Source organism: Furipterus horrens, unplaced genomic scaffold (genome assembly GCF_987537825.1).
Source record: "Furipterus horrens unplaced genomic scaffold, mFurHor1.1.pri manual_scaffold_5, whole genome shotgun sequence".
Lineage (NCBI taxonomy): Eukaryota > Metazoa > Chordata > Mammalia > Chiroptera > Furipteridae > Furipterus > Furipterus horrens.
Genome location: NW_028327175.1, coordinates 187930966 through 188075144, shown reverse-complemented (window position 1 = coordinate 188075144; position 144179 = coordinate 187930966). Strand labels below are relative to the sequence as shown.

The window sequence follows — 144179 nt, the reverse complement described above, 5'->3', positions numbered from 1 at the left end:
CTGCTTGGCTGTGCAGAGAAAGGATGCTCACTCTTCATGCGTTTGCTTTCCCTGCAACGCTGATTAAAAACTAAAATCCCTTTTCTAGCTCTTTGAAGAGCAAACCTCTTTACTTGACAGGAGAAAGAGTTCTTTTTTGTCTCATAAAGGAAGAGACATTTTTAAAGGCAATTTCACTATGTAAACATTTCTCTTGCCACAACATGCATGGAATTACTTGTTTCTACCACCCCCTAAAACAGAAAGCAGAGCTATACCTTGAAGGTAACTCAGCTGTCTGAGCCAAAATTTTGAAATAATGGGCTCATGGGCAGCAAGTCCTCAAATGTAGTGAAAATGCCATTTTACTTAATGCCAGACGAGCACTGGAATTATGTTCATGAATATGAAACCAGAAAAGCCGGTGTTTATGCTGCCTGTCACCTACCAGACCCAATAAGCAGAGACAGAAATTAAATATTTATGGGCGCTTTATTCAGATGGTCGGCGATCTGAGAAGACAGTGGGTTTGTACCCTAACAGTCAGTCTTAAAAACTATGTGTGGATGATGAACCGCTTCCCCCCCATTTCCATCAGTGGCACACCGATATGTTCTAAAATAAGATTATTAATATAAATTAGAAATAAAAATTTTTTTAAAGTACTAAGACAATTTCAAGGAAATCTCTGACTTTAACTTTTAATTCTCTGCTAGGTTTTTTCAAGTGAAGCACCTGTATTGAGCCAGACATTCAACAGAAGCTGTAGAATCTAAAGCAGAGAGGGTAAAGATATCACACTGGCCTGGAATGATGAAAATAGAGCATGACAGAAAAAATTTTCAAGCTACCAGACACGAAAAAGAGGAACACAAAACTGTTGTAGTGACAAAATGTCCTCAAGCTGAAAGGTCTGAAAACAACCAGATTAAGAATGGAATACATCCTTCCCTAGCATATTTCTTGCCATATGAATGGTCTACCAGAATCAAAAACAAGGAACAAAGTGATCTTACTCATTTGCATGCCATAACTCAGAATGTTCTATGGATTTATCATTTTGAGGAAGAAATCTGCTAGCATCAGAGTTGGGAAATGAAAGTAAATTAATTTTAGATGTGACAAGATCATCTATTCCACTTGTTCATGGCATTCTTCATTGAAGTTTTGGTTTCATATCATCCAATGTCAATTAATTTGCCCATACAGTAACTGGGGTATTCTCTAAACTTTCAAGCTTTGAGGGAATAAACTCAGTGTGGCCTATTTTAAACAGGTCTCCTTGAAAGGCCATAGTGCACATTAATTTTTTGTTGAGCTCAGTTCTAAATGGGTCACTCTTCTGGGCCAACTTTCCCATAATTAGAGACAGAGACAGAAACAGACAGAGAGGCAGAGAAAGGAAGAGAGAATGCACTCTGCCAGTTGTGTCTTCATGTGCAAGAATTATGTGCTCATTTTTCCTGATCTTTTCTCTCAACTCCAATCTGGCTGATAAGTGGCATAAAATTATCTTTGAAAGTACTGAATCTTTCCTGACTCATTTCAGTTTTCCACACCATCCCACTTTCAGTTTGCTGGGCAAAGAAGGCAAAGAAATGGGAAGTATCTCATAGTCCACTCGCATCAGGAATATTCAGATTGTGCTGGAATGTTGGCATGAGTGTTGAATGTGTGGGTGCTCAGGTTGTGTGTATTGAGTAAGTGAGTGTGTGTGTATTGCCTCTGTGTTATCTGTTGGGTAGTGTGTTGAGTATGTGTGGGAATTGAGTGTGTGCATCTGCTAAGTATGTATTATGTATATTGGGTTGTTTGTAGGTTGTATATGTTGAGTATGTTGAATGTCTGGTGTATTAAATGTCTTTGTGTTGAGTGTGTATGTGTGTTGAGTGTCGTCGCCGTCGGCAGCCGTCCGTCTCGAGAGACGATGGTGTAGCTTCTTAAGAGTCTATCTGCACCGCCGAGAATGGCTGTGCAGTCCGACTCGGGAGTGACATGGTATCTGTCTCCTCCCGTGTTGAATCGACATCTTGCGATGACGCTGGAGTGTCCTCTCCAGTGAAGCTGAAGCTACAGAGCCTGGGCAGGGTGATATGGAGGGTCTGCTGTTGCCCATGCAGCAGACCCCCCCTCTCTTCGCAGCTGAAGGGTCCAAGGGAAAGACGGAGTCAATACAGCTTGGCTTCAGGTGCGCCGCAGGAGTTGCCGGTGTTGACTACAACGTCAAACCGCCTTAGGGACTCCGGCTCCGGATTTTCTGTCGGGGTTTACTCCCTTAGCCTTTTCCCTGAAGAGGTATGCCGCAAGGCAGCGGAGGTTTTTTGGAATCAGAGTTTTCCTTCTCTGATGTGCCCTGACTGGAAGATCGAACCAGCGACACTTAGCTCGCAGGCCGACGCTCAATCCACTGAGCCAAACCAGCCAGGGTATTGTGTTGAGTGTATATATTAAGTATGTATATATGTTGGGAGTGTGTGTGCACACACATGCCTGCAGGTGTGCCCGTGGTAGAGATGTTAGTGTGAGAGAAACACCTAAAACCCAAGGCTCACAATACATATGCTAGAGAAAAAGAATAGCTCTAATGTCTTATAAATAAGGAAATTTTCAAGATTTTGTTTAGTTGTCAAAAAATGCAGCTGTTGGAAATATCTATTTCTCAACTGGGAGGTGGACACTGGGTGTTGCTGAGCCATGTTTCTGCTTTGTGTGCTTTTCTGTAGGTGTGGTACACTTCACAACAAAAGGTATAGAAGTAAACTGAACTGCCTTATTGATGGTAGATGATATGTGATCATTTCCCCTTAGAATATAGCCCAACTTTTCAGTTCTGAAACCTGACCAGTCATCAGAACCACCTGGGGGAACTTCTAAAGCAAAGAGTTCCACCCAAGACCAGGGACTCAGAATCCCCTGGCACGGGGCCCAGAACTTGTATCACCAGAAAGCTCCTTATGACTCTAATGCTCAGCCAAAATTGGGAACTGCAGGCCTCAAGCACGCCAATTCCGTTAAAGATCAATGTTTCCTGCAATGTTGTTTCCTATGGCCTTTGGAGATGCTCAAAACATGACTCACGCCAGATGTAAAACTGGTTAATTAATTCATCAATGCCATACATTCTGCCTTACACTCTGATCTTGACCTTATTATCCTTTACCTTCCTTCTGATTTTTCCAATGCTGGGTACCATGGAAATAATAAAATATATGCAAGTAAAATGTGCTATAAGAAAAATCCTTTAGCTTAAATGCCAAATGATCATAAAAATGATTGCCTCTCTTCCTTCTCTTGAGCATTCTTCCCTCTTGACACCTCCTGGGGAAAGACCCCATGCTACCCTGAGGAGAGAGCTCTGTTGGGAGGTCAGGATCCCAGGGGGAGGCATTTCTGCTTCTGGGGGAATTGACCAGCCTCCTAAGTGAAACGAACATAAGCAGCAGTTAGATGCTGCACCTGCTGAGAAGACCAGAGAGGTGTGCTGGTCAGGGAAGGAGTTCTCCACACTCATCTTTAATCTAGAGCCATTTGTGACCGTGGCCACTCCTGGAGGACAAGGGCAGCCAGGTGAGAGCTGAGGCAGCAAGAACCAGCCTGTGTTCATGATCAAGACTCCCAGAAGTCCTAAAGAAGCCGGTTCTGAGAGTATCCCTTTCCCTCATTCTCTAGCCTAGAAAGAATACAATCAAGATCCAGTTCCAGTTGTCACCCTTCCCAGAAAAGGAGGAGGAAAGGAGCCTGAGCTCAGGGCTTGCTTTGCAATTTGAATCTCAGGAATGCAGAAGAAACAGCAGTGCCTCCTGAGCAAAGAGGCTCTGTTGAAACTTGACTCATTCTTGGCAGTTTGTTGTGTTTCCCCCTCTCCTTCCTTGTGACACAGAGGAGTGAGGTGAGTAATGCTCTGCTCAGTGAGAGAAAAATAGATCCCCAAATGCCTTCTATTATGCTAAAAGCCTGTGTCACCAGCTGTGGTGGCAGGGGGTGTGGTCATCATCTATTACAGGGGAAGAGTCAGAACTTCTGACTCCCTTTCCAGGGCTATTTGTAGTTCTAACAGTGCAACCAGCAAAAAGTGATAAGCACAGAGAAGTCTAAAAGCCCTGCTAGGGGTCTTGTGAACACCAGAGTGGTCAAAAGCCCTTGCATGCAGGAGTCCCCAAGGCCACACAGAGGAAAACAGTCACATCCACTTTCTGCTGCCTCATATTGCTTTCCCCACTGGCCTAAGAACTACCTCTTCTCCCCAGAGTGAAAATAGCTAATATTTACTGAGTGCCTGTTACATGTCAGGCACTAAGCAAAGCAATTTCCATGGATTATGTAAACTAGTTTGTGTGTGTATACATATGTGCACACATGTATACACACACACACACACACACCCTGGGGTGGGTACTAATGGCATCCTTTTACAGATACCGAAACTAAGGCTCAGGGAATTTCAGTAACTGGCCCAGAGTTACTTGGCTAATGCAGAACACAGACTCAGGTAGTCTTCAGAAGAGAGCTCTAAACACACTGGCATATTGTATATCACTTGAACAATGAACAAGAGAAATATAGGGAAATATTTTTGGTGCTTCATTGATTTGTTCCATAGACTCTCCAGGTCTTATCCTAGTGATAGGAACAAAGATCCATGACCCCATGTTTTGTTGCCAAAGGCCTTCTAAAAGGAGGAAATTATTCAGTCATTGCCAGAGCGAGAAGCTTGCTAATAAGGTAGCAGCGGGTACCAAATCACAGGTAATTACGTGAAGCTTTTTTCTCCTTTACGAAAACTTAAAAAAAAAAAAAAAAAAAAAAAAGCCCTGGCTGGTGTGGTTCAGTGGCTTGAGCCTCAGCCTGCGAATCAAAGGGTTGCTGGTCCGATTCCCAGTCAGGGCACATGCCTGGGTTGTGGGCCAGGTCCCCAGTTGGGGGCACATGAGAAGCAACCACACATTGCTGTTTCTCTCCCTCTCTGTCTCTCTCCCTTAACCTCTCTCTAAAAATAAATAAAATATTAAAAAATAAATAAAAACTCTATCTTTCCCTGTTCATGTTTTAAAATATATATTAAATTCCAATATATCAGAAACAAATTTTCCCCTTCTAGAATTGACCATGTTGTCCTCTTACCCAGTTGGAACCAAGCAAGGGAGAAAAGTAAACATTTGTCTCAATGGCATTTTCTTATTCAGCTAATTGATTTTTTAAAATAACAGTAATGCTTGAACATCCAGCCGCCTAATTAATAGCAGCTTTTTATTTGCACTATCATTAACATCACAGCTGCCTTGCTGGTGCACCGCAGAGACATCAGTGGCAACTGTTCCTTTTTGAAAGGAGGAAGATGTAAAAAGGCTTGACTCCCCCTCTACCAAGGTCAGCGAGGGCTTCAAGCTGATTTCAGCTGCACAAGTGCCTGACTTCAAACGGAGGAAACCTCAGACCATGTTGGCTGTAAGGGACTTTGGAGGGCCTCTAGCTCAATCCCTTCTATGTACAGGTGAGGGAACTTGAGGTCCAGAGAGGTTAAGTAGCTTGTCTATGATCACATAGCTTCAGTGCTGGAACTAAAGCCCAGGCCTCCCAATTCCCAGCTATTAAAAAAAACTTTTTTTTCAGTTGAAGCATATATACAGAAAAGTGTACATATCAAAAATGTGCAGCTTGAATAATTATCTTTAAGTGAGTACACTTATGTAACTGCCATCCAGGTCAAGAAATAGGCCATTTCTAGCATCCCAGAAAGCCCCCTTCCATTCGCTACAAAGTCTCCTCTCTTCAAAGGTAACTGTGATCCTGACTTCTAACACAACAGACTACTTTGGCTTGGCTCCTATTCTTTCAATAAAGAGCTATTTTATATGGAGCTTAGCTATTTGGACCTAAAAATATAAATCTTCTTTCCTGGAGTTATTAGATAGTGTATTAAGAGAGCATATCCCTCCCCTCAAAAGGTCCCACACCCATTAAAAGAGTATAGGGTTTCCCTTGAGAATTATGAAAATGTTTGGACAATGACTGGGCAACATTGTGAATGTACCAAATGCTACTGAATTGTTCACTTTAAAATGGTTAACTGTATATTATGTAAATTTTACCTCAATAAAAAGTCATCACTTAAGGTAAGTGTATTTCATTATATGTAAATTTAAACTAAAAAATAAACTGTAAAAATATTCAACTAAAAAAATAAAGAGCATCTCCCTACCCTAATAAGTGCTCAATACATTCCACATGTCTAGCCCTACAGGACCTGGCCAGCAAGCCTTACGGTGATTCCCACCTGGGTGTTTTCCTCTGTCTCTCTTCTCGTTGCACTGCCACATGGCTGAGTCCTTATCTCTCTACTGAAAGGTCCCTTATCAGGGTTATCTTGCCAAAGTCAACAGTTGGTTTTCTGTCCTCATCTTATTCAACCCCTGGGCAGCACTCAATCTAGATGATGACTCTCTTGTTCTTGAAGCACTTGTCTAGGCTTCCACGATATCATGTTGGTCTGGTTTCCTTCTTGCATCACTGGCCCTTCCTCATGCTCCATTGCTCCTTCTCCCCTCCTCTGAATGATGCTGTTTTTGACCACCCCTCTTCTCCAGCTGGGTGACCTCATCCAGTCCATCCAGGTCTGTGACTTGCAAATAATTATCTCCAGCCTAAATGTCGCTTCTGAACTTGAGGTGTGACTAACCATGTGGCCACTTGACATCTCTACTGGGATGCCTCGCACAGCTGAGACAGAAATATAAATTCTTTCCCACCCCCGTTGGTCTCCAGCTCAGCTTTCTCTAGTTTGTAAATGGCACCATCATCCACTTAGTTGCTCAAGCTAAAGCTTAGTCATTGTGCTTGAACCATCTCTTTTCCTCACACCTCACTTCTAACCTATCAGTGCATCCTATTGGCTCTGTCTCCAAAATGTATCCTAAATCCAACCACGTTCCTCCATTCCCCTCTCTACTGCTTCAACTGTGGCCGAGTCCCTCTGTCATCTCTTGTCTGGACTATTTCATTATTTCCTAATAGGTCTTTCTGACTTCCCTCTTGTTTTCTTTAGTCTGACCTTCAGCCAACAATGAAAAAACTGTTTTTATTCACAAAAGACAAGTCAGGACCTGCTAACATTCCAGTGAGTGCCCACTGTACTCAAAATAAAACCCAGACTCTCACAAGGTCAACGGGTCTTCCCAGCTTACCTGTTCAGGTCAAGGGGTCTTCCCCAGCTTAGCTGTCCAGTCTCATTTCTCTCCACTGCCCCCTAACTCAGCACACTCCAGCCACACTCACCTTATTTCTGTCTCCCAAACAGGCCCATCTTGTTCCTGGTTCAGGGCCTTTACACTTGCTCTTTTTTCTGCTGAGAGCCTTCTTCCCCAGTCTTTGAACAGCTGCCTCTTCTTACCATTATGACCTCAACTCAAATATTTATCACCTCCACCTCTGAGAGACCATTCCCTGACTAACCCCACTAAAAACAGCCTCTCTTCCCCACGATCTTATTTAACCTTCTTCATATTTCTTATCTATAGCTAACTTTATATATTTACTGTTGACTTGTTTAATGGCTATCTCATCCTTCTAGAATTTAAGTTCCTTGAGAGCAAGGACTCTGTTTTATTCATGGCTATATCCTCAGTGCTTACATCTGTAGTTGGCAATAGATAACACTACATAAATGTAAGTTGACTGGCTTGATCTCATCAACTCATTTGAGGAGATGGGAAAGCACAGTTATTTATCAAAATATGGCCGCCATTATTTATTATTTCAAGATGCCAAGTTGCAAGTAATAGAAACCTAATCCAGGCTGTGTTTGGTGATGGTAACCAAAGACTAGGAGTCGGCCTGTCTTTAGGCACAGCTGGTGTGAGACTCAAATTATATCACCAGAATTATTGTCTTTCAATTTCTCCTTTTCTCTCTCCGTTCTGCTTTCCTCTGGATGGGTTCCACTTGCTGGCCCTCTCCATGCAGAGGCTCCTGCCAGTCTGTGCTCACATTCTGCACTGTACAGTTCAACAGTCCCAGCAGAAAGTGAGCTGCTTCTTCCTAGTAGTTCCAGCAAATAGCTCCGAACTGACTTTCATTGGACACACCTGAATCACATGCCCATCCCTGAACCAGCCGCTGTGACTGGAAGGATGGGGTATATTAATTAGTCAAGCGAAGTCACTCATTCCTAACTGGGAGAGTGTGATTGCGAGGGAGCTGGCACCACCTGAGTCACATAGTTTAGGAGCAGAGAGAGCAGTCTTCCAAAGGAAACTGCAATGCCACAGCCAGGGAAAGAGATGGAAGTTGTTGGGGGGAAAGATGTCTGCCATGATTATCTTTTGCTTTCAGGGAAGTGAAGTTTTTGCCAGTTCCAGAGAACCTGTGATTTTAGAGCTTTAAGAGTGGAGAACTGTCTGATTGCTGCCACCTCCTGGGGCAGCCTGATGAGCTCAGTCACCCACTGAACATTTTCGCAGCACTGACCTGTACCTTATCCTACAAGCCTTTGTGAAAACTGCTGCCCTAGAAGGTGTTATGCTTGTCAGTCTTCTGTCCCTCAGCTGGTGCGGAGGTGCATTACTAGGGCCTGATCTCAGCATCTTACAGTCAATGTCTTTGACTCCTGTTTCTCGGGTGTCAGGCTTCAGTGTTTCTGAGCCCTTCTCCACGAGGCCACGCCTCTCTTCATCTTCCTGATTTTGTTCCTCACGTCATCTTGCTGGACTGCTCCTTCCTACCTCACTTGCTGCATTTGCTTTCCGACCACCCAGGCTGAATCACTAGGCCTATTACTACCCAAAATATATCTTCACCTCAGTCGTTTTCCTCACCAGGTATTCCCTCCTTAATCCTCAGCAATAGGTCTACTCACTCTCACTAGTGTTCACTTCCCCAGGAAAGTAATGAGACCATCCCATCACGTGCACTAAGAATGCATCTCAGGCAGTCTTAAATGAGAGTCCATTTATCCTGTACTAAGATATCTCAAGGAAGGCCATCTTCCAGTTTAAGTTGGCACTGGGCAATCTTTATGGAAATACTTTCACGCAGAGGGAAGAGCTAGAGGTGAGCTAATCGCTACCTCTTGTGATTACCTTTCACATAGTCACAGATTGACACTCAGGACCTCGTCACTTTTCACTGCTCCAAATTCCATTCATTTATTAAAACCAAGTTTTCCTAACCCTTCGGATTGTTACTCCACATTTGGTCCTCTGCAAATACTTGTCTTAAGCTCTGGAGTGAAATATAGTAATAAGTGTACTCTAGTTTTCCGTTTGAGTCATAAACTTGGAGACAAGTATTTTTCATGATCTCACTTGTTTCCTTTTCTGTTAACTGCAGAAAGTCACTCTGGTGATAAGGTAAATTTCTAAGCAGTGAGCCTTTGGCACAGGTGTTTCCACTCTAACTACTCATGTTGGTTGAATCCATCTCTTTTCTGCAAAAGGAGAAACATAAATCTTATTCCTCTAGAGAAGCTGCTGACCTGACCCACAAGTATAGTGATTTGCAGTATTATTCTCACCAGAATATAAAATCCAACATGATGGAGACTTTGTTTAGTTGCTACTTTATCTCCAGTACTCAGCACATATAGGCATTCAATGACAAGTTCATTCATTCATTCAACAAACACTTATAGAAATTTATTAAAGAGAGCATTTTGCCAGGTGATACTTGGGATTGAAGAAATAAAAACAAGTGTATCTGGGAGGATATTTCAGCCACAAGTAATAGAACTGTCTTAAACAATTAGGCATTTATTAGTACTCATAAGTGGAAGTCCAACTTTAGGTCAACTCAGGTTTGCTTGATTGCTTGATCCTCAGGTTCTTCTTAAGACTTGTTCCCTCTGAGGAAGGGAGAGACGGGAGTGAGAAAGATCATAGGTGGCTGCCAGTAAAAACTAGGGCAGCAGCAAGAGAAAGAGTAAGCTTCTTTACTCTTTCTGGGAGGACTCTTCCCAGAAGTCTTCAGCACTCTTCTGGCTTCTCAAAGTACAGTTTCAATCATGAATCATGGATTTAACCTCAGACCACTCAGTCCCTCACCTCATACTGGGAGTGGGTGAGCTTCCCCTGAAGCAGGGAGACTGTATTGAGGAAGGGTGGCCCTCTGAACACATGGAGTTTCTGTTAGAAAGAGAGTAGGAGCTAGGGGGGTAGAGGGGGGTTAGGGGGCAGCATTAGTATTCATTATAAGCCATAATTAGCATTTATAATTAAAGTCTATAGTTTTAAAAAGTGGCTGTCTATATATTAGCTCATGTATTCCTTACCATAATGGCAAAGTGGTAGTTTTCATCTTGGGGTAAGTCAGAATCAGTGATTCTGATTCAGAAGGTCTGTTGTGGGGCCTGGATAGGGGTGATTCTGATGCCTGGCCTGCATTGCACACCAGTTCTGTAAGTTAAATACCACCACCCCATATGTGTGCCAATAAGATTTCAGTTTGGTCTCTACCCTGGCAAGTCTACACTAAATGTCAATAAAGAGATTTAACATATGTGCCTGAGAAGTTCAGGGAAGGAAAAAACCCCTCTAAGCCAGTGAGTTGGGGATGGTTACTGGTCAAGAGTGGGACCTCCAAAGACAAATAAGACTTGAACAGGGAACCCTGGGGAACAATATAGCCAGAAGGGCACAGCCTGAGCCAGCTAGAATAAGATGGAACACTTGTCAAATTCATGTGTCATGTTTGTCAGAGGACAAACTGACCTCTGGTTTGTTGCCATATTAGTGCACAAGAATGGGAAGTTTTCTCATCTTTAGAGTTTTCTCACCTTGAATCACTGACTGGAGAAATTGAGGTTTATTTCCAGGACTCAATGGATCAGCTATCTAGTATCCCTGATATTTGGCTGGAACTACTCGCTAAGCTTCCTCTTTGAGCACAGAGGGGGTTTTAAGAGATAACTATTGGGGCTTTCACATATTTATGTTCTAAAAGTTAGACTCCTTGGGTGGAAAATCCCTATGAGATCACCTCTCTGCTCTACTCCACCTGTGTGGGGTGATCTTTGAGAAGAAGGCACTTAATTCCTCCTCAAAGCAAACTAAGATAAACCTGATCAAATTTAGTCAGGAAGCCAAAGCGATTAGGAGGAAAGTTAGAAATAACCAGGAGAATGTGGAGGAAGTTTGTAATTGGCTGGCAATTGGATTACATTTCAAGATTCAATTAGTGATAGATTCAGAATAGAGTTTCCTTCAGTGACTTTGTTAACTCCCAGGTGAGAGACTGGCAGTTTGCTGATAGCACAGAAAGTGAGTCATGCAGCACTGGCTCAGCCAGGCTGGGACAAATGTCACCCACTCACTTTGATGGATGCACCCCATGCATAGAAATATGTGGACAGATATTGATTTTTTTTTAATAAAAAAAACTACCATTACTCATTGTTCTTGATAACTTATTTTCCTTCTTTGGTATACCTTCTTTGTTACTACTTCTGCTGCATCTAAATTGTGAACTCTTAAAGGGTCTCCCTCATGCTAAAGGAATGTCTCAGAGATAGAAAGAGAATGGGCAACAGATTTTCCATGTGTGGTCTTGGCTGGACACTCTGGTGGAATATTGCCTCTCCCAGATTTCAAGAGCCCTCCCTGTTATGTATTAAGTGGGTTCAGGGCAAGAATTCTGGGTATATCAAGAGGTATCTACAGACAGTACAAATGTAGTAATAAGGTTCAGCAATAAGAAAAATATGTGCATACTTTTAAAGTGTGTGGGGGGTCATACTATAAAGTTTATAAGAGACTGGTTATTGCCTGGGAGCCCCTAGAAGGAATACATTGGGCCACAGAGAAGACGACTGGCTTCAGCCAATGAGGGCAGAGGTAAGGGCTGGCTCAACGGGTTCCTAGCCCTGTACCCAACCAGCTTGGGAAGATGGATGTCAGAGCAGAACCAAGAGCAGGCCTGTGCAAGAGGGCAGCTGACATGCAGGTGAGGCTATGGCAAAGGCCTCCCTACAAAGTTAAATATGACTCACACCTGTTCAGCTGGGAGAGCCAAACCTCTCTTCAGTTCCATCTTTCTTGGTCTGAGCTGGTCTCTAAGTTGGAGAGAATCATTTCCCTAGTGTCAACTCTGTAGTCTTCTCTTCATGGTGGACTGGACAAGCTGAAAATGATTGAAAACAAAAGACAGTATTTTGAAAAAAAAATTGGCCTTGATTTGGTAAATGAGTTGCTTACACCCATTGTAGATAGAATCACAAGGGAGGGCTACTAAATATAGGTTAGAAGCAAAGATCGCAGGAATATGAAGGATGGGCATGAGAACTGTTCCATAAAAAATGGTATACAGAGCAACTAAAGGTAGTCTATTACCTGCAGCTGAGAAGAGTGCAAAAAAATTTCAATGAAAAAGATTGCTCACCTTGTTCAAGCCATGTGCTGATAATTATAGGAGGTAATCACCTAAGGAGGTGAATCATTTAGGCCTCTTGGTGGCAAAGTAAGCTCAGGATGCCTCACTACCCTCAGGTCTCCTTGTCCAAGCATGTGTAGAAAATTCCTCTCCTTGAGCCTTTGTCCCAGTTTATTTTCTGCTTTTATCACCTAGATATTTTTATCTTGGAAAGCTCATCAAGATCTTAGTGACTAAGAAATGGATAGGACCCATATAGGTAATCAATTCAAGCAATATTTCATTCAGGCACTCATTCATTCCACAAACATCAAGCACTTACTATATGGCACATTCTGGAGATCTACAGGTAAATAAGACCTGATCCTAAAGGAAAATCAAGATGAGAGTACAGTGGAACTAGGTATAATACGAGGTAAGCAAGCACAGGAGGAGCATGGGAACATTAGATTCCACCTGGAAAAAGGGGTCAGGAAACTTTTCTAAGAAAAGGTGATCTTTGAGCTGAGTAGTCAAGGATGAATAGGTTAGCCAGGGCAATGAGAAGAATCTTACGCACACACACATCATGACTGGCAAAGCGTACATCAAACTAAAAGTTTTTGCACAACAGAGGAAACCGTTAACATGAAAAGACAACTCATTGAATGGAAGTACATATTTGCCAATGGTACATCTCATAAGGGGTTAATATACAAAATTTATAAAAAACTTATACAACTCAACACCAAAAAAACAAATAATCCAACTAAAAAAATGGGCAAAGGATTCCAAGAGACACTTCTCCAAAGAGGACATACAGAGAGACAAGAGACATATGAAAAGAATGCTCAATGTCACTAATCATCAGAGAAATGCAAGTTAAAACCACCTCACACCTGACAAAATGGCTATCATCAATAAAACAACCAAGTGTTGGCGAGGATGTGGAGAAAAGGGAACCCTCATGCATTGTTGGTGGGAATGCAGACTGGTGCAGCTACTGTGGAAAGAAGTATGGACTTATCTCAAAAAATTAAAAATGGAACTGCCTTATGACCTAGTGATTCCACTTCTGGGAACACATCTGAAGAAGTCCAAAACACTCATTTGAAAGACTATATGCACCCCTATGTTCATTGCAGTGTTATTCACAATCGCCAAGATTTGGTAACAGTGCAAGTGTAGATAAAAAGCTGTGGGACATTTACACAATAAATACAACTCCGCCATAGAAAAGAAGGAAACCTTTTTCTTTGAGACAGCATGGATGGACCTGGAGAGCATATATATTAAGTGAAATAAGCCAGTCAGAGAACAAGTAGCATACGATTTCACTCATATGTGGAATCTAATGAACAAAATAAACTAACAAACAAAATACAGATTCGTAAGATAGAGAACAGACTGACACCTATCAGAGGGGAGGGGGGTTGTGGGGCTGGGTGAAAAAGTTAAAGGGACTAAGAAAAAAAAAAAAAAACCTCGTTAGACATACACAATAGCATGGTGAGTACCAGAGGGAAAGGGGGTGGGGGCAGGTAAAAAAGGGTAAAAGAAGGGTGATGATGGAAGGAGACTTGACTTGGGGTGATGAACACACAATACAATGTACAGATGATGTATTATAGAATTGCACACCTGAAACCTATATAATTTTATTAACCAATGTTACCCCAATAAATTCAATATATATATTTTTTACTTTTAAAATTTGTTTATTTTCCATCAACCTTATTTCTATTATGTGAAGAGTTTGTGGAAGACCAGCTTAAGACCACTCAGTGGTTGTTCCTACCCATTCAGTGGCCTGAGCAGTGTGGGCTGCAGACCAATCTTTAGTAGCAGGCTGAGTGTTCCAGTCTTCATTAGGAAACAACTGAACAGGCCCAGAGGGCACCTGAGTCTTCAGACCAGTCAGCCACCTCAGGCTGAGCAGCAGTGAACTTGGGAGCCAGAGCAGTCCATTCGCCCTGAAATTCCTTTTCAACAGTGGTCTGCTCTTCCTTCTGTCTCTTCAGGATCTCTGTAGAAGAGATCGAGCACGACCTCCCGTGGGTGTTCACGGGAGATGGTGCCACATATGTGCAGAACTTCCCAGGCCAGCATCCACCACAGTGAGCCCCCTTGTTGTTGCAAGGGATGGCAATGTTCACATAGCTCAGAGGAGAGTGTGTGACACAGAGCGACGGCAGGCAGGTTCACATAAGACGCCTTGGTGAGAGGCTAGTGCTCAGCCCTGGGATCAGTAACCACCAGAAGTCTCAGCTCCCAGAAGGCTCCCTGCACCTGGTTAGTGAAGGTTCCATGAGCGAGCGGCCAGCAATAGGAGTGGCTCCAGTGGCAGCAGCAAACTTCAGCACAGCTCACTGGCCAGTATTCCTAGATGATATCACACTGAGGTCAGCAGGGTTTTCAATGGCAGCAATGGCATGAGCTGCCAGCAGAAGCTTCTCCCAGGTTCTCTTCAGATTTATGATGTAGATGCCATCGCTTTTCCTTTTGTAGATGTACCATTCCATTTGGAAGTCAAGGTTGATGCCACTTAAGTGGGTTCCTGCTGCAAGGAATTTGAGGACATCCTCCTTCCTCAAGGCCTCCGGACATTGTGAAAGTTTCCCTTTAAGTTACATGGGAACCAAGAACAAAGCCATATGGGTCCTTCTCTGGGTAGCATGGAAAGAAAAATTTTTTTAATAAAGTAGCCACCAAGAGATTTGGTGGTAAGATTTTCAGCTTTCACTTTCTAGTGTAGGATTCAATTTTCTTTGATCTAATAAATTATTCTTTAAGAAAAAAAAAAAAAAAAAGATTGGCAAAGCCACAGAGGTATAATACCATGGCCCATTCAGAAACCTGCAAGTGATTTGGTATGATTAAGGCTGGAGATTTTAGCAGGACCCAGACCTTGAAGGACCTTCTAGGTCATGCTAAGCTACAGAAACTACTTCCAAAGGGATGGAAGAGCACTGGAAAATTAAGAACTGGAAAGTGACATGATAAAATAATGATTCTGGCAGCTGAGAGAGCAAGATAACAATTCAGGAGGCTTCCAGGCTATAAAGGATAAAAGATTGAACTAAGACAGCATCTGTGAGGGAGGAAAGGGTTTGAGCTCCGTAATGATGTAACAGATAAAGTTGATGCCCCACTGAGGTAGAGAAGAAAGGAAAAGATGAGCCCAGAGGGACTCTAGGCTTCCCTCTTGTAGAAAAATGGCAGGTGGCATCATTTCTTGAAAAAGACAATACGGTGATCACTTTGTAAGGTGCATAAATGTGAAATCTCACTATATTATGCACCTGAAACTAATATTGCATGCCAACTACACTTTAATTAAAAAGAGCTCTACATTCCAGAATGAAAAAAGAAGAGAAGCAACTTTGGAGAAAATAATATAAATTCCATTTCAGACAGGTATATGATAGGTAGTTCATCCAGGTAATTGTGAGTTGATATTGAAAATATATTTAAGAAATGTATTGGATATGAGTAAAGGGACTACATTAGCTTGTGCATTTTTTTTTAATTGAAGTGCCCCAAACTGTAACTTGCACATAGGGCTCCCTAAGAATTTTTAAGAATGTTTTGCTCTTAGCAGTTTGAGTATGCTATGCCTAGGTTTAGTTTTTTTATTAAGTTTACTTATCCTGCTTGGGGTTTACTAAGCTTCTTCAATCTATAATTTCAAGTCTTTTATCAAATTTGGAAAAAATTGAGCAACTGTTTTCTAAATTTTTTTTTCTGAATTGTTTTATCTTTCATCTTATTTGGGGATTACAATTGTACTCAAAACTTTTTATATTGACCCAGAGGTTAAGTAGTTTCAACAGTCACTTAACAAATATTTATTGAGCACCTACTTCATGCCACTGCAAGGCGTGCAGCAATGACAAGACCTTGTCCTCAAGAAGCTTATATTCTAGTGATGGGAAATAGATATAGACAGATATAGCTATATAGGGATATTCAACCGACTTGCTGACATTTCTATTTGAATGTATAATAGGCCTTTCAAACTCAATATGTCCCAAACTGGAACACTACTGCCTCAGAGCCTTTGCATTTGCCTCTCCCTCTGCATGGGATGGTCTTCTACTAGACAGACACATGGTTCAAAGTTCTCACTCCCTTCAGGTCTCAGACCCAGAGGCAATTTTTCAGTGAGGCTTTCGTGACCATTTGCTATAAAGTGAATACAACCCAGCCCCTCCTTCTGCACTACTTCTCCCCTTCCTTCCCCTTTTCTCCATAGAACTTACCATGTAAGTATTGCAGAGCTACTTTTTAAACTGTTGCTGTCAGTCTCCCCTCACTAGCATGTAAGCTCATGAGGGCAAGGCCTTGTCCCTGCTACATTCCTAGGAACAAGAAACAGCCCGGTGTGGAGTAGGTATTCAATAAATAATTGTTAAGTAACTGTTGAAGCTACTTGAGTAGAAGAGTGTAAAGAGAAACCAAGGACGAGGAAGGAAAACTAGCATTCATGGGTTGAGTGGCAGAACAAGAGCCTACAAGAGACCAAGAGCCTAGCAGCCAAAGGGAGGAAACTCAAGGGAGAAAAATGTGACCCAAGTCACAAGAGTTTTTATAAGGATGGTGTCCAATATTGCAAAGATCAAGTGAGGTAAGAACTGCAGAGTGGCTCCCTGCCTTTGAGTTAGAAGGCCTTGGTGACTCTGGATGACAGACACTTCAGTGACATGGGAGAAGAGAAAAGCAGACCACAGAGGGCAGGACGGCAGCAAGTAGAACATAGGGTCAGAGGCTGGGGGAAGCAGTAGGGAAGCAGGGCAGAAGCTGCAGGAATGATGGCACAGTGACAGAAGAGAGGGGGAGAGGTGAGCTCAGCTCTGCTGGACGGGTTTGCCTTGGGCAGGGAGACAGGGATTACACTCTTTGAACTGTGAGGAAGGAGAGGAAGGTGAATTTGTTCTCTCTGATGTACTGTGTCAAAGCTGCTACATACGGTCATGTAGGTTTTGTCCCATATGAAGACTGCTACTGAGAGGGCCATTCTGCTGTCCAAATCATAAGTCCTGATGTGGGGTTGTGTTGGCACCTTTTACTAATGTAGTTATCTATGCCATGATCCTGCAGTATTGGGTACCTTTTCCTAAGGTTTAAAGAAAGAGGCCATCTATAGAAATTATGTTTTTAAATAAATATACATATTAAACATATATTAAAAATGAAATATTACACATGTAGTGGAAAGCCTCCTGCAGGCTAATCTCTGATCCCAATACCCCTCCTTCTTCTCCAAAGACAACCACCATCCTGAACTTGGTATTTTTCATTCCATGCATGGTCTTATGCCTTTACTATACATGTGTTCCTGTAAATAATATATTTTTGCATGACTTTAAAATTTGAGTGTTCTCCTACTGTACAAATGACCATGCAATTTGCTTTTTTTTTTGGCTGAATATTATTGAAATTTATCCATCTTGGTACATGTACCTCTAGTTTATTCATTTATTAATTTCATGACTATTATTCATCTGTGGACTTAAATGTACTACATTTTTTCTTCATTTTTCTATTGGTGGACATTCAGGTTCATTTTTAAGATTTTTGTTTTTAAAATCAAAGCTATAATAAACTTAATGTATTTCCTTATTACACATGCAAGAGCTTCTCTCAGAGTGGAATTACTGGTTTACAAGGGGTGCCCACATTCAACTTATTAGATAATGCCAACTTGCTTTCCATTGGGTCATTTATCTGTTTTCTTACTGACATACAGGAACATTCTTTCATTGCTTTTCAGAGAGAGGGGAAGGGAGAGAAACATTGATGTAAGAGGCACATAGATTGGTTGCCTCCCATACACACCTAGACTTGTATCATACATTGTACATGCCGGACTGGGGATTGAACCCATAACCTAGGTATGTGCCCTGTGTGGGAGTCCAAGCCACAACCCTTCAGTTATGGGACAATGCTTCTACCAACTGAGGCACACTGGCCAGGACTGATATATAGGATGTTAAAAAATGTTTACTGCCTTGGCTGGTGTGGCTTGGTGGACTGGGCGCCCGCCTGTGAATCTAAGAGTTGCTAATTTGATTCCCTTTGAGAGTATGTGCCTGGGTGTGGGCCAGGTCCCTAGTTGGGGGCATGTGAGAGGCAACCACCTGATGTTCCTTCCCCCTCCTTTCCCTTCTCTCTAAAAAAAAACCTTAAAAATAATTCTGGTTACTAATTTTTAATGCAAATATCTTCTCATGGTCTGTGGCTTGTCTTTAACTTTTTTTTTTTCAGTATATTTTATTATGTCTTTAACTTTGGAATGATGCTTTGGTTGTATATATGATTTAAATTTTAATACAGTCATTTAAAAATCTTTTCAAGGATGAATCAATACAAATAATTTTTAGGTGCTTGTGCTGGAGGGGGAAATTATCAAAGGAAGTTGTTGCCAAATAACCTTTCTTTTCTCTGTAAAGTAAAAGGAGAAGTCAATGCTTAAGAGATTGGTATAGAGTCCCCAAGCTTCCTCCTGTAGCTAACAAGTATTGAGTCTATGATAAATGCCTAGATCTGAGAGCTGGCCAGGGTGGGATGGGGAGAGAAGGGATGAGATGGGATTTCATACATTAGAGCTTAGCATCAGAGAACTAGTATCGGTTAGACTATGTAGCCCTGATATACCTCAGTAGAAATTCACATGAAGGATAGATGGGAGTAGGATCAAATAATTATCTATATGCAGTTAATTAGGGAAAACTGTATGTAAGCTTTCTTGACTTTCTATAAATTGAAGAATTGCAGAGTCTCAGGGCTGCAAGGAAACACAGATTAGAAAATGCAGGCCCACTGAAGTTAAGATCTTCCTTCTGCAGGTCTCACAGCTAGTGAGAGGCAGAATCCACTCTAGAACTACAGATACCAGGTCCAATGTGCTGTTTCATGGGCTGGTCAATATGCTGACTTGTCTTCCTCTAATCATAAAATAAGAGATCTGAGAGCAAGGCAAAAGAAAAACAGTAAGACAAAACAGAATGTCAATTACAACCAAAAAAGCCCATGACCATTTATCTAGATTCTCAAACTGTTAGAAGCAGCTATTATATTCACTTTAACTTGTTTGTCTTAAGAGAATACAGGGAAAGAGCCTCATTTTTTCTTCAGATGGGTCAGAAAAAAATAACATGACTTTACCCTGGGCACTTTACAAGTCATAACAAAAGAGAGGAAATCAACATGGGCTCCATGTTCAATACTTTTCATAAACCACAGGACAAATGGCCATATAGATCTATTAATTGTAGCCACTTTCTTGTCTCAGTTGCATGAGTTTTGCTCTCCCATTGACTACTGGGTTAATTGGTTCTACTTCACTCTGCCTGTGGAGAAATCATCAAATTAGGCAGCTAATCAGTAACACTGACAACAACCACCACCACCACCACCAGAAATACATTGATTAAATTGCTCATAATCAAGCTATTACAATCCTGTTTTTCCTATCTATATATCCTTACCAGGAAACACAAACGTAAAAATCATTTTTAACTGCCTGCAAACAGACACGCCATTAATTAGCGCCAATCAAGTTCTCTCCAAGCAAATGCTTCAAAACACTAACTCCTCATATCTTACTACAGCAATAACCTATGAAGAAACTGTTATCATGTGCCTACGTGTCAGAGAAATATAATACTAATTACAAGAAATCTTTAGAATATTTTCTAAAGTCGAAAATAATGTTCGTTGCTATCAAAAGTTTGCTTCTTCCATGTATTCAATTCTACAAGGGCCAGGCACACCTTGCCAAGTGTTACAGATGCAAAGAACAAGATGTCATCACTGCCTTTTGGACAGGATGACTAGAGGAGCTCTGTTCTAAATACCAATAGTCCAGGGTGCCCTTACTAGATGTAGAAATACTAAGGGAGAAGGAGAAGCAAAGTGCTCTGCCTGTGAAAGCTGGTGAGCAGTTGTCAATGTTCCAACCGAACTGGGCCTTTAAAGATATTCTTACATGCAGGAAAGTGGGGAAAAGCAGGAGAAGTCAACCAGTAATGCAAGAAAGAGCAGGCGGGTTTGTACATGGAGTATGTACATGGTCAGCGCTCAGGCCAATAGGCAGACCATGGTCATATCATCAATGGCTTTATATGGGAGGCTAATAAGGTGATATTTTAACAGGTACATATAGGTATGTCTAGATTAGTGTTCCCAGAAGATCAATCTGGTACGCATGTGTAGAAGACGCATCTCAGAGAAGGAACCTCATTCTTAGTCTACTGCATCAAGACAGCTGAGAAATGATGACAGCCAGGTCTGCAGCAAGAAGAGGGAATACATCCAAAAGACTGAGGCAGTAGAGTTAGTCAAATGCTCTAAGGGGAAAATGATTCCTACAGCTGAAACTGGAAAAAGGTTAGCAAGACCCTCAGTGTCACAAAATACAAAAGCAGACAAAGTCAGGCAAAAATATAAATTTAAAAACTTTATGAATAGTCAATTATGCATTTTCTTCCCGTAAAGAGGCTATTTTCAGAAAATGTTACTTATTCTTCTTTTTCAAAAAATAAAATTCACCCTAATAGCTTTTGATGTGTTGGAATAAATAGTCACCAATTGTGCCAAAAAATTTTGGAGCATTCTTCAACAGAGAAAATGCTTAGTCTTTGTACCTGAGCTGCCCATGCTTCAGCAAGCTCTACCACAGCATAAAAAGTATATATCAGAAATCAATTAGAAACAAACAGGATATCTACAGGAAGTACGGAGGCATTTTTCCATTACATTTTAATGCAAGGAAAACAAGATTGAGAGGTGACATTGTTTCCCAATTGCCAATATGAATAGCTTCCGGAAGGGAGGCAGCATTAGAGATGCCAAAAGTAGGGGATGCTGGGGTGGGCTGCGCAGGTTCCCCCTTGAGGACTGAGGTTCCCACTCCCTAGGGAGTGTTGGTGGCTGACAGTTTTCAGCTGCATTGCTTTTAGCTCCTTCACAAAAGTGGCCTGCATCTATTGGCTGATCATTTGGGGCTGGATATAAAGCCCTTGTTCCCTTAACTTAAGGGGGCGGGGTGGGGGGGGAGCGGCGTACCTCTGACAGCCCTTCCCTGCTCCACAGCCCCTAGAGGATTGGGCTGAGGCCTGTGTTGCAACTGCATCGCAGCAACTTCTGCCCCTGCCCAGTGCTGTTCTGTCACCTTTCACAGGTGCTGTTCCCAAGGGCATTTCCCAACAAACCTCTTGCACAGAAATCTCAGAGTGCTTTTCCCTGGAACCACAACCTATGCCACCTGCCAGGTCCACAAACAGCCTTTCATGAGCACTAATTAAAGAGAATGAGGATGTCTTAAAGACAACGAGCCACACTTCTTATTTTCTAAAACTGACAACACAGGGATGCTGTAACAGCAGACAAATGATGATCTAAAGGATTTCGGATATAAAGTTATTTTATTAAAAAAACCCTAGCAAAGTCAAATAAAAACGTGTATATTAAAACCAAGAATAGGAGTACAGATGACTATCAGTTCCTCATTACTTGGACACTATAAACCATAGTTTTTGGCTGTTTTTTTTCCCCCTGTCTACTGCCCTGCAAAGCTGCTTGGCAATGTTCCTGCACTAAGGCTCCATCACGGAGGCGGTGGGGGTGAGGAACAAAAAACGGACATCAAAAGATGCCTGTGCCCCTACTGCCACCTAATGGGTTCTTTGAGCATTAAGGTCTCCATTTTGTAATTTTTTCCCCCCACAACTGCTGACACTGTATCAATAAAATAACTAGATGTGACTACAGTGTATCAAACTATGGTCCAATAGTCTTAATGGGGCAAAACTCTGGATCTCACTTTTGCTTCTGGAAAAAGTCATGTTAACTGTCTTTTAACTCTTTACATTTGGAAATGTATGTCCCCTACACCTGTTTGATATAAGTATCCTTAGAAAAGATTGTTCTGTTATCCACTGTGCAATAAAGGTGGAATGTTCCAGGATTTTTCTGCGATAAACAAACCTTTTTCTAGGACAAATAAACTGGTGACATGAACTTGCAGGTGGGAAACACACCTTCGAGGAGGGTACTTTCAGGGACTGTGATGCAGATGAATCCAATTAACTCCAGTTTAAAAGACCAGTTTAAGACTACCACTGGAAAAAAAAAAAAAAAAAAAAAAAAGACTACCACTGGAGGCTATTATACGAGAAAGCCAAACAGCCCCCAAATGAAAAAAGCCCCTGTCACCACATCAGAGAGCAGGCCCACTGGAGTCTCTCCTGTATGTGGGGAAGTCAAAGTAATTCTTTCCCATGCTTTCCTTCCTGGCCTTCAAAGAGATCCTGTGACTTCTTTGGCCTACACTGCCCACATCTTCCTGTTAGGTCTTGACCCATCTGGCTTTTTACAGCCTTTTGCTTCTGACAACCACACAGGCTTTTGCAATCTTCCATATTACTTCTGAGCTGTTAAGCTACTGCTAGCTCCCAGAGTTCCCCTCAACTACCTGCTGCTTTCCCCTGCCATTCTCCAAACATACAACATCCTTCAAAACTATTCTACCTTGTCTATGAATACTTCTCTCCATCTTTTTATTTTGAAAAATTTGAAACACAAAAAAGTGAAAAGACTAGTACAATGAAAACATATGTCCTCCCATAATAACCTTTTGCCACATTTTAATTCTCTCTATATATGATGTGCACATATGAATACACATATATTCATACACACATGAATTTTGTACATTTTTATATAATTTTTTGGCTGAACCAGTTAACGGTATGTTACAGGTGTTATGGCACTTCATCCCTAAATACCTGAATTAACATTTTTCTAAGTAACCTATGTTAAGCTTCACACCTAATAAAACTAACAGTAATTCACTACCATCCAAAATCCAGCCCATATTCAAATTTCTTAAAGTATCCGCAGTTTCCTTTACAGCTCTATTTTTCCAAACAAGACTCAATCAAGATTTACCCATTGCATTTACTTGATGTCTTGTCTCAATTGAGAACAGTCTTCCACTATTTCTAACGACATTGAATTTTGAAGAATTTATGCCAGTTTTTTCATGGAACGTCCCACATACTGGATTTGCCTTAGTTTTCCTTCAGGGTCATTTTATTTGTTCCTCTATCCCTGCAGTTCCTATAAACTGGAAGTTGGGTCAAAAGGCTTGATTGCATTCAGGTTAAGTATTTTTGGCAAGGTTCCTTCATAGGTGACATCATGCTGCATCAAATCACAAGGCCTGTGCAGTCAGGTTGTTCCACCATTAGTGGTGGTGTGATCACTAGGTTAAGTTGGTGACTGCTGAATTTCTTCATTATAAAGTATATCTTCCCCTTTGTAATTATTAAGTAACCTGTGTGGTGATACTCATAACAGCGTGAGCATCCTCCTTTTCCCTGCCTCCTTTTTCAAGGTGGGTTTTAGTCTCTATGGATGACCTGTGCCCAAACCATTGGGGTCTGCACATGGTAATTTTCCCAGTTCTATCATTTCATCTACATTGATTGGCTGGCATTCTTCTATAAAGAAAAAAATGCTTCCCCCACCTTTGATTTTGAGTATCACTCTGGACTTAATGATCTTAAAAATATATTCTTTGATAATACATGGCAGTCATTATTCTTTTTAAGACTCATATTGACTCACATTTGGCTAGGGCAGTCTCCTCGAGCTAGTCAGTGAACTTCTGATTTGATCTTATTAGTTTGGGGGCACTTCCTTGCTTTCTGGAAAAATGTTCCAGGCTCACTTTTGTACTCCCTGGGCCTGAGGCCTGAAATCAGCCATTCCTCCGAGAAATGCTGTTTTTTTTTTTTCTTTGGGTGGGGATGGTATCTAGATATCAAGATATGGGCACTCTCCACAGGGGTAACAACACAGCTAAGAAACATATATATACACACATATATATATATCCAAATCATCAGAGTGCTTCCTCCCCCAAAAACATAACTTTCCATTTTTCTCTCCTTTTAAGAGTTTTAACCAACATATATTATCATGTTTCAAAATTACAATATCAATAGTACTATTAGCAATACTTATCTGTGATATTTGTTTTGTTTTTTGTTCTTTTTGCCCTCAGAATATATCCCACAAAGAATGCATGTTAAGAGTACTATTAAACGCTACTTTCAAATAGGTGTAAAGAACTTTGAATGACTCTGCCAGTTCTGTTCCTTGCAAAGCCTCTGATTATCTTTTCTAAACTGAAGGAATCCTTGTTTTGTTTTTAGTGGCACAGTTTTCTGTTCTTTAGTGGCACACAGAAAACAGAATAGCTGAAATGCACATCCTGAGACTAGCAAGGCAATGCAGACTTAAGTGAACAAAATCAGGAATGCTATGACTGATGAGCACCTGCATTGGTCAGCATCCATTTAAGGTTGTTTTCCATCAACCTTAAATGAATGATACCTTTTAAGAGTCATCCCAGGGTACGTTTTCAATGCACTGTACCCCAAAATACTCAATAAGTACAAAAAGCCAGTAGCTTGCCCTGCAGCATATCTCCATGCAAACATTCAAAATAATTATTCTGACTAGAGAGAGCAAAGGGTATAAGCAGATATTATGACTATGTACATATCTCTATGTTCATCTCCTTAGTCATTTGTCCAGAAACCAAACAGTACAGGTAAATCTGGGGCTAAATTAAAGAATACAATCTCCCATTTAACTAACATGTATTCGTTTATTGTGTCCTGCAGTGGTTTGGCACATTTCCAAAGGCAGCTACTACACTTTAATTTTCTTTAGCAGTTTAAAATTTTCTTTGAAAATAAGTGAAAGTGAAATAGCTGTATACTTTAATAATTTGGAGTCTTTAAATTTTACTTACTACTGGGTTTCAATAAAATAAATACCAGGTTTAAAGAACTAAGGATTTTAGTTACCACTCTTTGAATAATAAACATGATTAAATTTAAATGAGAATTTTAAAAATCAGACACTTGAAAGTAGATTTTGACACTTCAAAGGAAGTGGGAAATCAGAACACCTATCTGAAGGTCCCAAAATTATGGCTTAAACATCCGCGTGTATTTACTAAACTAGGGAACTTTACAGCAGGACCACGTCCTTTTAGTTTGGGTGTGAGGAGAGGGTGTGTCCTAGTGACTGCAGGACATGAATTGGAGATGTCAAGTAAGCAGTTGGGAAGCAGATGATCCAGCATATAGATTATAATTGGAGCAAGAATTTTCTAGAGAGCAGGTAGAATGAGGAAAGGATAGAATCTAGGATGGAATCCTGATCAACATTTAACTTTTGCCGAGGGGGGAGGAGCCTGCAGAGACTGAGAAGTAGCTACAGAAGTGGCAAGGAAACAAGAAACAGAACTTAATAGAATACAGTATCACTCTAGGTCAAAGCTTATATTTGCTCTAGTTTTGTCTTTAATTGCACATACAATCATTGTGAAAATTAAATGGATACATGTAAAAATGGTACCTGGTATACAACTGTTACCATCACCATCTCTTTGTGAGGAACTAATATTCAAGGCAGATTTTCTTTCCAAATATAATCTATGTTGCACAGAAGGAGAGATTAAAAGTAATCCTGAAACAAAAACTATCAGATGATTAAAAAGTCTATACTGGAGCTTTTAATAAATATTTCCCTATTTTCTGATATAGAGAGGCTTCAGGAAGAGTTCTTGTGTGAGAGGTTTTTTCATAACTGTGAATTTTATTTGATATTCAAGAGAGATCCTCCTGGCGTTAGTTTTAAAAATACAATAGAATAAGAGCAGTTGTCAAAAATGACACTTTAAACAAATTTCTACTATATACTAAGGAAAAGTTCATCTTTTCTGGTTTGTCTTCCCCCTTTAGCTGCACACTGCTGCCCTCTGCAGCATTTTCAATTCTTGCAAATTGTCAGTCCAGTCATCACAAACTTGGTTTCCATCTTTGTAGATTATCTGACTCAATATGAGGGATATGTGTGTAAAAGGGAAGGCCTCTTAAAAACAAACAAAAATAACAATAAAAAAAGAAGGCATTAAGGCAAGGTGTTGTCACAGCACAAGTTAGTCCATCTGAGAAGGCCTTAAGATTCTAGCAACAAATCCCGAACTCCCAGAGGTGGTCTTTTCTGGCATTCATATAGTATCCTCTCTGTGTCTCAGATCTGTATCTTTTTTTAGAACCAATTTAGCTGGGAAAAAATTATATATGTATATAAAATGGTGAATAGTAAAAAGGATAATCAGTGAAAACATTTGGTTTCCACTCCAAATCTCTAGTTAGGTTTGTGTATTCGTTCGTAATATTTATCATTAGAAACACAAACTTAATGGGCATTTCTTTTGAACATAAATGGAAATATACCACCATTTATCACGCAAGACTGTAACTGCGAGATAGTTCCCTATCAAGAGATTAACCTATATAATTAATTCAAACCAAATAGGTTCTTTTTAAATCAATCAATCCCCAATAGGTTCTGCCACAATTTAGTTTTTTTGTTGCTATTACTAAGATTACTGTAAAAAGCGGTGGTTCTCAAAGTTGAGCGGACATCGGGTTCACCTGTTCAGCTGGAGTGCTTGTTAAAAACAGGTTGCTGAGCCGATCCCCAGAGGTTCTGATTCCGGTCCGGGGGTGTGTGCTGAAAATTTGCATTTGTAATACATTACCCGGCGAAGCTGGTGCTGCTGGTAAGGGACCACGCTTTGGAACCAACTAATACGAATGCTGCATTAAACCCCGTTATTCCCATCTCTGAACACTGCTCATCTAAGGAGGTACATACGACTACTCCCCTAGGAACCTCAAGAACGGACCCAGACCGCCCAACCCCAAAATAACCACCTCACGACCTCCCACCCGCTCCCAGCCGGAACTGGTAAAAAGAACCTACACCCGGCGCCGGCGCATCCCAGCTACGCCATTTCCTTCCTACTAAACCCCGCCCACTCCGCGTCGTCAACCCGAATAAAGGCAGGCGGCCCAATAGGCGCTGAGTCACGTGAGTCGAGCGAGATCTCGCGAGAGTTTTTAACCTCTCGCGAAACTTCACCCGCCTGTCTTCCTCCTCCCAGTGCCCGGCTTTCTTCCCCTCCCCCTCACGACCGACGGAGTTCTTTTCAGACGAGTCGCCTTGTTGTCGTCGCGGAGGTTTTTCCTGCTGCTGTCGCCGCTGCCATCGCTGGGCTCTTTTGCCCCGACCCCTTCCCACCGCCCCGCCCCCAATCCCACGCAAGGTAACGAACCCGGTGAGAGAGAGAGAGAGAGAGAGAGAGTATAAGGCCTCGCCGGGCCGCGGCCTCTTGCGAGTCGTAGGAGGCCGGAGGCAGAGTTGCCGGCCGTGCTGGAGGAGCCTGGGCGCCGGCGAGAGTGTTAAGAACCTCGGCCTCCTCTCCCACCCAGAGTTGAGCCCTGAGCGGCCCCGGCAGTGCTTGAGGCCTCCGGGCTGTGGCGGAGAGCCTGGCTACATCGGGGACGCCGTCGGGTGGGGTTGGGACGCGGGAGGCCTCTGAAGGACGCCCTGGGCAGTTTCGGGCGGAGCCTGTTCGGGTGTGTGGGGTCCCGGCCCCGCTGGCGTCCGCTCGCTTCGTGCGTTCGGTTTCCCTGGAAGCTGGTGTTTGAATTTGGAGGCCAGGCTGTGGCGGGCTTTCAGGTCTTGGATGGATGGGGGAGCAGCCCGGCTTGCTCTCACCGCCTTTGAGCCCTTCCAGGTTCCAGGCTGTCGTTGGACGGGGACTGTAGGACGGGAAGGGTCCTCTGAAACCCAGTGCGTTTGCGTGGTCACCGAGAAAGGTTCTCTCGTATCTTATTCTCCGGGGAGAATGAGCCGGATTTGGTGACAGGCACGATCCCTTAGGATGCCTGAATGGGAGAGGACTTGGGCTGTTTCTCTTACTGAAGGAAATACACCTGCTCGGAGGAGAGCTTCTAAACTCATTAATTGAATAGTACGTGTGGAGACAGTTTTTTGTGTAGTCAGTCTACAAGCCAGTTATATTTGGTTTTGGAAGTATTCTTTAATGCTTAGAAATATTTTTTTCGGAGTCTTGACTCTTCCAACAGATTAGTGCTTTTTTGGGGGGGGGTGAGGATATAATAACCCTGTTAATTGAACCCAACACAGTGCCATCCTTATTATAGGAGTTTAAAGAAAATTAGAAATTTTCTTTTCCCCTCATCACTTAGTATTTTCTGTTTCTCATTATGTATAGAATTTATCTGACATGTTGATAATATTCAGAATCCATTCCCTTGAAGTTGGTGGCTTGGCTCAGAGAAACAGCTTTTCTCTGAACTGACAGTAGAGGTGATGGTGCTAAACTAAGCTGCAGTGGATTATGAGTTGGGAGCAAAATTGGTAAGGTGAATAAAGGCAGACAGGGAATTATTTTCTTTATGGCGTTTTTTGTATTGTTCAGTTTTCATGGCCTCACCCTTTTTTCCCTCCAGATGTCGGAGGATCTAGCAAAACAGCTGGCAAGCTACAAAGCTCAACTCCAGCAGGTTGAAGCTGCATTGTCTGGAAATGGAGAAAATGAAGATTTACTAAAATTAAAGAAAGATTTACAAGTAAGTATGAAGGAACATTTATAGTTACGTTATTCAAAAAAGAGTTCTTCTGTGTTTTTCAAATGATTTATTGCTTAGCATTTATAGATATCTAAAGCACTCCTTCGAGGTGGTGTTTACCCCTTCCCTTTGTGTATAAACCCATGGGAATATATGGCTTGTAGGGTGTAGAAGTAAGGTTGTTGCTTCCTCAGTTTGCATACATGAAAATGAGTGAAGCATTGTCCTTTGTTATGTAAATCTTGTATTCTCATAACTTTTAAAAATAATTTTATTTTAGAAGTCTGTCAGACTTATTAGAGAAGATACATATAACTTTACAGTAGAAAGTACTTTTACATTTAATGATCTGGCAAAGGAAATTTAGTTCAAAAAGTAACAAATTGAAGGAGAAAAATAAAACCTGATGAAGATTCTTTTTGATACCACAAGATTCTTTGAAAATGAAAATGTGTGTGTATGTGTTTGTGTCAAAGCTAGTGGGTAACACCCTGTATTGAAAGCACATTATAAAAATATCTGAAAGATATTTGTTTTCTGCATAAACATTACATAATGTTTGAACTTAAGTATAGGTTTTACAGTGTAGTTGTTGACATTTGTTGAAGTTAGATTGAATCTATGTGAAAGGGATCTTAACTTGTCATAGGAGAGCCCAGTAGGTATGATACCTGCTTTTAAAAACCACTGGTTGAGGAGTGGTTCAAGACAATAAAGCCATAATAGTAAATATCTGTTGTTTCTCAGAGCACTAAGTTGATTAATAATCAACTTAATTCTTTCCTTCTCTTTATCATTTTTTATTATTTATATTTTAGGGATAATAGAACTTTGAACAAATTAAAATTATTTGACATGGGGTCCAGATTCAGGGTTCTAGAAGAGCTTATCTGGGCATAATTAAGATGTTGAATGTTTTCAGGTTCCAATTCTAGAAGTAGGATAAAGTAACATGAAGTTGTGATAGTACATTATTTTTAAAAACCATGGAAAATAGGACCTCTTTTCAATATGTAGATGTCAGGCCAGTGAATTTCAGGGTGCTAGCCAATAAAGAAGAGATGTTTGGGGAGCAGGTTTTCTCTCAGGCCAAATATTTCTTGCCTCAAAGAGAAATCTTGGCATGTCCCTATTATCTTTTACCATTTTAAAAGCACCGTTTTAGCTTTGAAGGAAATGAAAGATTGTGTGCTATGTTGTATATATTGGGAGAAAGGGTCTATGTGGAACTGGATAAGGGGAAGTTGCGAGTGAAAGATGAAACAGCATGATTTTGAGGTCTTTTTAATACATCTGGAATAAATTTTCAGAGCCTGGGCGGAATTGCCTTATAATGACATGATCTATAGTGGTAGTACTGTAGGGGAGAGACCATTGTGGTAGTAGGCCTTGTAGTAAGCATGGGAATGTCTTACTTAGCATTGAATTAATAATGCCCTGGGGGTCATTTATCTGTAAAATATTCTCTCTTCTATAACCATTTAGAACAGTACTATACAATAGAACTTTCTGCAGTGATGGAAATGTTCTATATCTGCTGTGCATTATTGTAGCCACTAGGCACATGTAGCTATTAAATATTTGAAATATGGCTAAGATAGCTAAAAGTCAGAATTTTTTATTAAATTAAATAGCCACATATTGGATGGCACAGGTTTAGAAGCTTAAGTTCTAATATTTCAGGTAGTAATAATACAGAATGCTTTCCTGACCAAACTTCATCACATTTTCTTTTCCTCTTAATCTATCATGAAAGACATTTTCATTTTGGTTTCTAGATTGAAGTTTATCTGAACTAAAAACAAAGACAAAAGGCAACATTTAAGATTAGATAAAATGCTGGAAAGTGTTTTAATGTTTGCTTCTACCTAGTAATTGTCTCCAGTTATAGCTTCTATTTAGCATGGGTTTTAAATTTTTTATTTCTTTTTTTTCTTCTGCTTCCTGGGTTATACCTCAGGTCATTGATATTTAATTCTGTCTTTTATATTTGCTGAAAAGTCTGTTCAGTCTCATTGAGTTTGTGACTTCCTTTGTTTTTTTTGTGTTCCTCTTACGGAATATACTTATTCAGGTTATGAATTTGTTTGACCTTTCATTTATGACAAATAATATTCTGCACTTTTTTCAGTGACTTCCATTTTGCCAGGAAAGCTTCCATTTTTATCTCATATATTGATTTTCTTATAGAATAAATTTACCCAGTAGGCAGCAAATTGATCTACTGAAGTTCTAGTTGCCTTTCTTTTTTACTTAAAAAAAGTGGGTATAGTAAAATCCAGGCTAGCTAGCTAACTAGCTCCCCGGGCAGTCTATGATAATCACAAAAATAATTTATTAAGCTGTTTTGCTGAATAAAACTAGTTCTAAAGGAGGCAGGGGTCAAGTCACTTGTCTCATATATTACAGTGGCTCTCTGCATCCCCGAAACGCCTTCCTTCAGTAAGCAGAGTGCTTGAATGCATCCCTTTTGACCTGCTGATATGTAGATCACAACATCTGATGCTTCCTGGAATTGCCGATTACTGTAACTGCTGCCCATCTGTCAATGAAGGAGCAGTTTCAGAACTCAGACTTGGGGGAGGAAAAGTAATTAATGGTATGTACCTTTAAGAACCCCCTCATACATAAAATAGTTTCTCTGATACTTTGGTCCATATGCACGGTGAAGAAAAAAATTCGGAAGGGTCTTCATAGTTCATTGGGAGGGGTATGTAAAATATAGCAAAGTAAAAGGGCAACTACGGATAAATGCTGTGGATTTTTTTAAAAGTCATTTTAGTGCAGGGCTCTGAAATTTTTTTATAACATGTATAGCTTTTCAGTAGATTTTATGGGTTCTTGAGTCAGGCTTAGATTACATTCCTGGCCCTAAAAGTAGTTAGTTAAAAATGATAGGACTGGGTAATTTACTCTTCTTTATATAGTACATGATATATTGGTTTGGAAATTCTTTGCTTTGTTTGCAAAGGATCATCAGATTAAAAGGTATTTGAATGGCTACTTGGCACCCAATAAAACTTCATTAGAGATACTGCTATACTTAATTTTTAACTCAAATCTGAGTCTTCTAGTTTTCGTATTCACAAAAATTTTTAATTCACAAAACTGACCTTTCTCCAAGGGTTTAACACCCCCCCTCCTTTTTTTAGGCTCAAATACTAGTTTTTCAGAAATAGCCAGGAAGCTTTAGACTTTTAGACAAGAAGTGATTAGTGTTCTTGGGTACTGAACCAGAACTACTATTTATAAAACCTCAATGGGAGCTCGAAGAAACTCAGTACAGAGCTCATTTTTCTCCCAAAACACACAAGGTGATGTTTTAAGGTATTTTATATGGAATAAGGGGAGAACAGGTATGTAGGTTCTTAAATGAAATGATGCATAATATGGATCTTCATAAGAGTACAAATAGAGCAGATAGGTAGCAGATCTATCATTTGTACTATTTAATTTTTTAACCAGCCCTGCCAAATACCTTCAGATGAAGCCAATAAATATAAGCCTCAATTACAAAAAATATTTGCCACACAGAAAGATATCGCTTGCCTGTGTGTGTTAACATTTATTTTTCCTTTTAAATGAAGCTGTGCTAATATGCTTAACATTAAGGTATTCGGATATTTTAAATCTAACCTGGTAACTTGCTTACCCAGATGAGGTAAGCTTTATAATAAATAAATAGGAAGACTAATGGCTTTTTATATATGCCTACAGTATTTTAGTAGAAATATGTGTGAACAGGAACATTTTTATTACTAATAAAGCTACTTCAAATGTTTTGGGGTTATGGGGGGTGTGGGGCATGTTGGCAGTTAATAGTACTGTAATGCCCTGTAAAATAGCAGTTCCATGAAATATATATGATTGTGAATCTAGCTCAGTCCTTAATTGATTCTTTCTCATCTTTAGAGATCTATTCAGCTAAAATTGACACTTAAAAATAATGCACAATGTAAGTTCAAGTCTACCTTGTTTCTATTAGTATTTGAGGTTAATTAAGTTGAAAGGCAGCTGTCTGGATTTAAGTCCCAGCTCTACCACCATATAAAATAACTATCTCATTTTCTACATGGGGATAATCACAGTATCTACATTATAATACTGTTATACATTGCACATACATGTGTAGAGCACTTAAGTGCTATATGGTGAGAGAGCTGTCATCAAAAACGGAAAGAATTTGCTTGTTGAAAATAGGTGATAGTGTGAATTATAAAAATAATGTTATGGTTTTTGTTTTTCCTTTTTAGGAAGTTATAGAACTAACCAAAGACCTTCTGTCAACTCAACCTTCAGAAACTCTTGCAAGTTCAGACTGTTTTGCTTCTACTCAGCCCACTCATTCATGGAAAGTAGGGGACAAGTGTATGGCAATCTGGAGTGAAGATGGACAGTAAGTGTAGAAAAAAACTAACTTTAACATGAAATAATAAAATACAATGGTAAGATGTTTTTATTCAGTTTGAACTACCCTATTTTAATCTTTCTATATAGCCAATATGGTTAATAGAGCCAATGTGATTCTTGGGTGGTTACCATTAATACAGTTTCGTTTTTAGCTGTGAATTAAGTTTTGGGTGCAGAAGAATGGCTAGGATTCTAAAGAAAAAAACAAAGAGGAAAATGAATGGATATTTAAAAAAATAATCTAAATTCTTTTTTCCTCAACTTGAAAATTGAGTGAATGGTTGGCTATCTTAGATGTTTATGAAGAGCCTACACTGAAATTATTCCTATAAGAAATATCTTTTCTCAAAGAGACTGACTAAAGTAATTTAATAAACATGTAGGAGTCTTGCCTGGCAATATATTGATTAGGACTTCCTTTTAGGATAGCAGATGGTTAATTCCAACCACTCTTCTGCATTATCTTTGTCAAAGGCCATTTGATTATAGAACTTTCATTTTAGACACATGTAATAGTTAAATCACTGCAGTATAAGTCTTGTAGGCTGAGTACTAAACCTTTACTCACCTGCTTACAGCCATGATATCTTTACAGGTGTTATGAAGCGGAGATCGAGGAGATAGATGAAGAGAATGGCACTGCTGCAATCACCTTTGCTGGCTATGGCAATGCTGAAGTGACTCCACTGTTGAACCTCAAGCCTGTAGAAGAAGGAAGGAAGGCAAAAGAGGACAGTGGCAGCAAACCCATGTCAAAGTAAGTGACTTCTTAGCATGTCAAGTGTAATCTTCCCTAATTAGGTATTTGAGGTGGCTGTAGAATCTCTGCAGGTTAGTTTAGGGTAAGAAGGTTATAATACTGTTTACCATTATTTTGGAGATTAGCAATATAAGGTCATTCATTCTCTATATTTGTATGCCTAGGTAAGGTGAGGACATTGGGGTTCCCACTTAGGCATTTAATAGATATTTATTAAGCAGGTACTATGTATACTATAACCCATATCCTGAGGTTCCACCACAGTGAAGATTAACTTGGGCCTTGCCCTGACTGAGTTTATTAGTCTAGACAACAAAATTCCTAAAGAAGAATTTCAATAATAAAAGTATAGAAGTTATGAAGGAAGCATAATGGGTACTTTAAGAGAACAAAAAGAAAAGATGCCTAAACTGCACTTAGTCATTAGGGCAGATTTCTTTGAGAAAATGACATCTAACCTTTAGAGATTTGAAAAGAAAAGGAGTTAGCTGGCTAAAGACCTAGAAAATACTTCCTTAAGCAAGCAGTTTATCTTCTGTTTCCTCATCTGTAAAACGGAGACAATAGTACCTATATGATGGGCTTGTGAAGATTAAATAGCATTAATAAAGCATGTAGCATTATTCTTGGTATGTAGTAAGAGTTCAGTAAATGTTCACTTTTGAAAAGGAGAATAAGGTGGGAATGTAGCGGTAACACATTCCTATAGTAAAAACTTGGGGCTTGAGGAGGGCTGATTTGACAAGAGAAGCAGTGAGGGAGTAGCCAGATGGTCAAGAGCTTGAAAGCCACTGATGCATTTCACGTAGAGGAGCTATGATGGGATACGTTTGACCTCTCCAGTGATCACTGGCAGCAGAGAGAGGGCTGCTGCTGCTATAATCCAGGCGTATATGGTGACCTAAACCCAGGGAGCAGTAGAATGAAGATGGCAAAGTGTACAGTTTGACAGCTGTTCAAGAGACAAAATTAACAGTATTTTGGTTAAATTCTGCATATTTGCCACAATTGGCAGGCTTTTGGATCTGTCAAGAATTTTCAAAACTTAAGTTGCTACATAAATATATTTGCATTTAAGAATATTGTCACTTACTAAAATAATTTTTGACTTAAATATCCCAATAAGAAAATCAGCTTGTAGAACATATTTCTCTTACTAGTTTTTGATATTTGTATTAAAAAGCCACATTTAGCTTCATAGTGGTGATTATATGATCCAAAGGAGACTAGATCTTACTGCCTATTTTAAAGACCTTTTTTCATCCTCTTTTTGGTGAGAAGTCAGTTGACTGAGCAGAATTTGTGAGAACTTTAGGCTCTGATCTTATTACTGTTTTTGAAAAACCCCAGTTGTTTTTAAGAATTGTTAGCTATGATTTCCCTTTGTGCTGCTCTGCTCTTTCAATCTGAAATGAAATGAGTTTTATGTTTATCTTAAAATCTTCATACACTTTCCAAATGCAGCATATTACACTTGCTAACTATCCATTTAGAAATTGATAGAAGATTTAGACATCTGTTGACACTCATTTCTGAAACACAACTGCGAAAGCTATGTAGACATCAGATAAAAAGTCATAGTTGAAATAACTATAGTGGGTTAGAGATTACAGTTATGTTTGAAAGTTTCCAAGGGTGCTATATATTTCAAAAAACATTTATTGGTAGCAGTGGGTGATTGGCATTGTTACTGTTTTTATTCATGGGGAGAAGAATGTGTAAGTTTATTAATTTTTGTTCTTTTGTTTGTGTTTTTGCACTGCTAAATATACCCAAGGAAGTCATCTTTTAAATCTTAAGAGTTGACATTTAGTTGTTATATCCACACAGAAAAGAAATGATTGCCCAGCAGCGTGAATATAAAAAGAAAAAAGCTTTGAAAAAAGCACAGAGAATAAAAGAACTTGAGCAGGAAAGAGAGGACCAGAAGGTGAAATGGCAACAGTTCAACAACAGAGCCTATTCCAAAAACAAAAAAGGCCAGGTTAGTAAATCCTTTCATCATACTTTATAAATTTGAAAGGTACAATTGTCATTAAAATAACTTTAAAATGAAAAAGGAAGTACATAGGTTTTTAAAAATATTTAATGATCTTAAATTCAGAGTTCTCTTCAGTCTTTAGTTTGGTTTATTGAAAAAAATCTTCATTAGCTACTGTCTGCAGTAGAAACACTATGAAAGAGAATTTATATCAGGAATTACAAAAGATCTATTTTTTCTTCTGTAAACCAAAATTTGAAAAATTATTTGCTATCTTACCACTTAGAAGGGAGTGTGTTGAACCAAAGCTGCTTTGTTAACATGCCTTAGGCTGGACATCACTGGTAGATTTTATTTAAAAGAGCACTCAGGTTTCCTTGATGTACTTTTCCTTTTAAGTATATTTTGTAATTTTTATTGTTTCCAGAACTAATAAGAATGGTTTCTATTTTGTTTCCCCTAGGTAAAGAGGAGTATTTTTGCTTCACCTGAGAGTGTAACTGGCAAAGTTGGAGTAGGAACCTGCGGAATTGCTGATAAACCTATGACACAGTATCAAGATACCTCTAAATATAATGTCAGGCATTTGATGCCTCAGTAATAAGAAAACTGTTGGATTTCATCTCTGCAGGGCTTTACATTTACCTTTTTATTCTTATATTTTTCTAAAGGTAAATTATTTGTTAGATGAGTAAGGAAGATACCTTGTCATTGTTTGACTTCAATAGAATGAAACTTGAAGAAATTACATTTGATAATTGCTATTCATTTAACTTTCTTCATATCTATTACCAACACAATTCCCTCAAAGTGTGTTGGGTAGAGCAACTTTTCTAGATAGATGCTGCTTAAATAAAGCACTTAAATGAATTGTTGATCTTCCTAATATCAGGCCCCCAGTTACCAGATGGCATATACTTTATTTGTAAAGTCCTAACCTGGAACATTCAGAACCTTCGAACTTGCCACATATTCTAGCCATTCAGTGGAACACCAAGGCAAAACACCAAACTTATACAGAAATCTTCTATTTTTTTCTTCAGCTTAAACTTAGCTGTTGGCCAGTTAAACCTAAAAATATATTAATTTGTAAATGGTAGTCTGTTTTAAGGTTTTTCACTCAATAACTTGTTTTCTAAACCTATTAGGCCACCTCTAAAATTGACCCAGCTTTTATTCTTTTCATTGAGTTTTAGTTTTACATAAGAAACCATGTTTAGGACCAGCTACCTTTTCTAATGTCTTTCTTTTCCTTCCTTCCTTCCTTCCATGTTTGCTTTTTTCCTATGTTGGTTTTTTGCTTATGGTAGTGGTACCATTTTTTTGGATGTGAAATGTTTATATGAGAAAACAAAAAGCTGATGTATAGCCCTGTATACAGTGTAGATACTATTTTTGTAAAAAACAAAAAAACAACCATAAACGGCTAAATTAATGAACAAGAGTACTGAATGTTTCATCATTAAAAATTTGCTGTATTTCTTGTGCATTAATCTGACCATAATTTCCCTGTATATTATGTTCATGTTTAGCTGAGTTTGGAATTTTTGTTAACTAGATCAAGTTGTCAGCATTTGCTGGTGTAAGTGAACATTACAGTTATCCTGAGTTGAGTTTAAGCCAAATATACGCATAGAAAAGTATCTTCCTATTAATGGAAGATGGTGATTTTTTAGGATGTGTTAATTTCAGTTTTTGTATGTTTAACTTTTATTAAATAAAGTGTTTTTAAAATCTCCAGGGTGTGTTATCAGAAAGGTAAAAGTCTTAGCTGCCAGCATTGAAACGATTAAGCCTCGGTGTACTTGAATACATCATTTCCACTGAAGAGCATGAGTATGATAAAGATGTCAATAAATCCTTATGTACTCCTCTTCCTTAGAAGTAAGAAATTGGATTCTAAAAGTTAAATTGGTTTTATTTTAAGGAATTGAGCTTTGTATAGAGTTGTTTGTAAATTTTTATAAGGGGAAAATTTTTTTATTTCATGAGTTTTTGGTAAATTGAAACTTTCAGGATAGTGGTGAGGCAGAATTTTTCATCTTGCTCCTTCACCTCCCAACCCAGAGTACTTTTACTTTCTTTAATTTATGGCCATGTAGGACAGAATAAAAGGTGAAGTGTTTTTTAAATACAAGGTACAAATTACAGTAAAAAAATAGGCCACTTAGCCTGAAAAACTTATAAATATACTGATGTTCTTGTTACTAGTTGTACTAATAATCAGCATATCCTTGGATTGTAATGGAATCCTTGTAATTAAAAAGCACAGGACAGACATCTGGTATAGTTGAGTGACCACATAAAATGGTTTTTGGTGAGATTATCTTAGTATGTTTGTCATTCACCAGGTATTTGTGTGGGCAAGACTTGTGTTGAGACTTGTGCCTTGTTTTACCCTATGGGCTTTCCTTTCTGCATATTAATTTTCCTGGAGGGCTTTGCAGTAGGACAGAGAAGGAATAAAGGTGAGCATATTCTATGAAAAACTTTCTTTAAAAAAATAGGCGTCCTGGCCTATAGGTGTAGTTCAGTGGATAGAGTATCGGCCTGAGAACCAAAGTGTCACTGGTTTGATTCCCAGTCAGGGCACATGCCTGGGTTGCAGGCCAGGTTCCCCATTGGGGGTGTGTGAGTGGTAACACATTCATGTTTCTCTCCCTGTCTTTCTCTCTCCCTTCCCCTCTTTGTAAAAATAAATAAAATATTTTTTAATAAATAGGCATATATACATTGAGGTCAGGAGCCTGTGTTCAAGAACTAGGCATCAGGATGATGATAGTGTCTGGACTAAAAAGGACACTTGAGGAGTACCTGTCTTGTGTTAAAATTGAGAAGATGCTTAATGAGAAGCATCTATACCAACATTACCTTACAAATAAAGGTGGCTAAGCTCTCAGTGTTGTGAAACCAAATATGACACTTGTTCTCATGAAGCTTTGTTACAAAATTTAATGTAGTTTCCTGTTAAGAAAGACTAGACAAACTCGGTAACTGACAGATCCAATGGTTAGTCATTTGGGGCCCCCATGTAGCTATGGTTGCATGCATCTTTTCAAAACTTAACATTTGACTTTGTTGTTATCCAACAGTTCCAGGAAGTAAAAGTCCTAACACCCCCAAAGTAAACCATTTAAAATTTTATTAATCACAGGTAATATGCTTTTTAAATTAATATGTAGAAAGGCCGTATTAGAAGAGCAAGGACTTGAGCCAGACTGCTGTGTTTGAATCCTGGCCCCCTTATTTATCAGCTGTGTGCATAACTCCTCATTGCTTCAGTTTTCTCAGCTGTAGAATGAGAAAAATTCCTATTTCGTTAAGTTGTAAGGATGGGTGCGTTAATATATGTAAGTGCTTATACCTGGCATATGGTAAGCTCTAGAGAAGTGTTTGCTGTTACTGTGCAGTGTGGTAATTGTGAATATTTGATCTTTTTTCCTTAATCTGAACAATAATTCATATTAAAATGCATAGTAATACCCATTGCTTACAATTTGTGGCCCTTAATTATAGACATATTACTGAAATGTCAAATTACCAAACTTAGAAGTAGTATACCCTAGTAAAGGTTAAAATTTTTATACTAGAATGGCATGTTTCTTAATGGGAAGGGAGTACAGGTTATACTTGTTTAAAATTAAAGAGGGATTCCTGAGTACTACCCCAGACCTATCTAGGCTAAGGTGTATCTGTCATTCCACAGGTGATTTTGATGTGCATTCCTGACTGAGAATCATTGTTTTTGGATAAATATGGGGGGGGGGGGGGGGGGCAAAAGTAGGTTTACTGTGCCATTTTAACATTCTTTTGAGTTAAAAAGCTATTGTAATAATAATAACCTGATGTCTTTCCACACAAACTGTAAACCTACTTTTTCCCACCCTGTATAAAAGTTTAATTTTCAAAATGAAGGAAAAATTACCTTAATAAGTGGCAGTTTTCTTAGCCCAATTATGAAGACTAGGCATTAAACTAAAAATGAAATGCATCAATTTATTGCAACAACTCATTTTTTAAAAAATGCTTTTTTTTTTTTTCACACAAGGGTTACCATATGTTTGCATTACAATGCAGTTTTAACTCCTGAGTGTGTTTGCCTTTAATATAGCAAAGGAAAACCATCAAGTAACAAAGGAAAATCATAATTTTTTATAAATTTTCTATAGATTGTAATTATAAAAGGTGACAAATAACCACTTGCATATTCAGCCAAAAAAATATTTTTAAAGCTTTGATTTGACTTTCTGCTTTAATTGGATATTAACTGAAATGAAAATTATTAAAACCAAGGTTTTACATTTGTTAAAATCTTTAGATTTCAATAAATACCTGATGAATTGTATTAAATATACTATGAAACAACCAGTAATATAAATGGTAATTTACAAGTAAACGTGAACATTCTTTATGTCTAGGGTTTTTGAGGTGCAAGCTAAACTAAATTTTTACTGCATAGCAGGCAAAATAACAGGTAATACAGTAGTTGAAATGAACAGAAACCCAGGCAATTGAATCCTCTTATACTATGTTTAAAAAGCATATCTGTGTATAGATAAGTTCTTAGGTTCAGAAACCAATATTGACATGCTAAGAATTTGTTTTGACCTGGCTGGAAATAGTAAAAGAAAACGTAAGATGGAAGATGTTAGATTTCTGTGAGGTTCTTCAGTGGCCGTTTCTCAGCTTATTTCTATAGAGGTGGTGGTTTTGTGGTCCTGAGTGGAGTAAAGCATATTTGAGAATAACACTGGGCTTGTAGTTGACAGCTGAACTAGCCAAAAAAATCAAATTACAGATACTGAAGTTATCCTTCAGTTCCCAGGAAATAAAAACTGGTAATTGACTTCTACCAAGCTCTTCACCAGTTCATTTTTATGAAACCAGTGCAGACTTAAATTACTGGAATTATTAAAATAATAATTTGTATCCTTAGTCTTTTTTTAGTACAGCTAAAGAAGCTATGGTTATACTCATTATGAGAAAAGGTTTGCCTTTTGTTTGAAGGGCTCTGTTTCAGCTTGAGGTCCAAAGTCATGACTGCTGGCTCATGATTTCCCTTTCTTGGTGAGACTGATGTGCTTTTTGTTGTCTCCATCTCCCCCTTCCCCCTTCTCAAGCCTTGTACTCATTTTGGCAAGATGCAGTGAATTTCTGACCAGAGAAACAAAGAATCGGGCTTGGCTGAAAACGCTGGACTCTTAAAAGTCCTTGAAAAACTAAGGGTTGAAGCCTGAGATCAGCAGCTAGGCTGTCTTTTTAAATAGATGGTAATTGTATAATTGTTCATTGCTCAGAAGTATGCAGGAAGCAGGAGTGAGTATCCATGGTTCCTTTGACCAGTTTTTCCCTCCAAAAGCACTGTCAGCTTTCAAACTGTGATGAAGCTGGTATTTTTGAAGAAACTGACTTCTTAAATCCTATTAGGTTGGCCAAAAAGTTTTAGTTTTTTTCCCATAAGATGGCTGTAGTCATGCCTATAGTTATCTTTAACTTCATTAGAAACAAATTTGTTAGAATGTATTGTGATAGCTGTCCTGTGAGCATGCATTTAAAAAAAAAAACATCAAAATTGGTGAATTTTTATGCAACCATTTTAATATTGAAGATGGAAGAAAATATGCAATATTTTGGCATGTTATGCTTAATTATTTCAAGAAAGGTAAAAACAGTTGAAACACAAAGATTTGTGCCATGTGACTGATGAAACATGTCAAAAGTGATTTGTGAAGTTCCTTAGTACTGCTGACATTTTGGCCAAATAATTCTTTGCTATGGTGCTATCTTAGGCATTGGAAGATATTTAGCAGCACCCCCAGCCTCTACACACTAGAAGCCAACAGTGGGAGATAGCTGATACACTCAAAATACTGAAATCGGTAGTTACTGGTGAAAATGAAAAATTGTGTCTTATTTTACAGAAAAAACTAAATGGACTTTTTGGCCAACCCAGTATTGCCCTACGAATATAGACATTAAGCGTTCTTTCACTGCTAAAAGCTTGAGGAAATGGAAAAAATTCCAGAATTCTAGGAAGTTAGCTGGTTGTATTTTAAGAGGTTAATTTAAAGCCATTTTCCTTGCTTATGATTCTATAGAAAGGTAAAACAGAACCAAGAAGTAAAGTTGTCAACCTGTACATATATTTTTCAACTATACTGATTAATTAAAATCAGATGTATTCCACAAGAAAACTAGTTTTCTGTTAGATCTGGTACATAGCCCAGGAAGATTTTTAACCCCTTTGACAAGGTGAGCACTAAATATTAACTGGGGCATTCAGTTATTATGCAGTGGTTACTATCAGTGTATAACAACATGCTCAAGCTCAGCTTGGTACCTCCCCCAATCTTTTTTAGAAAGACCAGGTAATCACTAACACCAATGATACATCCATCTTACAAAGACTTTATTTAGAAAATTCTATACGACATCAAAATTGACTTCTTACAAAGTATACCTGCCATGGAATTTTGTGAAAATGAACCATTTTATTTAATAGAAAAATTTTTTTCTGCAAGACCTACAGTCAAAATAACTAAAATTCATGATCAGGGATGAAGAGATTAGAAGATCGCATTCATTAGAGAAAGTAGAGAAGTATATATCTCTTAATTTCATTTTGGTGCTACAAACTCCTAGATTGGGGGGGGTGGTAATTTACATGTATCAATTTTAATCCTTATCACCTTTTGAGATAGAGGTATTTATCACAACTTTTCAGGAAGAAACTTGCCCAGATCCTTATTAACAAATGCTAGAACTGGGATTTAAAGTGACCAAAACCCTTGTTCTTACCACATTATGCTGTTTTTGGTAGGGAGTATGGAATTTTTTAGGTGGAAGATAAAAGAGAAAAAGGCAGCCAGTTGCTCCAAATACAAGAAAAACTCACCAAAAAACCTTCCCTGAGGGATTAAACAATTTTTATTAGAAATGACACAGGAAGCAGTGTGGCCTTAGTACCTTTGTCTCAATAATCATCACTAAAAAGTCTTTCATAATGTGAAAAGCTATCATCGTCACTGGGGGAGTTCTACTTTTCCTAATAAAAAACAAAGTAACAGTGACATCATCTGAATCACCTTTGGTGGTACTATGCACTGAAATCAGATTTACCTGTACCATCAATCGGGCATTTTACATAAGGGTGTAAGGTCAGTTGGGACTAACCAGGAACTTCAGACTTGTTTTCAATGTGAGTATGTGTAGCCCAAGGGATCCCTTAAACAGGTATTTGGACAACATAATGACAAATGGCTTTGTGTCCTACCTGAAGGACCTCCTACAGTAAACCATCTGTAGTTAAGTGGAGCTGTCAGTCAAGGCACCAGCTTAAATTATAGAACAGGAAATGCCAGTGATTCAAATTGCCATTAATTTTGGACTACCGAAGTAGTATCAACATAGACATGTAGGTGACAGTTGCCTCTCTTAAGTGTGGATGCTTGTTTATATATTTTTTCATTCATAGAAAAACATGGTACAAAAAGCACTCAGGTATTCTTCGTTCACAATTTTTATTTCTTGCAATTAACTTTTGTATCTTCAAAGTTGATTTGTCTTTTAAAAAATTAATACTTCTTATCATCATACAATTCACCCCATCCCCAAGTAAAACAAACCCAGGGAAGGAGTAATTTAGGGGGCAGTTGAAATAGGTACTCTAGGTTCGTGACAAAGGCTTCTCGGCCCACCATCCGACACATATACAACAAAATGGCAGCACCTCAAGTTCACCTGAATGAAGTCCCAAATTCCAGCCCGAGGCAAGTGATGCAAGTGAATGCCATGGGAATAACAAAATGGAAGCTTAGTCATTGGCTTCCATTTATTTTCCATGGTAATGAGCAGTCTTCAAACTGTCTTACTTGGGAAAGTCAAAAGTAAGCAACTACAATATAGAGAGCAACATTTTGACCCAGCCAAGAGTAATTTTAAATGAAACCAGAAATAATTTACCTGGGCCACAGAAATGAATTTGTTTTTCCTTAAGTCCCCAGCACCTGAAGTAGCAAGTTCTAATAATGGGCTTCTAAAGGCATGCAGTTTTTCACACATCTACTTCAAAGAATTTCTTCCACTCAGACATAGCACAATCAAGGATAAAATTTCTGGAGGCACAGGAAGAGCACAAGAACAAGTTAAGTATATGCTGAGGCATTGTGTATGACCAAGATGGTACACTTCATATGTTGAAGCAGTGAAAGTTGTTAAAGTGCTACTTACAAAGGATAGTCTGACATTACACACACAACTGCACTGCTAAATATGGTTGTCTTTATTTTCTTTTTCCTTGCCCAGCCCTATCTAAACAAAATAAAACTACAGGACTGAAATTAACCCATTAAAATCAATAAGTTATGAAAATCGTAAAGCTTTTTTTTTTTTTTTTTAAACTAATTAAGGGTAGTTAAATTATTTAAGGTACAGAAAGTTCAAAAAGCCAGGGGTAAGGTCTCCAAGAAGGCTTCCTGGGGTAAGGGAGAGATAAAAGGGCCAAGGGGAAAACTTGGGAATTTGAAAGACAAAGGGAATACATGACATCAAAGTGCAGGCTAGGAATTTCGCTTAAAATAACATTTCTTAAAATAAGAGCGACAATAGCACCTGCACAGTGGGACTGTGAGGAAGGAGAGAGACTGCCCGCAGGAAAATGGAAGCAGATCTTTACATTAAAATGAGACAAGTGCGGAACTTAACTATGTTAACTATGATAGTGTGTCTACTACAGATATCAGATGATTAAAAGCTGGTAAAAGGTAATGATTCTAAAAGAGAACAAAAACAGCATTGACCTTTTTGCTACTTAGCCCAGACCTCATTCATTTTGTGCACTACCAAGAGTGAGGTGTGAGGTGTTTTATTATCAAATGCTGCATCAAAATAGATGATTTTTTTTCCCCCACGTGTTTTTCCACTATAAAAGACCTACTTTTTTTATGGACAAGCTTTAAAAAGATGTCATTTTGGTTTTCAACACATATAAACAGTTATCAAAATCTGAAATAAAAATGCTGCTGTGGCTCAGACCTTGGCCTGCTAATCTGTGTGCACACTGTTTCTGGCCCACGCAGACACAGAGGCACGTGGAACTTTTCCCTTCTGGCCCCTCAATCCGAACACATAGGCCCTGTGTGGTAGAGGCTGTCATGCATGGACTGCCTCCATACTGCTCAAGGACCAAAGGGTGGCTTACTGGAGCTGGCGGTTGGGTGGGTGCCCTAGTGCTAACAATGCAGGATAAGGTTAGCTTGCTTAGCATGGAATCCAACAGAAAGCTGAGCTGCATTGATGATCCCTTTCAAGAGGTGTCATGGGAGTCCCTCCTTTTGCAGAGCATGAAATGAGGTTTTTTGTTTGTTTTTGTTTTAAATTAAAGAATTGATCATCCACAGGCTTCATGATAAGCTGGCCCAGGCTGAGTTTTAATAGCTCTTTAGCTATCCAAGATTAATGCCTGATTATCTTGTCTTGTCATCACTATAGCTCTGATTTGGTTTTTTAGGACCATAAAGCTCAGGAAGGTTCCTAATCCCATCCTTAAATGTGTCTACACAATGTACTATGAGCAAACTAGAAAATAAAAAAAGGATGGAATTTCCAATGTCCTTTCAAATCAACTAAATCAAGAAAATTTCACATAAGTTTTCTGCTGCCATAAGAAATTGTGATTTTCAAAAATGAATATTATGAATATTTGTTCTGGGGAGGCTCTACCCCACTTTTTGCTAAGTATTTGCTTAAAAAGAGGTCTTCTAACCTTTTTGTTCAAGTATGATTTTGTTTTGTTTAGTTTTAAAGAGGAGACTGCATCATGAACCCAATTTAAGAGATTGTTTGGATTGAATTGGCCCAGTGAGTATTTTGCCCTGCACTGTTATATCATTCTGGGTTCTAGGAAGTGAACGAAAGTTTGACACTGGCACTGGAGTAACCCTCGTCACTCCCAATACTCTGCAGGCTGCTGTGGTCATCTATGTCACTGATGCTGGTGGTACTGATATTGTCCACTTCTCCATGGGAGAACTCTGTGCTTTCAACATCCACTTCAATCTCCTCTGCCAAAAGGGAAAAAAAAGAATATTAGTAATCTAGTATATAGGCACTTTAACAGAGGAAAAGTGGTTACTTTTTATAGCATTAAATAATTGTTAAACTTATTATCAGTGATGTCTGGAAAACAGAAGGAACCAAAGGTGAAGAGACACAGGGATATATTTTGCAAAAGGGAATGTCTGGTATACAGTGGTGGTCTCAATTTAGGCAGCAAGTTTACTAAAGCCTTTGACGCCAGTCTGTTTGGACCTCCCACCAAAAGCACTTGGCCTATTTGGGAATTAGTACTTAATATTAAAAGATCCCAACCCCAAGTGGTTTAACAACATCTGTTTTGCATTAAACTAGAAACTAATTCTTAGTGCTGTTTATTAATCAGAGTTGCTGCCTTAAAGAGGGAGAAAAGCATAAACAATATAGGCAAACTAAAAAATTTATCCATCCAGGCCTTTGGTGGTATTCTACAGACAGTTCTTCAGACTTCTAGGTTTCATTCAAAGATCTTTGACTATTCAGCAACTAAAATAAGCCAGTCATTTATAAAGTGGACTCTATGGAATTTGTCTTCAATTTAATTTTCTTGCATCAAATATAGCTTGAAGTGATGGCCTGATGCTTAAAGTCTCTGGATTATAGTGAGTTCTACAGTAAAGATTATAGTAAAGGCATTTCAGTGGTGGTATTTAACTTTACTTCAAAAATCAAACATGATGAAAAGAACCCTAAATACATATGACCCAGCTATCAATAGCTATCTTGTTAATTGGTACATATACAATCACCAATAAACAAAAAGTGATACACATTTCACAAAATAAAAGGCAGATGAAAAACTGTTCTCTCCCATAACAGCTAGAATGAACTCAAGGTTCTTCAACTCTCTTAAAACAAACTCAAAACCTAACGTTTCATATTTGGCACTGACTTTAAGGGTTCACACTGATCACAATTGCTTTAGGAAAAGTGGATTCTTGCTGAGCCCAAGAAGACAGAGTAAGTTAGTTCAAAGAGTATAATTTTCAAAAGGGCTTGTTGTTTCAAAAAGTTTTAGAGATCTGTTTTTAAAATGCAGGCAGCTGTCCAAACAAGCTGTACAAATAATCCTATGAATTCATAACTATTTGTTTCATACCCATAATGCTTCACAAGACTGTTTAGTGTTTCCCAGTATCAGAAAACACTCATCCAAACTATAATTGAGAAGTTAAATAAAGACAGCCTACCTAATACAGCATGCTGAACTCAATCAAAACAAGAGACTACTCTAGCCAAATGGACTAGATATGTTACTAAAAGTTACTGGGAAAGAAGATTGCCAAATAAACAGAAGAACAGTACTAAATAAGATACTAGCATACTGGGAGTACTAAAAAAAAAAAAAAAAAAAAAGAACTATAATGATGAAGATACATCCTCTCTAAAATTTGGAAGTGGGGAGGAGGTTCAAGGAAGAGATAACAGCAGGAAGAACAGCTAATGCCTGAAGACCTAACAGGTCACACAGCTAGTAAGCAATAGGAAAAAAAAAAGAGTAGGATCAAAGTCAGCCTCCTAATTCCGGGGTATTTCTGCTACACCTCGCTGTAATTCATAAATGTTGCATGTTCAAGAGGTTCTTGCTGTTGCCCCTGGTAAACTTTTGTTCTTCAAAACCGAGTGCCACATAAAAATCAACTTTTATAGAACCAAAACAACAAACCCAAGGACTCCCAGTGTGTGTTAAAAGGGATAAAAAACCAATTTGAAAGGCTCCTACAGAATATAGGAAATTTGAGTATTAAAAAGAAAAAGAATGAGTATAATGGACTTGAACACATTCAATACATGAAAACATGAGTTCATGAGATAATCACAAAGAAACAGCAAAACAAAAAGCCCTAGTACCTCTGGAGGCTTCCAAGGCACCAACTTATTCAGAAAACCAATAAAGCAAAAACAAGCATTTATCGCATCTTCCCTGTATAGACTTTATTTTAGAGTAACCAAAACCTTGATGAGGAAATGTTCTTTATAGAAGAAAAAGTTAAATGTAAAAATAATAGAATTAGAAAATCACTATTTTGTAACACCTAATGAGATAATGATCAGGGCAATAATCACCAATGACTGCTAAAACTTTCAAGTGAAAGGCTGATACATTTGCATAAAAGTACAAGATAACCACCTGAACCCACTGACCAGTGTTTTTACTAGAGCGGGACAACTAGACCTAATATTGATGCACCAGGAAGTGCACAGTATCACCTATGAAGTAAATAAAATAAAAATAACTTGAATTCAATCAAGCCACTAAATCTACCAGTTTACAGGAAATACGAGGTGCTGTTAAATGATACCGTGAAGACTGAATCATCCAAATCAAAAATATGGGAAATTCTATAAGAAAAATGACCCAGTATCCCGGCTTCTACAATAAATAAATGGTACTGAAAAAAAAAAGTGGGGAAGAAAAAATTTTATAGATTGAAAGTACTTAAAAGGGAGAAGCAAATTCAATATGGACTTTGGATTCTAAATCAAACATACCAATGGTAAAATGTCATTTTTGAGAAAATCTGTCATGACATTCAATAAAATCATCTGATTTTATTTATTTTGTGGGATGTTATAATAGTATGATTATGTTTTTTAAAGTCCTATTTATTTAAGATACATACTGAAGCATTTAGAGAAAACATGATTAATGTTATCTGGGATTTTATTTAAAACATTCCAAAAAAAACAGAGAGGGCGACAGTGGTGGGAAACAGATGAAACAAGAATGACAGAACATTGACAGTTATTCAAACTGAATGATGAGTACATGAGAGTTCATTATTCTATTGTACTTTTGTATAAGTATGAAATTTTCCATAATAAAAAGTCAAAACAAGAAATTTTGCAAAAATTTTTTGTTTTAGAATCCTCAAGAATCTCATGAGCTTGATTTTCCCAAATGTAAAGCTTAAAATTACCAGAGTTTACCTCTAGGATCTTTTATTGTGGTGTGAGACCTGATGTAATGGGGGCTACAAATGAATAGATCAGTAAAATTCAAACAATTGCTTTTTGGTTGACTTCTCAAACTCTGCCAATGACAAGTGTTCTGGGACAGATGGAAAGAGAAATGAAGGGTGTGGCACTTTAAAATATAGGTATAAAAACTAGTATCACCAATAATAAGACATATCAACATTAAGTATCTTCCCGATACTTCCATGATATTTTTCCCCTAGATATATAACCTCAACCTAAGTAAGAATAAGAAAACATCAGCCCTGGTTGGTGTGGCTCAATGGTCTGAGTCAAGGCTTGCAAACTGAAAGGTCACTGGTTCGGTTCCCAGCCAAGGCACCTGCCTGGGCTGCAGGCTAAGTTATCCGGTTGGGGGCGTGTGAGAGTCAACCAATTGATGTATCTCTTGCACCTTGATGTTTCTCTCCCTCTTCCTTCCTCTCTTTCCCTCTGTCTAAAAGTAAATAAATAAAATCTTAAAGAAAATCAAACTAACCCAAATTGAGTGACACTATATAAAACAATGAGCCAATATTCTTCAAAAGTATCAAAGTCATGAAAAAAAAAAAAAAACTCAAGAACTGTCTCATGCAATGTGAAATCTTGCCTTAGATCCTGTATCAGACCAGGAACATTAGTAGGAAAACTGGTAAAATTTGAATAATGTCTATAGATTAATAGTGTTTCATGAATGTTAATTTCCTGGTTTTGATAATGCATTATGTGTTATGTAAGATGTTAACATTAGGGAAACCTAGATGAAGAGTATATGTATATGAGAACTCTAATTTTCTGCACAAAACTTACAACTTTCCTCTAATTCTAAAACTGTTTCAAAGTAGAAAATTAAAAATACACATATAATAAAGAAAAAAATTATATAGTTCATATGGGCATTACTAGATAATGTTATGATTGCATAAAACCTAGAATGTTAGTGTTGCCCAGAGAGAAAAAAGCAAATATAGCACCTCCCAACCTACCACCCCTAATTCCAGATACAGAGATTCTTAGTATTTCATTAGCACAATGCCTACCTCGCTCTGAATCAGAGCGATCTGAAGAAATAGTTGATCCAATGCTATCCATTCGTATTCGTTCCATCTCCTGAGGACCCTGGAGCTGTTCCAGTCGCCGCTTTAAAAATCTCTGTTCTCTTTCCAAGTTCTCTAGCTGGTGCTGGCTCTTCCTTTCAGCTTCTTCAAGTTTCTAAAATGAGATTTAGGTTTGTGTATAATCCAGTACAAACAGTAAAACTGAATTTTACCTATCATCTCAAAAGACTTCTTTGGCAGACATGAATGAATATTCAAGTATGAGAGGGGACCCCAAAAAACCTGGAATTTATTTATAAAAAATTGTGTATTTATTCTTATATGTTTAAACTTCAGTTACCTTTAAAGTACTCTCTATTTGATGCAATATAGTTTTTGAACTCATTAATTTTGATGACTTTTAGTGCTTCTGCTGTTTTTTGTTTCACCTCTTCTACATTGGCAAAACATTTCCCTATGAGGACTTTTTTCATCCAGAGAAACAAAAAAAAAGTCACTTGGGGCCAGATCGCATGGATAGGGAGAGTGGGGCACGGGGGTCACTGTTTTGGGTCAAAAACTGCTAAACACTCAAGCACAGCGTGGGCAAACACGTTGAAAGTCTTAAAAAAAAAATTCACTGAAGCCAAATGCAGCCTCTCACAACAATGCCAGCTGGTACACTGATACAGATGGGTTCCTACAACACTCACCTAGCAGGGGAAGCCTGTACTACAAAGGGCCCACCCTCAAGAAAGTAATTTCATTTGGGGGGTTCCCCCCTTGTATATATGTGTATGTGCATATAAAAAATATCATACATATTTCTAAACATCAAAAAAAAACAGCTTTTTCTTCATCTTTTTTTTTTGTGTGTGTATAATAAATGCCACATCACTAGAACAGCATGGAATTCCCAAAGTCTATAAAGTTATCTCCACAAAAGAGAAACTTGCTCTGCAGCGAAATTTGATGGAAAAATACTGAGGGACACAGCCAAATGAAGTCATCTCCACCAGAGGGCACAACTGCCTTCTTTCTGGGTATCATCAAAGTAATTGTTATTTTTCTAGTATTTTCAGTTCTTCAAATGACCATGCTGTCAGAACAATTTAGTTTAATCAGGCTATGTTGCTACCTCCCATCAAATTAGCTGATAAGTTTTCAGATTTCTCTTCAGCAGTTATTACAGAGGATATGGTGAGTTAGTTGATGCATATGAATAGGAATCATTGCTTCTAATGAAACCAAGATCGAAAGAATCATGGGCAAATATGAAAATTAAAATTCTCACCTTGATGTGTGCTTTGGCTTTGTTGAGCAAACCAAGTGTTGTGTGCCTGGTGCAGTCTGGTCCTAGTGGAATCAAAACTTTTAAGCGTTCTAGACACAGGCGCAGATGAGCTCGTCTAAGACAAAAAAGTCAGATCAGCACAGCCTGAATATTCCACTAGAAACATCCTAAAACCTATTTTAAGACAAATAATAATTTGCACATTATTCAGTATATAACCATGTTACACCCCTACTTCTACCATATCTGCAAGTGCAGGCATGCCTCCTGATTTTCAGTCTGCCATTTCTGTGTGCTCTACAGCTACCAATCACTTCAGATTATTATCTCCAATGGTAATTTCTGTCAGAGATAGTTAAATTTGAATCCACCCCATAAACTATCTCAAATGGAAGTAGGAAAGCATACTAGGGCAATTGTATTTGATTTTGAATGCCTAAAATTGCAGGCTAGAATAGGGGTTTTCAGCTAGGGTAACCCAAGTAGTTACTGAACTCAGATTTCCATTTCTTCCCTTCCACCTTTTACACACACACACAAAGCCATCCTACAATGTTACTTACATGTTGTTATTTATCAGGTTGAACCATATGAAATTTATGATATTCAACCATTTCTGACTTACAAAAATGACAACCTCATATAACCCAACACAACTGAAACAGCAAAATTATGCAACCAACTAGGGCAGGATTAGGTAAAATACATGGCTCTGTCAATTAGGGCCAAAACGGTTTTATTAGCTTACTCACCAGACTATGCTTTCTTTGACTTAATACACATGAAATAATGTCAAGTGAAATTCTCAAATGCTAGCATTCTGAAAGAGGGGTATGCAAGCAAGGATGATTAAAGGTAGTAAAATCAGAGATTTGGCTGATGAATTGTTAAGATTTTTCCAGGACTCACTAGCCAACCTATGAAGGACTGTTAGTATTTCCATTCCACATCTACTGAGTTCAGTAATTCAAGTCTAATAATTAGCTCCAGGCTGGAACCTGACATACCTGATGTGGATAAAAGAACTTTTGTTTTCTCTAAATCAATAGATTCCCCTTAATATGATTTAATAATTAAAAAGTCACTTTCCTCCCCTGCTGTGCTACCCCAAATCATAGACCCTTTAACACAATATTCAATAACTGGAAAACCTCTTAGGTGAGGTCTCTCACATGATTACAGAGTGCTCTTGCTGAGCAGACTAAAAACAAAACAAAATCCACAGTAAAAAAAAAAAAAGCCTTTAAACTCTTCATTAGGATTATTATAGCATATGCCTAATAACTGCATTCATGATATTGACTGGAGGTTGGAGAGAGACTAGTGGTTCTCTAATAATTAGAGGCTCCCAAGGGGGTTCTGACTTAAGTCATCTAAAAAAGTTAACAAAGCAACTAACAAGTAAAGTTAACAAGTATGTTGCCACAAGAATAACTTGCCGATTTTGATTAAATTACTTTAAACAAAAAATTCAGTGTATATATAAGGAATATCTTTTAGTTTAAGAAACTTCAGAATGATTTCTTTGTATCAAAGAAAAAATGGGTGGGTCAATTTTCTATTTTGTGAGACTTAAGTTAAAGTCATTAAAATCTGGGCAGAAATTGACTAATATGAAAACATCTACTTTTTCTCTCTCTCTTTTTAATCATTCAGTTGTATATTTATTAGATGACTTTTGAATACTCAGCAATGTTCCAGACACTTGCTTGAATGGGAGAAGTAAAAAAAAGTAAACTTTAAGACTGTACAATCTAGACTGTAGAATAAAATATATTGTTTTGTTTCATTTAGCTCATAATAAAATGAGTCATAGAGCTAGCAAGGGCAACAGAATCTGAATAAAAGAAGAGGTTGTAATTGGAGGAGGTAGACTTATGAAAGGCCGAAACTTGACTTTGGACTTCAGGGGTATTGAATTTGTCTATGAAAAAGCAAGGATCTTCAAGGTAATTAAAAGAAGAGTAAAGAATTCAAGTTCATATTTTGGGACCAAGTTTAATCCTAAAATTAAAAATACCTTAGTTTTTTTCACTCAAGGGAAAACAACTGAGTTGGCATTCTATTTAAAAATTACAAGCCAAGTTAACAATCTAATGGTCTGCAATAGCGCAGTCAGATCAGGAGATACACAGGCCAAGGGAGTCAAAGTGTAAGTAATACCTATATGAACAGGAGAGGTGCGCTGTCCTCTAAAATATTTTTTATTAGCCACTGCTGAACATTTCTTCAGTCAAATAATTATCAGTGCGCTCCAAGATACAGCTTACACCAAGAAAACATATCCTGAGGTATCATATGTCTTACAAAGGCCAATGAGACCATTTTCTATTCTGTAAATAGAGTCCTCAGAATAGATAATAATATAAAGGGTAAGTGGTGAATGATGTCCTCTGCCCTCCTGTGGGAAGAAGTGTATCTGTGGGAGCCAAATGTCTTTTCTTATAGTTTTTGTACTGGTAACTGAATCAGGTATTTGGAGAGTAGAATGACAAAGGGTTAATGGCAGTTGAAGGACAGCAGCTAACCAAAGGGAAGCCACACTTCAAAGTTGTTATCCAAATACTGCAGTTTTCCATATGTGCTTACATGTCACTTACAGGTGCACGCTTTCAAGAGCAATGGACACCTTGTGACTGTAAACTGTATGGCAAAATCCCTCTTCCCTTACAATGGTGCTTTGCTGTTCTCCACACCCTTTCTTCCAGAGTCTCCCTGCTGGTAACCAGATTGCAAGCTTAACCACCAACGACCTACAAAGGCGTATCTTTTGATGCCATCTGGTCCTCTCTTTTCTTGCCTTCATTATCATGTGACTGGTGGCTCAGGAGCCTCCTGTACATGTTTGACAAATCATGGGCTGTAAGATACTGGTGGAAGAAAAGAAGACGAGAGACAGAGAAGAAAAAAGCTTGGTTTGATTTGAAAATCCTTATGCACTGAGAAAAAAAAATCACAGGTATCATATATACGATGTTTTTCAAGCCTCCAAGGAGTGGAAGAGCTGACAGACAACATGGATTCTTAACAGGCGTGACCCCCAACCTTTAATAAAAATAGGGTACGAAGGCTCGGGAAAGTTAAGGCTGCTGTGCTGACTATTCTGATGAACACTAGGCTGGCAACCAACAGAAAAAAACTGACATCGTAAAATCTATGGAACTAGACTTGATCGAAAATGAGGAAAAAATTTAGCTCCCTGGTTAGCATTTACTTAACTTTTCACAACACCCGAATAATAGCACAATAAAAATGATAAAACTAAAACCTTTCCTAATTTAGCATGAGCGACAATAAAGCACCAAGAAGTGCCCTATGAGAAAACTGAAGTTTCCTTGCTGAGAGACAGAGGCAAGAAAATGGAGATAGCAAAGTACTTTTATTTTCAAAGCTACTTTGAGGTCTATTTTAAAATGAGATTTAAAAGTGGGTTTTTTTTACTCAGGGGAAGAGGCAATTCCCAGTGACTAACCCTGTCAGAAAGAAGGTCCTATCAAAATTACCCACACCTTCAAAAAGGGCAAGCCCCTTGTGGGAATAGGAACAATTAGAGTCTTGTTTGGCTTTCATTTTGGTAGCCTGGGATCATTTTTCTCTGAAGGAACCAAAGCTGCTTTTGATTTCAAACCTTGTAAACTCTACTGCCAAACTGAAATATCACAGAACATGAGGGGAAATGGTTTTGCTATTAAATGGCCCCTCCTAGTAGCTGTGATATTTTAAAGCACAGGTATATCAACCGCAAGAAGCACAGTGTTGAAGGAGAAGAAAGAATCCCCTTTCAGGAAAAAATTGCAAGTAGCATACGATGATGTTTTCTCAAATCGTCTCTGAAAACTCTAATCCCTCTGCCCAGCCATAAGAAATTTAACATGCCTGCCCAGCCTCACAAACCATCCAATGGCTGATGCCTTTGAAGGTATGGTCTTTCACTGGAACTTGTCTTTTATTCCTCAGCGACAGGATACCAAGACACTGTATCAAGTAGCTAAATCAAAATGGAAAACAAGTCAAGTGATAGGGACACCCATCCTTGCATTTTGCATTTTCCTCTCTACTGAATATTACGCAATGGGCTTTGAGCCCTCCCTTGAGCCACATTCTTCAAAGCTGCAGTGGCTTGTGGCCAGGTTTCCCAACTTGTTACACAACACTTTTGCACATGAGAGCAACTAGCTGCTTATCCTACACATTTTATATTCCAACGTTTCTCTAAAATTCAGTGTGTTGAGACTCTTCTGAAAATCTCCAAAATTTCGCTCCAAAATTTGCCTGTCTCCTTTTCCTATGAAAAATGACAAAAACAGACCCAGATATCAAGCATATTCATGCTGCTAGTGAATTTTATTTACAAAAACAAATATGATCATATTGTACCAGTCAGCATATTGTTTGTGAAATAAGAAAGCTTAGACAAGCGGTTCCCATAAAATAACATGTGATAATTATGTTTCACTCACAACTTACAAATGATCTCTTTCACAAAAAATAAATGGACTATTAACTCCCAGGTAGTAACTTGATAAATGACATTTCCCTAGTGTCAGACCTGATGCAGTATCATGGGGCTTGATGACAACAAAATAAAAACTCAGGAGAATAGCTGGGACCCTGTCTCTTCTCAGTTTTCAAAGATATTTGAAAATATTCCTCTTAATTCAATTGGTATCTTGTAAAATAACAAGATAGGACTATCGACAAGTGTTATAATGAAATTTCAAATTATATAATTTATATATATATAAATTATTCTACGGTCACCTTGTCCACCTAAGAACTAAATGGCTCATTTATATACAAATAAGAAATAAAACCAGTATGGCTGATAGACACTCCTGGAAGACGTTTAAAAATCACTTTCTCCTAATAAAACCTAAGTATCAATAGTTCTTAGGGTAGGGAGCCAGAATATTTAGAGCCGGAGAGTTAAATACAGTGTGCCTTCCCGAAGTCAGTTTTCCTCTAAGATTTGAAAGAAAAACACTACTTTATATAAAAACAAAGACCTTAAAAGTATACTTTTAAGATAAAAAAGACTTCAAATAAATCTCACATTATTTCACACTGCATCCCCATGACCTCCAGGAATCTATGTTGAAACTACCAGAGCATATTACTACAGATCTCTATCACAGCTTTGGGTCTCAGAACATCATTTCTGAATCTCAGCTAGGATTATGTCTTTCAAAGATTTAGACAGGGAGGAAGAGCGGGGGGAGAGGGGAAGTGGGGAGAAAAGAGATGAGATGTGAGTACTCAGTTAAATTAATGATGACAAAATAGGGACATATTCTTTCTCAAATTTTACAGATTCCATGTAGGTTGAAATTTATTTAGTCTTTACATCTCAGAAATATGAAGAGGATGAGGTACCACTCAGGCAATAACAATGGTCATCAGTAAACACTGAGCTCCACCCTATTATGTCACTAAACTAAATGTAAACATTTTCTTAAAGGATGCCAGTAGTAATTTTATCCGATTGAAGACACTAAAATTCAGCCTTCTGCATAGCACTTTTCCAACCCCACTTCCCATTACCTCCTGACAACCTTTTCCACAAACCAAATGTGCTTTCATGTTTACTGATTTCTCTACCTGGAATGCCGTTCTTGTCACTGTCCAACTGCTGAGCATCTCTTCTGTCAGCCCACAGTCCAAGTATTTTTTCTTCCAGGAAGCCTTCCTCGCCATACTTCTTCCTCACATAATTAATATTTGATTCTCACACTAATCACAGTATATTTTAATTATCTTCTAGATAGGACTGAATCCATACTTTTAGTCATTTCAGTTCTTCAAATACCAAACAAAACCCTGAACCACAGTGGGGAGGAAGGATGTAACATAATCTCCAGTGTATATAGCTGGGGCTCTCTAACTCACCAAAGTTGAGGTAACCATACTGGGGCCTCTAAACAGTATAACAGATGCCAGGCCAACATTCATCAGAGATCTGCTTATGGATGCCAGAATTCCACACTGGTTTTTTTTGTGTGCAGCTGAGGTCACCACCAAAGATGACTAGATGTAGAGTAATCAACAATCTATAACTTAACTCTTGATTAGAGTCAACATCTCTTTTAATAGTGAAGTACAGGGTTAAGAACTGCAGACATTGCAGCAGAGTGACTGCAAAGGATTTACAGTGACGGGGACCAGGACAACAATGTCAAATGAATTCAAAAATAATTTTTTCAAATCCAATTTTTTTGGCACCAATTTTGACTTTTAGATTTTATTAACAGGCTTCCTAGCAAATAGAAAATCTAACTGATTTAAGTTTGGCCTCTCTGTTCCAGCTGTTGTTCAAGGAAGTGATAATAACAAGTATAATGGTCCGAATGCAATTACTAGGGAGAAAATAGAAAAGAAACAGCTAAGAAAACCCAGGTATGAAGGGGAAATGTCTGAAAAAAAGAAGTACTCCACAATGCACGGGGGAAAAAATTAAGTGAACAGTTTTTATCCCATCTGATAATATGAGAAATTAGTGTTTGCACAGTTTTTAAGGTCCCAGGACTGCTGATCAGACAAAGCCTATGATGCAGAACACATAAACAAATTATTTTTTTCAGTGTCATGCAGGCATCTTGCAGGAAGACTTGACTTTTTGACAGCCTCATGTGAAAAAAAAAATTCAAATCTGGTTCCAGAGGCATATATTATTCACTGAAACTCCCACAAGGAACCCAGTCTTCAAAGTGATTTAACAGAAATTGCTCACTTGAGGTCCATTCTGAACTAAATTTAATTCTATGCATATATCTCATCCCCTCTATGTTTATGAGGATTTGGTTAAACAACAACAACAACAACAAAAAAAAAAAACTTATTCATTCACCATATTTCTTCTTTGGTCACACAAGAACTTTCTGTATTCCAAGTTTCAAAGTCTGGGAAATAGGGCTACATCACTGGAGAAAACAGTGGCAATTTGTTCTAAATAGAAAATAGCTTATTTTCCTTTGGCAATTCTCCAGGAGTTTTGGTGGAGGGAAAGGATACTCTTCTCTGGAGAGATCAGTAGAGATCAGGCTCTAAACCTGGCCTACTGTCAAAACTTAGCTGTGGGTGGAAGAGAAATTTTAAAAAATTATTTACCTTTCACATGTATTTGGAAACTGATTAAAGATTTTTGGCATTATTAACAGTTTTTCTACTCTTCAGCCTTTTGTTGGTGTTCACCCTATCCTGGCAGCCCTCATCGGCTGATTTAATGGTACCAAGGGGCTGAGAAGTATTGCTGCCCAAAAGAAAAAAACATTCTCACAGGGACTGGGAAGGCAATCTGCAATCACAACAGTAGCTACTTGTTAATTTTCTATTTGAAACACAGTGATGTCAATAGTATTGTACCCTGCCAGCCACCATGGGGTAAAGTACATTTTGAAACCAAAACAAACTTCCTACGTGCTGGCAAGTCATATCTGAGACACAGTGATAAGATTCTGTAAGACTGCCCTAGTTTCATATGCAAAATGCACACGACAAGCACTCATCTACTCTTCTATAAGAGTCGAAGTCTACCTCTCACGCCCAGTGAAATTGTTTTATTATGTCAAAGTATAGTCCAGAATGGCAGAGGGGAATGAAGAAATACTGTCACTGATCTCTAATAAAATGGTGATCCTACCGTACCACAAACAGCACACTCAAAAGAATGCTTTGTAATGCAAATGTTCTTTTAAAAGCATAAAATGAAAATAGCACAATGCCTTTTTAAAATGGCCTTGCTAATAAAATGATTAGTATAATAGTTCATTTTAAGGGGGTGTATCCACTTAGGAGGAAAGCCATGTTTTATTAACAGGAACACTCTGACCTAAGAATTGATGCATCCCTGGAAGATGAATATTCACAATCTGTACCGAGTATGAGTAGCCTGAATCAGGGAGTTAAATGATTAAGAGTGGTGACCATGCTTACTACTGGCAGACGGCAAATGGTTTAGCATAGCTGGATATCTGCCAATTTAGTCAAGCCAGTCAGGGATTATTTTTAATGTCCCATTTTAACAATCTCCCCAAAATCAAAATGCAGGAAGTTTTATTTCTTAATTTTGTTCTAGGTTTATTTTGGGGGGGATGGGAGTAAAATTTTGGGCAGGAAAAGGTAACAGCGAGCAGCTGTTATCCAATCTGTAAGTAAAGCCCATTGGGCATTTGGAACCTCTGGGAAAAAAAAGATTCAGAGAATTTTAAACATTATAGTTCTGACAATGACAGATAATTCGTGTTTTGGTATAGTATATCTTTTTATTTCAAAGTTACTTAACTCTTCTGATCTTTCTCTTTCATTATACTGTTTCACATTTTTTTCTGACCACAAAGGGCCCAACTGAAGAGTAGTTTTTGAGAGTTAGTTTTAGAGGCAGCCTCACATCACCTGGCGTCAGTTCTGGGCATGCACTCCTCTGATAAAGCAAAATGTTTTTCAGTATTTTATTTGGGCACTGACAGATGAACATTTTTAGGCAGGTAAAAAGTAAACATACCTTAAGAACTACTTTACTTTTTAAAACCCTTCTGAAAAGGAAAAGGTATTAAGTTTTCAATGAATTAACAACAAATTACAATAGTCTCCTAAACGACAAACTCTTACCAGACAAAAACTGGGTTCAAAATTATGACTGGGGCTGCAATACTATATATTTTGATTTGTTTCTATTTATATTTGTCTAAATTTTAGTTTTGATTCTCCTCTGGATCAGCCCAGGAAAAAATTAAATGAGAGAAGAATCAGAGATATAATACTTATTTTGTGTGATTCCACCCTCAGCTCAATGCCATTATAGTGTTATTCTGTCCAAGAAGGACTGCTACACAAGTACCATTACACTTTGATTCCAGGAGAATGGTTCTGAAAAAATCTATATTGTTCTGTGGCTCTGAGAAGAAGGAAAAGCCAGGATGAGGGAACACATTCCATTTTGTTACCACCACCCATCAAAATGCTGGCTGTTCATCAGGGAAGGCTGTGTGGCTCTCTTGCCTAAGTATATCCCAACAACAACATAAAAACAGTTGCTCCAATCAAAGAAGGTGGTAAGAGTTTGGAGGATAAGTTTGCCCAACTTGGCTACATTTCCTTTAAAATAATAGAGATATTTACAGGACAAAAGTCCTAAAACAGCTTTCAGGATTACCATCATCTCTATTCTCAGGGAACAAAGATATATGAAGGATCCTTTAAAATGATGAAAAAGAAGACTCAAGATCTATTCAGTATTTTCTTTTAAACACACCAATATTTCCTGAACATTCAAGCCAGCTAATAGAGTTTCAGGCTTCCTCTTCATTTGACCCAATACATGCAGCAGTAAATTCCAACCGCTTTCAAGGGAGTTCTCAGAGCCCAGTATCACCAAATTGCTCTTTAGGAAAACCTCCTCCATTACAAAAATAGCAGTCTTGCAAAGTTGTTCAGCTCTATCTAAATTGTGTTATGTTTACAAATGTTTTAACTGCAAAGATGGAACTTCCAATTGAAAAAGAACCTTATTTAGAAGAGACTGGATTTTTTTTTTATAGTTATGCCAAATACAAGCTGTTCTATAATTTGTGAATCGGGCTGGAATAAAGTGAATCAAGACAGAAACACATACAAACATTACAATCATAGGAAAAAATGCCATAAATGGTCACACCAAATGCCAGAGCATGTTTTTGTCAGTGACACCAAGAGATGGCTCAGGGAAACTATGATGGCTGTCCTCCATGACAATACATATATATTACAAAAACATACCTCTAAGATCTTTATAATAAAGTACAACAGCGATATTTTAAAGAACTGGTCTAAACTGCTTTGATTTTATTTTCATTAAAGTAATTAGTCCCTGTATAGTTAGCACTCAGTGTGTAAAGTAGGACTGTCTTTTTTTTTTTTAATCCAAAATTTCTTCCTTCAAGCTTCAAAGGAGTATACTCCCTAATACTAGTCATTATAACATTGGTGAAAAAAAAACTTAGTGCACTCTTTCTTAATTTCCAGAATTCTCCCTTATTCTAATTTAGCTATTGCATTTCCAGATTAGCACATATTTTTCTCACTTAATTTTAGATTATTTTAAAAGGTCAGCCTTGCTCTATTACTTTTGAATAAAGGTATTAAAAAATAAAGCATTCTATGAAAAATAGGGTTTTAATGGCATAAAATCTTATATCAACTTCACATATCAGTTTTTCAGCAAACTATGTTGAAATTTTTAAGTCAATAATCTAAAGTTGATTTAGTAGAGCAGACAGAAAGTTTATAAAGGCACAGGATTTCCCACAGAACCATCTTGTTTGGGATTCTCTATTAAAGGATAAACTGAGAAGCATTCATATGAAATATAAGTTACAGGGGTAAATAAATGACCACAGAAATTACTAGGTTCTTCATCACATAAAATGAACATCTTCAACAAAATGACACCTAAGAGATTCTGGAGAGCTATAGATATTGGGCTTTTAGTCATCCTTAATCAGGTGAAGCTATAGCAGATTTATCTGCCCCAGCTGAAGCTTTTGGTTGCTTTCACAAGACACCTGGGCATTTACCAATATTGCTGCTACAAATGGGGGAGAATCATAGTAGACACTCTTTCATAGGGAAAATACAGTCATTAAAAATGATACTGCTTTTTAGTTGTCACTAAAGACCATAGGTTAAGGGACTAAGAAAGTTTTATCATATTCTCTAAGAGCAGTCCAAGGCCTGCGTGTATCTTATCCAGGCTAAATAGCTGAAAGTTCAATTTCACCGTAGAATAAGTGGCAAACTATAATGATTAAGACAGAGCAAAGAAGTTTCAGATGCAGCATTTTCTTCTGAAAGCCCTTTCAAACATACTAAAAATGTGATAAAAACCAATTTTGGCAAACTCCTAGAAAGAACCATGCAAATCACAGGAATAATCACTCATAACTAAGTTGTTCGTACTAACTTCAGCCCATGATAATCCCCTAATATGTGTTTACATCAACTTCCAACTGAAACACACACAACTTAACACTTAATTATATACATTGCTTATAGGGGCTTTATAATAATGTCTTTTGTATTCTACCTAGACTATATAAATCCTCAAAAGTAAGGCCCAGGACTACTTCTTTTATCCTATCCCCAGCACTCAGCACCCACCCAGTCAATGCCTAATAAGTGCTTGTCGGTTGATTTGCAATTATCATTAGAAGTCCTTTGTCAGTGTCAAGAACTAATAAGCCACTTCAAATAAACTCCCACTACCACCAAAGATTTTAAATCATAATACATCATCTTGGGGTTAATGGTATATAAGACTGTTAAGAGACATTAGCATAGACAACTTTAAATGTGCCAACATCCGGATCATGGGGGTGCCAGAAGGAGAAGAGCAAGAGCAAGAAATTGAAAACTTATGTGGAAAATAATATAGGAAAAACTTCCCAAATTTTGCAAAGGAAATAGACATACAAGCCCAGGAAGCACAGAGAGTCCCAGGTGAGTTGGACCCAGAGGGGACCACACCAACGCACATCATGATTAAAATGCCAAAGATGAAAGATAAGGAGAAAATCCTAAAAGCAGCAAGAGAGAAGCAGAGAGTTGCCTACAAAGGGGTGTCTATAAGACTATCAGCTGATTTCTCAAAAGACACTTTGCAGGCAAGAAGGGACTGGCAAGCAGTATTCAATGTGATGAAAAGCAACCTACAGCCAAGATTACTCTATCCAGCAAAGCTTTCATTTAGAATGGAAGAGCAGATGAAGTGCTTCCCAGACAAGGTAAAGCTAAAGAGTTTGCCATCACCAAGCCATTATTATATGAAATGTCAAAGGGACTTAAGAAAAAGATCAAAACTATGAACACTAAAATGACAACAAACTCACACCTCTCAACAACTGAATCTAAAAAATAAAAACAAAATCCAACTAAGCAAACCAGAATAGGAACAGAATCATAGGTATGGGGATCATTTGGAGGGTTATCAGCTGGGAGGGCTGAGGGGTTCAGAAATGGGGAAATGGTGCAGGGACTAAGAAGCATAATCGGTTGGTACTAAATAGACGGGGGGAAGTTAAGAATAATAGAGAAAAGGGTGAAGCCAAAGAACTTATATGCACAACCCATGGACAGGAACTAAGGGGGGGTGGGACTGCTGGAGGGAAGAGGGGTACTGGGCAGAGGGGAGCAAAGGGGAAAAATTGGAACTACTGTAATATCATAATCAATACTTTAAAAAATGATGCAGGTAAGAAAATCTGCACATGTACAAAAGGTGCTGTCATAAAAGTTCTAAGGGGACAAAGGGGTGATGTGCGCAAACAAAAGCCTGGGACAGCATTGGGGCATCTGCTTCAGTGGAGTGTACAGGATGACTCATTCTCACTGTTAGGAGTTAAGGAGACCAGAATATTCCACTTTGGCATATTGAATACTTTTAATTAGTTACTTAAGAAACAGCCAGTGCTAGAAGGATATGCTGATCCTCCTTTCTCCCCTAAAATCAAAAAATTAATCTCCCACATGAAGGTACCTACCTTGAACCAAAAGAGTAGAAGTCATCCTTATCACCAGAGAAAGGGAATTTGGATTTAACACAGGCATGACAAAAAAAGTAATTTAGACATTAAGTCTATAGAAATTTGTTGTGCAGCATGGTAGCCACTGGCCACTGTGGCTATTGGTCACTTAAAATGTGCCTGATCACAACTGAGATGCAGAAAGTGTAAAACACACATGGGATTTTTATTAATGTGAAAAAACCTCATTAATATTTTATATTAATTACATGTTGAAATGATACCATTTTGGATGTAGTGGGTTAAGTAAAAAATACATTAATAAAATTCCTTTCACACACACACACAAAAGGAAAAATAAAAAAGAATCCGTTTTTTTCTATTTCATTCAAATAAATATTATGAAACTAAGCACTGTTGACTACAACTTAAAAATAAAAAAAAATTTACTGTAGCAAATTCTAAGGCTAATTAAACATTTAGAAAATGACAGGCAAATGTGTATTAACTTTATCACAAGTAAATTAATCTACCTACCTTTATGTGCATGAAAATAAAAAAAATCTATGATCTCAAGAATAGTGAAAAAATAATAACAAATATTTTTCTTCCAAGCACAGCAGATCAAAATGTGTTAAATAAAATTTTTAAAAATTTTTAATAAAATGCTCAACCGGGCAAGAACAAGTTTTAATATACCATATTTAAAATACACTGAAGTAGTTACAGATCATTTCCTATTTAATAAACTCTTATCTCTATTTTAATTACTTTACAGCTTTCAAAAAAGCCAAACTCATAACTGCTTTATAAGCAAAGATATATACATATATATATATTCATATACACATATACACATATACATATATACATATTTTTAAAATCTGTCATAATAAGAATGGCTGTAAATGAATACCTATGAGAACCAATTAGCCATTTCACTACACTCTCTTTGGCTAGAAGCATTTATGGAAATTCCCAGCATTCTATGATGTTTTCCTAAAGCTATTAATTCTAAACTGTGAGGCCATTAACTTTCCAAAGAAGAATAAATCTTCCTAAGGCTCCACCTCAAAACAATCTTCAGCTGATTATGGAAACTTCCACAAAAGAATCTGTTTAAATAATTATATAGGCTTTTAATGATGTCAAATTAAACAGCTATCAAAATAAACCAAGCTACCAAAAAATCAGAAGGCAAACAGGATTAACACAACTGCAGACAAAAATCATAGAGAAGAGTCTATATCTCAAAAAGCAAGCTGAAGTGTAATGAGATGCTAGTATCAGTAATAGAGCTACGTAGACAAAACAGGATGACAACACATCGAGGACAAGACACATATAAATTCCAAACATGTTGAGGAAATGTTTACACAATAAAAAAGTATCTGTCACAGATTCTATGTTATTTATAGTAAAATTTTAAGTCAGAATTGAGTTTCTTGGACTGCTATACTAATTCAAATACAAAAAGAAATGTACTTTCATCTGTATAACAAGCACATTCAAGAGTCATTTTCCTATGGTACACAACTTTAGTAGAGGTCCCATTATGAAGCACAATCACCACATATTTCCTAAATGGGTCATATTACCTAGAATATCCTATGGAGACAAGCTGTTCTCTCTGAAGCAGGAGTGGAAAATAAAACTATTTTCCTTGGAAAGGGAAGATATTTGCAGGGTAGCAAATATCTCACTATGTGCCTTCCTAAAATATTTTCTATCTTGAAGTGGCAGGTGTCTCTCTCTGTCTCTGTCTCTCTCTCACACACACACAAACAAAAAACACAGCTATTTGGCTTCTCACTTAACTTTTTTTCTCTTAACTAACACAAGGTGCATAGCCTACTACAAAAATCAAACAAACAAAAATGTTAATTACCAATTCATATGTGTAAGACACCGTATCAGATACAAAGATGAGTAAATTACAGTCCCTCCCCTCATAGAATATATATGATCTAGAAAGAGAGGACATTACAGTATAAGGTAATGTGGGTTAAAATGAATATAAATGACACAAACAGTGAACAGATAGGAATTCAGAGTTCATACTGGAAATACTATTTTGCAATTGGCTTTTTTCACTTCATATGTCTTGGAAATCTCTCCATATATATAGATATATATATATACACAGAGATCTATATCATTCTTTTATCTACTCCAAGTGTATGGATGTATTATCATTTATTTAGTCAATCTCCTATTGACAGGAATTCATATTATTTCTAAATTCTGGTTATTATAAACACTTTTTTTATTCTTGCTCATACCTCTATGTATATTAGAAGTTCAAAAGCGGACTGGGGAGAGAAGAGTCAAGGAATTTAAGGCAAACGTATAAAGGTAGAAAATATAGGGGAAGATGAAGTTTGAACCAAGTCAATATTTTCAGCAAAAGAGGAAATAAGAGTCATAATAATATGCAGGGAAATTTCTTTAGACCAGGAGTTGAAAGATATGGGTCCTAGCCCTTGGTTCAAAAACTAGATCTGGGAGTAAAAAGTAGGATTGAGTACTTAAAAATCTCAGAATTATTTTCAGACTAGAAGAGATCTTAATGATCATTCCATTCTACCACCTAATTTTAGAGAAACTAAAGTCCTACCCTTAAACTAGAATTGATATTGATAATGCTTAACTTTGTGTTTTGCCTCACACTCTGCTGAAGGGATTTTTTTAAAAGTTTGAACAGTCACGACAGGAAAACAATAAGTGAGAATGGCTGATCCATAAGGAGGATGCAGTTAAAGACAGCATATATTTCAAGTTGATCCAGTCAGCACAGCTCTGATTTCCAGCAACCCGTAGCAACTTGGCAGAGAAAAAAATAAACAGTGGATATGTCCTAAAATTAGAGATGGAGTTGCAAACTATCAAAGCAGTGAGGATATTATTGAAGAGCTACTTAAAAAAAGATTTTATTTATTTATTTTTGAGAGTGGGGAAGGGAGGGAGAGAAATATCGATCAGTTGCTTCTCGCACGCCCCCATCCGGGGACCTGGCCCATAACCTAGGCATGTGCCCTGATCTGGAATTGAACCTGTGACCTTTTCAGTTTGCAGAACAACACCCAGCCCACTGAGCCACACCAGCCTGGGGGAAAAGCTACTTTGATTGTCCAAATGATAAGGAAGAAATTCCCAATATACTGACCTGCAGCTTTCTCTTCAGATTGTTTATAGACCAATGTTTAGAATAAGCTAAGTCGTCCTTCCTTGGAGTTTTGTGTAGCAGTGTGCTTTTCTCTCCTGGTATGACACACTCTCATCTAGTGATCACTAGTGCCTATTAAAATGACTAATCAATACAGCAATATCATACAAAAGCTACCACAAACTGGATTTCTGGAACCTGAGCAAAATATAAACTTGTCAGAGAATAGAAAAAAAAAATGTGACCAGGATTTAGCACAATAATGTTTACTTGTTACATTTTCTTAGGTCTATGCTTCTTAAGGCAAATTCTAGTTTTATAGAAGTATTTACTATTTATCATTATAAAATAAGTATTTATAATAAAGACCTTTTATCACTGTAGCTATAGCATCATGTGTAATAATAATCTTTGGATATTTTACAAAGTTCCAAACTTTTAACGAAGTATGGTTCTAAGCTCATTTTTCCAGCTGCTCTCTCATTTTGTGTGTGTCCAGCACTGGGGGTGGGATGGTGTGGGGTGGTTTACATATATACATGTGCATTTATATATTTATATCAAGGAAAGTGCTTTGGAGACAACAGAATAATAAAGTTTCTAGTATGCCTATAATTAATAAACTGAAAACATTCAGGAACTCTTCCTTGTGCTCGAGTGAGCAATAACCAACATGTCAGGGTGGTAGTCTTACTTTTACAAAAACAAGTGTGATGAAGAAGAACGAGAGGAGGGCCTTGAAGCAGAGGGATAATATAAATATTCAGCAAGAGATAGTTTAATTTGGGGGGGAGAGTTGATGATTCTAGGGCCATGTCTAAAATCTTAGGGTGAAGATGAACTGACTCCATTTGACGAGCACCCAGTGTATCCAAAGTGTGTACACCAGTAAGATCATAAGCAGTGACTGAGAGCTCTTTGGCAGTGGTGTTCTATGGTACTGAGAAGGACAAAACCTCAGTGAGTTTAAAAAATATTTATATCTTACAGGAGTTAGGTAATCCAGGATCTAAACAAATGCTAGAGCTTGCCCAGTTTAAAGGTCAGCAGGGGAAAAAACATTCCCAAGACCTGAATGGCCATGGATATGAAGAAGTGAAGTGCTGTGGGTCTGTGCCAGTCTCTTTAGCGATGTCCAATTCAAGATGAGCCATAGAGCATCATGCTGCTCACTGATAAAGATGGCAATGACAGTGCCAAAGCCAGCTGGGCCAGGGATCTCCGTGACTCAGGTATCTTCCTTGACTTGATGTACCTAAAGAAACATGAGGACTTCAACGTATCCTTATTCTACAGAGATATAATCAGCATAGCAGAGAATGAGCACCTAGGGGTTCACTTCAAGGAATCAAGCAAGCTAGAAGATCGTTGAGAAAGGTTCGTGCCAAGGAGACCAGAAAGCGAGCCCTCAGCAGGTTAAAATTTAAGCTCAACAAAGATATAGTGCTCACTGTTGGCATTAAAACATGGTCCAAAAGGCTCTCAAACCTCCTCCAATCAGGCTTTACCAGAAAACAAATGAACCAGTGAAAATCAAGCTGGGAGCATTTAAGGTAAATACATGCAGTTTGCTTCTGCCTAGAAACACCAAGAGATCTCAGATGTATGGGAGTCATCAGATTGTACTGGAGAAAGAGGACCAAACAGCTAAAACAGGTGGATCCGTTTCAAGCCTTTGAGAATGCAGAAGAAGCACCATTACCTGAGGCCCTCCCTGTTCGGTGTACCCTGAGGAGTCCTTGGTTAATGAGAGCTCAGCCTGGTTCAGTGTTCTACTCACCAAGTGTCTGGAGAAGGAGGTCATGGTAGTGTGCAGATACACCCTCTGCCAGAACATCCCCTCTTATTTTGTGGCCTTGATGCCAGAGGAAGAGGAACTGGATGATCAGAAAATTCAGGTGGCTTTCCCCAGGCTTTCAGTTTGTCTTACCATATATTGATGATAAATGGAAGGTACCCTTTACTAAAAAAGTCATGGCAAACCCAGAGCAGGGAGACAAGATGAAGGCTATTTTTCAGAAGCTCTGCTTTAAATATAGAAGTAACAGCTCTGAGAACCCAGTGCTGCAGCAGTACTTCAGGAACCTGGAGGCCTCAGCTTTGAATTTGACAGAGCCCGAACAAGCAGTAGATCTGACATTGCCCAAGGCTGAAGCACTGGATACAAGACTGGGCTCCCTCATGAATGAGCTTAAGGAACTTGTGTACCCACCACATTACCATCCTGAGGGGAAAGTTCCCAAGCAAAAATAAGATGATAAATGTTCTGGAAGCAAAAGGCCCAAGGTGGAAATATCCAAACACAAACTGAAGGTCCATGTCAGCAAGGGCATGCTGGATAAGTTCACTGTGCCCAGGCTGAAGGAAGCCTGGAAGGTGTACGGGCTGAAAGGCAGGATGAGGAAGCGGGAGCTACTGGACGTGCTCACCAAGCACTTCCAGGACTGACCAGACACTGTACACCCAGCCACCTTTCCACACTGTCGCCAGGCTGCCTGGTTTTGTTCTCAAGTTAAAAATGTTTTTCCTGAGCCAGGAAGAGTCTGCCTGACAAAGCCAGAACTTCACATTTATGAGACTTTCTGTTGCCATGGAAACAGCGTAACCCTCCCACTTTACTGTGCCTTACATTACTGTCTGAATAAAGAGCCCTAATTTTGTCCTATTAAAAAAAAAAAAATTCACCTAACTATAAAACTTTTCATGTAGGGAAGGAATTCAGAGGTCATTTAGGTTTCCTTCTTTTATAGCCAAGAAAAGCAAGGCCCAAGAAGTGGGATAACTTATTTGACATCCACAGTCTACCAGCAGTAGAGGTGAAAAGAAAAATTATCTTCAGATCCCTGGTGCAATTCTCACATCAATGTATTACATATCCCCAAAGAAGTCATCTGTGTTGGATTCCAGGTATCTTTTAGACAATTTAGCTCCTAAACCATGTATATTATTAAAATCTACCTTTCTCCATTTCCCAAAATAACAACGAAAGTCATTTACTTATGAGTTCATTAAGTTTCAACTTTTCTTGATTTAGAATATAAGCAATATGTTATATGTTTGTCCCAGGGCCGAATTAATTATTTTCCAAGTAAATCTGTCTTCAAGAACTGGTTAGTAAGTAACCATATTAGGAAATTCTATTCTCATGACTGAATCCTCCACTTTAGATCTGTGGTTTTTTCACTAGTAACACCCATGGGACTTTCAAATGGCAATATTTACTAGAATACATAGAAAAACAAACAAGTTCAAAATAATTATCCTCTTCTCTGAAAAAGCTAAGATATATCAAAAGAATCTGAATCTCTTCATTTTTAAAAGATAAATAAATGCAACCACTTGCAGAAAAAGCTACTACTTTCCATCTTTAGACTAAAAAAGGAAAGTAGCCATTATTTTTGTTTGCCAAATTAGAAAACCAGATCAGTAGGCTCATCTAATAAAAAGATTTTTTTACTGATATACCTCTTGGCATGCCTAAATTGCCAAAATTTTTACTAAAATAGAAATTTGTTCAAATGAAGATGCTAGTTTAAGAAACAGTGTTTGAGTTTAACTTATTACTACTAAACCAATGTTTATTAGAACATTTACACTGTAGTAATTACTATATGCAGCAAAGGAATTTAATCAACTACCATATTGCCTTAAAGTCTAGTAGAATTCTGCTGCTGTATAATTATTATGAGCACCAGTATAAAGGGTACAGTAAGTTCTATGGATCAAACAGAGTCCTCAAAATAAATTTTTATATACTGTATCATAAAAAAAATATCAAAAAATAAAATATAGCTAGAAAATCTACTAAACTATTTTGTTTTTAAATTACAAACTCATAGTTTGAGAGGGAGTGTTTCCTTAAGCAAGTTACAGCTGCACTGAGATACACGCTCTGCAATCACTTGCATAAAGAGCTACTATATCTTCAGTATAATAGTCACCATGTCCATTACTTAAAGTCTGACTTATTTATTTCCAGACATAATTTCAGAATCCAAGTGTCAAATTATAATATTTCTGGGCTATTTTTAAGACTAACAATCTTATCTCTTCCCATGTACCAGCTGTAGAATTGATTTAAACTTTAGGAACTGGATAGTTGAAATTCTGAGAATACTTGGTTTCTAGAATGCAATCCTTGTCTGAGTCAGCCTCTGTCACCTTGTAGCCTGGGTCAGGGAGTAGAAAGCTTAGCCTTAATGAGCTATTTCTGACAAAGGTCAATATAGAGACTGTGAATCTATCTAGACACTACTGCAATGACTTCATTGCATAGACTGCATTTTAGATGTGTAATTTCATCCTGGCTTCTTCTATTAACCATAAATTTTATCTCCAAAACCCACCCATTACTTCATCTCTATCTCATATAACATTCAATTCTAATGCTAACAGGTGCCTATTTCTGTACTCTTAACAGCTATTTTTAGTTTGCCTACAGTTTTCAGCATTCCTATCCACATAAAAATAGTCAAAATATTCACTAACTTGCATACAAAAATTAATGCACCAATTACATATCTAACAAACGACAGTACTCTGCATATGTTTATAATGTTAATTTCTATATTTACCTAGTTCTATACCTTCATAAATAATCAAATTCTTTTAAATAAGTGTCTTGTACTTCCCAATGTTTAGGTATTTTTTTAGTGTTTAATAGTTGTTTACCCTTGAAAACTCAGTACTATAACTGGACTCATACTGTTCAAAAAGTGCAAAGAATAAATTTTTCTTCTTTAATATTTTTACATAAATTAAAAATAACGATGTCAGTTTTCCATCTTTAGACTGAAAATGTAAAGTAGCCATTATTCTTGTTTGCCAAATCAAAAAACCAGATCAGTAGCTATTTCCTGGTCTCTGGACAATGCTGTACCTCTACTCTACACAATTATACTTTCAAATTTTGTTGTTCAAGATCTGCCCTGCCTGGTGTGGCCCAATGGATTGAACACTGGCCTGTGAACCAAAGGGTCACTGTTTCAATTCCCAATCAGGGCACATGCCTAGGTTGCGGGCCAAGTACCCTGTTAGGAGCACGTGAGAGGCAATAACACATTGATGTTTCTCTTCCTCTCTTCCTCCTTTCTAAAAAATAAATAAATAAATAACTCTTTAAATTTTGTTGTTCAAGATCTAACAAATACAATTAGGTTATACTTTGTTACATCTTAAATGAAACTGTTACAATTACCACATTCATTCAATATATGGCCTTAATTTTGGTAGATTTCATTGTTTATTAGAGGCTCTTAAAAACCTTTAATTATACCCTTTTTATATGCTACAGAACTCAATCTTTCCTCATTATCAAGTAAACTACATTAGGTAGTAGCATCATATAATATATTGTAAACTTATCTTTGGTTAGTTACATGTATTAAGAAATTGTAAAAAGTTGAGCCATTTGTGCAATGCCATCAGACGATGATGATATCAGCACTTTTTAAGGGCCAAACTATAGAGTTCGTGTACCTTTTGGGACCTCCCCCCATCAATGCTGGCTGCTATGATAAGAGGATGACCAGAGTTGGTGAGCAACACTAGTTAGCCATTTTAGTGAGTATGAAGTGATATCTTATAGTTTTGATTTGCATTTTCCTAATGCCTACTGATGTTGAGCATCTTTTCATGAGCTTATTGGACTTTTGTATATTTTCTTTGAAGAAATATCTATTCAAATCCTTTGTTTTTATACTGGGTTGTCTAAGGGATCCAACTTCATTATTTTGCATGTAGATATCTAGTTGTGTCAGCACCATTTGTTGAAAATACATTGCATGTCTTAGCACCTTGCTGAAAATTGATTGACCCTAAATATTAGGGATTATCTGTGGACTCCATCCCATTGACTTTTAAGTATATTCTTAGGTCAATATCACACTGTCTTGATTACATAGCTTTGTAGTAAGCTTTCAAATTGGGAAGTATGAGTCTTCCAACTTCGTTCTTTTCAAGATTGTTTGGGCTATTTTGGGTACCTTGCATTTTCATATAAACATTAGGATCAGTTGTCAGTTGCTGCTAAAAAGGAAGCTGGGGTTTTGATTTGGCTTGCAGTGAATCTGTACATCAATATGGGGAGTACTGCCATCTTAACAATATAAACTCTTCCAATCCATAAACACAAGATGTCTTCTTTAATTTCTTTAAACAGTGTCTTTAAATTTTCAATGTACAAATCTTTCACCTCCTTGGTTAAATTTATTTCTAATTCTTTTGGATGCTATTGTAAATGGAATTTTTTCTTAAATTCATTTTCAGATTGTTCACTGCAGGTATATAGAAACACAACTGTTTTTGTGTCAATCCTGAACCCTGCAACTTTGCTCAATTTCTTTATAAGCTCTAATAGTTTTTTTTTGTGGATTCCTTAGGATTTTCTATACATAAGACTATGATATCTGCAAACAGAAACAGTTTTACTTCTTTGCTTCAAATTTGGATGCCTTTTATTTCTTCCTCTTGCCTAATTGCCCTGGTTAGACTCTCCAGTACAATGTTGAAAAGAAATCATGAGAACAGACATCCCTGTCTTATTCCTGATCTTAGGGAAAAGCACTCAGTCTTTTAACAATGAGTATGATATTAGCTGTGGGTTTTTTATAAATGCCATTTACCAGGCTAAGGAAGTTACTATAAGGTATTTTCTTTCTTTTTTTTTTTTAATGTATATTTTATTGCTTATGCTGTTACAGTTGTCCCAATTTTTTTTCCCTTTGCCCCTCTCTGCCCGGTACCTGCTTTTCCTTCCATCAAGTCACCCATTTAGTTCATGTCTATGTTTGGCATCACCCTTTCCTATGATATTCTTAACATACTCTTGTCTATTTCATTCCTACCCATTATGCTTCTTGATCCCTGCACCATTTTCCCCTTTCTCCCCCCTTCCCCTCCCAGCTGATAACCCTCCAAACGATCCCATATCTAGGATTCTGTTCCTATTCTGGTTGTTTGCTTAGTTTTTGTTTTTACTTTTTAGATTCAGTTATTGATAGTTGTGACTTTGTTGTCACTTTAATGTTCATAGTTTGATCTTCTTTTCTTAAATAAGTCCCTTTAACATTTCATATAATAATGGCTTGGTGATACTGACTCCTTTAGCTTTACCTTGTCTAGGAAGCACTTTATCTGCCCCTCCATTCTCAATGATAGCTTTGCTGGATAGAGTAATCTAGGTTGTAGGCCCTTGCTTTTCATCACTTTGAATACTTTTTGCCAGCTTCTTCTTGCCTGCAAAGTTTTTTTTTAAGAAATTAGCTTACAGTCTTATGGGAACTCCTTTGTAGGTAACTCTCTGTTTTTCTCTTGCTGCTTTTAAGATTCTTTATCTTTAACCTTTGGCATTTTAATTATGATGTGTCTTAGTATGGTCCTCTTTGGGTCCAACTTGGTTGGGACTCTCTGTGCTTCCTGGACTTGTACGTCTATTTCCTTCATCAAATTAGGGAAGTTTTCTTTCATTATTTTTTCAAGTAAGTTTTCAATTTCTTGTTCTTCCTTTTCTCCTCTGGCAACCCTATGATTTGGATGTTGGTACATTTAAAGTTGTCCCAAAGGTTCCTAATACTCTCCTCATTTTTTTCAATTCTTGTTTCTTCTTTCTGTTCTGGGTGAATGTTTATTTCTTCTTTTTGTTCCAAATTGTTGATTTGAATCCCAGCTTCCTTCCCATCACTGTTGGTTCCCTGTATATTTTTCTTTATTTTACTTTGTATAACCTTCACTTCTTTCTTTATTTTGTGGCCATACTCAATCATTTCTCTGAGCATCCTGATCACCAGTGTTTTGAAGTCTGCATTTGATAGGCTGACTATCTCTGTTTCATTTAGTTCTTGTTCTAGGGTTTTGTTCAGTTCTTTCATCTGGGCTTTATTTCTTTGCTTCCTCAATTTGGAAGCCTTGTTTCCTTAACCTCATAACCTGTTTTTAATGCAAGTTCTGCCAAACCACTCTTGTATTTTGTTTTTCCCTCCTAACAAAACAAATGTGCATTTTTTTCTAGAATGTGTATGTTCTTTTTAAACAAATGCCATACAAACACCCATAATATGCAGCTAAAACCAGTTAAGATATGTTCCTCCTGCCAAGAAATCATAAATAGTTAGGTGATGTACTAAGAAACCACTGCCTTATCCACCGTTACAAAGATTTACTCTTACACATTGTTATAAGATAAGGTAGACTAAAACAATCACTTTGTGAAAATTTCCATATCAAATGGGGACATGTAGATAATATAGAAAAAAAAATGTTGCATTCATTATCATGTCGAAACCATTGGGATAAAAATAATACATTAAAATTATAAAACAAAAATGTTGAAATTATTTGACATTCTAGTCTCCAAGCGTATATAAATCTTTACCATTTTCAACTTATGGAATGAGGAAAGAATAAAGACCTCACAAGTGGAGCATAAACTCCATCAGGCAAACTATACCCCTTTACAAAATCACCGGTCTTTATTTTAGGGTACTACATAATATCCTAAAGAACTGAGAGACTCAATTAGCCTCTTTAAAAAAGTTACTGACTTTTTTTTATAAGCAAGAATAAGTCCTGCATAATAAAAATCCTTTAAGATGTTCCTACTTACCAAGTTTTTTCATATAATTTACATTTTAAGAATTCATAAAATTTTCCATTTACCTCACATGAAATTGTTTTATTATAATACTCTCAAAAGTATTTTATATATTTGCCATTTTTTCACTTAAGTCATTATAATTCAATAACACGTATTACTGGTTATAGATATACTCAATAGTATGTAGAATCATTTTGTCACTCAATGGATATTTACTTAATGACTGCTATATGCTAAGGGTAAATAAGACAAAGTCCCTGCCCTCCCAAAACTTCTAGTCTAGTGAAAGAAGATAATTCAAACTAATAATTCAGAGATAAATGTTAAGGTAAAAGAAAAGACAATAGGATAGAAAGTGACTGTGGGGCAACTACTACACTCTAAAGAGATGACCTGAGAACTGAGAATTAAATAATGATGAAGAGTTACAGCAGAGTCTTTCTAGGAAAAAGAAAGAGCAAGTGCAAAAGCCCAAGATAAAAATGAACATGGTGTGTAGGGGGGGGGGGGAGAAAGCAGTGTCAGCTGGACCAGAAGAGATAAGGAATAGAGTGGTAAAACTTTGTGGGCCACATATTTTATCTAATTGCAATGGGAAGCCAATGAAATATTATAAACAAAAATGAAAAGATATATCCTTTGAGAAGATCACTGTTGCTACTATGTGAAGAATGAAATGTGAGGAGGAATGAATAGAAGCAGTTGATGGAGAACCATATTCTTTCTTTATATGGTTTCTTAATCCTCTCCCCTTCTGTTCACATTTCCATCACCTGACTGTGATTCGTATATCCTTCTGCTACATGGGCTACTTTAGTAAGATCCAAACTAGAATCTCTACTTCTATAGCTACACTGCATGAGTTCTGTCCGGAAAAAGTTCAGCCATTGTTAATATAACCAGAAGTTTGAGCGATGATGTAACCTGGCAGCCAAGGAAAGTAAATTGGAATGTGCATGAGCAAACAATGATGATGACTTCACTGTACTAGTCATTGGGGCAGTAGACACCGTTGAGCAAGCATGTGTACTGTGTGGCCATCACATTCAAAATGACTGAGCCAGTAGAACGAATCTGCATCAAATTTTGTGTTAAGCTTGAACATTCCTCTGCAGAAACTATTTGGATTGAGAAGGCTTTCAAGAACAATGCAATGAGTGCAGTGCAAATAAAAATTTCACACAAACACTTTAAAGATGACAGAAATGCTGTTGAAAGTGATCCACAATGTTAGGCTTACAACAAGCAGAACATCTGAAAATGTTGAAGGTGTATGGGCTGTAATCAACAAAGATTGGCAACTGATAGTACAGGAACTAGAAGCTGATGTGGGGCTTCCAAAACCTACTGTGTCCGAGATTTTGACGCAGGATCTTGGCATGAAACATGTCATGGCAAAATTCATTCCACGGCTTCTGCTACCAGAGCAGAAGAAACACTGTGTTGCAGTTGCTAATGACTTGATTCAAACTGCTACCAATGAACCAGATTTCCTCAAGTAGATCATAACCTGAGATGAATCATGGGTCCGTCCGTGGCTATGATCCAGAAATGAAGACCCAGTCATCCCAATGGAAGGCACCTGGTTCTCTATGCCCGAAGAAATTGTGACAAAGTTGCAGCAAGATCAAGACCATGTTAACTGCGTTGTTTGATTGGGAAGGTACTGTCCATCACGAGTACACCCATCCAGGCCAAACAATTAATAAGCAGTACTACCTCAATGTTTTTTGTTGCTTGAGAGATGTAATACAACAAAAACAGCCACAGTTATAGGCAACTGGTGATAGGCAGCTTCGTGATGACAATGCACCTGTTCATGCATCACATCTCATGCAGGTTTTTAGTAAAACATCAAATCACCCCAGGTGACTCAGCCCCTCTACAGCCCAGATTTGACGCTCTGTGACTTCTGGCTTTTCCCAAAACTAAAATCACCTTTGAAGGGGAAGAGATTTCAGACAATGAAATTCAGGAAAATACACGTATGATGGGGCAGCTGATGGTGATTCCAACAAAGGATTTTGCAGAGTGTTTCGAACAGGGAAGAGATGCTGGGAGAACTGTGTGAGGTCCAAAGGTAGTCACTTTGAAGGGGACTGAGGCATCATTGTCTTAAGTATAAAGTTTCTTGTATCCTGTATCTTCTTTAATAAATGTCTCTCTTTTCCATATTACATGGCTGGATACTTTCTGGACAGACCTCGTATTTCTTTTGAAAGTGCTTTGTCCATGCCTATCTTTTTGCTTCTAAAGCCTCAAAAATTCACTACTGCCAACAAAATAAAATCCAGATTCCTTGACATTCAATAACATTCCACAATTTAATTCTAAACTACCTTTTCAGTCTCATTTCCCACTATTAATTTGATAGACTTTGTTCTTCCTCTCAGTATGGACTACTCACTCCTAAATACAGCTTATGATGCCACCTTCCTGCTTCCATGGACTTACCACTTTCCTTAGATTCAAAATCTGTTTCTTCTTCATGGCTCAGCATACATTCTCCTTGGTTATCCAGAGCAGTGGCTTTTTGACTATGATCAGTGTTTCACATCATGTATATGCAAGTTTCACAATTCTACATTTAACTTTACTTCAAGCAATGCACTTTGATATTTTCTATTCTATTCCTTTTTTGAAATGACTCACTAAAATGACTACATAGACCACAACTGGGTTTCAACCTTCAGTCTGGAAACCAATTTTAGTGCACCTTCTTGGATTCACTGGTAACTTAACTAGATCCTGGTATTGAAAGATGAAAACTATAATTACCAAACTATAATGACCTTAATTAATCTTAAGAAAAGGATGGGATCAGTATCTTATACTTTGCTTTATCTATTGCAATGCCAATCACAATATTAATTAATCATTATGGAAAAAAGACTGATAATAGACACAGCTATCATATTTATAATCCTATAGGATTATGAATAGGTCTGTTTTGTGTTGCCATTGTCTTGTTTCAAATTGTAGCTAAGCTGGTCAAAATGGCTAGTTTTTAATAACACTTTGACCTACACTTTCTGGGTTTCTATTTTATGTGATTATATAATATTATGCATAGTGAGAGAATGGAGTAAGTACTCTATAAATGCTTATTTTCATATTTGCCTCAGAAGTATAAGAAAGTCTCTATATGGAGGATACCAATTACCACCATTCATTGGACATGCTTTTCTGAAAAACACTCAGGCACTTCTGCTCTGCCTAGGAAGGCACTGTTAGTTCAGTATCATCCATTGGGCCTTCTAGCTTTGCCAAAATTGCAAAAAGGGTGAGCCTTCTGTTTCAATGAAATGGCAGCTATTAAGGTTGGATGGCCTCTCCAGCCATCAGCACTAAGTTTCATGACCATTCAAGTCCTGTTAGTTGTTGTTCGTTCAAAAACATCATCAGTAATTTTAATTAATAAAATAAAAAATAATAAAGCAATCTAAAAACTATACTGATTTCTACTCTGGCAAAAGTTCCAACACATAAGATAAGCTAATGTAAATTCTTAAATCTTAAACATTCATTAATTTTACCCTGTGATGATTCATACAGGTTCCTTTAGTATCCCTAAAGGTACTCAGCTTCCCTTTTACCTCCACGTCCTGAGTCTGTTATGGGTCTAGGGAGATAAGGTGAGTACCCAAGTAACAAATGCTCTGAACCATCTATACTAGGCTCAGTGTAACTGTCAGGGTTTTAGGCAGAAATAAGCCCCCAGAACTTATCCAAAAAGGAATTAGAATTTCTTTATCAGTCCTGAATCTACCTAAAGCTCCCTAATGAGCTGTAGGCACTTAGGGATAATTGTGGGCCAGAACAAACTACTCTGTGCCTTCCAGACCCCAAATTTCCAATTAGGGTTCTCTCTAAGATCTGAGAATATTAACCTCCATATTTGTTGGCTATTGTCTCCTCAAGGACAGACCCAGGGATTCAACAATCTTGGGGTTTTGTTTAAGACTGCCATCTGGAATTATTCTGTCATTAACTAACAGTTTAAAATCATCTACCCTAATTCTCACTGCACTGCCCCAGTAGAAATCATTAACTCAAAGCAGCTTTATGTGCAAGATTTTAGAACTGAGCTAAAAAGAAAACAACACCAACAAAAAACTTCTAACGTCAATATATATGCAGAGTGGAAGAATTTCAAATATGAATTACTTCAGGAATATTTTTTTCAGAATGAAGGTAAAATAAAACTGTCCTTTTGACAGTGAATTACTTTCCTCATATGAGCTCACACTCAAAAGCAAATGAAAGGTAGAGCCAAAATTCTATTTATTTTAAAGGATGCCAAATCTAGGTTAACTTTTTTCTTTAAAATGTCAAATAAAAATGATATCTTGAGGAAAAAAGAACCATTAAATAGAACTATGTAGGGGCTTTAAAATGTAGTAACAATACAGGCTTACATGTTAAAAATATTTTTTATATTTGGCTTCTTGTAAATTTGGCTGAAACACCCACCCCCACACACACTTCCTCCCTTAAATCATCCTGTATCTACCAATATTTTTGGTTTTTTGCTGGATCACAAGCTGGTAACTTTCCAGAAGTGAAGTACAGGTTATTACATTGGATTCTTCCTTTAGCACTCAGTCTCTGATACATTCTACTAAATAAGATTTATTTATGTTGACAAATACCCCTTTTGAAAACAAATTCATCTTGGAGAGGCTAATTCTATATTACCTTTCAATTAAGCCTCAAGGAAGAGAGGGAAGAGGGAGAGAAAAAAGAGGAAGGGAGAGAGAAGAAATAATTTGAGAAATAAAGGGTATCCAGGACTATCAAAAGAGGACAGAAGAGGATGAGGAAACCATGTCTTAAGTGAGGTAGAAAACCAACCAGAAAGTCTCAGACATAAGTAAATAAAATGAGAACAAAAAGCCTTCACTAGAGACACTGGAGATTGTGTACAGTCCAGGTGATAAAAGCCATGCATGGCATACCAGTGCCACAGACAGACACTAGAGTAAACAACTTATAGGGAATATCAGAACTGATATGCAGAATGCATTAAACAAACTGTACTCAAGGATTTAAATAGCTCCATCCCCAACAGTTGACTAAACAGCCTCTGGACTCCAGTGCTTAAAAAAAATCTTTTTTCCAAGTTTCCCATAAGGGTCTCCCAAGGACCACATTCAAGTGGGTGAAATAATGATAAAATCTACATATTTATCAGTATTTAAAACATGTGACCCAAAATACACTCTAATTTAAAGTTCGACAAAGGGTTTTATTTCCCGAATCCTCAGAGTCAGTATTTCTTGGTCTTTTTGCTATGTCTTAACTAGCTACAATATAAGGCAGAAAAGAGGTTCTTTAAAATGAAAGATTTCCTGTCAAACTGTTTTGCCACAAACTAGCAAACATCTTTGACTAAACCACTGAACTTTGCTCCACTTTTATCCTTCACTCAGTACGAAGCCGTCAGCTAATACCAATGCATCAAATGCTAGGAACTGAGGATGACAAATTGAACAAAACAAAACAAACAAAAATTGAACAAAACAGAATCCCTGCCTTTGAGGCAATCACAGTCATTTGGCAGAAAGAGACACATGAACAATAATAATACCTGATTAAGTTTTACAGTAGGAGATATGAACAGAACACAGCTCAAATGAAGTGGTAAAAGCCACAAAGTCAGCTTGGAGGACTATGCTAAGTCTGTTCAAGAGAATTTGACATTTAAATTACCATATTTTTCACTCCATAAGATGCATTGCCCCCCCCAAAAAAAGTGGGGGGGGGAATGTCTGTGCATCTTATAGAGTGAATATTGCATCACAGTGATGTGTGTTACCTGACCTATCAGCAGTGGTGACAGCTGTTAGAAGAGGAAGCGGTGGGCCCAGGCGAAACCCCTGGGGACACTTAAATGTCCCACTTTACTGCTGAATCTCAGGGCGTCTGGTCAGTATGAAGATAGCGAAGAAAGTGATACCAGTGATTGTGAACAACCGAGCTTCATAAATTCTGACACTAGTGATGATGAGTTCTTGGGGTTCCCAGAAAACTAGAAGAGTACCTGAACCTTAAAGTCTCCCCTCATTTGTTAATGACAGTGATGATGGTTCTTAATACTGCTGTTGACTGCTGTTCACTTTACATGGTTGAAATATTATTCTGTTATATTTTATTAAATATTTTAGTACACCATTTGGTTCAGAATATTTTTTTTCTTGTTTTCCTCCTCTAAACCTAGGTGCATCTTATGGTCAGGTGCATCTTATAGAGAGAAAAATACGGTTATCTACAATGCGGCAGTTAGGCTAGTCAATCTGTAAGGTCCCTTCTATTTAAAAAAAGGGAAGACAGAAAGTTAAAAGTCACAGAGACTTTTTTTGTCAAAAATGACTGGTGCAGACAATTCCAGCTTATTAATCTTATTTCTATCAAAAAGAGAATATTTATACAATCCTCATCTTCTCTCCCAAACTTGTCCTCTTCCTATATTCCCTTTCTCAGTATATAATACCACCTAAAACTTTATCTTCCATAGCAAACTAATCACCAATTTCTATTGATGCTACTCCCTACTATCTCTTTATTCTGTGTACTTCTATCTCCAATGGCCCCATCATCTCTTACCATGGAGGATTCCAAAAGCTTCCCAGAGTGTTTTTATCTCTGAGATCCCTCATCCCAATCAACCAATTCTCACACTGCAGCCAAATTGATCTTTCCAGAACACAAATCTGATCATGTGATAGCCATATTAATTAAAATCATTCAGCTGCTCCCTATTGTTCTCAGAAAAAAGTCCAAACTTGCCCTGACTAGTGTGGCTCAGTTTTTTGGGTGTCATCCAGCAAAGCGAAAGGTCACCACTTTGACTCTTAGTCAGGGCACATGTCTGGGATGCGGGTTTGGTCCCCGGTTGGGGCACATACCTAAGTTGCGGGTACGTCCCTGGTCTGGGAGCATATGAGCATGCGAGGCAACTGATCAATGTTTCTCTCTCACATCAATGTTTCTCACCCTCTCTTTCTTCCTCCCTTCCCCTTTCTCTCGAAATAAATGAATAAAATCCTTTTTTTTTAAGTCCAAAGTCTTCAGTATAGCTGTTGACCTGTGGCCTGGTTTGCCTCATGCTACAATCTTTTATACTCATATTGAACCTCTTGCAGTTTCTTCAATATACAGTGTTCACTCACCATCCTCTGAAGAGCCTTCCAAGACTCCCTCAAAAAAGAATCTGGTGACCCTCCAAAATAATCTTTCAGCTTCTCCATGTCTATACTTACCACACTATATGTTATTTTAATTACCTATCTGTCTTCCCCAGGAAGTTTAAGTTCCTTAAGGACAGACACTATCTTACACATTCTTGTATTTCCTATGTAAAGCATTATGCCTGCCTGGCAATGACATACAATTCATGCTTGATAAAGATTTGTTGAGTGCATAAATAAATGAACTAACTGCAAAGAAAGAGAAATTCAATGTTCTACAATTTGTCATCTTGGAGACGCCTCAGGTGGCTTGGCCATGTCAAAAGAATGGATGCAGGCCGTATCCCCAAAGACCTCCTCTACGGCGAGCTAGCAGAAGGCAAGAGGATGACAGGGCGCCCAAAACTGCGGTTCAAAGACATCTGCAAAAAGGACGTGACACAATGCTCCATCAATCTCAACACATGGGAAGTTCAAGCAGACGACCGCCTAGCCTGGAGGCTCGCGGTCAGGCAAGGTACGTCACGTGCAGAGGCTGCGCGCAACGAGGAGGCGGTCCAGAAAAGATCGAGGCGGAAGCAGCGTCAACAGCAGCAACAACGGCCATCTGCCTTCACCTGTACCAAGTGCGGCAGGGATTGTCACTCCCGAGTCGGACTGCACAGCCATTCTCGGCGGTGCAGATAGACTCTCAGGAAGCTACGCCATCGTCTCTCGAGACGGACGGCTGCCGACGACGACGACAATTTGTCATAATATGAATTAGCTACTCTACAGAAACCCAATCCTTTAGCAAGACCATATTTAAGCCATGAGCCTCTAACAATAAACCTGTTTTCAGAGACAGAAGTAAAGAAGACTAAACCATAAAATCATAATTCAAGTGAACTTAAAACTGGATTCCCAGTTTGGACAGTGTAAGCTTACTATTTAAGTCATTTTTTAGAGAAAAATACATATATATTAGAATCAGGAAAACTCTGACTCCAAAAAACCTCCGCTGCCTTGCGGCATACCTCTTCAGGGAAAGGCTAAGGGAGTAAACCCCGACAGAAAATCCGGAGCCGGAGTCCCTAAGGCGGTTTGACGTTGTAGTCAACACCGGCAACTCCTGCGGCGCACCTGAAGCCAAGCTGTATTGACTCCGTCTTTCCCTTGGACCCTTCAGCTGCGAAGAGAGGGGGGGTCTGCTGCATGGGCAACAGCAGACCCTCCATATCACCCTGCCCAGGCTCTGTAGCTTCAGCTTCACTGGAGAGGACACTCCAGCGTCATCGCAAGATGTCAATTCAACACGGGAGGAGACAGATACCGTGTCACTCCCGAGTCGGACTGCACAGCCATTCTCGGCGGTGCAGATAGACTCTTAAGAAGCTACACCATCGTCTCTCGAGACGGACGGCTGCCAATGACGACGATTATATACTATACATTTAAAAATATATATAACTACATATGCATTATTACATTATTTTCACAGGTAAAATGCTGAGTTTCCTTTTTAAACATAAATGAAAGCTGCACCTCATTACTGACTCACCGATTCTTTTCCAGCTCATTGTGTGTAGACCTAAAAGGGGGGAAAAAAAAAGAGCATTAGCTATGTTTTGTTGCTAAGGCTACAGAAAGGGGGATTAGTTTAGTTACTACTATAACCACATTCAGGGAATTTATTTAACAATGCAATATATGACCAGACTTCTATAATCTCACTCATCAAGAAGAAATAGTCTACATTCATTAGGACTGTTCATTCAGATATAATGTTTTCAGTTAATAACTCTAAATATTCTGCAACTGGAATTTCATTGTTCTTTTACTAAAACTAATACTAGCACATGTTCTTTAGCTTATTTCTAGTATCCTACATTTTGATTTGTAGACATTTTATCAGAAATTTAAATCCTAATATAATCTCATTTTTGTTTAAAAACAGAAAAAGAATGTATGTGCTTTTATGTCCTTTTCCATCTCCACTTACTCCTAAACAGGGAGAAAAAGTTTTAGCTAGTATAGAAGCTGAAACAGCCTTGCCTTACTGCTAAGACAAATTCCAGCCTTCCTGCCTTGCGTGTAAAATATAAACGAGAGAAAGTTATAAAAGAAAGGGAAATAACATAAATAGAAAATATATTAATAAAATCAACGAACATATTTTTTAAAGACGGGGAGGATATACCTCAAATTACTAACAATGGTTGTTTTCTTTTTGTGACTTTTTTCCTTTTGCTTACCAGTATTTGTTATAATAATAGCACCTACTGAAGAAGCAAAGTGTCTGCTGAAGAGTGTGCCAAGCAGTTAACATACATCATCTCATTTTATCTCCCAAACAACCCTTGTTTTATAAACAAGATTACTGAGGCTCAGAAAGGTTAAGAGAGATGCTCCTATCCCAAGAGGATAAGTAGCAGCCCAAGCTCTTAAACCACCTGGTGACAAGCAATACTGAAGAGAGGTTAAGAGCAGACTCTTAAGGTCAGACGGCCTGGGTTCAAATACTGCGTGGCTTTGTTCAAGTCCCTTCATTTCTCTGTGCTCAGTTTCCTCATCTATGAACTAGGGAAAATAATAGTACTTCCTCACGTTACTGTTATAGGAATAAACAAGTTTACTTTGAACAGTAAAATATAACAAACACTAACTAAAGTTAGGTATTATTAGAATTAAGTTATACTAGTTCTCTTGAATGAACATGTATTACTCTTACAATAATTTAACATTAACAATACAGGAATTTTACAAAGGAGAACTTAAGTTCCTCTCACCAGAACTAAAACTTTAACCATTTAATATAGTGTATTCTGGTTAATGTCAAATGCCTTCAGCATATTACATTACTGATTACTTTAATCTGACTTATTATTCCAATGGACGTTTAATAATCAAATCATCGTTTTGTGGAAATTTTACCCACTGTCTTAGCTCAAAAGGCTTCTCTGAGTTACTGTCTCCTGTCTACCTTTTGCTTTCTTGGCTGTTTCATAAGGTCCAAGTGACACAGGTTGAAAAAGACTGATGATCATTTTCAAGAGACTATCTTAATAGAAGGACTTATCCCTCAAAAAAATTAAAAAAAAAAAAAGAATCTTATGATGCTTCTATAGTTCAGCCAAATTAAAGGCAAATATATGTAAAATTCAGATGAAAGAAACTATAAAAACATAGAACTTTTAGTCTTAGAGAGACTCAAAAGGTCAAAACACAGTAAATAAATATTACAACTAAATCTCTACTACCATATAAGTGTTTATTAAAAGTTTTAAATTCTTTTTATTTGATTGAAATGTCAAAGTAAATGAATACGTTAGAAGAGGAAAACAAAAAAATATCATTCAAAATTTCAATGGGTTATCAATAACACAATTCTCCACCCCCTCTTAGTAAGTTTTGGTTTAATTGCCATTATCTGAGAAGAAAACTTAGAATAAGTAAAACAAAAACAATGAAATACAAGAGTAAGTAATAAAAGGAAATAATCTATTTAGAGAGAAGTAGACGATGCACCATAAACCTATTCTAAACAGTCTGGCAATCCAATATATGGCCATAAATAGAAAAGATAATATACCCAAAGAAAATCAATTGTTGAATTCCAATATTATATTGAGCCTATTATCAAAGGAGCACCTAAAGTACATAATCTGACCCCATGCTGTTAACAAAATTAAAACAGCAGGTTCTTCCAACCTCTCTCAGACTTTTATTTACCTTTTTTCTAAAAAAATATAAAATTATAGCTAAGAATATGAACTTTTTCACCAAACCAGGATATTCATGCCATATCTAGTTGTACCACTAGTGTAATTTAACAAGATTTCCAAATATCAAGAAGCAAAAATTATTATATATATGAAACCTTGTCATACTGCCGTGCTTTTAAGATTTTTAGAAAATGCATCAGTAGTATTTACTCATATTTTGATGGCTGTTTTTTGCCTGTAATCTCGTCAACAAATACCGAGTATCTTAAATGTTCAAGGCTGTCTTAGGCTGTGGGAAACAAAGATAGTCTCACTAGTTGGTAAATTAAGATATATATAGAAATAACTCAAGGCAAAATAAATATATGAAGAAAGGTACAAAGTGTGGTGGGGGTGTTTAAAAGAGGAAGAATTTACTTCCAAATGGGGTTATCCAGGAAAACTTTAGAAAAAGGTAGCAGTTAGTATGGGGCTTAAGTGATGAGTATATATGCTACTAGTGGAGGCTGGACCTGGTAGGGTGAGGACATTCCAAGTAGAAAGGATAGCATAAGCAAGACCCATGGTGTTAGAAGGAAAAATCCCAAGTTTAAATATTAACTTTCTTACACTGACTGTGTAACTTTGGACAAGTTCTAACTTCTCTGATTAACAGTTTCCTCATTTGTAAAACTGGAATAAAATCACATGCCTTGGCTGGGTTACTGTGAGAATAAGAGAAAAATATGTAAAAATATGTAGCATGTAATAAGTATTTGGTAAATGTTAGCCACTGCAAATATTATTATTATTTTTAGAAGTATTATTAAGTATTGTACATGGGACAAATGGACAAGTTCTCAATAATACCTGGAATTAGCCTGGAAGTAAATAAATGACCATAACAATGAAAAAATGAAACTGAAAGAGAAGATTGATATTTTCATTATTTAGTCCGCTGTGAATACAGTACAAGACTTAGGGTATGACAGAAAGACACCTAACTATATCTACACAAAGAAGATAATAATCCAAATAGTGCTGACACCAAATGCGTAATTTAACTTATCACATACTAGCACACTCAGAAACAACCTCTTTGCTCTTCTGAGCCTGTGTGTCCAACCAAGCCCATCCAATAATGTGCCACTGAAATATCCAATTACGATAAATTACCTGTAAGGTTGAGATGTTCTGAATAATCCATCTGGCTAACCCACTCTTCTTCTCCAAGTGAAAAGCAATCTGAGAGCAAACACTGATGAACTGCCTTTCTCTGAATGCTTAACAACTTCCAATGACAGAGAGAAAGACATTTCTACCATTTTACCATGGAATCACAGGTAATCTTTCTCACAAATAACATCCCTCTAAGAGAGACATGCTAGTGAATTTTCTATTTTACTGGGAGTCATCTCCATCAGATCTGTGACTTTTCACTGACTACAACACAGCTCTAATACATAAAATTTTAATTCTTTAGGGTTCAGTTTGGTGGCAGTCAATGAAATGAAGCAAAGTTAAAACTGTACAAAACAGTAAGAGTGGTGCCACCGTGAAAAGAAAATAAAAGCCCCCATTTTTGGAATTAATATTCAGTTCTAGCAAAAAAAAAAGACCTCTATCTTTGTTGAATTAATGAGCCAACTCCCAATTTATTAACATTTTTGTTTCTCTTCCTAATCCTAAAGTGCCTAATGGATGTTGTCCTTCCCACAATGAAAAGAACATTCTATGAAGCTAAATGAGTATCTCCTAACTATATCCTAAAGCTTAGAGGAGCCCAAAATCAATGATCTGAGACTCCACCTTTAGAAGCTAGTAAAAGAAACTGAACCAAAAGTATCCTAAAGCTTATACTTCATATACGCATACTCAAAAAGCAAGAAAAGCTGAAAACTTCACCTACATTAGAGAAAGGGTCTGTGAAGTATATACCTGAAGGAGGCTGAAAAAGAGCTAGTGGGATAGTAAAACTTCTCTTTATACTTATTGTTCTTCTTAAACCTGATCCTGTATTTATAAAGTACTAGTACAGTAAACATGTATACAATTATAAATACATACACGTATATTGGGGACACAGAATATTTTTTTACTGCTGCTATAATAAAGTGGTCAATAAACTTTGAAGAGCATTGTAACAGAAGAAAATCACACTTACTGCCAGTAAAGTAATTCTTTCAAAAAGCCAGTTTTGCACATGTTTCTATCAAAGCTGCGTATTTTTAAATTGAATTTATTAGGGTGACATCGGTACACAAGACTGCACAGGTTTCAAGTGTACAAGTCAATGAAATATTAGCTGCACACTGCACTGGGCGCCCATCGCCCCAAAGCCTCTTTCTGTCCCTGCTTTCCCTCTTAGCCCACCTTCACCGAGCCCCAGTACCCCTTTCCCTCCGGCTATCACCAAAAGGTACATATTTTTTAAATATCATTAAAGACAGTAAAACTTGAATAATGCAGGCTTTTAGGGGAAAAATGCATCAGAAATTTATTTTTTTTAAATATGTTTATTGATTTTAGAAAAAGAAGAAGAGAGAGAAAGAAACATTGATGTGAGAGAGGAACATTGATTAGCTGCCTACCATACATGCACCAATAGGGGGATCGAATCCACAATCTAAGTATGTGCTCTGACTGGGAATCGATCTCTCACTTTTTGGTGTATGGGACAATGCTCCAACCAACTGAGCCACAAAGGTCACGGTGAAATTTATTGCTGCTTCTTTGACAATGATAAAAACACATTACCACCACCACTACTAAGAACCCTAAAAAAACAAGTGTCTAAAAGGATGCATAACAAAAACTACAATCAATAAATTTTTCCTTAAACTTAGATATCAAAGCTGAATACTGTATATGCATCTCCTACGACTAAACATTTCCACTTAAAAGCATGTACCAAACTAACATACGCATATATGTTCACCAAAGCACATACAAAAGAATGCTCATTCTTTTCCCTAGCCCCAAACTGTAACAATTTAGTATCAATAGTAGAATGAATAAATTGTGAAATATTCATATAATGTAATACTATAGATCACTAAGAGTGAATTATTATGCAATAACATGGATGAATCTTCATGATTTCATCATAATGTTGAATGAAAGAAGGCAGACACAAAAATACATACTGTGTAACTACATTCATATAAAGTTCAAAACTGGCAAAATTAGTTCATGGTATCGAAAGCCAGAATAGTAATTATGTCAGGGAGGGGGTGCCAGTGACTGAAAAGAGTCAAGAGAAGGGCTTCTAAGAAGAGTCTAATATTTTATGTCTTCACCTTTGTGAAAACTCTTATCAAGCCATTTACTTAAGATCTGTACACTTTTCCATATGTATATTTTTAATAAACAGAAAAAAATGAAATTACATATAACTGAACTCTGTAAAAATCAATTCATTTTCAATTATAGCAAACACCCTAATTTAAGTCTCTGACAAATCCTTTGATATACTACATAAATATCCCTAAGTTATGCACTTTGTAAGGCACAATTTTCAATAAATTTTTAAGTACAAAAATCATACAGAATAAGTTTTCTCAGCACAATGGAATTAAACTAGAAATCAATAACCATATAACTAGAAAAATATAACTATTTGGAAGATGCGTCACAGATCAAAAAATGAAGTGCAGAGAAATGAGAAAATATCCTAAACTGAAAAATAATAAAAATACAACTTATCATAATTTGTTGGATGTAGCTAAATCAGTGCTTGCAGAAAAATATGTAGCTTTAAATCCTTATGTTGCTGGAAGGGAAGCCCAAAATCAATGATCTGAGATTTCATCTTTAGAAGCTAGAAAAAGAAGCGAATTGAACCAAAAGAAGTTGAACGATGATTCTCAACTATGGGCTATTATTTTGCTCACTAGAGACATTTTGGGTTAGCACAACTAGGGATATACTACTGGCATTATGTAAGGGGAGGCCACTGATGCTTGTAAACATGTTATGAGGCTCGAAACAAAATTATATGGCCCAAAATGTCAATGGTGCTAAGGATGAAAAACTCTGAAGTAGAGGAAAGAAAGAATAATGCCAAGATCAGGAGTAAACAAAATAGAAAACAGAAACACCAGAGGATATCAATAAACCTAAGAGCTGATTTTAAAAACATCAGTAAAAGTTGATAAAACTTCTTCTAAGACTGATGAAAAAAAGACAAAGATTAATAATATGTACAAAAATAACCAATATCACAAGTGAAAGAGCACATCACTACAGGTCCTACACACATTAAAAAGATGGTTAGAGAATATGATGAACAAGTTTATGCCAATAAATTCAACAATTTAGATAAAATGGACAAGTTCTTTAAAAATACAAATTATTAGAACTCAAGAGGAAATAAAAACCTTCAGTAGGCTTGCATCCATTAAAGAAATTAAATTCATAATAAAAAACCTTCCCATGAAGAAAACTCCAGACCCAAAATTCTTCATTGGTAAATTTTACCAAGCATTTAGGAATAAATAATACCAATCTTACAGAATATCTTCCAAAAAAATACAGAAAGAGAAAACATTTCCCAGCTCATTTTGAGGCCAGTACTATTACCCTGATACAAAAACCTGATAAATTACATTGGAAACACACACACACACACACACACACATGAACATACATAATGCCACTTTCGCCCTGGCTGGTGTGGCTCAGTGGATTGAGCACCAGCCTGTGAACCAAAGGGCCTCACTTGGGGGTGCATTAGAAGCAACCACACATTGATGTTTCTCTCCCTCTCCTCTCTCTAAAAATGAATAAATAAAATCTTTAAAAAAAAAAAAAAAAGAATACTATCTTTCATGAACAGACATAAAAATTCCCTGGCCAGGTAGCTCAGCTGGACTGAGCAGTGTCTTGATACTCCAAGGTTGAGGGTTCAATCCCCAGTCTGTACATGTTTAAGAAGCAACTGATGAATGCATAAATGGAAAAACAAATCAATGTTTCTCTCCCTTCCTCTCTCACTCTAAAATCAATTAATAAATTTAAAAAGAGAGAAAAAGGGAGCCTTTTCAAGGGAAGTACATCACACAGAAAAGTGATTCTCAAAGGGAGTAAGGGAGGTGAGGTTGGGGCGGGGGGTGGTAGCTGAATTTTCTTGCTCTGAAAGCTGCTTTCTTCCAACTGGCTACACTCCTGACATATTAGTTTCTTTCAAGTGTTAAAGGAATCATTGCTTAATATTCATTCATTGCGCCTTTAGTTCCTTTTAGCATTTGTCACAGTTCAAGACTCTTCATTATCTTACTGCAATAAATAAGAACAGGCAAGCTTTTTTTTAAAAGTTTTATTGAAGTATAATTTAAATACTATAAAATTCACCCATTTTAAGTGTACAGTTCAATAAGCTTCAGTAAATTCATACAGTTGTGTAACCATTACCACAATCCAATTTTAGAACACTTCTATCATCCCAAAAGTTCCCTTACATGCATTTGCAGTCAATTTCCACTCCCACTCCCTAGCCCACCATTGGTCTGCTTTATCTCTACAGCTTTGCCTTCTCTATAAATCTCATATAATGAAGTCATGTAATATGTACTCTTAAATATCTGACTTTGTTTACATAATGCTTTTGTGGTTCATCCATTTTGTTATGAGTAGTTTGTTTCTTTTTATTGCTGGGTAGTATTCCACTGCATAAATATATAGTGCTATATTTTATTTATCCATTTACGAGCTGATGGACATTTCAAATGTTTCCAGCTTTTGGTGATTATGAATAATGCCATGACCATTCACATTCAAGTCTTTTTTTGTGGACAAGAAGAATAGGAGACCTAAAATCATATAACAGTGCCTCACACTTGGTACACTTGACCATTGAGATCCAAGTTATTTTTCACACTTATGAAAATGGCTGACAGTATGAGGCATATACTGGTACTTAATAAATGAATATTAAATTCCTACTGATACTTAAATGTTTGTTGAAAGAATAAAAGAAACACATTACTCAGTTATTTCTGATTAGCCTCAATTTCAAATGTTGAAAAAACAAACATAGCTCTATCTCCAATGAATGTACCGGCTATAAAAAAACTGACAATGAGAATAAAATATTAAATATCCCCAGATTAGTTTCATACAAAGCCATCAATTAAGCTTAAATTTCACTAAGTCTTCTCAACATATGTCAACATTTCATGAAAAAATACCTTCAGATTTATGTGACTGAATTCAAAATATTTAGCTATTCATTCAATTAATAAGTATTTATTGAGTATCTCTGCTGAGAATATAAAGACTCTAACATTACAAAGTCCTTGCCCTCATGCAGCTCACATTCCATCATCCACTTTTTGCAAAAATAAATAGATAGATAAGGCAGGATTTACTAAGAAAATTACAACTATATACCGTACACTATGGCACTATATCCTTACACTGTTAATCACCATGTAACTTAATTTATATATACTTTAAAATATTTCAATTTTATATAGATAAATTATTTTGGTTTTTTTTTCATTTTGTTTCTTTAAACAGAGAATTAAACACAGTAGTTATTAAGAATTCCATAAAAATATTAGACTTTGAGCTTTTTGTAGCCCCCTGATAAATGAGATTCAAATACTTCTTTTTTACTTATAGTGCTATTTCCAGGGATGTAAACTACCTTCCAGGGGACAGCTGACTGGGTAACACGTTAAAATGATAATATTAAGTACACCAAACAGTTTTAGAGCCAGGCCTAGAAGCCTGTATTTTAAATTGTAACTTATGTGCATTAACTGCTACCAACAAAAAATGACAGAAAAAAATCCCAAGGGACTTAGTATTAATTACAATATATAGTCCAGAGTTTTTGTGGAGACTGAATATCACTTTTATTCTGTTATTCATATAGAAAATATATACTATCACACAGGACTATGGTGATCAAAATTAAAAACCTGGTAATTCACATTTCTTCTAATACCAAAGCAAACTTATTACATTTTGCCTCCTATAGTTGCTTTTACAGTTCCTCAAAAAGAACCCTATTATTATCCCTCTCTAATTAATTAATATAAAAATAAAAGAAAATCAGTTGCTTTATCAAAATATATGACTAACTAAAGACTAAAATTATGTTCTTCTGTAATTTAAAAATGCCCATTTCTCCCTGGATGGTATGGTTCAATGGATTGAGTGCCAGCCTGAGAAACAAAGGGTAGCTGGTTTGATTCCCAGTCAGGTCACATGCGTGGATTACAAGCCAGGTCTCCAGTTGGGGACGCACTACAGGCAACCACACATTGATGTTTCTTTCCCTCTCTTTCTCCCTCCCTTCCTCCTCTCCATAAAAATAAATATATAAATCTTTTTTAAAAAACAAGCCCATTTCAACTGACTTCAAAGGTCTCATTATGTGGCCTCTGAAAATGGTATACAGTGTTCTCAAAAGGCTATCAAAAATATTTCCTGTGATAAAGGCAAGGATATAAATACCATCCTTTTACCCAATGTCATAAAAATAAACATAAAACCCATAACACTTTTCCCTAAAATGTATGCAGTAACATTAATAATAACAATATTATCTACTAAACCAAATATTTTCTCATATAAGAAATTAGTTACTTAGATTAAAAAAAACAACAGCAAGGAATTTCACTCTAATACCAGTTAGGGAATCCCTATATCTCCTTGAATGCATGATAAAGTTAACTATTGAACAGGTATGTTCTGCGAATTTACAGTATTTCTTCAATAACGTATTATAATCTTTTTCTATAAATTTAAATAATTTACTCTGTACTATGTTAAAAAATAAAAATGGCCCTGTTATAACATATAATTGACTTCTGTTATTTACCATTTTATAATATTCATATCATACCTTTTCAAATATACCATAAGTTCGCTCCTCTATGGTAGGGAAGCAAGTAAAGCAACAGTTACATGTACATAGTGTAAGTTCAATAAATTTGGTTACTAATTACCTTTAAGAGAGCAGTTTCAATAGCTAGTAAAAATAGGAAGCAAACTGCAAAGGATGAAAAAGAGCACTGGTGGAAAGGCATTAAAGCAGAAGGTACACACCACACGTATCAGACATTTAGCAGAGCAGAAAAGGAGAGCACTAACATATAAATTCCAGGTTAGAGACACTGAGTCTTAGTCTTTAAGTATATTATTAGTAGGAATGTTTGCTGATCCTAGAGAAAGAAATCCTGAGGATTAGTCTCATCTAGTTCTACCTGTGGAAGTTATTCTGCATACCAACCCAGTTTCCTTACCAAAAGAGAAAAAAAAATTTCACTTTACCTCACAGAATTGTTCTGAAATTCAATGAGATAATAATGTATGTTAAAGAGCTTTACACACAAGTAGTATACTGCATGCAAGGTGTTATTATTATTATTAAAGATGGCGTCTACCATTTGACACAACATTCTAATTCTTCATGTTTATCCCAAGGATCTAGGTGGACAAATGCACAAAGGTATCTATACAAAGATGTTCACAGCAGCCCTGTTTGGAATGAAAAAAAAATCTAAAAATAACTTAAATGGCATCAACGGCTGACTGGCTTAACAAATTATGGTACACACATGAAATAAAATGTGCTGTGATTTAAAATGATTTAACAGATGTGTATGAACAGGAAAAAATGTTCAGGATAAGTGAAAGCAAGATTGCAAAAGGTTCAACCCCAAGATCCCTCACAGGATCCTCTATTTTTCCCTGCATTTAAGCTCATCACAGTCTGAAATAATATCTTTACGTTTACTTGATAGCATGTGCTTCCTTTATTAGAGGTAATAAAGATGATGTGCATACACACATACACGCAGAGAAGCAAAAGTAGTGCCAGTATTTTAAAATGTAGGAAGCCAAAATGAAAAACAATCTAGGGGGAAAAAAAAAAGCAGGCTCAAATTACATCAGCACTACTGACCTAAAATGGGACTAGAAATATATTTTGTCAAATCATACCATCGAATGTATTTGATTATATTAGTATCTGGAAAACTGTCTTCACTTAAGAAATGACAAAGAATCACGCTATATCCAAAAGGAGGCAATGCTGTTTCATTGGAGAAATTTCAAAGAGAAAGCTTTCTTCAGGTCAACAGTCTTGCCTAGTTGGAATGGAGCACATACTGCTTAAAATCCAGTTTAATATTAAACTCAACCACCACCTACAGCTATCACGCTTGGACAAATAACTTACTATCTCTAGGCCACATGTGCTTTAACCACAAAATGAGTAATAATATCTTACCTTCATAAAGCAGAGAATTATACCAGATGAAATCTCGAGTTCCCTTTGTATGTTTGTGATCTTCCACATCATATTTAATATTCTGGCAAAAGGCCTCTCATCAAATAGGAACAGAAGCAGTTATCCTACTGACTTACAAGGCTTGATCATTTAAGTCTCCTTCAAAAGATACTCCCACAGAGATATATATCCTTAAGAACCCCAGCCACAGCAAACTTATGCTTCAATGAAGCATTTAATGGAAAGTCTGAGTTTGTTTAGAGTGAGGTATATATATATATAATTCTTAAGGACTTTTCATTTAAACTCAATTTTAGTGGAAGACAGAATATTACAGAACATGTCACACAGGATTTTTTAATCACCCAACATTTGGAAAATACTGAAGAACAATACTGTACTAACATCATTAAGAGTTTAACTGCTACCAATCTCCACGTTGTCTTAAAACTTGGAGAGTTTTCTAATTGGACAAAGACCCAGAAACTATTTCTTAATATAGAAAATTTGAAAAACATAGAATAGAAAGAAACTTCACAAAAAATAATAAGACTTTATCTAATTATTCTGTGAACAAATAGGCACATGTTTAAGAATAAAAACAGAAGATATTGCAACAAATTAAATGCAGAAGCAGATGTAAAATCCAGCCATCTTCTAATAAGCCAGACAGTAAAGGTATTTGTAAAAAATGCCAGAGAGAGAGAGAGAGAGAGAGAGACTAAAAACAGAAGATATAACAAATTTCAAACTACCTTCAATGGGGAAAAAATCCTCTACAACTATCCTAGAAAAAGAACTCACTACCACCCCCCAGAAAAAAACCCTAATAATCCATATAGAACACAGCCAAAAAAGATACAAAGCTAAAAATATAACAATACATTGATTTCCTATGAAACAAGACTAAAACATTTCATTATTCTGTAGCTGAAGAAAAGTTAAACTAATGACACATAAGCCAAGTTCTTTTGCTTTGTTTTTTATAGTGTCCTCAAACTTAGCAGGTGGAACTGAAATATCGCTGCTGTTATGAGATTCTTTAGTATCCAAAAGATACTAAAGAGAAGAAAATTTCATCAGCTTGAAATTCAAGTACTCACTACTTTCTAAATCACTTTAAAATAAATGCAATTATTATATATATGTCACAGGCACATACCAGTATTTATTGCCAATATTTGAAGACATATGGTTCTTTGCATACACAAATTTGGTATTCTATTTGCATGACATAGGATGACAATAAGTGTATTTTAAAATTAATTGTAGCATTCTGTAGAAGTGGTGGTTTGAAGATTTTTATACTTCAAATATCACATATTCTTTCCTTTCCAAATGTGTTACCATTTACTTCTTTTAGAATACAAAGTAATCGAGTTTGTCAAAGCAAGGGCTGCATATTTTTTCATCATTTCTCCTTTCCAGAGTATACTACAGTACTCGGCCCAAAAGAGAAAGTCAGTTCCAACTTAGAACAGTCTACCTGGAATTTAAAAACCTTTCATTTTTAAGAAACATCTGCTGTATATAGTGCACTGTGATAGGTATTGGGGATAAAGCTTTAAGAAGAAGAGATTCGAATTCCTGCCTTTGTGGAGTTTTTAGTCCAGTGAATGAGAGAAGAATTAATCAATCAGATAACTGTATTTCTACAAACTGTAAGAACAAAATATAAGGGTGCCATGGGGTATGTAAACATCTGATTTACTTTGGCAGATAAGGAAAAGCTTTCCTGAAGAAGTTATGATTGAGCTGAAGTAAGAGTGTTATTAGGCAGAGATAATTTGGCAAAAGGGGAAGAAAAATGATTCTCAGCAGAGAACAGAGTATGTGCAAAGATATAGGAGGAAACATGGTATGTTGAAATTGAAAGAAGGCTTGCCAATATAATTCATCAGAATTATATTTGGGGTAAGAGTGGTTGCAGGGATACTAGTTAGGAGGTTATGGCAGTTGTCCAGGTGAGAGATGAAGGGTAATAATGAAGATAGAGGCAGACTGAAGAGATACTAAGGAGGAAATCAGTGTTACACACTGAAGTCACATAAAGTTAGTAGTTTTAAAGATGACAGATATTGAGATTTTTTTCAGTTGTGAAATAAAACAGTCAAGAATCCAGGAATTTGAGCTTATATGATGCTCTGCAATGAGCCAGGTAGCATTTGATGCCAGGTTCTCTAATGGCAGTAACATTGCAAGGGTGATTTTAGGAAGTGTGCCAGAAGGCCATAACCAAGAATTCAGTAAAGTTGACCATGTATTTAAAAATAATTATACAAGGTCTGTCCACAAAGTATCCATCCATGTAATATGAAAAAGAAAGACATTTATTAAAGAAGATACAAGAAACACTGTACATAGGACAATGACACCTCAGTTCCCCCTCAAAGTAGGCACCTTGGGACTTCACAGTTCTCCCAATCACTATCAGCTGCCCCGTCATATTTTCCTGGATCTCTACCATTTCAAAGGTGATTTTAGTTTTGGGAGAAGCCAGAAGTTGCAGAGCGCCAAATCTGGGCTATAGGTGGGCTGAGTCACCTTGGTGATTTAATGTTTTGCCAAAAAACTCTGCATGAGACGTGATGTATGAGCAGACGTGTTGTCGCGATGAAGCTGCCAATCACCAGTGGCCCATAGCTGTGGTCTTCTGAATTATTTGAATAATATCTGCAGAGGACTGTTCAAGCTTAACACAAAGTCTGATGCAGATTTGTTGCTCTACTTGATCAGTCATTTTGAATGCGATGGCAACATGGTACACATGCTCACTCAACAGCGTCTACATTCCCACTGCCTAGTACAGTGAAGTCGTCATTGTTCATGCATACACATTCCGGTCCACTCTCCTTGGCTGCCAGGTTACATCAAAGTTGCACAAACTGTTCTCATTATATTAACAATGGCTGGACTTTTTCTGGACAGACCTTATATATTATTATATATCCCAAATGTCAGTTAGAAGGCTCCCAAATGATAAAATTACTGGGATTTTCAAGGTAGAAGCTTGCAACATCACATTATATCACTTATCTTCTCTCCTTTGTACTTGTATGAAAATAAGATTTCAAGACTTGAGGGAAAGGAAGAATAGAAATTTATAAAGTAACATAAATTTATGAAATAACATTTTATATCAGGAATACCTTATTACACCTGAGAATATTAGGGAAAAAGTCAACCAACATTGTATCTTAAAGATGCTACCATGTCAGAGAAACTAATGTCCCTTTATTACATACAAGACCAGTATTCAAAATGCATAATAGAACAGCAACTTCCACATAGGTAGCTTTTTAATCAGGAAAATAAGATATATGTACTCATCAATTCTATCCTTTCCTTGACTTGGATGATTAATAAATGAAAATTTTTTACAAGTCTTTCTTTCTTTCTGCTTTATGTAACCAGTATAATAAAATCTCTATTAAATCCAGTAATAGGATTAAGGCTAACAGAAAGTCTACATTTTTCCCTTACAAATGGACTAACAACACTATTTCCCAAGTACCCCAGTATTGGAATTTGATCCTTGGCTCCCCTACTTCATGAAGCTGAATTTTTTTTAATGGTAAGGAGGATTAATTTCTAGTATTTCACTTCAACATACTAATTTTTTTTTTATAGGCCCCAGGCTAAATCCCACACATGAGTAAACCCTGAGACAATATATTCTAAAATCACTCTCTCCACTTACATTCCCATGAAAATTTACCTTCCTTAGTCTTAAGTGGTCCAATGTACATGTAGTTATTTTCCCTTGGGTACTGTAAGAACATGGCATGCTTGTAGTTTTAAGAACTTTTTGACATGCTATGTTAAAACACACAGTAACTAGCACTGTGGTCCCACACACAATAGTAGAATCCTAATACAACACTAGAATGAAAGAGAAACAGCACTTAGTCAAAACCCAAAGCTGAGCTAAGTATAAGTCAGCTCTCAAAGATTCATTAATGACCTGTAACATAATTGGTAAAATCTAGAAATGCACATTTATTAATGTCTCTATAATCTTTGAGTTGTTAATAAAAATGTCATGTTTGTAATGATGGGGTCATAGTGAATAACCAATATAGTAACTAATCTCTAAAAGTGTCAATAAATCAGTGTCATAAAACTTCAGGGAAGAATGGACCTCTGGTAGAATGTACTAGTCTATTCCCTCATTTTACAAATAAGAATGGTAAGTGACAGAGAGAAAATGAAATGAGATCATATACCTGATTTCTAGAAGATGAAAAGACAATAAATACTTATAGCATAACAGAATCCAAGTCTGGTATTCTATCTAATACTCTTTCTTTGTCTCCAATTAAAAAAAAATTTTTTTTAATCCACATGTGGACTGAAAAACCCATGAATTTCTGAATACAGATCTTAAGTGCTGATACCTTGACCAAAGGAACTATGAAGAGCAAGAAAATTTATACTTATATTTTTTAAATGCTGAGTAACATACCACATGTTATGTTAAACTTACCATACCATAATAAACCGTCTAGACCCACACATACACATAAATATGACATATAAAGCTTGTGGCTAATTATTTCTAAAATTAAGTTTAAAAAAATACATAATAGTCTTGAAGAATAAAAGAAGCCCATAAAAGAAACATACAGCTTTAAAGATGAGTCAAAGAGAAAGAATGAATCCTACTTTTACTTCAGTGATGTCCTAAATGCAGAATAGGAAGATCTAACCTTTTGAATTCTAAGTATGATCTACAGGAGCTTCAGGTTTTCTGCATCAATTAGTAAGAGCCCCTAGTCCTGCTGCCTTCCTAAGTGACTACCTATCTGGAGTTTCCCAAAGCTTTTAAGAAAACTTAAGTTACCCAGAGATGGCTCTATGCCCCTCCGAAATGAATGTTTATATTCCCTAGACAAAGCTTTGGGAATCAGAAAAAAAGGGTCTCAATTCCTTTCACCAATGGAATAGGCAGCATGTGTTGATTTTAAGACAGCCTTTTGAAAACTTCATGAGATGACTCCTTAAAGTTCACTGAAGAGATAGCCAGACACTATCAAAAAAAATTTTTAAAGGGAAGTCAACTGTGTCTGAATATATCCAGATAAGCATTTTCTAGGGATCTGTTCTGACTAAAAAATAAGCATCTTTCCCTTTTTTATATTTATGCTTTAAAAGCTCCCTTACCGCCCTCGCTGGTGTGGCTCAGTGGATTAAGCACTGGCCTGTGAGCCAAAGGGTTGCCAGTTTGATTCCCCGACCAGGCACATCCCTAGGTTGCAGGTCATCCAGGTACATGCCCGGGTTGTGGGCCAGGATCCCAGTTGGCGGCACGCCAGAGGCAGCCAATTGATGTTTCTCTCAGACATCGATGTTTCTCTCTTTCTCCCTCCCTTCCCCCTCTCTAAAAATAAATAAAATCTTTGAAAAAAATTAAAAAGCTCCCTTACCAATTCAATCTTATCATTCAATAAGAGTAAAACTTTCAAAGCGTGGTCTTCCCCTTTATCCTTAAACAACAAACAGACCACGCCCACTAACTTCCTGCTCAACCTAATAATATTTCTGTTCCTTTAACAAAATCCTTAATTCTGCTTTATATCTTTCTTAAGGTTACTTCTGATTTTTACAAATTATTAGATCATCCAAGTTTAAAGCTGGCCTAAGATTACTTTTAGCATGTAGTTGCATGCATGCACACGTTGCAAAGCCTCTCAACTTACTGTCCCTCTAAATCATAGACCTCCCGCCACTTAATCCCAGCGAGAACTTCTTTGATTGTCTTTTTAGATTCTATTCCTTCCCTTCCACACAAAGTCAGGTTAAGATTCCTAGACTTCAGGATTTTAAAAAGGCCAGATCCCCAGGGGTGATGGTAAGGGAACCCATCTGGCTTCCCGCGTTGCTCCAGACTCGGTATTAGAGGCCTGGCACGCCTGCCTGAGTGTGCGCTCCCGCCCTCCGCTGTCCTTCCTGAGCCCTCCCGGCTTGCTACCTGTTGGCAGTGCTGGTGTTGCTGCTCCCTCCGCTGTGTTTCTGGGCCCGGCTCAGCCTCCGCGGGGGCTTTGAATGCTGCAGCCGGGGGCTCGGCGTGGAAGGGAACGTTGAGGCGTAGCCATGTTCACACTCTAAGAGAGCAAGAAAAAAAAAATATATATATATATGTATGATAAGAGGAATCTACCCAAATCCATGGATCCACAAATCTGAAGTCCTCGGGGTAACAGGTTGTTGTTAAAACAGAAGAAAAAGAGATCATATTTTTCACTTTTTAGTTGAAAGATAACATCATCTCCAGTCCTCACCTGGACATCAATCCTATGACATTACACGCAGACTCAATGAACCACCTGAAAGGTGTACGGATACTTCCTCCAAATCAAGTCATTTATCCCTCTACAACATCCTTTTCTCAGTTCTTGACTTACAACACCCGGATTTCTCAGCCTGGTGACCATTTACCTCCATTATTTCACTCACTTCAAAGTTCCCCTTTTCCTGTAACTCTTCCTATTCTACAAAGTGTAATTTCCCTCAATTATTTCACTCACTTCAAAGTTCCCCCTTTCCTGTAACCCCTTCTATTCTACAAACTGTCGCACTAAGCCCCACATTTTCACGTACTTAATTCAATCACCCGGTCTTAGAAGGGCGTTTTCTCTCCTCGGGCCACGCTTCCCAGAGTTCCTACCCTTCACAGCCCTTTCTCTTCCCGTCTCCTTTAGTACCCATCCCTAAAGGGATTCATGTCACCACCCCTAGATATTCAAGAGTCCCCTTCCGCACAGCGTGTCCTCCTCCCTACCTTTCAGCAGGCACTCCCCCCTGTGCTGCCCCCACCCCCTTCCTTCAGTTCCTTCAGCCTTCTTGTCCTCAGAGTCCCTCAGATTCCCCTCCACCCTCAAGGCCCTCCCTGACTCCCTCTCCCCGGGTCCCCCTGCGCGCCCACAGCTCCCGGTTCACCTTCTCCAGCTCTCATTTTCTCCCCGCCCCGCATCCTCCCGTACAGACACATACCTACATGCACCACCCCTCCCACGTGTGACCTCTCATACACCCTTCCCCTCACGAACACACGCGCAGCCACCCTCACATATGCACCCCTGTTCACATGCGCACCCCCCTCACACACGCATACTCCTCACAGGTGCGTCCCCACTCACACAAGCACCGCCCCTCACACGCACACTGTCTTCATACGCACACACCTCTCCTCACAGGCGCACCTCTCCTAACACACGCATTTCCCCTCACACACGCACAACCCTCCTCACAGGCACACAGCACCCCTCACCTGCGCACCCCTCCTTACACAAGTATCTCCCCTCAGGCATGCCCCCTCCTCACACGCGCACCGCCCCTCAAACACATTACCCGTCACAAACGCATCTCCCCTCACACACGCACACCTCTCCTTACACAAACATCTCCTCACACAAGCATCTATTACACGCGCATTTCCCCTCATAGACACATTTGCTGCCACAGGCGCACAGCCCACCTCACGCGCGCAACCCTCCTCAGGCGCGCACACTCCTCATATGTGCAACCCGCCTCAAGCGCCCATCTCCCCTCACACGCGCAAAACACCTGACGCCCACAGGCGTCCTCACACAAACATCTCCCCTCACACGCGCACAACCCTCCTCACACTCACGCCCCTCCCCTCACAAGCGCACCTCCCCTCACACGCGCGCACCTCCCTTTACATGCGCATCTCCTCTCACATGCGCACAGCCCTGCTGACACGCGCACCTCCCCTCACAGGCGCACACACCCCTCCTCACACCTCACACGCGCGCACCCCTCACACGCCGCAATCGGTACATGTGCGGAGCAGATTCAGGCTCAGGAAGTGGTGGAGGCGGTGGCGTCCAGCCGTTACCTCGGTCCCGGCGCTCCAAAAATTCGGCCGCCTCCAGCAGGCGCTGCACGTTGATCATCCGCACCCGCTCCATGGGCACCGCGGTGGCTACCGCGGTGGCTACCACGGCCTCTCCGCGCTCCCTTCCCCGGCCGACAGGAGGCGCCGCAACCGGTACATGCGCGGCGGGCTCCCTAGCCCGGCAGCGACTCGGCGCGCCGTCCAGCACTCCCGGGGACCAGCCGCGCCAGTCGCCCCTCTGCCCTGGCCGCGCAGCTGGCAGCCCGCGCGTGGTTTGTTTACCTCTCCGCGCAAGCACGGGGGAGGGACGGGAGCAGCGCCGCGGCCCGCCCCCTGCCTTGCCTCCTGGGAAATGTAGTCCCACCCCCCCACTGCACGCTGGGAATTGTAGTACGTACACAGTTCTGGTGCTTGAGCTCTGCCGAATTCCGTTAGTGCCGCTGGGACGTGTAGTCCCGTTTGCCTTCTCTATTCAGGGTAGAAAGATTAAGAAGTTGTCTGGACTTTGCTTCTGTCAGGGAAGGACTTGAGCTAGCTGAGTGTCTACTCCTAGAGAGCCCTTTTCTCAACGACTCCCTGCAGGTGCCCAGGAGCTGAAGCATTTATTTTTTTGAAGTTCCAGCCCTCTGTCGCCTACTTTCTCATGTAACTTCTGTGCCTCAGTTTCTCCCTCTGCAAAATGTGCTGCTCGGACAGCACAAACAGAAACACTTGAAAAGTCAAAATCACTGTTCAGAAATGAGGGAAGATCCAATCAGAACCAGAGAGGGCTCCATAAGGCCCTTCTTCCACCTCAGTTTCCACGCAGAGGTGGGTACTTTCTTTTTTAATCTTATTTTTTAAAACTCCTTTCTCCTCCCCCAACCCCTCACTAGTGATTTTAGAGGCTAGAAAACCTCTGGTGCTTCAAGTAAAGGATATAATTGAGCTGGTAAGTGATTTGAAGCCGAAGTCACACAAGGTCAGTTCAAATTCTCACTCTGCTACTTAGACTAGCTGTGTGGACTTTTCAAGCCTCATTTTTCTCATGTGTAAAATGGATATAATTACTCTACTTATCCAAATGCTGAAGGCCTGCCATGGGCCAGGCACCGTACTAGACATAAAGTGTACCGTAATGAGATAAACAGACATGGACCCTGCTCTCAAGGAGTGCATAGTCACTCCTTGAGATTAAATGAAAATAATTCCAGCACTTAGTACATGACACTCAATAAATGAAAGATATGGTGATTATTTCATGTTTTCCGTAGAGACAGAACTGAAAGCAGTGGTTAATAACTGCTGGGACTGCATTAAAAGACTGTCCTCACCGTCACCCTCTTTCCAAGTCTTCAATCTAACAAGTCCTCAAAGTCTAGACCAGAGTTTCTCAGCTTCAGCATTACTGGCATTTTGGGGCCAATAATCTTCTGGGAGAGGGGAGAGGGTGATCTGTGCATTTTGGGATATTCAACACCATCTCTGGCCTCTACCAACTGGATGCCAGTCACACACCATCAACCCTCAGGGGTGAGTCTCCAGACATTGCCAAATGTCTTCTGAGGCACAAAGGCACCCCCGCTTGAGAACCACTGATCTAGGGAGAGGAAAGGCAAGAAGGTCATAAATGTTGATGGCTCTAGGACCAAGCTGGGAATTTTATAAACATCCATAACTTTCTCCCACCCTGATTACTCTGACCAGCTGGTAGACATCCAAAATAACAGGAAGCTCTTGGTGAGGACAGAAATTCCAGTGGCTACTACAGAAAATACCATCTCAGGATGAAAACCTTACTCACAGAAATGTCATGGGCTTCATACTGCATTTTAATACCCTCTCTCTTTTTTTTTTTAAAGTGAGCAAGATTTCCAGTGACGTCAAAACTGCAATATTCTGCCAGCCCTTTTAAATATTACACTTGGCATCACATTTAAGAACCAAATAGATGTTCCATCAAGTGCAGGAAGATCCAAAATTTGAGGTGTTCACAAGCCATAAGAGAATTAATTAATTAATCAATTAATTAATTTTTGGTAAAGGCTTTAAAACAGGGACTAAGATTTTTCAGCTGTAGGCTAGGTTGCTTCAAATCTGGAGTTTCCCACTGGGTGTTGTTAACAACCAATATCCACTCTCAAAAGGGACATGTTGGGTAAGGTAAGAGTGAAATAATTTAAAAGAAAATACCTATTCACTCAGAACATGTTAGTTGAGGATAGAAATTATTAGGTTGAAATTTAGTTTCTACCACTTGTAGAACCCCTTTAAGCTTTAGATCCGAAACTGCTAAGAGCTACCTAAAGAACTTAAAAGAAGTAGGTTTATGACACATAAAAGTCTATCCAGTGGGAGGTAAACCATGTGAAATGCAATCAAGAAAAAAAGTACAAGCTGAAAACATATACGAGTTCAAAATGGGTTTAAATCCATAGATCATAAGCCCTAGCAGGTTATTAAAAGGAAGCAGGATGCGTGGTACACATGCCTGGCCTTTCTCAGTTGACCTCCAGAAAAATTAACCATCCCTTCCTTCTTTTTTTTTCTTTCTGAAATTTTGAAGATTTTATTTTATTTTTTAGAGAGTGGAGAAGGGAAGGAGAAAGAGAGGGAGAGAAATACCAATGTGCGAGAGAAACATTGGTTGGTTGCCTCGCATGCCCCCAACTGAGGATGTGGCCCACAAACCCAGGCATGTGCCCTGATTGGGAATCAAACCTGCGACCTTTGGGTTTGCAGGTCAGTGTTCAACCCATTGAGCCACACCAGCCAGGGCTCTTTCTAAATTTTTATTGTTTACATTATTGGGGGTGGGGGGAATTCAGTTTTTTTGTTTTTTAGTTGAAACATTGGAAATTTCAGTTAGCCTAGGAAGAATAATTATTACTGGAAATTTTATAAAGTAAGATACATAAAGATTAAGCTGGATCTAACATTTCTGTAATGATTTTTAATACTATATTCTTAAGTGAATTTATATTATATAAAAAGTATGAAATAAAGAGAAACATGCAGATATGCTAAAAATCAAAATAACTATATTCTTGTTTTTTAGTATATTTTTCGAAATAGGTGAGTATGTATAAACCAGGTAAACTGTTGCTTTGAACCAGCCTTTTTAGAAAATCTACTGGCAAAAGAACCTGGAATCCTACCTACAGTCTCTGGTTCTGTCTTATCCTTAAAGTAGCTGTCTTAAGAAGTCTCCTGAAGATGGAAAAATTCCCCCAGAGTCCCCCAGGCCTATAACAAACATAGCCTGATGGGGGACAATCTGCCTTTTAGAGGAAGCAAGCAAAGCTCTCTGTTCTTACGGGTCCCTTCCCTGCACAGTTTACTCAGTGCAGATTTTCAGATGATTTATTGCATATTCACGAACAACGGAGGAGGCTCATCTGTGTTATATCTTTTAGGCAGATAGATCAAAAAATGGGAAGGGACCATGAGGTGAAAGTCACTGTGTTTGGGGACACCTAGGGCTTAAGAGAACTTCCCTGAAATTGCAAGGTGCTTACTGTGCAGGGCACTGTTTTCTGCAATTATCTTTAAGGAAAAGGGTTTCAAATAATCCATATTGGGGACAGGGGATGGGTGAGTCCTGAACTCCTAAATGAGAACCACAACAGTTATACCTCTTTCCATCACCAGATCCCAAAATGAACATGCGGCCTCCTTTTCTCCCCTCCCCTTAGAGCCCAGAAACGTGAAGAGCGGCAGAAAACCTTTCCCTCCTCCCAGTGAGTCAGCCTTGCCTAACTTCATGCGTAAGCTCTCCTCAAGTCCGCGGCAGCTCAGAGCTGCAGGTCTGTGTGCAGCCGAGATAAATTTGGGTCTAGAAGGGATGACGTAATGCTAAACCCAAGAGGTAGTTGCTGCATCCCAGAGCTCCAGTCGCCAGGGCTGTCGGCTGACATCCCAACCACAGGGAAAAGCACCAAGCAACCCAGGTGCCTAAGGAGGGGAGAAAGGGACAGAAAGGACAAGGGGGTGGGAGGAAACAGCAGGGGGAGGCATATCATCCTGAGCTCGCCGAATCTGTAAGTTTGTTGTTTTTTAACTTCAGTTTTCTGGTGAGATCAGGCCCCTGGCAGAGAGGCTCAAGCAGCTGCACTTGAAGTGCATCCTGGCCTACCTCTTTCCCAGTAGAGAAAAGGGCTTTAAAAAAAAAATTTTTTTTTAAATATATTGATGAGAGACAGACAGACAGACAGAGAAACATTGCTCCATTGCTCCTCCATTTATATGCCCTGACCAGGGGTTGAACCCACAACCCTGACATGTCAGGGTGCTCCAACAAACAGCTACCTGGTGAGGGCAAAAAAGGGCTTCTTACATTTTATTCAATGGCCCTTATGTAATAAGCAGCCTATTTCGGTGATTATAATGGATTTGTTATTTGTTAATCTTTCAAATGTCCCTTTCCTTCTTTTTTTGCATTAATTTTGATCCAAGAAGAAATCTGCATTGCAAGACTCAATTATTCACATCTAAGAGGCTTGTTTACTTGGGAGCACCCCACTTGGGGGCACAACTGTTAAGGTATTTGGGAGGATTTTGCTAGGTCCATGCCAAATTAATGTTCCCCCAAATAGTATTTCATGGTTTATTTCATAGAAGTTTGTATTATTAAGCCTATTGCTCAATCCAGCCTTCATTTTTCAGATGGGAAAACTGAGGCTCAGAGAGGTATAGTAACTTACCCAAGGCCACACAGCAGTCTCTCAAACAAAGGTCAGGCCTACAGACTTTAGCCTTGTGCTCTCTACCCATTTCCGTTATTCTTTTTCTAGTTGATTCATGTTTTTAAAAGTACGTAAATAAAATGGAGTGAGTTTTCTGGTCTTTTAAATTTGTGGAGCCCCACTCCTTGATATATCAAGATCAAATTACATTCCAAAGAGATCCAAGGCCTGTGCTTTTGTTTTCTGTTCAAGGTTCATTCTTCCCTAAGGAAAGGATGGTCTCAGAGTCAGCTCCTCTGCTGGTGATGACCACAAGCCATGGGCTCAAACTCACACTATACACCACTTTATTTAAAAGACCATCACAGGTAAATAATCTTTGTTGTATGGAAGTATGTAGTTTCCTTCATTACAAATGCTTCCCCAAATTTTTTTTTAAATGACATTTCATTATTTGTTGCTGTAAGTCACATGTTATTCTCCTTTAATGTATGGTTATAATCATTTATAGTAGTAGATGTTGTGACTTTCAGTCCTCTCTGGCATACAGCCTGGTCAGCCATGGTATGTTATTCTTCTGAAACATTGATCATTCCATGAGTTAATATTTTGTTTAGAATGTTTGCATCTATATTCAAAAGGAAGATTATATTATACATATTTTTGTAACATTTACTGGATTTTGGATGCAATGACCTGTTCAAAGTTAGATGCAACTTGATTTTAAACCCTTAAAAAAAAAAAAGGTTGCCAGAGGCCTTCCCCTGCTGCTAAGAGGATGCCCCACATTCTTGCCACAGCCCTGGGTAACCCTCCATCCCCTGCCAGGAGCCTGCCTAGAGTTGCCCTGCCCCCACCTCTTGGCATCACCACTCCCTTCTAGGCAGCAAAAACTTGTGGAGCTCACTCTTAAGCCCAGTCAGGCCCTGGACATTAAATCACACACCCAGCCCTGCTGCCTTGTGGCTGAGTCCTAGGCCTCAGGTGCACCATTTAGAATAAAAATACTAGGTCCTTGCCTGCTTAAGGACATTGGTGGTCTTTCCATCTCTTCCAACTCCAGCATTCTAATTCTAGGGTTCTGGGATTCTCCAGAGATCCTACAATAATATGCCTCTATTTGCCTACTAGTTGTCATGTAATGAGAGCCAACTATGTGCTCAGTGCTGCTCCTACAGTTGGTTCATGTAATCCTCAGCATGCCTTTGAGATTCCCATTTCACAGAAGAGGCCCAGAAAGATTAAGTGATTTGCCCAAGGTCACATGGATAGTGAATGGATTCAGACGTGGAGTTTCTAACTTTGGACCCCATAGCATACATCAGGGCATGTTCAACTGGACAAGGTCAAGCAAAATTAGTTAGGGCAGTGGTCTCCACCAGGGGTAATATCATCCCCCTAGAAGGCTTTGGAAATATGTAGGAGTGTCACAATGACTTGGGAGTTCCACTGGGATTTAGTGGGAACCAAAGATGTTAAATCCTGTAGTATTCTGGATAAATCTGCATAAGAACTCCCACCAATAGCTCTCTTGTAGAGAGACTCTAGATCAGAATGTTAAAGGCAGAGAACTCATGAGTCATTCAACAAATATTGCTTAAGCATCTAATATGTGCTGGGCACTAACCTAGATGCTGAAGATAGAATAATGAACAAAATTACTTATGGTCCCTGTCCTCAAGGTGCTTGTACTCTAGTCTGACAGACTGATGATATGCAAGTAAAATCACTATATATTGTAATAAGCTGGATAAGGGATAAATGATAAATAAGGGTGGGCGGTGGCTTTAGGTGGGTGGAAGGATTCAGGAAATGACAAGGGCTGTCTAAGCCAGTTTCTCAAACTTTAATGAACACACAAACCACCTGGGAATTGTGGTAAAATGTAGGTTCGAATTCAGCAGGTCTGGGTTGGGGCCTGGGAGTCCCATTTCTGACAAGCTCCCAGGGGACGCCAAGTCTCCCCATCTGCAGACAGCACTCACTCTAAACAGTAAGGGAGAAGGCCATGCAAGGAAGTTGAATTTTATTCTAAGTGAGACAGGAAAGAAACTATTGAAGGGCTTTAAACAAGTGAGTGACAAGAACGCAGTTATATTTAAGATTACTCTGGTTTCCTAGATCTCAATCGAGGAAAGGAAGAGGTTGGACCTACGCCTTTTGACTAGTACCAGCTGGCCCTCGCTGTCACGGTGGCAGCCAGGGCCTCAAGCTCATCTTTGCAGCTCACACTTGCCTCTCTCCTCTGGCTTCTCTGGCAGAAGCCCTTGGCTCCAAGCATGGGCCAGACCAGTTGTCTACAAGCTTGGACGCCTTAAGGAAACCTGACAGGGTATGGAGTCACACGCCCGACACCCTAACATGCAGAGCCACAGGAGTCCTACTGGTTGGGTGAGTTCCCCAAGGGGTGCTGGGCAAGGCAGCACAGCATGTACAAGTAGCAATACCCTAGACCATCGCCCTCCAGAAAAACAGCCCTATCTGGCTTCAGTGTCAACACCCAAGGAGCTCTGAAAGATTCTGGCTGCCCTCTCTCTGCCCTAGGATGAGTGGGAAGTAAAGGAAGTCACTCCTGGGAGGCATTCCCAGGGGGACTCTCAGCCTCAACTTCAAACATTCTAGATTCCAAGTCTTGCCCTTTGCTTCCTGAGGCTCCTCCCAGAACCCTAGGTTCTCTTGAAAGAAAGACAGCTAGGTTTGGGTCTCAGCTCCACTCTTCGTCAGTGTGTGGCCTTGGGAAAGTCAGTCAGCCTTGCTAAGGCTGAGGCTTTCCTCATCTATAAAATGAGGATAATTATAGCACCCTCCTATTGGATGGTTGTGAGGATTTAATATAAAGCACTTAGCATTGTCCTGGCACATAGTAACTGCTCAGTAAAAGGGGGCACCATTATCAGTGTTCCTTTGGAAAACAGCTTAGACTTGTCAGCAGCTCCTTGGACACAGGTTATCAGACTCCCAGGAGACAGACAAGAATTATTTATTGGTCTCTGTTTGTCTATCCCATGCATTGGAATACAGAACTGGACACCATACATACTGCACTTTGGGAGCACCAAGCACAGTGCTTGGCTCCTGGCAGTTATAGAAATTATTTGTTAACTTGAGTTAAATTTTACAGCTGGTGGGAAGAATGAAAGAAAGTTGTATGCAAGACACTCAGTCTTGGGAGTCAAGAAATATGCTAGGACCCTGGCCGGGTAGCTCAGCTGGTTACCCAATACGCCAAGGTTGCAGGTTCTATCCCTGGTCAAGGCACATAGAAGAATCAACCAGTGAATACGTACATAAATTAAGTGGAACAACAAATCTATGCCCCCCCCTCCTCTTTCTCTCTAAAATGAAATTTAAAAAATAAAAGAGAGATGGGTAGGGATGGTCAAGTGTGGTAGAGGTAAGGAGATAACACAAGGATGAGATAAGGTAGTTCTGGGTTCCTGCAGAAATAAAAACAAAGGCCGCCCAAGCTCCCACTTGCTACCATGGTCAGAAACACAGCAGCCCTGGGCGTGCCCTCTATTTTAATACTGTTGTATTATCTTTATTCAAGTATCCTTGCTAATGGCAATAAAAGAGCAAAATATCTCAAACAGTAGGTAATCCAAGTCCCCTTTTATTGGGTTTAGTTTGAATTTCCCAATCTCCCTCACCCTTAGCACACTGTTTATCTTTCTAATTTTGCAGTGTTTAAATTTCCTCAGCAGACGCTGGAGCTGGATATTAGAGGTATGTGGCCAAGGGCATGTTGTATGAAAGAGCAGGCTTTGGTAGGAACATGGGTAGGGACAACCCTCCAAGTACAGACTGCACCAATCTGTAAAGAACTGAGAGTGGAATGTGCTTATTTACAAGGCTGCTTACACGGTAGTTAGTTTCCTAAGCTCAGGCAGTTTATTTTTTTTATTTTTTTTTTTTTTAAAGTCAGATCTGTAAAAATTATAAGAATAAACACAAAACACAAAGGATTTTAAACACTGGGGTGGGGCATGTATGGGGGCAGAAACGATTCCTTTTGGAAGCCCAAGATATATTTTTGTTTTAGCTATAATGATGATTAGAACCAAAGGCACAAAACCCATGTTAGATGCAATCCCACCTTGTTGAGGTTCACTCTAAGACAACTGGTACTGGAATAGAGTATACACTCCATGAGGAAAGGGACTGTACACAGTGCTTGGCATAAGCAGCATGTGCTCCTTAAATACCAGTTGAATGAATGAACTCACAGACTAAATTAGGGAGAACTCCCGGCACGTAACATAATTCCACATTTTATAAAAGAATTTGCCACAAGTGCCTTTTAAGGAGAGGTTCTCTAAATTTTTTCTTAAAGGGATCCTATTTACATATATTTCCTGGAGATATATTGCTCAAAGCAAGAGGCACCTGTACTTTCAAAATATTTCATAAGCAAGGGGCCCAGCACAGCATTCTGACAAGATGAGGAAGCAAATAAGGAACCTCTAGCTCAGGGGGATGGTGGCAAGTGCCCCATTATTTTTGGCCAGAGAGATCAAGTCAGCTGTTGACAACTTTAACACCTCCAGCCAGGCCACTCAGGGACAATGATATCAGAGATAATTACTTCCCTTTAGTTTAGCAGAAGAGCTAGAGAGAGCAGGTGTCTGTCCTACAAAACTGAAGCCTCTCTCCAGTGAGCAGAGAGCTCCACCCTCTACCCCCAGAAAGAGGCCCTTTGAGAAGACTTGAATTCCTTTTCCTCAGTTAAGGGTTGGGTAGCCATCCTGTCACTGTCACTGCCTTCCCAGTCCCTACCCTGACCCTCAATATAAAATATTTTTTTCTAAATGGCAAATTCAAATTAGCTTCATTTTGAAAGACTATTAAGAATGTTGCAATGACCTTTGCAATAACCGGACACACCCTAGAATCTGTAAGCCAGGTTTTGAGAATTGCTGACTTTATGAGCACCTGACCTGTAAAATAGAAGCGCAGTTTGGTGCTGTGCCTGGGACCCATTCTCATGTCAGGCAGGAGAGAACACACAGCCCAGAAGGACCTGGTTCTGCCTCTGCTGTGTCCTCTTGAGCAAGCCACTGTCCCTCTCTGGGCCTCAGCCACCCCATCTGTATAGTGAGGATGATGGATGTTCTGTGACCTCTGGGGCTCCTTCTGGTCCTGAAGCTCTGTCTTAACACCTGCCTCCTTTCTAAACAAAACCCAAAATGGAGTGGAAGGAAGAATGGGGAAGGGAAGAGAATAGTTCAGAAGGCCAGACGGCAATAAACCTCCCTCCATTTATGCCTGCTTTCTTTCTGGGTTGTTGCTTTTTTATTTCTTTTTCTTTCTCTCTCTCTCTCTTTTTAAACTCAGAAGCCACAAAACCACAACTCACCTCCCCCCAAAGGGGTCATTTGGAAGCCAGAGCTGTCAGAGGTTAGGTGTGTCAGGCCTGGCACACTGGTGGTATCTAAGACCAGGCCAGGGCAACCATGTGCTCCTCCTCCAGAAACCCAGTTTAAATCAATATTTATCTAACTGTATTTATAGAAAGTGGTGGTGGTAGGGAGGAGGGGGTGGGATGGAGAGACAGGGGGATCTAAAACAGAGCAAGCCACAATGACTGATGCAAATCTTTGTAGCCAATTCGTTTCTGCAGGGCCAGGCTTTTTTTTTTTTTTTTTTTAAGGCAAAAGACCCAGTTTTTGATGAACATGCTGCTGGTTCCAGCACCATAGCAACAGCCCCAAGTCCTCTAATATGTCCGAAGGACAGATTGGGAAAGACAGCATGAGGGGGTGGTGTTTCCTAGGAGCATAAACTACAGTTAGGGCCAGGAGCATTGAACAACTCTGAAAAACAAGAAAACCTCTCTGGTTGGCTATTCTGTCTCCAGCCTCACTTCTCAACCTTTTTAAAGCAGGGTGTATGCAGCAAGACCTTGATAATCAACAGGGTGTTTCAAATGCCAGCTCTGTTCCAGGTTGCTAGGTGACCTTGAGCAAGTCATTTCACCTCTCTGGACTTCATTCCTTGGCTATAAAATTCATACCTGCATATATGGTTAAGACCTCAGGCTCATTCTGGTATCAGAGGTCTAGGTTCCAAACTCAGCTCTACCACTTATTATCAACATGACCTTTGGGTAAGTTTCCCAGCATCCCGGCTCCTACATAAATGGGTATAATAAAATTGCTTGTGTCAAGGGATTGTTGAAGATTGGAGGAGATAATGTACATTTAGCCCCATACTTGGTATAGAGTCAGTGCTTAATAAATGGTAGCCAGTATAGACACTATGCAATGCAGTTAGTTGCTGCTGCTTCGCGCTGGCACCCTCTTCATTTCCTTCATTCTTACCTCCAGACTTTTGCTCAGTCATCTTCAGGTGAAAATCCCCATTTCTGGCTACGTCAATGGGAGAGTGTTTTGGTCAGAGAGGGAAGGTAGGTGAGCAGCAGTTGTTTTGCCTTGGAGCTAATGGAACATCCTTTCCCCCCAAACAAGTAATGTCTCAGTTCAACTTCTCCAACTTCCTAAAGCTCTACTCCCTTTCCCTGAGTCCCCTCTGCGGGGTACCCAGTCCCCGGGAGCTCTGGAACGCTAAAAGCCACAACAATATCCTTGAAAAAGTCTACTTCTGACACTTAAACAGTGGGCAGAGATCATACTTAAAAATAGGAAAAGAAGTTGAATCCAGGTAATATAATTTAGGATTCAGAGAAAATAGGAGCCTCATTTAAGACTGTTCTTTGTACAACTCCACCAAAAACAAATATCCCACTCCACCATCACCATAAATCAATCTAGAGTTTTCAGAAAAAAGCAACTGCACATAGTAGGTGCTCAATGCATATTTGTGGAATGACTCATAAGACACCCACCATATAGAAATGTGACCTGCTTGAACATTAGCTGCCATCAAAGTCCTCAAATTCAGCACAAGTTGCTTTAGTCTGCTGCTCTCTAAGGCCATAACTGATTCATTTTCAGAGTCACAACTGAGCTCAGTATGCACTTTCAGCTCTCCAGGCCTTACCTACCATCTCCTTGCGGGTCCTGGTCTTTACAGCCCAAGGATATTCTGTGTAGATTATGGGAGACATCCTCCTTCCTTGGAAGAGAGATAAGCATATCCAACTCTTCTCCAAGTCTTCAGAAAGTCTGTCGTATGTCTCCTGGCCTTCAAACCTGATCACTGTGCCATAGCCAATAAATGACAATCCAACCAAAAAATGTATATTAAGTATCTACTGTATGCCCAGAGGTATGCTATATGCAACAGTGACATATGCTGGAAAACTGTAGGTGATCCTTTCCCTTAAGGTGCTAATCACAGGAAGTCAGTAGAGAATTGCATGGTACTGATTATCAAAGCTCAGAGAAGTGACTGTTTATTGAGCACCTATTGTATTCCAGGTACTTTAAATGTTTAAAGTGGGTACCTCATTTAGCTGTTCAGCAATGATATGAGGCTGGTGCTATTGTTATCCCCATTTTGCAAAAAAAAAAGAAATGGAACTTCAGAGAGGTGAGGTAACTTGTGCCTAAGGTCACATAGCCAGTAAGCAGGGAAGGAGGAATTTGTTCCCTACTCTGGGGAGTGTAAAGTTTTCATTTTCTCAATTACCCCAACTTAAGAAATAGCCAGGGGAGGCTTCCTTGAGGAGGTGGGAACTGATCTAGGTCTTGAAAAGTGGGTAAAATGCACCTAACCCCCAAGGAAATACGAGAATGAGGACATTCTAGACAGAGGGAAGAGTCTGAGTCGAACACAGAGGCATGACTGTGAACCCTGCTTGCTGGTGGACCTGCTGGACAGGAGCAGAATAGATTAAGTCAGGAAGGCAGTGTGGGGCCAAATGATACCACACAGCAGACGCTTCCTCAATTAGGAGGAAAAGGCTGCTCCTGGGCCAGTTTATGCCCCTAGGAAAGTACCTCTCCTTCAAATCCAGGTAATCCATTACAGAGAGCAACCAATGCAGTCTACTCCCATTTAATCATTTTCTCTATGTTAAGCATTATCCAGAAAGTCACCTTCCCCAGACACTGGAAGCCCATTTCTGTCCTAGACCTTTACTTGTTATAGTAGTTTCCACTTACCTACCAAACAGCTTTTATGCACACAATACCCCTTTGTGAATCCTTCTTTTTCTCTCAGTTTAAACCTTTTCCAAAACAGGAAGCAAATATTTATCAGTGGATGCTAAATTGCCACCTCCTCCACTGGACCCCAAACGGATATACGTGATGATGCTTGAGGTTATTTATATATAAATTCTAAGTTTGTGAAAACAGGATCACAGTCTCAATGATTAATGTTTCTGGAAGACCTTGAGATTCTTAAGGATTCACATCAGTTGGAACTTCAGGAGAATGTACCTACAAAGCCTAGGGGAACCCTTGCCTTGCACAGAGCGATCAATACTAGGTGACTTAATTTGGTCGCCCCCCCCCCGCCCCCGAGAAAACTCCCCATATCTACTGTGAATAATTCAGCAGTGTGGTTACAACTTAGTGACCACTCCTGATACGAAAACCTCAACTAGTCAATGAAAAGCAGTCCTAGCGACAATGGAAAATAAGGCAAGCTCCTACCAAGTTAAGTACTTTGCAAACAACAGTAAAAACGGAACGTGTGAACTCATGACCAGGGTCTATCTGTGACTTTCGGGAAGGCCTTACAGAACCCGAAATGGAGAATCGAATAGACTGAACAGCCATCTCCGGGGAGAAGAGCGTCCCTTTAAGATGGGATTGTACCAGCTGGCCGCGCTACAGCTCCCAGAGATTTCCTGGCTTGCCTCCTGGCTCCACCCACTGTCTCTGGCCTCAGCAACTCGTGACGTCATAGGAAGCTGCAGCTGCCTATAGGCTGAACGACGCAGCTAGGTCAAGTCCAGTCTGAGGAAAGAAGTTTGTCTCCATGTGGAAACCATGTGTCTCTAGCGGGGAGGGGGAGGAGGAGGAGGCGGAGAAACTAAGATCAAGTGATTACAGGGGAACTGGCTGAAACGAAGGCGGAGGAGGTTGTGCACCTGAGCCGGCCAGCAATGCTCTTTGCAGTAGTGACCTAAAATAAAAAACCCAAAACTTGCCCAACAAACAAAACTGTAGCCCTCCTTCCATCATAATAATAATTAAAAAGCCAGGGTCCCTACTGCCTCCCAAAAACCAGGGACCTGGGAAATGCTGGAATCCTATCGGAACGCCCAGATCCCCATCCCTCCTCCCAACAATTGAATGATGTAAGCCTTTCGGAAAGCTGGGCTCAGAAGCAAAACAAGCCCCGCGCGCGCGGAGCGACCCGCAGTGCCCGAGCCGGGAGCACGCACGACCCGCCCCCCGACTCTCGTTATTGCTGTGCACACGCGGAGAGCTGTGACGTGCGGGCATTGTGTGCAGCGAGCAGAAAACAACGGCGAGCGCCGCCAGCGCAAAGAAGCGTCCCCAATAAAATAAGGCAGATGGAGGGCCCGCGGTTTTCCATACCCAGACTGGGAGTTGGGGGGGAGGGGAGGTAAAGTGGCCACCGTGGGTCGCTCCAGTTTGCAAAGGGGATAATAAAGGGCCCGGCAAAGGGTCGCTCGGAGTTTGCTGGAGGTTGCCCTCGACTGCATGAGCTGTTGGGGAGGGGGGACGAAGGCCTAGAGCAGGATCCCCGTAGCAGAGTCAGGCACGGCGCAGCGTCCCACGCTCTCGGGGAAATCTGGGGGCCGGTGACATCACGTCATGCAGAGCCAAACAGCAGCGGCGAAAAAAAGAGGGAAGAGAGCTAAAAATACTCCCGCGGGGAGCCGGTTGGAGAGGAGGTGGGCAGCGAGGCCGAGGGACTGATTACGTACTCGAAGTTGACTTTGGAGCGTTGAGGTTCCGAGCCCCTCTTTGAGGGCTAGCGGACGTGCAGCGCGGACGCCTCGGGAGAGGGACCAGGAGGAAGCCACTAGGCTTCTCAGCCTCCGGAGCCCAGCTCTGCTTGCTGCTGCTGTCCCGCCCCGTGTGGGGCAGCCGGGCCCGGCGGACCCGGCCCTCTGCTTACGTGACTGGTGGCCACGCCGGAGCCCCGGCACGGGGTAAACAAGAGGGTGGCGGCGGCGGCCAGGGAGGCCGGGGTGGGTTTGGGCGGGGTGGGAGGGGGGGTTGGCTAACGTCTCCGATTGTCTGCGGGTGAGAAGGGGTGACAGGACGCGGTGGAACCTCCAGCAGCCTTCTTAGTACACCTCGCTGGGGGAGGGGGGCAAACCAGGTTTGCCACACACTTTCAAGGTGCCCTCTTAGGGTGCACCCCCAGCAGGAACCGGCATTACGGGGCAGACTCCAGTGAACCGGGGACCAGGGCGGGGGGGGGCAGCTAAAGAAATCGCACCCCTCCCCCCTCCAACAAAAGCAAACACCAAACAAAACCACGTCTTCACCCAGATCCCCACAGGCTCTGGCTTTTCAGAAACTACCCTCCTGATGAATACATAACCAACACGACCGACACCCCCCCCCCCCGCCGCCCTCCGAATAATCACAGTCTGATTCGGCTACACAGCCGACGATGCGCCTTTCTCGAAACCCAGGCAGGCACTCCGAGAAAACAAGAGAGAAAAGAAAGAAAAGAACCCACCATCGACCTCCCAACACAAATCCTTGCTTTTTTCCATACGGCTTCTGCACAATTGCGCTGCCAACACGCGCTTACTTTAACCCGGGAGATCTGGGCTGTTGGTCTGCTAAGGTGTTTTTGTGTTTGAGGGTTGTTGTTGTGTTGGGGGGGTGGGGGGGATTTACAAGATCTGACACGTTGCAATAGGACCTTTTTTTTTTTTTTCTCCCCTCTCTTCTCACTGATCTTCCTACTTGTTCGGACAGATTAAACAGACTGGTTTTCTCTAGCCTGTCGTTCTAACTGCCCCGGCTTCTTACCCCTTCTCGCAGCTATTATTTGTGAGGACTGTGCTGGAGACACCGCACACGCGTGCCCCCGTTAGGACACAGAGTCAACTGCCTGGGAGGCTAGGGGACCAGGCTGGCAGGGGCAAAAATGAAACAAACAAATACGAAAAAGGAGGCCAGGCCGGGGTGGGGCTCCCAGCCCTCTCCGGGCACCCCTCCCAACGCATCGCTCTCCACCTGAGTCGGGAATGCGGGGTGAGCGTGGACGGAGAAAGCAACCAGAAAGGCATTTGCCTTCCTAGCACTGCGCGCTCGCTCTGGAGCCGTCTCCCGGAAAATAAAGAAACCGCACAAACAGCCCACACCTTCTTCCCCAACTATTGTTTCCTGCGAGATCCCAAAGTTTCCTTCTAGCTGCGTCCCCCTCGCTAAGTTTCCCCGTAGGACGGCGGGTCCGGGGCGACCTGCTGGCTCTGCTTGGCCCAGCCGGCCTGTTTCTTGGGGGGGGAGGGGGGCGGGGGGGCGGTGGCACCCCAGGGCAACAGAGGCGCAGGGGCACTGTATCGAAGGACGCGATGGCCTGAGCCCAGCCCAGCTGCGAGGGGGGAAAAGGCGAAGTAGCCAGAAGGGACAAGCAGACCCGAGCCAGCCCGAGCCCACGCCGCAAAGGGTTTTTGGTGGCTGCTGTTGTTATTGTTGTCCTGTGTGTCCTGTGTATTCTTTCTGAAACCGCTGAACACTGCCTACGGTTTCCAACTTTCGGCTTCTAATCCTCCCCACCCCACCCAGAAACGAGCGACAGAAAAACAACACTTGTCTGCCCGAGAAGGCTCCGGAAAAAAAAAAAAAAAAAGGAAGAAAGGCGACCTCGAAGAGATGAGCTCTCGGCTCAGTTGTCAGAAAACAACACTCCCCGCTCTTCGGCCGGGCGATACTCCCAGCCTCCGGGAAACGAACAGACAGAAGCACAGACAGAGTCCCCTAGCCACCCCCACCCCGTCTTTGTTACATCTTTAGCAGCTTTGTGCGTGCGTGTCCTTTCTCCCGTGTCATCGGCTTCACTGCCGAGTGCTGGATGTGTGTTGGGGGGAGGGGGACGCTGGCCGAGCAGGCTACAGGGGTCGCCCAAGTGGGCGAGGAAGAAAGAGCCGGGCGCCGAGGAGGAGCGAGGGACCCAAACTTACTTTTGTTTTCTTTCTCGATCTGCTCCAGGTAGCTGGCGGCCTCGAGCAGAATCTGCACGTTCTGCAGAAAAGTGTTGATGTGCTTCTCCATCGAGTTCTCGCTGGTGTTGAAAATGTCCGAGAAGGGGCACCTGAGCTTGGCCCCCGCGGGCTCCTCAGGCTGGGCAGGGGGCTGGGGCGCGGCCACGGCCGGGGGCGCGGTGGGGGCCAGCCCTGCGCCCTCGCAGCGCGCCTCCTTGCGCGGCCGCCCGCGTTTGCCCATGGAGGGACCGGGGTCCGCCGAGCTCGTCCTCTTCTGGGGCTGCGCGGCCTGACCGAGCTCCGGGCCCCAGAGGAGACCCGGCTGGCTGGAGCGGAGGAGGCGCTGAGGCGAGCAGGCGATGTGACTTCCCGAGCCTCACTGCGTGCAGTTGTGTGCCTGAGTGTGAGTGAGTCTCTGTTGGTCTCGCAGTGGGTCTGTGTGTATAGGAGATTGAATGAACCTACAGGACAGACGGAGGCGCTCTGGCGCCTGGGTCCTAGTGCGAGCCTCTCACCCTCGGACCGGTCAAAATAAAAGGTGGAGACAAGCGAGGCAGGGACCGCCCCCTGTCCGCCCCGCACCCTTCCCCGCCTCTCCCCAAATCTTTTCACAGCGTAGAGCACTGTATTTTAACCAGAATGGAAAAAATACTCGATGTCTCTGATTGTACCTGTATGACAACAAACTACTAAGCTATTTTTTCTTCACATAAAAATACCTTGTAAAGCATCTAACACAACGCTTCGCACATAAGTCTCCAATAAATGGTAGTAGCTTTTATTTACTTAAAAATTTAAAAAAGCACATGTAATCTGAAGTTCCCTCCCCCAGTACACACACACACACACACACACACACACACACAGAGGCAAGGCTTTGTGTCTTCAAAAGGCCAAATGAAATCCTCAGGCCAACAAATCCAGGTTACATATTTACTCACTCTTTCTTTCTCTCTTCAAATGCAAAGTTATTTTTCCAGGAAGGGGAGGAGATGTAAGCATCTCTCTCTACACCTCTCTTCCCAGCCTTGGTCCAGCTGTGCAAAGCTCACACTAGGGTGCCATCACACCTGGACCCCTTTTATTTGACAGAGAGGCAGAAGTGGCAGCCCAGGACAACCCCACCCCAGCTGAATTCCACCTTTTGGCTCTGAAGACCCCTATCCCAGTTGGCATTGTTTGCACTGCTGCTGCTGTCACCCAGTCAGGTTCTGTAGGAACTCTGGATGCTTTCCAGGCCTAGGAAGTGCTGCGGGAGTGGAGGATATTTGAAGGCCTCTGGGAAGTGCCATAGAAAAGGATTCAAGTCCCAACTCCCTCTGCTGCAAACAGACTGTGTGAACTTGGGCAAGTCCCCTACCCTCTCCAGCCTAACTTTCTCCACCTGTGAAACCTCCAATAAGAGTCTTGTCTTGATTAAATAATATCTGCTCTGAGCATACTGCCTGGTTCATAGTAAAAATTTTTCTTCCAATCCAGATCCAGAGAAGAGCCTGGGTTCCCTACTTGTATCCAAGAGAAAATATTTTGAGGAATTAAGACTCTTCTGCACTTTGTTGGAAAAATCTCTGCAACAAGCCCATCTAAATATTGTCACCTTGCAAGGCCACCTGGAGTTTTTCTCCAGAGGAGCCATTTTCATAGAAGACACGGGAATGCTGCCCCCTAGAGTTGTGGCACTCAGCCACCCTGCTCAGAGGCAGCTTCATACACATTTGTCAGGAAAACTCTTACTGGAAATGGAATTTTTTTTTTTTATAAAAAAGGACAGAAAGTGCATTTCTTTGTAAAACACTCACTAGTAACAAAGTACACACACCCTCAAAGAGCCTTTAGAAAAGCCATTTGTACTTTTAGAATACAGCAGGTCCCCAAATAACATCATTTCATCATAATGTTAGTGAGATGCTGTAGGAACTTAACTCTTCTTTATATCAATTAGCCAATGAAAATTTTGGTTTTGTTATATATCATTTTGCTTAAAGTCACAGAACTTATCGATGACTTAGGAGGCAAGGACTTACTCTATACTAATAACATGCTGCTGGTATAACAGGAACAATCAATCAGTAATTGACATTTTAAATTCAATGTACTCCTAAGAGCTGTGAGATAAAAGTTCACCTTCCATTATCACAACAATTACTGGCTTTTTTGTTCCTGTCAGAACCACAACCCAAAGTACTCCAGTTTAAAAGTCTATAAATGTCAAAGGGCTTTAAGAAAGTAGTTTCAAACAAGTTTTATCCAACACCATTGTGCAAAAACTGGCGCTTCTGTTAAACAGCCCTGATCTCCCTGGCCCCAAAGGAAAGAGGATAGTGAGACAATGAACCAGGGAAGCCCAGACCCCAAACACCTTGCTCTCTCTAATTCCCAGGCGGAAGCCTGAGCCAAAGTACATATATGCAGTCCTGTGACCAACATGTATGTATATACACACACCCGAGATAGGCACACCCCACACATGAGGGCAGGGGTGGTAGTAGGGTATTTTGTAATTATTTATTTATCCTTATTTCATCTCTCATAGGTCTGTGAGCTTCAGAAAGCCCAGTGGGAATCTTCAAGCTGGGCCATGGATCTGACTAAAGCCAAAATAAACAATGACTTGAAGAAAATCTACAAAAAAGTGCTGATTTGCACTATTCCCACAGTCGGCCACATCCCCTACCATCATTCCCATGGAAAACACCACTGCTGGTGCCAAATCAAGTTTCCCCCCATCACAGGGGCATTGTTTTTTGTTATTATGTGAGTTCTTAGCATCAGACAATGGCACCACAAGAGACACAGTGGAGGCAGGAGAAATGCCTTTTTGTTTCACAAAGTCTGTGTTATTGTGCCCCAGAGACTCACATATAGTTTAGTTGCATATATTCATTTTGGTAACATGTATGTGGAGCGATGAATGTGCCAAGCTAAAGCTCAAAGCCCTTTTCTTATTTTTTCAGAGCCCATCAAGTGTTAAATCATGTTAGCAACATATTGCTCTCACCCCCTTCCCCACTGCTCCCAATTAACAGATTTCTCCAATAAAGCTGGCCTCAACAGAAAGAGTGGTGGTTCAGGGGTTATATCATGGGACAGGCATCCAGGATGCTGTGTTACGAGCTCAGCTCCATTCCTGATTCGTTTTGCTTCCCAGAAGAAGCCGTTCAAACTCTTAGCACCTCACTTTCTCCAGGGCTTTGACTCTGTAAAAAACCAAGAGTCTTTGGAAATTGGTTGAGAATTTCTGAAGAGAACAGGTAGGGGATGAGAAGGCAGCAGGCCAGCCTGATAAGAACCTGTTAACTCTTTGAAAGCAAAGCCCTGACTTTTTGCAGTGCCCAGCAAGGTCAGCCACAATGCTCCTAAGGACCCAAGGTATCTCAGGGTGCCTGCCTAGCATGAATCTTATCTACCCAATTCTTCTTTTTCTTTGTTTGGCCTATTCCCCTGTTTGGTAATATTTTTTCCATCAGCCTTGTTTGCATATTAAAGCAACATCAGTCTCTCTTTTATTTGCCCCTCTTCCCCCCAAGACATTCTATATACTCTTACATCAAAGGAGTTGTTTCGTCTGTGATTGTGTCTTCAGGGGCACAGAGGCTGGTTAATTACTGAGATGGCGCTGGGAGAGTTGCCCCCAGACCTCCCCATCCTGCAGTCAGATGTGATGCCCTTCCAAACATCCTGGACCATTCTGGCTCTCTTAGCCTCCTTAGTTCTGTTCTTCCTCGTTACCTGTTCTCCTCTCACTAGTCCTTTTTGCCTAAATCTGTCTCTCCAACATCTAGCTTTTCTTTGGACCTTGCCAGCATGGCCAAGTCAGGTTCTTTCCTGCTCTTTGACCTGTGGTCTTTGTACTCAGGCTTGGTAAATACCATTAAGAGATCTTCTAGCCCTGGAGAGGTGGCTCAGTTGGTTGGAGCATTGTCCTAAGCACCAAAAGTTTGCAGGTTCGATCTCCAGTCAGGGCACACACGGGAGGCAATCGATTGATGTTTTTCACATCTACATTTCTCTTTTTCTCTCCCTTCCTCTCGCTCTAAAATTAACAAATATATCCTTGGGTGAGGATTAAAAAGAGAGAGAGAAAGAGATCTTCTTGCCTCTGCATTTTCACTTGAGTCCTAATCCCCAGAGCTTCCTCAGCTAAGTTTTTCTTGGGCACCTTTCTCTTTGGAAAGGGATCCTCCTACAGCATGCTGAGGAGCTAGCTCAGGACTCTCTCTCCTGGGGAGTCTTTGTCTTGTCCTCATCTATTAGAAGGCCTAAGTGGCTTTAAGACAAGCCCAGGACTCAAGAGTCAGGGGCTGTAAGCATGGTAGGAACAAGGAGAACCATGGGACTCTGCCTATCCCAGTGACTCCTGGCACAGACTTAAAATTGCTGACCAGGCCTCCTTCAACCACGCCCCAGGCCCCCACCCCCACCCACACACTCATCAGCGGGTGTAGACATGGGCAGAGGATAAATAGCCTCCACCCTACATTGGAGCTCTCCTGGGTGTCACCTGCTCCTGAGGCATTATCTCTGCTCTTCTGGACTCTGCCCTCCCTCCTCCTGGACCTCTGAAGTTGGCAGGCCCTTCCTGTCTCAGCTAACTCCTGGGCTTCTTCTATACAACGCCCAGTACTTATAGGGTTCATTAGACTATGAGCTCATCAAGGACAGGAAGCACGCCTCGCTTCCCCTGGCATTCCCAGCCTCTGGCGCTTGATACAGCATGTGCATGGCACAACACAGTGGCTGAAGCAATGAGCGTCGAAGGCATGAGTGCCCTTTCCTGCCTGGCTGGAATCTTGGTGCTGGACCTTCATGGCTTCCCGGCTCCAGCATGGCAAGAAGAGGCATTTGACACTGTCTGCAGAACTATTTCTGAGTCACTCACATTAAAGTTTAAATATCAAGATGTCTCCGTGGAGAAGCCAGAAACCCATTGAGCCAGATTATTGACGCTCCCTTCACCAAAAGTACAGAGGCTCAGCCACTCTTTCCCCTGTCCTTCCTGCTCCTTACTTCTCTGTAATAAGATGCTTCTGATGGAGAGTTTTCAAAAATCACCAGGAAATAAAGGTAGTGGCCCGAGATCAAGGTGGGATTCATACACAGCTAATTTTTCTTCATATCTTCTCACTCTGGGGTGTGTTCTAGATGGATCCTTCAGGCCCCCACTTTCTATAATGTCTCCATACTTTTAAAAAGGGAATTCATCAAAGATTTTAAATTCATGTACATTAAGGTACTGTGAATGACACAAGCTTAATGCAATCTTTCTCAGAGGCATTTAGCATTAAAAGGTGGCCAATGCCTTAAGCTAAAAGAATTTTTTTCAATTCTCACCTAAGGTTATATTTTTATTGAGTTTATGGGGGTGGGGGGCAAAGAGAGAGAGAAACATTGATGTGAAAGAGAAACATCAATCGGCTGCCAGACTCCCACCATCCAGGATCAAACCCACAACCTAGGCAAGTGCCCTGACCAGGAATTGAACTGGCAACTTTTGGTGCATAAACTCACGTGCCGACCAACTGAACCATGCAGCCAGGGCTAAAAGAATAAAGTTTTAATGATGAACTGTTAGGGATCAGGTGATGGAAGGGAATGGTATCTGCAAGTAGCAAAGGATCTTGCTCCTGATTGTTAGTTGGATGAACTTGTGTAAGTCACTGAACCTCTCAGAACCTCAATCTTCTCATCTACAAAGTGGGAAGAACAAGGTTTCCCTTGCTAAAGGGGTGTATATAAAGGAACTTTGGAAACTGTAAAATATTGTGCACTTGTCAGGATAGTGTTAGGCTAGGAGAGTCCTGGAAGACTTTCAGGGAAAACAAAAACAATGACAATGATGGGAGCAAGAGTCGGAAGCCCAGAGTTTGGGGCCAGTTCTTCCACTGTAATACTGTCATTTTGATAAATAACCTCACCATCTTCAGCATCAGGGTCCTCATCTATGAAAGGAGAGTTCCATTGGCACAGTCTACCTCTCACGCACCCCCAAAAGAACCATCATGAACTCATTTCCCCCATCCTCATTAGTCACAGACTGGGATGTGACTGCCATTGAGGCTTTGGATTAGCATGGGAGAACCAGCATGACCACACTGAGCTGGTAAAATTTCTTTGCCCAAAGCAAAGAAGTTGGCATTTTAAGTCACCCAATCTGCCTTACCTCTGAGAAAAACCTGCTTCCCATTCGTTCATTTTTTGGAAGACAAAACAAAATGGTGGAGGAGCCCCATTCCTGTCTTCAAGGAGGTCTGAGGGCCCAGGCCCCCAGTCTATGAACCGCTGAATCAGTAATCTTGGAGGCAGCCCCCACGTCGGGGGGTATGCAAAATCTACAGGTTAGTTCCTGACCTTCTAGAGGCCCAGACACCTGCGCACCGCCACCCCTATCCTCTCCTCCACTGAGGCCTAGTTTCTCTTTCTTCACTTCCAGCTCTCCCACCTGAGCTCTGTGAGTGGCCCTCTCCCTTTCCTGGCCCAGAGCTCAGTTCTCATGGGCAAAAAGGCTGCTGAGCTCTGAAGTGGGTACATTTATCAGGGATAACACGCATGAGCACATACTCAACGTTACAGATTAATTCATTCCATCAGAAGATGGAATCTTACATGTGTCAGGCTTTTCTAGGTACAGGGATGCAACAGTAAGCACAGAGCCAAAATTCCCATTCTTGTGGGACTTATTTCTTATCCAGGTATACATGTAGACATAGGACCAGTCTCATGCTTGATGATGTGCATATGGGCACATACATGTACTCAAAGACAGTCTTCTTTACTTCTTTGTCTTTCAAAAAATGAAATGAAACTCCAAGTTGGATACAGAATAATAAGGATTCATCCAGAGGGAACATTATATCTTTTTACCTATCACAGAAATAGTCATAAAAGAGAGTGAGGAAGGGTTTACCTTCATATTTCCTTTTCTGTCTTCTTGCTTACATTAGAAATTAATTTTTGTTTGCATTTGACTGACCCTTTGCATGTTTCCACAGTAGTAAGGCATACCACATTATGTATCAGAATAGTTAAATTTTTAATAATTTCATGTCATTCTAATTGACAGAGTTCTGATGATCTCACAGATATATGTGGCCTGCCAAGGAGTCACGTCAAAACAACTGTCTGAAATTATAACCTACCTTGAAAAGTCAGAAATGTAATCAGAGGCTATTTTCATATAACTATACCCTAAAAACATCCACTCCAGACAGGCAGGCACATGAGAATAACATGTTGGCATACAGTTGCAAGAATCTCTCTTAGACTTTTGATACTTAATTGTGTCATTGTTAAAGTAGAATTGAGTAAAAAATCCCAGACACAGAGACTAGAATTGGGAAATTCTTCTTCATTTCCTGTCCATGTTTCAAAGTTGCTGAAGAACTGGGTTCTATCAAATCTCTGGCTGAACAAATGTTTAAAGAAATGTCTTCTCAGCTTGTTAATTTTAATTTTATATCCTTTGGACATGAACACTTTAGAGTATATTATATATGTGTGTAATGTGGTCTCAGATTGTCTTAGAAGATACTGTTTAGTATAAGATCTACTATTCATCAAATGCTTATAATTTTCCAGGCTTTGTTTTCCAAGCCCAATTTTATTTCATCCTCCTAATCATTTCATGAGCTATTCTCATCACCCTCCCATTTTCCAGATGAAGAAATGAAGGCTGAGGAAAAAATAAATGCCTTACCCCAGATGGCACAGCTAGCAGGTGACAGGGCTAGGATGCTCCCTGGTGCCAGGCTGGCAGAGCAGAATGTTCCTTCTTCTTGTTTGTAGCTCACTTACCTTCATTTGATTCTGTTCAGCCACACACGCATTGGGTGTAAGCTTACACTGTCTGGCTAACTGGGTTTCTGTGCATAACAAGGGTGCTTGTTCCAAGTCCTCATTAGACTGTAGACTGAAAATTTCCTCAGTAAAGGAAAGTTGGATTCTCCCTTCCCAAGCTACGGTTGTTCCAGAGCTTCCACGCCATCTCCCGAGTACCTAACAAGTACCCTGCATAGCTTGTGTGCAGTAGACATTGTTCGATGACAAGAACTCAGCACAGGACCAATGCAGGGAGCAGGCAGCCCCTCCAGTGTCACTGATCAGACATCACCAGGCTCCCACTGGCGCCCCAGCTAACCTCTCACGATTTGTCCTCCCCTTCACACAATTAGCTCTGCTGCCAAGTTGAAGGCCAGGCACGGTGCCATAGAAGGCTCTAAGAAAACACACATGTCTGCTGCCTGGGCTGGAGGTTGTAAAGCTGAGAGCCACACGTAAGTGCACGTGGAAGGATTGTCAGCTTGTGCCTGCGCATTACGATGACTTGAGGGTAAGAGTACCGGATTTATCAAATGAAAATACAGGGCGCCCAGTTTAACATGAACTCAAGATAAACAACAAACAATGTTTTAGTATAAGTATAACCCATGCAATAGCTGGGAGATATTTATGCTAAAATTTTTTCAGTGTTCATCTGAAATTCTAATTCAATTGAGTGTTTTGTATTTTAAGGGTCAACTTTAATTGGGGAGCTTAACCTAGTGCAATTAAATAAGAATCCCTGGATATGGGCTTCGGATACTAGTAATTTTAATAGGCTTCCTCGGTGATTCTCATGTGCACCTATGCTTGAGAATCACTGATAGAAGGGATCTAAGGTCTGAAGGAACAATGCGGTTTGGCCCAAGGTAGGAAACTGCCAAGTAGGAAGTAGTAGAAACATGGCAAATGTTGCTTACCCAAGGTTCTTCCTTTGCAGAGCGCTGCTCAGCCGTATCCCAGCAATCAGCGAGGCAGAACCAGAGCGGAGCTGGACTGTGCAGCCAGTTTTACGTCCTCTGGGCCACACCTGGGCGCCTCCAGAGACATCAGTCCTCGCCTACCACCTCCATCCTGAAGCAGCGTGGCTAGCATGCATCAAATTTAATTTCCTTTGTGTATCTGAGTTAAGCAGGCACCCACAGTTTTCCTGGGACTTGGGGAGCTCAGAGTGCAGTTTGCCCTCGGGAAGTGATACAACATAGAGGTTAAAAGCTGGGAGTTTGGAGCCAGACAGAGATGGGTTCAAATTCTGTTTCTGGCATTTACTTAAGTATATCAGCTTGGTCAAGTTACATTACTTCTCTGAATCTCAGTTTTTTATCTGCAGAATGGGAATAATAATAATTTCCCATTGTGAGAAGCAAATGAGAAAAGGCCTATGAAGTGCTTAACATAGTACCTAACATGAAAATACAGTATGCCCAGTTTAATTTGAATTTCAGATGGACAGCAAATAATGTTTTAGTATAAGTATAACCCATGTAATATCTAGGACATACTTATGCTAAAATTTTAATAAGGAGCTGTTATTATTATTTCATTCAATAAGTAGCTGGTATTATTATTTCATTCGGCTGCCTTTCCCAGATGCCCCCTGCAGATCTTCCTGCCCCCAAGGCTTGGCAGCAAAAGAACCACCTGGGGCTCCCCAAGGAGCCCCTCTGCTGGACAGAACATGGGCTCTTGTTCTCACCTTTGTGGCTTTGAGCCCTTGACCAAGCCTGGTAAGATAGGATTACTCATAGCATAAAGAAAATGGCTTAGATTGCACAATGGGGACCTGACTCCCTGAATTCCAGTTGTGACTTTGTCACTAACTGGTCATGATCTTAGGCAGGTCATTGCCCCTCTCAGGGATGTTTCTTTATCTGTAAGATGGATATAGGCCAGATGATCACTTCCATCCATAATGCTCTAGGATCAGCTTACTTGTAGAAACCCTGGCCTTGACTCCACGGTCACTCTCTCCCCAGATAATTAAGTTTCTTTTTCTGCCTATTCCCAGGGTCCTGAAATTGAACAGCAGGGTCCTGCAAGGCGGAGAGCTTTGAGAGTTGTGAATTCCCTGCATTCTCTTCAGGCACCTACATTCTGTTTTTCTAAAAAATACAACATACCTTCTCCCTTTGAGTTGCGCTTTCCCTTTAAAGAATGAAAGGGAACTTCTGCACTCATTCTACCTTTCGCCCTTGTTTAAGATGGCCCCCAAATCACCAACACTGGCCACTGCCCAAGTCCATGGGTACAAATATAACTGAAATGTGAAGGGGCTGTTCTGAGGGTGTCTTCAAAAATTGAAGTCCCCCCACCCCCCAAAATTGGAGCCCTCTGGATACACCTGTTCTTTTTCTCTTAAGTAATCCTTTCCTAATCCTTTTTCAAATTTCACCTGTTGTTAGAGTCCACTGTTGTTGCCATTTTTGAAGGACAAACCTGTTTTTCAAGTGGTAATTGTGTGGTCCATCTGTCTCCATTAGCCATCCCCCATCCCACTCACCATCTCTCTCCAAACCCCCAAATGACTGAAATAATAGTGCAGTAAAAGATTCTGGTTTCAGCAGACAGCGTTTTATCCATGTGTGTTCAATATCAGGATGGACCCAGGAGCAAACCAGGTAACAAAAGAAAAATTCCTCTTTGGGTTTCCAGAAGTTTTCCTGCCACAGGACTCAGAGTTGGAGCAACAAAAGACTCTCACCACTGATAAAGAAAATCATTGCATTAGTGGGGATCCCCAGGAGAGGTTGGGTTGCTTTTTATTACAAGGGAACAGAACTGGCTAACTTTCACGCTAATGGATATTCAGAGAACACGCCTATCTTCGTTAGGGCTTGAGATGAAGTCCTAACCAAAATGGCATAGACTCCTTTTGAAGCTGCACAGGAAATTTCTAGGAAACACAGTTTAAAAGACTCTCTTTCAAAGGAAACCCCTCCTTTATTAATAATATTCAGAGATTTGTTCCTGATTTAAGTTTGGTAACTTGTTGTGCTAAAAGGAAACATAATAAGAATTTGGACAGTTTTTCTGGGAGATCAAATCAAAAGGTTGGGGTGGGAGTTGCAAATAATTAATTTTGGGGACATTAGTCCACAAAGCATGCATGGTAAAACAAGACCAAACAACTAGGTATGTTGGTATTTTTAGGATAGCCATTCTGGGTATAAAACTATCTTTGCCTCCTCCCTTTGAATGAGCAAGATCTAACATCCTTTGATGAGGTTAATTTCACTGTGGTAACAGATTTACCCAGAGATGAACCTTGCACAATTCAGGCCTGATTATCTCCCTAGAAAGATGTGTCCAAAATATCTCAGAGAGATATTCTACTAGCAAAGGACTTTGGTCACTTAAAAATGTTGGTGAGTTATGCTAGAAGTGGGCACGATACTAAAATTCCAGTGGGTTTTTGCCTTGGTTAAGAGGTGTAAGTAAAAGTCAGAAGGAAAGCACTTTCACTTCCAGGAAGGTCAGGTAGACACAGTTGCCTCTACTCCTCCTACTAAACACAACTAAGAACCTGGAACATCACAGATAACAAACATAAGAAGCCTGTTAGAGTCAGAGAGAGAAAGACAGAGCAGTTAGGCATCTCAGGACCCAAGGAACAGCACAGTGGTGAATTCTCTGGGTTTTATTTTGACCTCATTTATCCCAGACTTGGAGTTAAAGAAGCCAGCAACCTGGAAACACGAAGTGAAGACAAAAAAAAAGGGCAAGAAAAACCTGTTCTCTCTTTCTAAAGAACCAGGAGAGGGGCAGCCTAGCATGACAAAAATCTCTTAGATAATAACCACTCTGCTTTAGCCAAACACCACAGAAAAATACTGTGAGTGACCTCACCCACACTCACACCACTAAAGGCCAAGTGGAGAGCCTTGACTTCCACCCTAGACAGGTGGTAAAATGTTCCCCAACATCCTTCAGCAAAGTGGTGTTAGAGAAGGCAGAATAGACAGCCAGGACCTTGAACTCCATCAGACTGGAATGAGGCACACCCCTTTGCAGTATAAATGCAGATCACACTGGGAACTCCCATCCCTGCACAGCTTAACAAAGTGCCCTTGTCCTCAGGTGTCATTGGAGGCTCGATTTTTATCTCCACCTAGCAGTAACAAGGCAGTGCTCCCTTCTTCCTGCCTGGTGGTGTCAGAAGAAGCTTCATGAAAGAGAAGGTTTAAATAGGACGCAGGCTCTTATAATATGAAAATGTCCGCTTTTCAATAGAAATTCACTCATCATTTCAAGACCAGAATGATCTCAAACCAAATGAAAAAGACAATCAATAGATGTCAACATCTAGAACAGAAAACTAGACATATACAAATGTTTCAGTGGACAATTAGAAAACATGCATGAAAAAAGTAAAAAACAAAATAGAAAGTCTCAGCAAAGAAATCTGACATATAAAGAAGAACCAGGTGGAAATTATAGAACTGAAAAGTACAATAACCATAATAAAGAGCTCGGTAGGTAGGCTCAACAGCAGAAGGAAGAGGAGAAATAGTCAGTGAATGGGAAGATAGAACAATGGAAATTATGTAATCTGAACAACTAAGAGAAGGTATACTGAAAAAAATAATAATAAAGAACAGAGCCTCCGGGGCACATGGGACTAGAGCAAGCTATCTAACATTCATGTCATTGACATCCCAGGAGAGAAGAGAGCAAGGCTGAAAAAATACTTGAAGAAATAATGATTAAGAACTACCCCAAATTTTCAAGAGACATAAACTACAGATTCAAGAAACTGAGTGAATCCTTTATAAATTTTGGATATTAACCCCTTATCAGATATATCATTAGTGAATATGTTCTCCCATTCATTGGGTTGTCTTTTCATTTGTTGATGTTTTCCATTGCTGTGCAAAAACTTTTTTTTTAAATATGTTTTATTGATTATGCTATTATAGTTGTCCCAATTTCTCTTCCCTCTGCTCCCCTCCACCTGGTGGCCCCCCTCCCTCCAGTTGTCCCCCTCTTTTAGTCCATGTCCATTGATTGTGCATATAGTTCTTCTCAACCTCTTCCTGTCTATTCCATTCAAACTACTATGCTTCTTAATTCCTATACCATCTCCTTCCCTTTCCTCCTTCCCCCTCCCTGCTGACCTCCCCCCAATATGTTCCCCACACCTATAGTTCTTTTTCCACTCTCGTTGCCTATTTAGTTTGCCTTTGTTTCGATTCCCTAGCTTCTGTTTTTGATTTCTGTGATAAAGTTTTCATTTTAATGATCATAGTTTTGAACCTTCTTCTTCTAAACCAGTCCCTTTAACATCTCATATAATAGTGGTTTTGATCTAATGAACTCCTTCAGTTTTATTTTGTCCTGGAAGCACTTTCTCTGCCCTTCTATTCTGAATGACAGCTTCACTGGATAGGGTATTTGTGCCTGTAGGTTTTTGACTTTCATTACTTTGAATATTTCTTGCCAGTCCCCTCTTGCCTGCAGGGTCTCCCTTGAGAAGTCAGCTGATAGTCTAATTGGGACCCCTTTGTACATGATTCTTTTCTTCTCTCTTGCTGCTTTTAAGATTCTCTCTTTATCTTTAATTTTTGACAATTTGATTATAATGTGTCTTGGAATGGTTCTCCCTGGGTCCAGTTTTTCTGGAACTCTCTGTGCTTCCTGGACCTGCAAGTCTATTTCCTTCCCCAAGTTTGGGAAGTTCTGCTTCAGTATTTTTCACATAATTTTTCAATTTCTAGTTTTTCTTCTTCAACCTCTGGCAATCCTATAATCCGAATGTTCGATTTCTTATAGCTGTCCCAGAGGTTTCTGATACAAAACCTTTTTAATTTGATGTAGTCTTATTTGTTTATTTCTTCTTTTGTTTCCCTTGCCTGAGAAAATATATATAAAAAAAGTTCTTTTGAGAAACAATTGAGATTTTACTACCTATGTTTTCTTCTAGGATCTTTATGGTTTCAAGTCTAACATTTAAGTCTTTAATCCATTTTAACTTTATTCTCATATGACGTAAGAAGACGGTCTAGTTTCATTTTTTTGCACAAATGTGTCCAATTTATAAAGAACATAATACAACTCAAAACCAAAAAAAAAAAAAAATAGCTCCAATTTAAAAAATGGGCCAAGAACCTGAATAGACACTTCTCCAAAGAAGACATACAGATGAACAACAGGCATATGAAAAGATCCTCAATGTCACTCTTCCTCAGGGAAATGCAAATTAAAGCCACAATGAGATAACATCTCACATCTGTCAGAATGGCTATCATCAATAAACCAAAAAACAACGAGTGTTGGTGAGGACGTGGAGAAAGAGGAACTCTCATGCACTGTTGGTGGAAATGCAGACTGGTGCAGCCACTGTGGAAACAGTATGAAGTTACCTCAAAAAATGAAAAATGGATGTGCCTTATGACCCAGGAATTCCACTTCTGAGAATATATCTGAAGAAATGTGAAACACTGATTTGAAAGATTATATGCACCCCTATGTTCATTACAGCATTATTTAGGAATACAGTAACCAAGATCAGGAAGCAGCCCGAGTGTCCATCAAGATGAGTAGATAAAAAGCTGTGGTACATTTACACAGTGGAATACTACTCAACTGTAAAAAAGAAAGAAATATTACCTTTGGTAACAGCATGAATGGACCTGGAGAATATTATGCTCAGTGAAATAAGCCAGTCAGAGAAAGACAAGTGCCATATGATTTCACTTATATGTGGAATCTAATGAACAAAATAAACTAACAAAATAGAAACAGACTCATAGATAGAGAACAGACTGACAGCTATCAAAGGGTGGGGTTCGGGGGCTGGGTGAAAAGGTGAGGGGATTAAGCATAGAAAAAAAGCTCATGGACACAGACAACAGTATGTTGTCCCCAGACGGTTAGGGGAGGTACGGAGGTAGAGGAGGTTATAGGGGGGATAAATGGTGTTAAGAGAAGACTTGACTTAGGGTTGTGAACACACAATACAATATACAGATGATGTGTTATAGAATTGTGCACCTGAAACCTATATAATTTTATTATTAACTAATGTCACCCCAATAAAATTTTTAAAAAAATTTTAAGAAAATTGAATAAATCCTAAACAGGATAAATCTAAAGAAATTTATGCCAAATGCACCATAATTAAATTTCTGAAAACTAAAAACAAAAAAACTATCTTGAAAGCAGCCAGGGAAAAATGTATATATAAACAAGATTATTTGAAAATTTATATGGAAAGAAAAATGAATTAGAACAGCTGAAACAATTTTAAAGAGAAGAATGAAGTGGGAGGATTCAATCTGCTTGATTTCAAGATTTATATAGTTTGACCCATACCTCACATCACTCAGAAAAATTAACTTGAAATGAATTAAAGACTTCCATGTAAGAGCTGAAAATGTAAAACTCCTAGAAGAAAACATAAGGGGAAGGTTCTTTGAATTTGGTCTTGGTGATGATTTTTGCACAAGCAGCAAAAGCAAAAGTAAACAAGTGGAACTACATCAAACTAAAAAGCTTCTGCACAGAAAAAAAAAAAGATCAACAAAGTGAAAAGGCAACTTATTGAATAAGAGAAATATTTGCAAATTATATATCTGATAAGAAGTTAATATCCAAAATATTTAAGGAGCTTATAAAACTCAATAGCAAAAAACCAAATAATCCAATTTACTGTAGTTAATAGTACTGTATTGTATACTTGAAAGTAGATCTTAGAAGTACTCACCACACACACACATAACTATATGAAGTGATGGTGTATTAACTAACCTCATTATGGTAATCATTTCACTATATATATGTATATCAAGTTATCATATTGTATATCTTAAATTTACACAGTTATACATCAATTATATCTCAATAAAGCTGTATTTTTATATACACACACACACACACCATGAGTGTACTTGCAAGATGTTACCATTGAGGGCAACCAGGTAAAGGGTAGACAGGACCTACAATTATATCAACATAAAACATTTAATTTTTAAAAATAGGTCAGGGGAAAAATCAGAATTACCTTTAGAAGTCATAACTGTGTCCCCCATTCATAAGTGCAGAGTTTAAGTATGTCATAATGTACCTCATTCCACTTCAATAGGCATAACCTCTGGTCCAAAAAGAATGAGAATTATCTCACTGTGATGTAAAATTTCAGAAAAGAAAAAAAATGCATTAGTGTTGCACATGTTTGGTATAATATGCTCATCATTGTTTTATGTTCTATTTAAATGATATTCTTATTAAATAATGGTTGCAGCTGAACAAAGCAGAACAGTGCAGAAGCTCTCTCTTGTGAGTGTCACCACAGTCGCTGGGTTGGAGTTCTCTTTTTCCTGAGTTCTGCCTCGGGTTTCCACCCTCAGTTCTGCACAGCAGCAGTTTTGGTTTCGTTTGTTTGTTTTCTCCTTTCCAGGTCTCACCAAAAATGAGGTGGCCACATGGCAGTCAGGCCAAGGCAATCCAGCGTTGGCCCAGAAATGGAATCTAGCACATGTCCAAATGATTGACCTAAGGAGACATGCCTACAGAAAACAGGGCCTGGCAATTGGTGGCATGTGTCCCAGGGGCCCAGGTAAGGTCATGGGCATTGTCTCTGAGAGACTGTACAGGAGAGTCTGAGGCTACTGGAGTTTGCTTTGCTGGTCTCTCAACCCCCCTTTCTTCCTCCCAGCTCTTTTAGCCATCTAGCTTGGATTTCTTTTAGTCTTTTTAAAAAAATAATTTAAAATTTTTAAGTAAATAAATAATCATCATAGAAATAGAGAGAAGAAAAAATAAGATAAAAATTATCCAATTCCCAGCTGTTATTGATACCATTTTTGTTGGTATATACATAGAAACATCCTTATTTTCCCACTTCAGGCCCTTAATTCGTACCAAACTCCCCTCCACGTTAAAGTCAAAATGTGTTAAGTGAAAAAGCTATATTACTATAATGCAAAAGATACTGCATAAGGCCCTGTATTACATGTGCCTACAGCAAAGTCTTCCCTAAAAGAAAGTTCCCCTTACCTACTACACACACACACACACACACACACACACACACACACACACATATACATATTTTAATAAAAATGAAATCATACCGTACAGGCTGTTTTGTAACCTTTTCTTCTTTTCCATTCAATGATGAATCATGAACATCTTTCCAGGTCAATAAATATGCTTTTACAATATTATCATGGCTGCACAATATCCCATTGTATGACTGGACCATAATTTATTTAACTAGTTTTCCAATGGTAGACATTTAAATTGTTTCCAATATTTTTTTCTTTTTTTTTTTTGCTGTTATAAACAATGTTACAATTAACATCATGGCATCATGAAGCAAAATCTTCATGTACATTCTTGCTTATTTCCTTAGGATACATTCCTGGAAGGGAATAGCTGAGTATGTTTGCAATTTTTAAGGGTATATAAAGGTTTTGTCAAGTTGTCCTGCAGTTAATTTGCTCTCATTCGCTGTGTATGAAAATGTCTTTCCCTCTCGCTCCAACACGCACACAGTGTCCCCAACACTTGGGTGCTGTTCTAATTTTCAAGGGGCTGCGAACGATTTCCTGATTAGCTCTTAATTGAAGCTAAAGGTTTAAGGTGAGGACACACGTTTGGACCCTGCCCATGGCAATGTGCACTTTCAGTGTGGGTGTCTGAGGAGGTTGGTATGGGTGCTGTGCCCTTGAACGGACCATGCTTCTGTGACATCTGCTGCTGGCACTCAGAGATCAAAGGAGGTGCTGTCGGGACATTCCCAGCTACTGCCCATCCCATCGGAGGGTGGTTTGCCAGGAGCTCTCCTCTCCCCACCCATGTTGCGAAGGTGATTCCATTTAAAACAGCTGAGCCCAAGTCTCTCACGCTGTTAACCCACCAGGAGAGACACACATCACCTCTTCTCAGGCTTCCAGGTTGGCCAACTTCAGTGCTGGCTGCGCCCACTTGTAGCCAATTCTGGCTTCAAATTCGACTCAGAGGCCCCACACTTGCCGTCCTCGCTCTCAGGGGGCCTACCCAAGGCTGCATGGCAAGCGGGCATGCAGTCCACGCCGCTGACTGTCTGGCCAGGCTGTCCCGGTGTCCCATGGAGAAGAGAGTTGGTCCTGAAACCAGGGAAATGGGGGTCTTGGACCTCAGCTCTCTGGCAGGACAGTGGAGGCTGTGGAGTAAAACCTTGTCCCTTTGTTTCATCTGTCTGGGTGACAGGAAGAAGGGGTGTCCTGTTCCGTATCTCTTCCAACATCACAGGATTGGACAATGAGAAAATGTTAGTGAGGATAAAGATTTTAATGAGACCTTAGGATATGCTTGTCTTGGGTTTATGATCATTGTTACAGAGAGAAAGGGGGTTCTTTCACGTGGCTCCTTGGTGTGAAACCCAACAACTAGTGCTGAGGAAAACAGATCTTTATTTACAGTATTCCAACCTGGGGAGGACAGTGAGCACTTCAGCTCAGAGCCCTGTTCTCCCACAGGACCCAGCACTTCCCTTGCTCCCCAAAAGGCTAGAAGCCACAAACATGCCCAGAAGTTCCCCATCCCTTATCTGTCAGCTGTCTCCTTCAGGATCTGGGCACGATGTCATCAGCCTCCGTATAACAGTCCAGGAGAAAATGTACTTTGCCCTTTCAAAACTGCATGGAGTTCTCCTTTCCCTTTCCAAGTTTCATGGTATTCCCCTCTGCCCTCCTTGCACACCTCATGGGTCTCCTCTCCTCTTCTCAAAACCACATGGAGAACGTTCTGCTAAAATGCTGCCACCTATTTTTAAACCCCTGACTTCATCCTTTGACGCAGTGGTTGTGGTAACCAGTTCTGACCATTCACAGAACCTTGCGCAGGCTCTGTTGCTCTCTCTGCACCATTCCATAGCCAAAACCCCTCCCATCTTCTTGGGGCCTTGGAAGAACCAAATCCATATGCATAACTTAAGACCCTACCTACTGGCCATAGTCATGCAAAGGCATCTTAAAAGCTGTTCCCTTTTCCCCATCCCCCACCCAGCAGGCTCTGGAGATTTTTGGAAACCTCTATTCTGTAACAATCTGTGCCAAGGGCTGACCACCATGGGTCAGGCACATACAGTTTAACAGGAATTAGCTCATTTAATCTTAGCAACAGCTCCATGAGGTGAGCACTAGCATTATCCCCATTCGACTGATACGTAAACTAAGAACATAGAGGTCAAGAGATTGTTCAAGCACCACAGCTAGTAAATAGGGAAGCTGAGAATTTGACCTAAGTGGTCTGACCCCAGAGCCCACGTTGTTTGTCACCATATAGAACTGCCTATATGACAGTCACAGTGACATCAGCCATCAGCCATCAGCCATCAGCCACCAGCCACTGAGCCTATAAACTAGGTCCCTGGCACTGTGCTAAGACTTGAAATGCAGCATCTCACTTAATTTGTCCACCCCTGGTAAGACAGGGACTGCAAGTCACTGCTTTGAAGAAGAGTAAACTGAGGTCCTGACAGATTCCATGGCTTGGCCTAGGGCCAAAAGAACTGAGACCATGACTGCTCATGCAAGCACTTCTCCAGCAGTGACCTTGGGAACCCGCCCCCTCCAGGGCAGCATCTGTGAACCAGCAGCCCCAGAATCCCTGCAAACAATACTCTCCTCCGGCTCCCTGGCTTATCTCCTAATTAAGCATTTTTGTCAGGGCAAGTGGCTCTTTGTCCTCAAAACAGAACTCCTCCAGGTCAAAGTTGCCAATATCTTTTCATTGTTGTTTCCTGGAAGGGGGGGTGGGGAGCTAGGTGACACCATCAACAGTGTGGCTGTTAAAGCGTCCATGGCTCTCCCACCCCCTCCAGCCTTCCTGACTGCTCTGGTCTTATCTGCAGGTACAGCATTATCAGTTTTCAAAGCCAGCAGGCTTTCTTATTTCCAGAGAGGAAAGGGGAGAGCTTTGCCCCTGGATTTGGGGTGTTAGTCCAAACCTGAGGTGAAGCAGCCACCAAGGACTGATGGAGCCTCACCTCCACTGGGATCCATTGTTCTGAGTGAGACCAGCTATGGCCTCAGTGTCTTGGAGTCTTCTTCTTTTTTTTTTTAATCTGAAGAATTATATATATTTTATACATACATGCATTTGAAATGCTGCAGAAGTAGTGTAAAAAGTGCAATTCTCATTCATCCTACCCCCACTCAGATCACTCACTGCAATCCTTCCAGACTTCCTCTATATTTGCATTTATCTATGCAAAAATTAACATAGAATTTTGAAGATGTCCACTTTTTATGCACATAAAATATATCCTGGTGTTCTTTCTCTTCTTTTGAACAGGTATGTAATATTCAATACTACAGATGTGATTTTCCCCCTCTATTTTAGTTATCAAAATGGTTATTTTTATTTTGAAAGGAAAATGTATACATGGATAAATTCAAACAGTATAAAGGGGAATATATTTTGTCTGTCTTGTCCACTGATGTAATCTCAGCACCTAAAACAGTGCCTGACACATAGTGACCCACAAAGGATGTCTCCTTCCCACTCCTGAAGAACCACCACCCAGCCTCCTGGTCTCCTGTGCATCCTTCAGGAGATCCTCTGCTCACAAAACATAGCTTGTCAATTTAATTTGTGATGTAAATACAGCCCCTCACTACCTCCTTCCTTCCCTCCTCCTATCCCCATGCACAGTGGCAGGCAGCAGAGCTTTGAGGGAGAGTGGGAATAGTCCATGTGACTGCTGGTCAGCCCACAGGAATAAGATGGGGTAGCAAGAATCGTGGCTGGGGCATTAGCAGACATGGACTGGATTCCAGCCTCTGAGGCTGACTAGCTCTTGATCTTATAGATGAGACTCTGAGCTTCCGTTGCTTCATAGGCAAAGGGGGACAATTGCACAGACCACACAGAGGTGTTCTGCAGAAACTGGGAGGGAATGTGTGTGAAAGCAAGGGACACGAGATAAGCTCGGTCAGTTGAAGCAGGTGAGGAGATGCCGAGTAAGCTGCTCTGTGTGCTGCCCTGACATGGAAGATTCAGTTTTTCCAGTTTCTCTTTTCCAGTCAAAGTTCTACTTTTCTGAAATAGGATGAGCCTTTAGAGAAATCTGTATTTTTTAAAACATGGTTTACTGCTATTAATTAATTAATCAATAATATATTTGAGGAGTTACTAGGTACCAGGCATTGTGCTAGATGCGTGAGATACAAAGAAGAAAAAGATTAGGCACTAGGACACCCACCGCCCCACTTTACTGGGGAAGCCATTCAACATATATGTATTGAGTGCCTACTCTAGGCATAGAAAATGCAGCAGTAAACAGAATGGACAAAAATGCTTAGGATCTACTTCCGGTGCTCAATAAATGGGAGACAGACACACAGTGGCTGGGAGAGGGGGGCAATGTGATCAGCCTGAAGAGGCAGGAATAGTGTCACGTAGAGATGACCCTTAAAGTCAGTCAACCCAAAGGAGAAGAGAATTTGAGACAGAGAGAACAGCCTTTGCAAAGACCAGAGGCGTGAAAGAAAATGGTGTGTTTGAGGGAAGTCCTTGTAACTGGAGGACTGAGTGACTGCACCAGGTGTGTGAAGGGGGTGTCACCAGGTGATGAAGTTGGCAAGGTAGGTCAGGGAAAACTAGAAAGGGCCCTGTATTAGTTTCCTGTTGCAGTTCTAACACATTATGACAAAGTTAGTGGCTTGAAACAATGCAAATTTATTATCTTCCTGATCTGAAGGTCAGAAATCTAATATGGCTCTCGCTAGGCTAAAATCATGGTGCCCACAGGGCTATGTTTCTTCTGTGGGCATCTATTTCCTTGCCTCTTCTGGCTTCTAGAGGTTGCTTGCATTTCTTGGCTTGTGGCCCCTTCCTCCATCCTCAAAGCCAGCAGCATAACATTTTCACAATCTCTCACTCTCCCTCTTCTCCCCCCTTTTTCATGTATAAGTACCCTTGTGGTTGTATTGGGCCCACCTGGATAAATCAGGATACTCTCCCCATCTCAAGGTCTCTAGCTTAATCTCATTTGCAAAATCTCTTTTGCCACGTAAGGTAATTTATTCACAGGTCCCAGGGATTAGGACGTAAATATTTTATGATGTAGCTATTATTCTGCCCAGCACAGGCCTCTTATTCAAAACATGTCAGAGATGTGGCCCTGGCTGAGTGGATGGTGCCATGTTTGAGACAGGAGGGGATTGAGGGGGTAGGGGAGTAGGGTAGTAGGGTGGGGGTGGGGTGGGGGTTTGGAACGCTCATCTGTTGATCAGCAAGGAGGATGAGCCTGAGTGTGGGGAAGCTGAGGTCACAGTCCAGGAGAGAGAAATGCATGATCCAATGAAATAGGTGGTTCTGGAAATGTAACGAACATTGAGATGAAGAGAAGATGTTGAGATCTTTCTAGAAGTATAGTACAGGAGAGAAAAGGAAGATGAAGCTGAGAGAAGATGTTTCTTATTTGCTTGTTGGTTGATTTTTTTTTTTATCTTTTACAATGAAATAAAGTGCTTAAGAGTGATTTTTAACTGAAGTGCTAAGACAACTGATGAAAAAGGAAATTGAGAGGAATTAAAGATAGAACTAAATATATAATCTTTGTTTTTTTAAGTATATTTTGTTGATTATGTTGTTACAGTAGTTCCATTTTTTCCCCCTTTGCTCCCCTCTGCACAGTAACCCCCTTTCCTCCAGCAATCCCACCCCCCTTAGTTCATGTCCATGGCTCATGCATATAAGTTCTTCGGCTTCACCCTCACCTATATTATTCCTAACATCTCCCTATCTATTTTGTACCAACCGATAATGCTTCTTAGTCTCTGCACCATTTCCCCATTTCTCTCCCTCCCCCCTCCCAGCTGATAACCCTCCAGATGATCCCCATACCTCTGATTCTGTTCCTATTCTGGTTTGCTTAGTTGGATTTTATTTTTATTTTTTAGATTCAGTTGTTGAGAGGTGTGAGTTTGTTGTCATTTTAGTGTTCATAGTTTTAATCTTGTTTTTCTTAAGTAAGTCCCTTTGACATTTCATATAATAATGGCTTGGTGATGATGAACTCCTTTAGCTTCACCTTGTCTGGGAAGCACTTCATCTGCCCTTTCATTCTAAATGATAGTTTTGCTGAATAGAGTATTCTTGGTTGTGGGATGCTTTTATCACATTGAATACTGCTTGCCAGTCCCTTCCTGCCTGCAAAGTGTCCTCTGAGAAGTCAGCTGATAGTCCTAGAGACACCCCTCTGTAGGCAACTCTCCGCCTCTCTCTTGCTGCCCCCAGGACTCTGTCTTTATCTTTCACCGTTGGCATCTCAGTCATGATGTGTCCTGGTGTGGTCCCCTCTGGGTCCAGCTTGCCCGGGACCCTCCATGCTTCCCGGACCTGTATGTCCATCTCCTTTGCAAAATTTGGGAAGTCTTCCTTATTTTCTTCAATTCTTGCTTCCTCATTCTGCACTGGTTGACTGTTTTTTTCTTCCTCATGTTCCAAATCATTGATTTGAACCCCGGTTTTCATCCCTTCACCATTGGTTTTGTGTGGATTTTCCTTCGTTTCACTTATCATAACCTTCGCTTCTTCTCTTATGCGTTTGCTGTACTCAAGCATATCTGTCAAGCCTGTGAGCATCTTTATCACCAGTGTTTGGAATTCTGCATCTGTTAGGTTGTCTATCTCCTCATCTGTGAGGTTGGCTATCTCCTCGTTGCTTAGTTCTCCCACTGGGACCTTGATCCATTTCCCCTTTTGGGCCATACTTCTCTGTCTCCTCATTCTGACAGGCTCCTGTATTTGTTTGCCTCCAAGTCCCAGGTACAGTTGTCACTCCTATTACATTGTAAGGGATGGTGGAGCCTTAGGGATTCGTCAGCACAGGGCGACCCGTTTCACCACATTGTGGCACTGTATGTGGGGGAGGGGTCCGAGAGGTAACAATGCCGCCTGCTCAGAATTTGCCCCTTTTTCAGGCACCTCTCCCACTTCTGCACCAGATTGGCACCCCTCTAGCTGCTACCCTGGCCATTGTTCCCAGAGTGGGTGGGTCTGCGGATGTTCTAGGACCGTGGGGGCCCTTTAAACAAGTGGGCTCTGCTGAGA

General features: G+C 39.6%; 2 protein-coding genes, 1 long non-coding RNA gene and 1 pseudogene across 5 annotated transcripts; 3 read left to right on the top strand and 1 right to left on the bottom strand.

The window, feature by feature from the left end:
• The first annotated feature begins 27355 nt into the window (after positions 1-27355).
• Positions 27356-37736, top strand: SMNDC1 (survival motor neuron domain containing 1). 2 transcript variants are annotated; one of them, XM_090278570.1, is made up of 6 exons: positions 27356-27514; positions 28728-28847; positions 33101-33243; positions 33853-34014; positions 35848-36001; positions 36462-37736. In XM_090278570.1, exons 2-6 carry the CDS (start codon positions 28728-28730, stop codon positions 36597-36599), a joined length of 717 nt encoding a protein of 238 aa, XP_090134696.1. In that variant the 5' UTR covers positions 27356-27514; the 3' UTR covers positions 36600-37736. The 2 variants fall into 2 exon arrangements, with proteins under 2 accessions (XP_090134696.1, XP_090134697.1); XM_090278571.1 differs by lacking the exons at positions 27356-27514; positions 28728-28847 and adding an exon at positions 31386-31446.
• Positions 37737-45356: 7620 nt separating this feature from the next.
• Positions 45357-120819, bottom strand: MXI1 (MAX interactor 1, dimerization protein). Of its 2 annotated transcripts, none has more exons than XM_090278568.1 (6): positions 120300-120819; positions 101718-101850; positions 84360-84389; positions 51380-51494; positions 50089-50260; positions 45357-46059 (listed from the first exon to the last, which is right to left on the bottom strand). In XM_090278568.1, exons 1-6 carry the CDS (start codon positions 120559-120561, stop codon positions 45896-45898), a joined length of 876 nt encoding a protein of 291 aa, XP_090134694.1. In that variant the 5' UTR covers positions 120562-120819; the 3' UTR covers positions 45357-45895. The 2 variants fall into 2 exon arrangements, with proteins under 2 accessions (XP_090134694.1, XP_090134695.1); XM_090278569.1 differs by lacking the exon at positions 120300-120819 and adding an exon at positions 103608-103878.
• Positions 67710-69484, top strand: LOC150010624 (DNA repair protein Ku70 pseudogene; annotated as a pseudogene).
• LOC150010622 (uncharacterized) lies at positions 118018-122979 on the top strand. The gene is made up of 3 exons (XR_016511251.1): positions 118018-118307; positions 120328-120723; positions 122854-122979. It is a non-coding gene; the product is annotated as an uncharacterized LOC150010622 (long non-coding RNA).
• The last annotated feature ends 21200 nt before the right edge of the window (positions 122980-144179 follow it).

Excerpts from the sequence above, each read along its gene's own strand:
- SMNDC1 (XM_090278570.1), top strand. The coding sequence starts at position 28,728 with ATGTCGGAGGATCTAGCAAAACAGCTGGCAAGCTACAAAGCTCAACTC. Across the intron at positions 28,848-33,100 it reads AATTAAAGAAAGATTTACAA|GAAGTTATAGAACTAACCAA; the intron begins GTAAGTATGAAG and ends TTTCCTTTTTAG. Across the intron at positions 34,015-35,847 it reads GGCAGCAAACCCATGTCAAA|AAAAGAAATGATTGCCCAGC; the intron begins GTAAGTGACTTC and ends ATATCCACACAG.
- MXI1 (XM_090278568.1), bottom strand. The coding sequence starts at position 120,561 with ATGGGCAAACGCGGGCGGCCGCGCAAGGAGGCGCGCTGCGAGGGCGCA. Across the intron at positions 51,495-84,359 it reads AATGAGCTGGAAAAGAATCG|ACGAGCTCATCTGCGCCTGT; the intron begins GTGAGTCAGTAA and ends TTTTTGTCTTAG. Across the intron at positions 46,060-50,088 it reads TCGCTCTGATTCAGAGCGAG|AGGAGATTGAAGTGGATGTT; the intron begins GTAGGCATTGTG and ends CCCTTTTGGCAG.